Consider the following 144,179-nt stretch of genomic DNA (forward strand, 5'->3'; position numbering starts at 1 on the left):
CTCACTAATCTCCACCTATTTCTTCAAAGTCACCTCCACGACTGCATCTCGTAGTTTATTCTCAGCGTTGATCAGCGTTTGTGTGAATTTTCCAAGTTTAGTTCTCAATCAGCTACTGTACATGGTCAACCAATTGAAAGGCAATGGTTTGATTTGAAGCCTTGTTTAAAGAATGATTTGCATTCATGCATCTTCATGGTCTCAATGTTGTTTGCACTTTAAGCAGAATCAGTATTGCAATACAAGAACATGACAGTCCTTTCTTTCCTGCACCATTTCACACTGAACACAAGTAGAGTTGTCTCTCTGGTCCGCCTTCAAACCTCTAAGTTGACCAATAAACATCACCTTTTGGCCATTCTGCAACACACCCAGGGAGAATTGGGCTTTCAGCCAGAATTGCCACAGTTCAGTCGGTCAATAGTTGCTCCATAATAAATTGACATTTTAAATGGGACATAGCATTGCATGTCTCTGACCCGCTGAGTTACTCCAGCATTTTGTGTCTACCTTCGATTTTAATCAGCATCTGCATTTTTTTCCTGCATATGTCAACACCCAGATCACTTTCGACCTTCGCTCATGCACACTCAAACCAGCACGTACTTTGCTCGCCTACTCTTCCTACTTTGCTAGACTGCACTGGGACTGCACAAGGTGATGGACACAATGTCTTACCATCACACAAACCCAAGGCACTGAGTTAACATGGAGCGTTTTCTCATTGAGCAGCTTCACAACAGCCTAACTATGTTGACATTAGAAAAGAAAATAGGACATCATCTCCACTAGACCAAACATTTTTAAAAATCTGTGAAGTAGACTGAATTTCAGAGGATAGGAGTTCCATTCGTGATCACACAGCATTTTATACAATCGGACGCCATCTCACTCTAGAACCACGCGATAACTTCACACCAAAAAGGATGCAGTGATGAAAAAAATTGCAGTCTAACCAAGCAGAGAGTCCACATCTCAATCCATGCCACTTACCCAATGCTCTTGCCTGCTCTGTGGATGAACATTTACAGATCACTGGGATCAGCTCTTCACACTGGATTCAATAGAAAAGTATTCAGTCACATGAAATAGTATTTTCATAATGAACATAGTTCTCCAAGCTCGTATGATATTTATTCTGTGATCTGCAATCCTGTGGCACTAACTGTATGGAACTCTATCCCCCGCCATTACTAGTTTAGTTTAGCTTAGCTTAGTTTATTACTGTTATGTACCGAGCTACAGTGCAAAGCTTTTTTGTTGAATGCTATCCAGTCACCGATTGCAATCAAGCCATTCACATTGTGCAGCTACAGAGTAAAGGGCATAACTTTTGGTGCAAGATAAAAAGTCCAATAGTCACATTAAAGATAGTTCAAAGGTCTCCAATTAGGTAGTTAGGTTAGGAGCGCTCTCTAGCTGATGAGAGGACAGTCTAGTTGCCTGATAACAGCTGGGAAGAAACTGTCCCTGAAGCTGGAGGTATGTGTTTTCAAATTTCTGCACCTCTTTCCTGATGGGAGGGGAGGGGAGTGAAGAGGGAGTGTCCAGGGTGAGATTCATGCTAAATCCAAGTGGACTAAGTCCACTGACTCCACCAGCAGATTCATACAGCATAGAATTAGACCCTTTGGTCCACCATATCGATTTCACCATATCCATACCATTTACCAGTTCTTGGTCTAGAGCCTTAGCTGCCTTGACAATTCAAATCTTTATCCAGACACATGTCCAATGCTGGGCAAATCTCTGCCTCCACCACCCCTGAAGGGATTCCAAATCACAACAACCACCTGGGTGAATTTGTTTTCTCAATGATCACCTCTAAACATCCTGCTCCTCAGCTTCTGGTCTCAGGCCCTCTGGTCTCAGGCACCCTAGCAACAGGGACAGGTTTTTTCACCTGTCTGTGCCTCACATAATTTTCTACATTGCCACCAGGTCGCTTTTTAGATTTGTACACTCCACAAACCCAGCCCATCCAGCTTCATCTCGTAATTGGGACTGATAATCCCAAGCGACATCCTGGTGAATCTCCTCTGCACCCTCTCCATACTATCACCCCCTTGGTGACCAGAACTGCACACAGTACTCCGGCTGGGGCCTATCCAGTTACTGAGATATCGTTTGGAATACAAAGGGCAGAGCCCAGGACAAAGGAGCAAACACTGAGGGCACACCAAGGCTCTATGCAGCTGAGGGAAAGGCAGGGTGTAGAACAGCATGCACCCTGAAATATGCAAACACACCAAGCTGCTCGCTCGAGGAAGCTGCATAAAGGAAATGGAAGGTAAACCTCATAAGAAATTAGATTGATAGGCCTATCATATACGCAGAGATATTTTAAATGTATAGGGAGCAAGCCATCTAGAAGTGAACAAAAAGAAACCTCTTCATGGGGAGTGCCTGTAATGTTTGACCCGAGATGGAGGCAGGCCCTCACACACTTAATGATCTAAATAAAGTCAAATCACCCAGCCGGATAAGGCTATAGCAAATCTATCAAGCAGTAAAATCCAGAAGAATCTTGGAGTTGAAGTCCATAGCTCCCTGAAAGTGGAGACAGATAAGAGTGGTAAAGAAGGCATATGGTATGCTTGCCTTCATCAATTGTGGCATGTAGTACAAGAGGCAGGATGTCATGTTGCAGCTCTAAGACTTTGGTTTGGTCACCTCTGCCATGTTGCATGCAGTTCTGGTCACCCCAACACAGGAAGGATGGGAAGCCTAGCAATGGTCAAGGCTATTGTAAACGTAGTGGGATCCCGACTCCAGAAGAAATTAATAATTTACCTGGCCAGAGGAGCAGCAGAATGCAGGCAGACAAAGTTGTAGTGCGGTAATAGGAGAGCAAAAGCCAGAGGCTCAGACCCAGTGACAAAGGCTGATGAAGACAGAACCACGGCAACTGTGTTCAGGAAAAAAGGCTGATGACAGCGGGATCCTAGTGGAAGGTGGTGAGCAGAGGTGAAGGGATCCGAACGTTGCTAATTTAAAATGAGCCGTTAGAGGATGTGTGATACAACATTAACAGCCCGTCATGTCCTTGCCATTCATCAAGTTCCCAACACATATACCCAGTACTTAGCCCATTGCCTTCTCTCCCTTGGTGATTCAAATAATTATGCAGATACTTGAGCAATGAGTCTCCCCACCCCCACTTCATGCACTTAAAATTATTTTTGGATCTGGTTTAAGAGAAACAGCATTGAAACACGCCCTTTGGCACAGAATCCATGCCAACCATCAATCACCCGTTCACACTAGTTCTGTTATCCCACGTTTGCATCCAATCCCTACACACAGGGAGGGTGGGGGAAGAGATTTACAATGGCCAATGAACCCACAAACTCATGTGCCTTTGGGACATGGGAGGAAATCCGAGTACCTGGAGGAATTCCAGGTGGTCACAGGGAGAACATGCAAACTCCACACAGACAGCACCCGAGGTCAGGACCCAGGTCTCCAGTGCTGTGAGGCGACAGCTCTACCAGCTGTGCCGCCCCATTAGGATATTCCTTAATCTTGCCTGCCAGATATTTTGTGTTCCCATTTTGTTAACGGTGCGAACTGATGAATTTACATTTTTTTTAAATCAGGCATAGTTGAGTGGGACCGTGCAAGCGAGGACAGGGGGCTTTAAGCAAGCTGAGGACTGCAGCACAGCAGCCAGCAATATCACAGCGTAGAATCAGGAGATGTCAAAAGCACATTTACAGCATGGCAGAGGTGACATGGACTGCAGAGTGTGGAAGCCCCACTCACTGGCAGAGGTTGCCTCAGTGATGTGCCCGTGTTTGTGCAGGAAGCAGAAGGCAGTGACACGTCTAATGAAAAGTCAATGTATGGCAAAGCAAATAGAACCAATAAGTTACACAAATACCTCCACTCTGCTCTATGTATGGTTCTTTATTGGTCATTGTTAAGCTAGGTAAAGGCACATGACATGGGCAAAGTTAACAATACAAGGTTAACAATATTTTCTAATCGTTCATAGTTTAATTACTACAAATTCCTAATTACACTAACACGTGATCATGAGGTGCAGTGGGTGCAATAAATGAGAACTTCATTGGCATCAATAATGTTCCACAGAAATCCTACGTCACGGGATTTAGAACGTCCTAAGCGTGTAATCTTTAATATATATCATTCCTTAAATAGAAGCACAGTTCAGGCAAATCTGGATTTCAACAGACCCTTTCCAGGAGGACCTTAGTAAAGGATTCCATGTGTTACGTTCAGGTTCTTAAATGGAACACTTAACATTAGCAGACGACTCCCGATTCAGACACACAATGGTAACGCCAAATTAATCCAAATAATGAAAGAGAAATTAAACTTTAGGCCCTTCAGCAAACTCACTGCCAGTAAAAGATGGCCAAGAACAGGACTTAATATGCCCACCTTTGCTCAATAGAAATAATTTACACCAAAGTTCCCATTCACTCATGTGACAATTCATGTTTGCAGTTGTGCTGCCTCAATGCATCTGATTACAGGAGCTGCCAAAATACTTGCTACCAGGGCTACCATTGCAACTGCACACCTTGCACAGATCCTGTTGAAATGTCCATGGAAACAGCAGTACAGTACAACTACATGCTAGTCTCCCCTTCATTAAACACAGTTTCACACTGACAGCTTCAGAACATTGAAGCTAGACAAAATGCTGGTATAACTCAGCGGGACAGGCATCTCTGGAGAGAAGGAATGGGTGACGTTTCGGGTTGAGACCCTTCTTCAGACTGAGAGTCAGGGGAGAGGGAAACCAGAGATATGGAAGGGCGAGGTGTGAAAACGACAGATCCAAGCAGATGCTACTCATTGTTGGCTGAGGGGAAGGTGACAACGAAGCATACAAACAATGAACTTAATCAGGATAGTGAAACTAGTCTTAGAACATTGTCCATTGTAATAGATGCACCAACATGCCCAAACACAAGATTCTAAAATACTGAATTTGTGTCCAGGATTTTATTCTTGGCTTTCAACGTATAACATTGCTTGTGCAGACGAACCGATATTACATTCATCACCACAGATTTAACTTTCGGTTGAGGCCCACCTCCATTTGCCGTGCGGAGTGTCACAGGCAAAATATTGACGTTTCCTGGCAGTAGAGGCCTCCACACGGCAGTAATGTCCAAAACCCATGAGGCAACAAACCCCAGCCCCTTGCTCAACCAGGTGGGAACTAGAGATGTCAGTGTTCTCTGGGAGTATGGCTCCTTCAGCTGCCAGTGACATAGGATTCTGCTTCACACTCCCAGCCCATTGCAACATGGAGTCGGGAATAAAAAGTACAAGGGAACAGAAAATTAAAGAAATTGGACAATTGAGTCCCCCAGCCCCACCTTCTGTTTACAGAAACTTTCCGCTACGTTGTTAAGAATCTTGAGCGACACCCACAATGTGCCGCAGGCAATCTTCAGACTATTGCCGACACTTTAATCCATATGGTGTTCCATAACAACAAAACCAATGTCACCGTGTAGGAAGGAACTGCAGATGCTGGTTTACACCAAAGATAGACACAAAATGCTGGAGTAACTCAGCGGGTCAGGCAGCATCTGCAGAAAAGGAACAGGTAATGTTTCGGGTCGAGATCTTTCTTCAGACAGAAGGGCCTTGCCCCGAAACATCACCCATTCCTTTTCTCAAGATGCTGCCTGGACTGCTGATCACTCCAGCATTTTGTGTCTATTTTCTTGTGTCTATTTTCTTGTGTCTATGGCAATGTTACTGCCTGGGAGTGTTTTTTTATTCCAATAAACATCCAGGTTAATTCAGCAAGGCATGAACTGGACATCACCCTCGATTATTAAATTAATTACTTTCCAGATTAATCAAATGTCAGCTTTAACACTACAATAGTCAATTGAAAGTGATCTAAATCGGCAAAGAGACGTATGGAAAAGCAATATACAGTACTAATCATTCTACAAGGTCAAAACTTTATTGCTGTAAAAGTGGAACATGCAAGCCAGGCAGCTGAGCATTCCTGGCATTTGTTTTGATTTTATATTTCTATTGTCAGCAGTTTTGATTTTCATGTAGTTTTACGGGTACCACCCTCAAACAGCAGCACGACAGTACAAGTATAATACTCGTTCTGGTGCCCGTCCTGCTCAACTACAGCCAAACAAATGCTCATTTAGGATTAAAACAACTGACCAAGCCACACCAAGAGTAATCAAGCCTATTTCCTAGCAAGAGCATATTTCTGTCTCATTTGCTGACTATTCAATTATTAATGGGCTAACATTAAACCGTAAAATCTTTCTGAATTTGCCCGGGCAAAATCAATTGCAAGAGAAATGACAGAGGTGTCAAGTTACATCAAGTGCTCATCCAACAAACAACCTTCCTCAAAGACTATTTCCTTGTTAGCTCTGCAAAGCTGCGATACTGACCAATTTGTTGAATTTAGCATAGTAACAAAACCAGAAAGTACCATTATTTACGCAGCTACGAGCATCCTGGCTACAATTAGTTTTCTTTCATATACCAACTTTTTGTATTTTATCAATTAATCCAGTTCCTTCTCTTAAGCAATAATCATAATCAGCAGTCATTTTAAAAAGTGGAAATTGAAACACAAACCACATTTAAGAGGATACAAGTCTTCCCATTTAGACCCCCTGGACACTTCCTGCTTTTCCCCCACACCCAGCACAAAAGAGCTCATCTCCTGTTCTCGAATGCACTGTCAGCCACAGAGCAATGCTGCAGCAGCAGAGACATATGAGTTTGCAGTGATCAGACTACAATAGTTTAATATTATTTTGCAACTACTTCCCTTGGAACATGGAGCTGCAAGAAATTCTCCAGACAAGTGCTTCCTTCACACAGCTGAGCAACAGCTGGAGAAATGCAAACATTATTTCCTTTCACTGCCACCAAGTGACCTACTGCACTCCCCTGGGGAAGTTGTAGCAGCTTCAAGTGTTACACAAAAGAGCAAGAGGGATAAACAACTGTATTTGATTTTTTTATTATCATTCAGCATCAACTGTATGGATTTGGGATACCGAACATAGTTTGAATTTTTGCTACACAGAATCCATAAAATGTTTCAAGTGTAATTTGGATAATTTCAATTTATCCAATTGCAGGTGAACTGACGTAGCACGTCTCAAGATAGACATTAAATCAGGAACCATGCAGTCACCACTTGTTTGTATCTTTTTTTTCATTATTTAGGTTGTTGTCGTAACAGTTAAATACATTTTAAATGATGAGTGATCTAGGACTTCTGAATTACCTTCTAGAGAACCAATTTCACACAAAAGAACAGATGAAAATATTAAAGTTCTAAAAATACAGGTGCGCGGTTGATTTGAAACTTTCTTTCCAGAAAAGCTTGTTGCTCAAGTTGGAATTACACGTCACGGCCAAACGTTGCTTTCTTCTGATATCCCTTTTCATCCGAGGTTCTCATCTTAAGCTTCCAATTCAAGACCCAGGCCAAGTTTGTGACCACCAGAATTGAAACCCTTCCCATCAATCAGGGTGCACAGTGTCAGCTTTATCCCTGGAATCAACAAGCCAGTGGTTAAAAACACAACAGTGCCATGTTTTGCAGCAGTTTTGCATCAAGCTCCTGTTCACCAAATCTCTGGCAGAAGGCAATGATGAGACTACACAGCTCTCAGCGCAGTGCAACCTCACCAGACCAGTCAAACACTGCAAGCTGCAACTCCAGTTTAAAGCTTCTCTCCTGCCTTTGTCAACTTCAGCAAAGAGGGGAATAAGCAGGTAAGTACAATTAGCAGCGTAGAAATCAGCCTGCTGAGATAGGACACAGCATCTTACCCATCAACAATGTCACTGTGAAATCTACACTAACTGCACATTCACTGACGATAAACACCTCACAAACTTGGAACCTTCAGCCTTACTGGGCATAGAAATGTGATAAAGCAGCTAAGAGACAGGCAGAAACATTCAAGCTGTGGAACATGCTCTACTTCAGGGACTCCAGACATTCATCTTCATGTTCTCGGGATTGGCAGCTCATTTTCCAGTTTGGGTTTTATTAAACATCTGAGGGGTGACGAGGGGAGTGTGGGCTGGTTGAACAAAGCTGCAACTGTCAAGCACTTATTCTGAATCCAGAGGAAAGGGGGGGGGTTCAATGAGCTCTACAGAAATCCCACTCCAATCATTTTACAGTTATCCAACCCATCTAACTACGCATCGCAGCAGTCTTACAACACATAAAGCAGCTGGAGACGTACCTGGCCTAAGAACCTGGCTGTAACCTATTCCAATTAGGCTGGAGTTGTTGACTTTTGCCTGAAAGAGATCAGTAGATGTTAGTAAGACAAAAATATTGAATTACATTTAAATGACAGGGATTAGAAACCAGAAAGATGCACTCACAGAAATGGAAGCAGTGGAGTCGAGCTGGTATTTAGCAGCAATGCCAAAGCGGGTGCTGTTGTTGCCGGCGGTCCAGGCAAGGTTCACTGCCGTCTCCAGACCATCGCTCACCTTCTGGTAGATTGATCCGCCAAATTCAGCACCGTCATTCCTGCAGGTAAAGTAACCACTTGGTTTAGCTGATTCATGGATAATCCAAAAAGCAGCATTTGCTCATTTACAGACCAAGATTTCGATTTCAATAACGAAAAGAAAAAGATAACTCGCTGCCAAAGCCAAAATTCAAGAGTTTTACCTAAGCAAGCATCATTCTATTAACATAACTTACACGTTAGTGTGTAGCTGGAAATCTCCGGTTTTGTAGCCTACTGCAAAGTTGTTCTGGGTGAGTTTTGACTTGGCTGTGTCAAAAGACATTTGGTAGCCAGCAAGCCAACCCTCATAGCCAGCTACTGCCGAGGCATGGATGGCAGGGCCTGCAAAGTCAAAATCCACATCACAGCCCAGGTTGACATATTCACGCTTGTAGGCAGTTTTCACTCTGCCACTTTTCTTGCTGTGGAGGCAAAGTACGAAAGTTTAGCATCCTGTTGACACCAGAAAACAAAGCTGCTGCAATATCTTTCAGTGCTAGAATTACCCTGTGTTAGGCGAGAAGGTGGTGTCAAATGTCAGCTTCAGACCTTTGGCAAGCTGGCAAAGCAAAACAAACACTGTTTCAGTGCACAACCCAACATTCAAGTCACAATTTTGGAGATAAATGGGGTGTAATACATTTCTTTTTGTGCCCAATATCACAGGTAAGTAAACAAAAGTAACTAGATGAGGGACATGGAGACAAAGTGCCCACTTGTGTATTGTTGAAAAAATAGCCCAACTACTCTTTCTTCCTCGCGATAATGAGCACTGCTGGTGAGTTGTGCCATGCAAATGTTCACACTGGCACCAACAGTTTTCAAAAAGGTAAACTCTCAGCCCAGAATTTTTTTGTTTCCACCCTCACTCGCTCATTAAATTTCCAATATGCTAGAGGAACTCAGTGGGTCGAACAACATTCATGGGGAGGAAATAGGGGTGCTGAAATAGGGCTTCAACATACAATGTCAACGATTCCTGCCCCACCACACAACAGATGATGCTCAGCCTATCAAGTTCCTCCAGTAGACTGTTGCTCCAAATTACTGCATCTGCAGCCTCTTGTCTCCAACTCAACTTGTCATCAACTAAAATGAATAATTACCTGATCTTCAATTGCAATTTCTGTGCCCAAAGTGTTATCGGTGTTCCATTTCTCCGTAAACGTGAGGCCGTATTCAGACCACTTGTACTTGGTTTCCAAGCTGCCAGACACCTTTCCACTTTCAGTGTTTGAAGATCCAGAAGTTGTGAATTCCTGTTAAATTTTGAAATAATGGGCATTCAATATTATTTGTAAATACAGACCAACTTAATTGATGAATTCTGCAGAATCATATCTACCCACTGTGTAACATCTTCAGTCATTTACACTGGGCCAGTTATGAGTGATAACCACTCGCATTCCATTCTACAAGGACATGGAGCACATCTTTCTGGAATACCTCTCAGCTCAAAATGTCCTATTGCTGCATGTGTCGTTTACCAAAACACATTACCTTAACTTGTTTCACCACATGGGGGGGAGGAAGGAATCCATGAAGATTCCTGGCTTCTCTTCAAGAACAATTACTTTGAATGGAAACATTGTTGGAAGGAACCATCATGCCACCAAGGCACACAAAACATATGGTACGTAGCCGGAGCCTGAAAATGAGCAAGCCAAAGTTTATGGTCTCTTTATTCCTCCTCCATTGCTTACATAGGACAATAATCCAGAGCGAAGGAGGCAGAGGGGTGACATCATGGAGGTGTATAAAATCATGAGGGGGATAGGGTGAATGAACAGGGTCGAGAAATCAAGAACAGGAGGGCACAGGTTTAAGGTGAGGGGGCGAAAAGGTTTATTTTTAGTGTGCCGATGCTTCATTCAGCACTTCCTTCTAAACTCATCACTCAACCAATTGTTCCCTGGGTTAATATTAATGGCACAGTTGGGGGTGTGAGCCCAAGAGGTTTAGAGAAGGTTTCATGCATTTGTGACAGTGGGCCCACTGGTGACGAAACAGACTATCCCAGGAGGTGAAAAGTGAAGGACCATGCCTGCATTGGCCTACTGAAAGGGCCAGACACTGTACTCCTGAACACAACGAAGGGAAGACCTCTCAACCCGACTGTTATTAGGGTTAGGGTTAGATTAATCTGCTGTGTAGATTAATCCTCCAACCAGTTCTTTATGGATGACCACATTTTCCTTGAAAAAACATTTTTTCTTTGAAGATCCACCTCCGAACATTGTGAGCTAATATAATCACACAGTACATACTTTACCAGGGACAAATAAACCAATTCTGTTGGCAAGAAAGTAGTAAATTAAACTCACCACTCCACTCTGTGACTTGGTTTTCACTTCTAGTTTTACCAAACCGAAACCTGGAACATAGGAGCACACAGTCAGAACAAGCCGTTGCATTTTCATGACATTCAATTCAAAATGGCGATGAAAACATCCCCGTTAACAACATGAAAAGATTTTAACATGGAAACAATCCATAACTGAATTGTATTATTTGACTTTATAGTCATACAGCATGGAAACAGGCCCTTTGGCCCAACTTGCCCACACCAACCATATGCCCCATTCCACCTGCCTGCATGTGGCCCATATCCTTCCAAATCTATCCATTTATCTGTCAAAATGTCTTTTAAACATGGTGATAGTGCCTGCCTCTACCTCCTCTGGCAGCTCATTTCATATAGCCACCACCTCTGTGCCTCTCAGGTTCCTATTAAATGGTTGGCCTCTCACCTGAAAAGTCCTCTGGTTCTTGATTTCCCTCCTCTAGGTAAAAGACTGTGCATGCATCTGATATATTCCTCTTGTGATATTATACACCTCTATAAGATCACCCCTCATCCCCCTGCACTTCAAAGAATAAAGTCCAAGCCTGCTCAAACTCTCCCTAGAGCTCAGGCAATGACTGATAAAGGCCAATGTACCGAAAGCCTTCTTGACCACCCTACCTACTTATGACCATGTTTTCGGGAAACTAAAAGCTGCACTCCTAGATCCCTGCCATTCACTGTGTCGGTCCTTCCCTGGTTTGACTTCCCAAAAAGGAACACCTCACACTTATCTACATTAAACTTCATTTGCCATTCCTCAGCCCACCTCCCCAACATCCTGCTGTAATTATTGGTAACCATCTTCATAGCCTACAATACCATCCACTTTAGTGTCATCTGCAAACATACGATTCATGCCTTCTACATTCTCATCCAAATCATTGATATAAACCACAAACAGCAACAGGACCAGCACCAATCTCTGAGGTACACCACTAATCACAAGCCCCAGTCTGAAAAATAACCTTCCTCTACTTCCTTCCATGAGCTTCCAGTCAGCTGGCTCTCCCTGGGTCCTGTGCGATCTAACCTTCCAGAGCAGCCGACCATGCAGAACATTATTAAAAGCCTGGCGGAAATCCATAAAGACAATGTCTACGGCTTTGCCCATTTGAACCTTTTTAATTACTTCCTCAAAAAAAACCCAGCATATACTGCCCCAAAACCAGTAAACATTTTTGATATTAGACAAAATACTAAGTTATACCCATGAAGAAAGAATGAAGAAACAAAGAATAAAGCCGATAAATATCTCTATAATCAAAAGATGCAACAGCCTGGGATGATTCCATTTACAAGATCTTGAGACCATCAAATCAAGAGCCATAAATAAACAGAAGTGTGCATTCTCTTCATCTGACACCTTCTGTCACCTGAAACAACCAAGGAGCAGAATTGAATAGCACAAAGTAGCCAGAATATCCTCAGGCAGACAGGAAAAGAAAGATGCGATAAAGGGGTTACAAGATGGGAGGAAGTTGGATCACAGAGACCAATAACACCAAAAAGGATCTACTGGGCCACTGTCTCCATTTCTCGAACGGAAAACGATCTGCAATGGTAGGGAGTTTCTCAGTTTCAGGGCCCTGAACACTGCCTGACACTTTATCAACTGCCTTATCTATAACCAGATCTTATTGAATCTGTTATGACAAATGTTTAAATGTAACAATTCTAAATCAGCGTTATGGATGAGTACAAGTAATACCAAGCCTTTCATCCTATCTAGTATTCAATATCATGCTGAAGATAAACACAAAAAGCTGGAGTAACTCAGCATCTCTGGAGAGAAGGAATGGGTGACATTTCGGGTCGGGACCCTTCCCTGACTTTCTTTAGCATCAAGGTTACTTTCCAGCACCAACCCCATACCCATCGAACCTCCTACAGTCTGAAAATTGCAATGTCTAACTTACATATTCACCACCAAGCTCCACAACATGCTTGGGTGGAAAACTCAAAAAGATTCACTATCCTCTGGATGAAGTTGTTTCAACCTCTGTCCTGAATGGCTGGACCCTTGTTGTGAAGGATCTGAACATTTACACCAAAAGACTGATTCAGTACAATACCCGTTCCATGTGTGCAAACTGCTTGAAACAAGCCAGGAATCACCCTAGAGAAACAGAACCTCCACAAGCACACAAGCAGGCTGAAATGGCCAACCCTTATGCAGCTGAAACTAACTACAAGCAATAACACACCAACAGGCGAATGCAAGCATCTCGGTCAGCCAGTAAGTGGGGCTACACATTCAAGGCTATCGCGATACCACAAGGTATGATTATACAACTGTTTAAAGTTGGCGTCTGGAATGATAACACCAATGTCTATGTGTAGGAAAGAACTGCAGGTGCTAGTTTAAATCGAAGGTCCACACAAAATGATGGAGTAACTCAGATATTCTTCAGACTGAAGAAGGGTCTCGACCTGAAACGTCACCCATTCTTTCTCTCCAGAGATGCTGCCTGTCGCGCTGAGTTACTCCAGCATTTTGTGTCTACACCAATGTCCATACTTTTTTTTAAAATCTGCCACTTCTTGTATTATACTGCAAAAGATCTGTTCAGGAACAAGTTACAATCAGATTCAAATTGACTAAAGCAAAAGAATTAGAAATTATTTTGTAACCAACGACACTGTTAGAGAGCCAGGTTCCAGTAGAGTCGCATCACTTAAACTCCCTTCACAGATCTGTCTATACTCCATCAGAAAGGGCCAATTCAAACATATGTAAGTAGTGTCAAAGAATGTTATTCGTTCAAAAAAACAACCCAATTTGTTTACTGAATGCTAACTCATTGTTCAACGGTATAACGATTATGCAATTTCTCACACCCAAAACATATCCAAAAGCATTCTACATTAAGGGCCGTTTATCCATTTCAGATAAACTCCATCTCAGATAAGTAAATAATCATTTACAAAAAGGTGAACTGCTTCCGAAATAGAGAGAGAAAATAAATCACCTTGGGTCAGTGGTTTAGTGAATAGCTGGGAAACACATGACCCAGCCAGAACAAGAGCAGCCAAGCTTATCTAAGCTTTCTAGCCTCATTTAATGAACAGGTTGAAGGAAAATCAAAAATAATGAATGGCTTTGAAAGAGCAGGCAAGAAAAATGGTTCTCGGGTTATACAAATTGGTAGTTAAAGAACAAAAAGAAGATGTGGGAATAAAATGAAGGTCAATTGAATGCATTGTATAAAAAATATGGCCAACAGTAACAAGGTCCTGAATTTATAAAGAAATTAGGTGAACATTTATAAAATAAACAAATGGATTACGACCCATGAATAGATGCTACAGCAGGTAAAAAAGTGTAACTGAATGGTTTTCCTCTAGATTTTAACTGATGATACATGATCCAACCACATACATACAAACAGATCTATCTTTTACAGTGTGCGTGTAGAAATATTTACCATAGCCTTTGTTGAAAATATCTCTGGCTGATTTGCCAAGGTCTGCATATGATGGAGGTATGGCCATTGTATCTGCAAAGAACATTCAATGATAAACCAAATAATTTTACTTGATTATACCAATCCCTAATCCCAAAATAATTATACAAAGATTTTGCATGCCAAAAAAGTTTTAAAATCAAATCAGGGCTAAGCCCAAAACAATATTTACAAGCACACTAAAAATAAACCTGCCCAGAATGGCATTGGTACTCAGTGACAGTTAATTGGTATCAACAGGAACACACTTGGTTATCTGCAATGGACTCAGGTCATGGTATTCTTTTAAAGTCAATTATCAGCAAAAGTTATCCACATCAAATCTCCTCCAGGATATTGATCACCCAATATAAATTATCAACTTCCTTGGTCACTCAAACACAGTGGTGCCATTTTATCCCTCAAAACACAATGAGATGGATTTTAAAAGGATTTCCTACCACCTAATCCACAAGTTTTGAGTTTTTAACTTTGGACAACCATTTTAAAAACTATGTTAAACAACAGAAGGTCCTGCAGAATTCCCCGGAAATTCCCCAAAAGCCCAGTTTGTTCAGTTCCATGACATCAACAGTTGAGTTAGTGGCAATTCTTGAAATTAGCCCTACATCAGGTAGGAATGGAGATATTAAGCAAATTTACTAAATGCACAATTTAGCAGTAAAAATTGTATAGTTGTATAGCACACAACTGCAAATTGTTTTCAGGCCAGTTGTGTGCAGAGGTTGAAGTGCAGCAGACAAAGGGTGATCTAGAGGTACCGCTGATTGAGAATGACCGTGCGTAAATAAACCATTTCTCTGCAGTTAGGACAAAGACAGTAAATACTACCAGTTACCAGCTGCTACCAGTTAAGTAAGCATCCTCAATAACCTGCTAATGCCCAAAGAATCCTTCAAAACAGATGTGAAGTTGTCGGTAGACAAGGGAATGACGTGGGGAACGGGAATTAAAGTCTGGATCAGGCAGGGTCAGAGAGAAGCGAGAAGCTGGGTTGATGACTACATCCAGGATGCAAATCACAACCACTACTGGGAATGCCTTTGCAGAACATTCTAGATTTACTATCAACAGACATTAGCAAGAAAACAAATGTCATCCCATTGAATGATCATTCTTAAATCACGCTGTCTTGATATAGAAATGTGCAAGCATATTGGACCACTTCTAGCATTGCATTAAAGAACCAACTCAAGTCAAGTCAAGTCAAGTCAAATTTATTTGTCACATACACATACTCGATGTGCAGTGAAATGAAAGTGGCAATGCCTGCGGGTTGTGCACAAAAATAATTACAGTTACAGCATATAAATAAAGTTAATAAGTTACTAAACATAGCACAAAAAGTGTCGACAAAAATTTAGTCTCTGGGGTTATCAAAGTTGACAGTCCTGATGGCCTGTGGGAAGAAGCTCCGTCTCATCCTCTCCGTTTTCACAGCGTGACAGCGGAGGCGTTTGCCTGACCGTAGCATCTGGAACAGATCAAACAGCATCCTTTCCCCACAGCAACAATTAAGCTGTGCAATCCAAAGAAAGGAGACCAAATCTACTTCCAAAGAGAATGGCGGTTGATATTTTACAAACACCAGAGGCCCAAACTTGTACTTTCTTCACAGTGTAGGTATGGAATGAGGTCCCAGAGGAATTGTTTAAAGTGGCTACAATATCCAAAAAGACATTGGACGGATATGGGCCAATCGGGATGGGATTTGCGCAGGTAGGCAATTTGGTTGGCATAGAAACCTTGGTCTATTTCCATGCTCTATAATTCTGACTCTATACTTCAGAATTTTGCCCCTTAGGTCCATTAGCAGTAAAAGCAACCCATCTTTTAAATCTATGCCCTCTAGCTTTAGACTCCCTGACCTTAGGAAAGAAACTGACTATTTACCTTACCCATGTCCCTCACGGTTTTATACTTCTACAAGGTCAACCCCCAAACTCCTACACTCCAGGGGACGGTGTCACAGCCAATTTAATCTTGCCTTATAACTCAAGACCTTCAGATCAAGTATCATCATCGTGAATCTTTTCTGCACCCTTTCTTGGTTGATGACATCCCACAACTAATGACAAAAAATACACACAAAATACTTCCAAGTGTGGTCCCACTAACATCTTTTACTAGTTGTAACATGACATCCCAATTTTCGTATTCAACACCGTGATTGATGAAGGCAAACATGCCAAACACCAAACACCTAACACATGGCATCCCTGTGTGGTACCTCAGCTGCACGGAGGCAGAAAGGAAAGCTCTACAGCGGGTAGTCCATAGAGCTCAGAGGGCCATCGGAACACAGCTACCAAACTTGGAGGGCATCTACAACACACGATGCCTCAGAAAAGCCACCAGCATCCACAAAGATTCTTCACACCCCTGCAACAGTCTGTTCGAACTCCTTCCATCGGGCAGACGATACAAGGCCTTCTACGCCCGCACCTCCAAACTCAGGAACAGCTTCATCCCCAGGGTCATAGCTGCTATGAACCGGTCCTGCTGAGCCGGATGGCCACAACGCATAGATCAACTTGCACTTTACCCTGTCTAAAAACTGTTACAATTGTTTCGTTTCGTTGGGTTGCTGTTAATTACTTAAATTATTGCATCGTATGGGAGGCGCATTCCCAATCTCGTTGTACCCCTGGGTACAATGACAATAAAGATATATTGTATTGTATTGTATTGTATTTAGCACCATCTTTCTATAACACTAGAGAACAATGCACCTGGACTGCTAATTCTCTCAGCTTCATTATATCCTCCAGCACTGCCATTTACTTTGCAAGTTCTGTCTGGTAGGAATGAGTAGGTTACCCTATGATGAGCGTTTGTCAGGACCTGCTGGAGTTTAGAAGGGTGAACCTCATTTAAACATACAGAATAGTGAAAAGCTTGGATAGAGTGGATGTGGAGAGGATGTTTCCACTAGTGGGAGAGTCTAGGACTAGAGGTCATAGCCTCAGATTTAAAGGACGTTCTTTTAGGAAGGAAATGAGGAGAAACGTCTTTAGTCAGAGGGTGGTACATCTGTGGATTTTTTTGCCACAGAAGGCTGTGGAGGCCAAGTCAGTGGGTATTTTTAAGCAGAGATAGATAGATTCTTGATTAGTACAGGTGTCAAGAGGATATGGGGAGAAGGCAGAGAATGGGGGTAGGAGGGAGTGATAGATCAGCCATGATTGAATGGTGGAGTAGTCTTGATGGGCTGAATGGCCTAATTCTACTCCTATCACTTATGACCTTATGACTTATGGTTTAATTAACCAAAATACAACATTTTACCCCATTATACCTCCCCCACTCCCCATCTCCTGCCTACTGAATTCACTCACTTTAACGTATATTTGCCTGATTTGTTCCCACGTTTACGTTTTTTAATTTAACAAGCTATCCTTCAGTCACCTACCTTTCAACTCTTCAGACTCAACAATACTTATGATTCTGATAGAGCTGGCAACATCCCAGCAAGCGCCCACCGTGCCTCAGGATGTGAAATGAAAATGCCAAATAAGAACACAACAGGGACTTCATGTGACACTAAATTACCACTTTAACTATTGGCCACAAGTGGAATCCTGCACTGGTAAAATAAATACTCAAAACAGTTGGATTCCCCTATAATATTTCACCATCTTCCATGTCATGTGATGGCTTCCACAAACATTAATAATTGCAAGATTAAAAATGAATACAATATTCCATCTTCTACCATATCAATCCACACACTATCCAAACCCCTCTATACCATATTCTATTGTCACCAAGCTAGCTGCCACAAGGGACACAAAAGCAATGCCCAAAAATTGTTGATCTTGTTAATGGGAATCCTGCAGCAACCCAACTGAGATTACAAGTTCCACACATGGAAAGCAATGGGCCAAAGCAACTAACTGTCAGGCACAGCACATTGATTTAATCTGCAGGCGTACAGACACCATGCCCCGTTCAGCAAACATTTTCTCGTGAATTTAGATCCTTAAGCTTCACTTTGGTTTTAAGTTTGCAACAATATTACTGAATTCTGCAAACAAGGGGTTGATGATTTGTCAAATACATTTACAAACTGCACAAGGGCCTACAAAGATTAAGCTCAGTAAGTTTTTTTCATGCTACAGATAACTTTGTGCACAGGGAAGCAATTACCAACAGGCAGACAGGACCCATCTAATGTGCTGACGTGACCAGTCCCCAATCAGCAGAACTGCCAAACCCAACAGAATGTAAAAATATAGGCTGCAATGATCATGAAATAAGAGCAAGATTGGTGTGGATTTGTAACATATGCTCCAATTATCAGGTGTCCAGATGCAAACCAACCATTCTTTCCCTCAAAGCAATAGCCCATTTGGAAGCCAAATCAGGAGATACTAAAAACAACTCCTAGTGAGTATCCTCCCAACCGGTCAGGTATACATGTGTACTCAAACCTAATGCATTTCCTTCTCCCATAATGATATTCTAGCACTTTCAATAATTAAAAATATAAAACATTTGAAACCTATTATTTCAAAAAAGCTTATAGTTTAAGTGGAGCTGAAGAATTCGTTTAAAAGGAGTCATCCTTAAGAAAAGGGGCCAGATTTTGCAAATTAATAATTCCACTAGTGACACTACTGAAATAAATGATCGTGCAGATTTAAATATTCTATCCTCTGTTTACACCTTCCCGCCCCACAAGCTTACAATTACACTCGCTAGACCATTGCAAAGAAGCCTGACTCCAAGCTGCTCAGAACCCTGTGTGTTGAGGAGGAGCTGCACCGACTGGCTCTGGAAGGCGAGCGCCGGAGCCATGGAAGGTGAAGGACATGCCCGTCCTGTGCGGTCGCCTCCCCTCACGCAGCAATGCAATGGCCGCAGCTCCAGCAACCAACGGGAGGCGGGGAACCCGGGGCCGGTGTCTGTCTGTCTGGCCCCCGGCTTAAGGACGGAGCCGCTGCGGCTCACGGGGCACCGCCACCGCTCGCTCCTCCCCTCCCCGCCGCCATCTTGCGGACAAACACGCCGAGGCCTGGGCCGTGACCACCCGCCTCTCCTCCCACACCACCCCGAGCCTACATCTACCCCACCAGCATCGACCCACCCGGTCCCCCACTACCCCAACACCGCCCTGTGCAGGACCCCTGCCCCCTCCCCCAACACACCCCACCCCGCCAGTCCGCCCTGTACCCTGTGCTGCCCCCACCCCGGGATGGGGCCCACTACCCTGTACCCCACTACACCATGGGCCGGGCCGCCCTGTACCCCACCACCCTGTACTCCACTACCCCACTACCCTGGGCCCCACTACCCTGGGCCCCACTACCCCTGTACCCCACCACCCCGGGCCGGCCCGTGTCGCCACCCTATACCCCACCATGGGCCGGGCCGCCCTGTACCCCACCCCGGGCCGCCACCCTGTACCCCACCCCGGGCCGGGCCTACCCCTGTACCCCACCACCCCGCCCTGTACCTCACTACCCCTGTACCCCACCCCGGGCCGCACTACCCCGCCCTGTGCCCCTGTACCTCACTACCCCCGGGCCCCTGTACCCCACCCCGGGCCCCTGTACCCCACCATGGGCCGGGCCGCCCTGTACCCCACCCCGGGCCGCCACCCTGTACCCCACCCCGGGCCGGGCCTACCCCTGTACCCCACCCCGGGCCGCACTACCCCGCCCTGTGCCCCTGTACCTCACTACCCCCGGGCCCCTGTACCCCACCATGGGCCGGGCCGCCCTGTACCCCACCCCGGGCCGCCACCCTGTACCCCACCCCGGGCCGGGCCTACCCCTGTACCCCACCCCGGGCCGCACTACCCCGCCCTGTGCCCCTGTACCTCACTACCCCTGTACCTCACTACCCCCGGGCCCCTGTACCCCACCATGGGCCGTGCCGCCACCTACCCGCCGCCGCTCCGGGTTTAAGGGCGAACTGAAGGAGACAGCGCCGCGCACGCGCACGACCACCTCCAGCAGGGCCCCAGCCTGTGGCGGCGGCGCGCCTGTCACTCGGTCCCCGGACAGAAGGGGACAAACAAACTCCGCACTGCAGCGGATCCCCTCAGTAACATCTCCTCGGCACTCATGCACATGGAAGAGAAATCCCTGGCCGGCTTGACGTTTTACTACAGGCACTGTGCGGGTCAGCTGTGGTCCGAGGGCCCGTGTTGGCGGCCGCTCCGCTCTGCCCCCTGGCGACCGCTCTGCGAGTTGCGGACTCCCCTTCTCATTGCTACACTGATAAGACAAGATAAGACAAAAGGTCCAGTGCCTTATGGAACCTCTATCTTTTTAATATTATAAAAGATTACTCAAGCTTACAAAATAAAATTTAATAAATAAAGTAGGCGGTCAGGACATTAAACAGCTGAACGGTTGTCAGCAGTGCGTCCCGCCACAAGTCACCAACAGCAAGCTTGACTGAGGACCAACTAAACGAGGCGCACTGAGTAACGGTGCACTCTGGCAGATGGGCTCACAGCTCACCACGACACCTACTACCCATGGGCCGAACGGCCTGGCCCGTGCTGTATTATTTATATTCTATGTAACCACAACTCCACCAATTTTCATGTCATCTGCAAAAGTACTAATCACACCAACCACGTTTTCATTCAAATCAATTATATATGTAACAAAACACCCGAGGTCCTATCAATGATCCTTGTGGAACTTCATTAGTCAGAGACTTCCAGTCAGGAAAAACCACTCCCCTCTAGTTTCCGTGACCGACAATGTTAGATCCAACTTACCATCTCACTGTGGATCCAATTAATCCTCTGGACAGCCCACCGTGAGGGTCGTTGAAAATGATCTGGTACTGGAACATATACTGGAACATGGGTAAGAATATTTTTACAGCGGAGTGTGGCTGTACCAGAGTCTGACTGCGGAGGGCAGCAATGACTACAATAACGGTAACATCAGAGAAAGACACAGAGTGCTGGAGTAACTCAGCAGGTCAGGCAGCATCTGTGGAGAACAAGGAGAGGTGACGTTTCAGATCAGGAGGACCCTTCTACAATACAGCCAGAGAATTCTGGCTCACAATTCCGGGAGATGGTGCCCGCCTTTGACAGCCTCCTGCAGTCATGCATGACTGACTCACAGAAGATGACTACATTCTGTTTTCACTACACTCCCACTCAGTTGCCCAGATAATTATGCAACAATTTAGCAGCTGGTAAATGGAAAAATATGGCCTGCTGCTGATTTAACCAGGGTCAAAGATATGGCCTGCTGCTGATTTAACCAGGGTCAAAGATACTTCAAGATGTTTAAGATTGTTCAGCAGCTGACTTGCTTATCGCCCATTCCTCATCATTTCACCAGCTATGGCTGCATTACCCGTGACACAGCGGTCTGGGTGGATGCATTACCCATGACACAGCGGTCTGGGTGGATGACAGTCAATCATGTTATGCATTACCCGTGATACAGCGGTCTGGGTGGATGACAGTCAATCATGTTATGTTTAGGTTATTTTTCCAGAGGTACTGATGCTCCAATGACCCATTGAATAGCACCTGCTCCCCAGTTACAGGGTGACTGTTCCCTGGACAAATCTACAGCCAATTTCCAGTCTCGCAAACTGGAATCGCCAGTCCAATGGCCCTGCATAGATGATGCCTGACCTACTTTTAGCATTTTATTTTGCAGTTGTAAGGAGAGGTTGGACAAACTTAGGTTGTTTTCTCTAGAGCATCAGAAGCTCAAGGGGGACCTGATAGAAATGTTTTACATTATGAGCGGCATGGATCAGGTACAGTGAATTTTTCCCAGAATGGAAATGTCAAAGACTAGAAGATATAGCAGTAAGGTGAGAGGGGTAAAGTTTAAAGGAGATATGCAGAGCAATTTCTTTTTACATAGATAATGGTTGAGAGTGCTTGGATCACACTGCCAGATACAAATAGGCATTGGATATGCAGGGAATAGAGGACTATGGGTCACTTTCAGGCAGAGGAGATTAGTTTAACTTGCCATCGTGTTCAGCATAGACATTGTGGGCCAAAGGGCCTGTTTCTCTGCTGTACGGTTCTATGTTCTTGTTCATAATCCCTCCTACTTTTGCATTCAATTTCCTTAAGGAAGAAACAGCATTGGTAATTTTATTAATAATTTGCACTGCAGATCATGCTCTGACTCCCAGACCTCTCTGCACGCCAGGTCTCTGTCACTTGCTACATAGGTTGTGGCAATGACGCATTGCGGCCAGGTGATGGCTCTGTTGCTGCAAGGTCCAAGAAAAATAACTAGGTTACTAATAATATGTTGCCTGCAACAACCTAGTTGTAACTTAGAAATAAAAAGGCATTGATAACCATGAAATATGGAACAAGTTTATTCAGTTGTACACAAAAACATTCTGGAATTTTTACTAGATGTCAGCAAAAGCTAACAAAAGGCATCATTATAAAGATGGAATTACACAGAGCTGATGCACAGACCTCTGCAAACACTGTTTTACACACTCCTTTATTACTTTCAATTAAACAAAATGCAAATGTAAACATTAAAGACCTCTGATTTGAACTTATTAAATAACAGTAATACTGAATAGTACTTTAAACCTAAAAGTAAATAGGCCAGAGTTCTTTTTATTATGGGGCTTCATGTTTATCCATAGAATTGATACAAGGTAATTAACTGGGTGCTTGTAAGATAAAAGTTCTGATGTCTAACTTTGTTGGTTTAAATTAAACACTCGAGTTGTACAGTCTCACGCTCACAAACATCCAGCCTGTACTGAACAATGTTTTGATATTGAATGTTCCCTTTAGTTCGCAATCTTATTCAACACCAGGCTATTCCACAGCCTTCCCATTTATGCCACTGGATCGTATCCTTGTGGTGCAAGGCCACACTCCCCTTCAGTGGGTTGCCACCCATGGGCACACTGACAGGGCCAACACCTCACTTGCAAAGTTGACAAAATATCAAAGGCTTATCCCCACTGTAGCCCGCTCACTTCCCTTCACCTCTCTCTGCTAATTTGAGCCCGATCATCAATTACATTTCTATTTCAAATGAAATGCAAGGGAACATTCCAAGCAGCGGGCCCATCAGGTGCAGAAACCAGTGGCAGGACTGACGCACAGAACTAAGTACCTGCAGTCTCACAACCTCTCACCATGGTATGAACCAGAACACGCAGTTTGCCCATTTGATCTGATCATCACGAACCTCTCTGTCTCATTCCTTGCCAGTCAACTTTCCCAGAGTTTACACAGCAGGACAAATAATTTGTAAATTTGAACTCAAGGCACCAATGATTCAGGAATCAGCTGGTCCCAGTTGTTAGAAAGAGAATAAATGCATTTTATAATGCACCATGTTACAAAGAACATGTTTAATTAAAGTGATCCCTTGTCCTGCTCCATCAGTGCTGTTTGATTAGGCAGGAATCTCTTTGGACAAGGCCACAGTTTCAACATCCACCAGCCGTGAGCAGAATCATCCAGAACTCTCCCCACCAGCAGCCCTTCCAACAGGGAGCTGAAGCCCCAGAAATGTCTGATCTGCAAATATGTCAGAGACCATCAGACGCTCAGTGTGTGAAGTCGTTTAGCACAGAACCAAACAATTCTAGGATCATTAGAACACATTGCTATCCTCAATTATCATGACTTTCTGCAGCAAAACTGCTGAAGTAGATATCTTGTGTAAAAGTGGCCTCAGTGTTTGGCTGGGAACGCTGGGTATTCACATCAATGGATCATCTGAGCAAGCTCATGGGAAGAACCGGAGAAGGAAAGAGCTCCTCACCTATTGCGAACCAGTCACTCTACAGCAGGAGATAGGATGGAATAATTCCTATCTCACTTCACAAACTGGTCAACATGTTACCAAGTGGACGACATTTCAGGTCAAATTCAGTGCAATCACAGCAGCAACCTTTCAGCAAAATACAAATGTTTTACTACTTACAGAATAAAAGGATTTCAGTGAGTGAAGGTTCACCCATAAAAGAGTGATGTTCAGAGACACTTGGATACCTTTCACTGGGAGATCTCCTGCATTCTGACTGCAATTACATCTGCCACCATTTCCTGCCACTTCACAAAGCTGCAAAGAAAGGTCAATAAAGCCAGGCTCTGACTCCAGCGGTGAGTCAGACACAGGAATCTTCTGGCAGTAGGAGGGGAGAGAGCAGTCACACTGCTTTTAGCAGGGAAATGACTGATCAGTGATGTGCTGAGAGTTAGGTCGAGTCCAAGCCGCTGCCAGAAGCTCCACTACACATGAAATGTTGCTCAAGGCCAAGGAAGAAAAACATTTTCCAACAACAGGACATGAAAGGTTTAATGTCCTGTGATGCCACAGAGATCCCCATTTAAACATTACAACAGGAATCTGGGGTAACGTATACAGGAAGACCAGAAGAAATAATATTCAATATCAAAACTATTTCTCAATGCTCATGAGTACAAATACTTATTTCTGACAACCACATGATAGCACAACCAGTTATTATGAATTTACCTAAATATCTTTAATTATGAATTAAAGTTTCTAAGTTCTCAGTACATGCACAACACTCTCATTGACAGCTGACACCTCATCCCCCTGAAGCTAAGATTCCATAAGCTGGCACTCTGCTGTAACACACACAGCTTGGGGAATGAAGATCAATGCTGTAAAGAATCTGAAGTTTGAATCATTAAAGAAGCCAATCACCTGGACTAGGATGTAGACATGTTCTGCCCAGTGTCCACCCGCACAACACAAGTGCACGGACTGTGCTTAACTATAAACAATACCTACGATCAATAACACCTTCACTCTGAGCGTTTCAAGTTATTACCAGGGAAGTTAAATCTGCACTGGATAAAACCAAAATTCAAAGCTCAACGATTATTTAGTATAATTATAGCATTTTATGACTGGAACAGGCAAGGGTGCTGTGACAATTTCAAGAGCAGCCATTTAAATTACAATACACTGAGTTCCAGAATCAGCCACTCCCTGCTGCAACAAGACAAGAAGCAGACAACAGTAAAGTGCGATAGTCCAGCTTTTGATCTAAGTGGGGGCATTGTGCTGATGAACAGATCGAGCAATGGACACACCTCGGCCATTTGTCTTGTTGACATCCCCTGTCCCAATAACACGGTAGTAAATATCACAGTGACCTGTGACAAGATGGTGTCATTGCAAAGACTACAGGCAGTCAGGTGGAAGGGAATGATTGCAACCGATGAGATGGGATGCAGAGAAGTGTAAAGGTTTATATTTTGGTGGGAAGCATGAGAAGGGGCAATCCAAATGAGGGCAGAGTTCTAAATGAGTACAGGAACAGAAAGATCTTGGATGCACACAAGTGTTGTAGGTTGAGACAGGACCCTGGGCTTTAACAATAAAGGTATGGTGTGCACAGTGAATATTGGACTACAGCTGTAGCAAGAGAATTACCGAAGGCATGGATAACGGTTAGATGTGCAAAGACGGGAGAGGTTGAAGCTCTCCTTGCTATGACTGGTTCTACAGGCAGCAATTTAAATCACGAAGGTCAGAGAGAAACTGTTTTATTGGCAAGAAGTCAGGCACAAAGAATAGTGATGAACAAGAGAACCAAATGACACAAAGATTTTACAGTGGTGGTTGGGGAAGCACTTCCAGGGGCAGTGGATGCAGATTCAATGTAATGTTCATAAGGGTTTGTGACAGAGGGACTGTGACAGAGCTTTGTCAGAGTGACTCAGGCATTGCCTACTGAAGACATAAATAGGTTGGGCCAGTGCTCCAGTTCAGTGCGGGCGATGATCATAAAGGAACATACAAATTCTGATGGTGCCTGACAGGGCAGATATTGGAATGACATTTCCCCCCTGACTTGGGTTTGCAGGTCTAGGTATTGCTATCTCTAAGTAAATGCCCAGTCATTTGGGACTAGGTGTAGGAGATTCTTTTCACCTCACATAGTGGGCGGTCACCATCACTGGTGTGTTCAGGGCAGAGATCGTCAGGGAGAGCAGGATAGTGCAACAGAATCGTGTTGATCAGCCTTGCCTTATGGAAGGGAAGGCAAATACCAGGGCCAACTCCTGACATTCCAAGTGCTGATGTCATCATCTAATCAAATTACCCTGCAAATTACAATAATAACTCCGAAAGAAACAATGAATATTAGCTGGTTTGTCAGCTTCTTGCAACTGTGAAAAACCATTCCTTCACCATTTTCCATGTTTGCCTGCTGCTCGAGGCAGCCCTAGTCTGCAGGCAACAGGTGACGAGAGATACAATCACCATTCCCCCATTTCCAAACTATCCAAGCATTAATGATCAATGCTATCTCAAAGTCAATAAGAACTACTGAATTATCTCTATAAATCCTATAAATTATGGTTTAGATAAGTCAAACATTTGGTATTCTAATAAACTACGTAAGTTTGTAAACATTACAAGTGGTTGTCGAGTGTTTTTTCTGAGTGCATTCAGTCTGACAATGAATACTGCCTGTACATTGAGGTCCACAAAGCCACAGCTAGCAAATGGCAGCTCAAAGGGAAATGAAGACCCACAACATCGGTTACACTCTCAAAGCAATCAATGTTGCACCAAATGCTGTTTTGTTTCTTTAGGAACAGATACTTTGTGCACCTCATGGTGGAATTGTAGAACGAGGATGCATTTTTAAAGTTTCTCCAGAATTCCCACACCTCATTAGTGTTTCCTCAGACAAGTGCAAAACTAGAGTTCCCTGAAATAAAACCGAGCGAGAAACACACCAGAGGGATTCTTTACATTAACATATCAAAGAGAAAAACTTCTACTAAACACCTCAAATGCCAATCTTTGAACAAGTCACTGGCTTCATTTAAAATATTTGATTCAATGTGGAAAAGAAGAGATTATTTGGAATGTAGCAGCAGTACGTCCTGTGGGCTTGTTGTGCTTGACCACCCTCTAAACGTGCCTGGCCTAACCATAACCCCACCCAAACTGTGCCCGTAGCCCACTCCACACCATGCCTGACCCCACCACTAAACCCTACCCGACTCCCTCCCAATTCTGCGCCCAACCTTCACCCTAAACCCAACGCTGGTACCACCAGGAACCGCATCAGACCTTCACTGAAACCCTGCCTGACCCCCACAGGCACAGATCCCATCACAGGGGGATGGATTGCTTCCCTGTCCACAACAAACCGCACCAGGCACCAACAGGATTCCTAACTGCTGGAGTCGACATATTTGCAGCAAAAGAAAAGCACAATTTCAAGTAGTGACTGGCCATGAGCCAAACAGACTGCCAACTATCAAGGCCTCATCCCCTTCACACGCATCTGGCTTGTATTGGCTACACTCGTCTTGTATACAAAACCAGTTATTTCCATAATCTTTTGTTTATCCAACAAACCAATTGGTTAGGACAGATTACTATTTATCCAATTAACCTCTTCAATAATCTTGGTCTGGAAAGTGGCCAACTATATTCATTTGGTACTGGGCCGTTGACATTGCATTCAAAGAATGAAAACATTGGAAACCAAATGCGTGCCCGCCGGCTCTGCTGATAAGCCCGAGTGTTGGCTAGTGTGTGGTAATACAAAAATAGTCTTGTGGTGATATAAAATGCAATGAAGACATCGATTGAGTAATGTTCGTGTGCAGCAAGGATGAAGAAGATTCCAAACAGGTTCATTACCCAAGACAAGGTGTGCAAGAAGTTCCAGCCTCTTGGAGTATCTAAATGGGGGTGCAAAGGAAAGATTACATGTTAGGTTTAATTTCCTGTTTCAGCTCAGTGACCAAGACCAGTATCCCCAAAACAAACACAAATACAGTATGAACATTACATGAATGGTTGACTGTAACTAAAAACAAACTAAGCTGCACCTAGAACAGAGGTGTCAAACTCCCGGCCCAAGGGCTGCATCCGGCCCGTGGGATGATTTGGGGGGAAAAAAATCCTTCCCACTCCCAAGCTTCCGGGGGCGAGTGGGAGCTACGCCCATATCCAGCCATGTGGTGATGCGGGCGGGAAGGGGCCGGCGCTGGGGAAGGTGGGGAGTGGGAAGTCTCAGCGTTGTTGTGGACACCGGGAAGTGCCTGGGCTTCCGCCACAGAGACCGCCGCCATGTACCCGAGACCCAGGTGAGTGCGTGGATAAGTGGGACGTCACAGCTTTGTTGCCGCCAGAGACCGCCACCATGTACCTGAGACCCAGGTGAGTGCATGGATAGAGGCTGGTGGGAAGTGGCCACACTGTGAAAGGGGCCGCGGCTGGCGATCCAAAATCTGAGCTGCTCTCCAGGGTGAGGGCTCTGGGTTTGGGTTAAGGTTAGATGGGATGTGAAGACATGCTGGTAGTTATGCGGGAATAGGGAAGAGAAGGGAGAAGGTGGTGGTAAAGGATGGGGAGGAAGAGCAGATGAGGGAAGGGAAGTTTTTTAGGGATGAGGAAGGGAAGAGAGCGTGTCAAGGGAGGGGAGTAGGTGGTAAAGAAAGGAAGTAGGGAGGGAGGGAGGGAGGGGGTGAGGAAGGGAGCAGATGAGAGAAGGAATGGTGTTTAAGGATGAGGGAAGGGAGGGGATTTAGGGACGAGATAAGGAAAGAGAGAGGATGAAATAAGGGAGGGGAGTGCGAGAGTAGTTGGAAGGAAGGAAGTGAGGATGAGAGAAGGGATAGGCTGAGGAAACGGAGAGGGCAGGTGAGGGAGAAGGTGAGGGTAGAGAAGGACATGAGAGGTGAGGGGAGAGGATGTGAGGGGAGAGGATGTGAGGGGAAGGAAGAAAGACATAAGGAGAAGGATGGGGAACGAGTCTTTAGATGAGATGATGGACAGAACATCTTTGCTAGCTGCTGTTTGGCTGTTCACCACCCAGCCAGCCCAGTATGGACAAACCATAAACACTGTAGGAAGACTATAAGACAGGGGAACAGAATTAGGCCATTTAGCCCATCAAATCTACTTTGCCATTCAACCATGGCTGATCTAGTTTCTCTCTCAACCACATTCTATTGTCTTCTTTCTCCCTGTAACCTAATCAAGACCTATCAATCTCTGTCACAAAAATATCCAATGTCTTGGCCTCCACCACTGTCTGTAGCAATGAATTCCGCAGATTCATCACCCATTCCTCCAGAGAGGAACTGGAGGAAATCCACATTAGGCAGGAAAAAGTTTTGGGTAGACTAATGGGACTCAAGGCTGATAAATCCCCAGGGCCTGATGGTCTGCATCCCAGGGTGCTTAAGGAGGTGGCTCTAGAAATTGTGGACGCATTAGTAATGATTTTCCAATGTTCTATAGATTCCGGGTCAGTTCCTGTGGATTGGAGGGTAGCTAATGTTATCCCACTTTTCAAGAAAGGAGGGAGAGAGAAAACGGGAAATTATAGACCAGTTAGTCTGACATCAGTGGTGGGGAAGATGCTGGAGTCAATTATAAAAGACGAAATTGCAGAGCATTTGGATCGCAGTAACAGGATCGTTCCGAGTCAGCATGGATTTACGAAGGGGAAATCGTGCTTGACTAATCTACTGGAATTTTTTGAGGATGTAACTAGGAAAATTGACAGGGGAGAGCCGGTGGATGTGGTGTACCTCGACGTTCAGAAAGCCTTCGACAAGGTCCCACATAGGAGATTGGTGGGCAAAATTAGAGCACATGGTATTGGAGGTAGGGTACTGACATGGATAGAAAGTTGGTTGACAGACAGAAAGCAAAGAGTGGGGATAAATGGGTCCCTTTCAGAATGGCAGGCAGTGACTAGTGGGGTACCGCAAGGCTCGGTGTTGGGGCCGCAGCTATTTACAATATACATCAATGACTTGGATGAAGGGATTAAAAGTACCATTAGCAAATTTGCCGATGATACAAAGGTAGGTGGCAGTGTGAACTGTGAGGAAGATGCTATGAGGTTGCAGGGTGACTTGGACAGACTGTGTGAGTGGGCGGATGCATGGCAGATGCAGTTTAATGTGGATAAGTGTGAGGTTATCCACTTTGGTGGTAAGAATAGAAAGGCAGATTATTATTTGAATGGTGTCAAGTTAGGAAAAGGGGACGTACAACGTGATCTGGGTGTCTTAGTGCATCAGTCACTGAAAGGAAGCATGCAGGTACAGCAGGCAGTGAAGAAAGCCAATGGAATGTTGGCATTCATAACAAGAGGAGTTGAGTATAGGAGCAAAGAGGTCCTTCTGCAGTTGTACAGGGCCCTAGTGAGACTGCACCTGGAGTACTGTGTGCAGTTTTGGTCTCCAAATTTGAGGAAGGATATTCTTGCTATTGAGGGCGTGCAGCGTAGGTTTACTAGGTTAATTCCCGGAATGGCGGGACTGTCATATGTTGAAAGACTGGAGCGACTAGGTTTGTATACACTGGAATTTAGAAGGATGAGAGGGTGCGGGACTTAACACCGCCCGGTGCGGCTCGGCTGCGGGACTTAACACCGCCCGGTGCAGCTCGGCTGCGGGGCTTAACACCGCACGGTGCAGCTCGGCTGCGGGGCTTAACACCGCCCGGTGCAACTCGGCTGCGGGACTTAACACCACCCAGTGCGGCTCGGCTGCGGGACTTTTCACCGCTGGTGCGGCTCGGCTGCGGGGCTTAGCTGCGCAAGGCTTGGTCGCGGGCCTTTCATCGCCCGGTTCGGCCGCGAGACGTTTCAGCGCCCGGTGCGGGGACTGTGCGGGTCGGTCGGGGACGAGCTGTCTGTCCGTGGGCGTGGGGAAGAGAGGGGAAGTTTTGTTGCCTCCATCACAGTGAGGGGGTGTTTGGAGTCACTGTGATGGACATTTGTGTTGGGGTTATGTGTCTTGTGTTCTTTTTTTTTCTATGACTGCTATGTAGTTTCGTTCGGTACTTCGGTACCGAACGACAAATAAAGCTCTGTTATCTGTTATACCTGTTATCTTATCGAAACGTATAAGATTATTAAGGGGTTGGACATGTTAGAGGCAGGAAACATGTTCCCAATGTTGGGGGAGTCCAGAACCAGGGGCCACAGTTTAAGAATAAGGGGTAGGCCATTTAGAACAGAGATGAGGAAAAACATTTTTAGTCAGAGAGTTGTGAATCTGTGGAATTCTCTGCCTCAGAGGGCAGTGGAGGCCAATTCTCTGAATACATTCAAGAGAGAGCTAGATAGAGCTCTTAAGGATAGCGGAGTCAGGGGGTATGGGGAGAAAGCAGGAACGGGGTACTGATTGAGAATGATCAGCCATGATCACATTGAATGGCGGTGCTGGCTCGAAGGGCCGAATGGCCTACTCCTGCACCTATTGTCTATTGTCTATTGTCTATCTCCATTTTGAATGTATGACCTTTTATTCTGATGCTGTGACCTCTGGTCCTAGACCTCCCCATTACTGGAAACATTATTTCTACATCCACTCTATTTAGGGCCTAGATACCAATTATAAATAGTACAAATAGATACTAATCCTCCCACACTCCAAAGACGTTCAGGTTTGTAGGTTAATTGGCTTGGTTAATGTTATGGGAGCTGTACTGTTTTATGTTCTATGTTCTAATTACATGGAGTCACCTTAAAAAAAACACAAGACGTTTCCTTGATCTTTCGTCATTGATACACAAATCCAATGGGTCCTTCCTACTTAAACTGAAGCGCTTTGCACAATAGTGTGAATCATTGCGTCAATCCTGCTAAAAGTAATCACTCCCTGTTCCTGATAATGGTCTTTGAGCCTTACAGTGACCTAAAGGTGAAGTTTAATGCTTACATTCTGTAACAAAGAAGTTGAGCATGGTGAGGACAACAGTGTGGCCACTGAACATGTAGTCTCCACAGGTATGGACACCCGTTAGTGTCATTCCAAAACCACTCCAAATCGCTAGTGCCCTTTGAAACTTGGCCCACTGGTCTCCATACAACTGAAAAAGAAAATACACTGTGCTGAGCAAAGATGGCTGAGCTTCCTGTCAGTGTTCCAGCAGAACTATTCACATGCCTGTAACAGGGTTGTGGGACTCAAATGTAGTTCATTCATCTGCAATAAAGGTGGCGACTCTGAAAATATCAGATTCCCGTGAGCATCATCTGCTCACGACCTTCATCAGTGTGGGAATCATCATCGGCCAGAGGAACAGCACGGCGGCCCACTCATCAGTTGCTGCACATGCCACGCATGGGGCAATTAGCAACATAGTAAAGTAGGCCTGATGCCCATTTCCAGTATGAGAAGATGAAAAATTATACCAACTCATCACAACAAATGTGTTGAATATGATTAATGTGCACTATTACGTTTAAATGATTTTCACTGGGGTGGGGCCGGGGCGAGGTCAGGGAGGGGTGGGGTCAGGGTGGTGTGGGGTCAGGGAGGGGCGGGGTCATGGTCAGGGAGGGGCGGGGTCAGGGTCGGGCAGGGTCAGGGTCAGGCGTCGGGGAGGGGTCAGGGTCGGGCGTCGGGGAGGGGCGGGGTCAGGGTCGGGCGTCGGGGAGGGGCGGGGTCAAGGAGGGTCAGGGAGGAGCGGGGTCAGGGTCAGGGAGGGTCGGGATCAGGGTCAGGGAGGGTCGGGGTCAGGGAGGGTCGGGGTCAGGGAGGGTCGGGGTCAGGGAGGGTCGGGGTCAGGGAGGGTCGGGGTCAGGGAGGGTCGGGGTCATGGAGGGTCGGGGTCAGGGAGGGTCGGGGTCAGGGAGGGTCGGGGTCAGGGAGGGTCGGGGTCAGGGAGGGTCGGGGTCAGGGAGGGTCGGGGTTAGGGAGGGGCGGGGTCATGGTCAGGGAGGGGTGGGGTCAGGGAGGGGCGGGGGCAGGCAGGGCAGGGTCAGGCAAGGCAGGATCAGGCAGGGGCGGGGTCATGGTCAGGGAGGGGCGGGGTCAGGGAGTGTCGGGTCAGGCAGGGGCGGGGTCAGGCAGGGCGGGGTCAGGCAGGGCGGGGTCAGGGAGGGGCGGGGTCAGGGAACAGTGGGGGGGAGGAGGTGACTGTCAACTTGCACCAGATCTTTAAATATTCATCAAGTAAGCTGCAGGTGCCTGTTCCATGTGTATCTGTGTTTGGAATATTTGTCATCTTAGAATGCACATTCACATTCAGCATTTCAAATATTTTAGAAATGTGAACTTTCCATTGATGTAGTGAATAAAATTCATTGCAGTTTTAAAAGCTAAATTTAAAAAACAGTAAAGCGGACTTTAAAACAAGACAAAGCATGGCCAGCCGGAGGAGAGCCGGCATGATTTGTACAAACGTACCTTTCCAGAGCACTGTAGATGGTAGCCAGGTACAGAGAGGGAGGTGACAAACATGGTCACACAGCGCAGCAGGAACACTGTCCCCATCAGACTACACATGCGGCGGAGCAGGATGGACCTAACCAAAACACCACACATATCAGTACTACACTTTGTAATTCATTCCCATTTCATCATTACACTCAAAGTATCTTGTTCAATTGAATTAAATTGATTGAAAGATACAGCATGGAAATAGGCTCTTCAGCCACCCATCAATTACCTGTTCACACTAGTTCTACGTTATCCCAATATCTCATCCACTTCCAACACACTGGGGGCAATTTACAGAGGGCCAGTTAACCGACAAACACACGTACTTGGAAAGTGGGAGGAATCCGGAGCATCCAAAGGAAACCCACACTGATGGACTGGATCTTCTATGTTCCAATCTTCTTCAAGCTCAAATTCTATTCCCCAATTCGGTAACAGACCTTTGAATTAGAATGGAGCTCCTACGTAATGTACTTGCACTGACGGTATGCGTCACAAGCTCAAACTAAAGCCGTAAGGATAGTAAAATTGTTTTTGATGACGAAATCATGGATTATTTGCATACTTTTTATAAAGTTTTGCGATTGTGATAACAGCTAAATTTGTTAAATAAAGTCATGATTAACAGCAAATTGATTTTTATTTAATCCTTTTCTTCTCTCCTGAACTCTTCTCCCTGGCCCTTCACAATACCTCAGCCAAGACTCTGCCTGATCTGTGAGAGTTACATGGGCTTCACACAGGTGTCCACTGATCGTTTGGTGCCGTGGCTCAGGTGAGTTAGTGAGCTTACCCTTTGTGCACAGAAGGAGCATCAACAAGCACCTACCCCACCACTCCTCCTTCAGCACAGTTCTGGGCTGGGAGCTCAGGCAAGGTGGTACTCAATACATTCACAGCACTTTGTAATTATTTTCTCCAAAATATAAATTGTAAATACATTTTTAAACATTTTGAAAATTATAATCTTGCTTTTAATTGTTCCAATATTTCTGCCTTCGTGATACAGATTAGATCCAGAAGCTTAGCAAGTTTGGTAATGTTCCACAGATACGTCATTCTGTCAGACATGCTTGAGTAAGATCCCCTGAGTATGAGAATGTAGGAGCTTGAGTATGTAGGACTCTACATTCTGCTTCAAAAATCTTCTTGAATACATTTTATGAATTGTTCCCCTCTAATCCCCTTGCATCGACAATCCCAGTCAATGTGAAACCAGGAACTGCAGAAACTGGTTTACAAAGAAAGACATAAAATGCTGAAGTAACTCAGTGGATCCTGCAGAGATGCTGTCAGACCCAAGTCAAGTCAAATTTATTTGTCACATACACATACTCGATGTGCAGTGAAATGGAGTTACTCCCACATTCATTCTTAAAACCATAAGACATAGGATCAGAATTTGCCCAATCGGCCCATCGAGTATCCTCCAACATTCAATCATGACTGGTCTAATTTTCACTCTCACCCCATTCTCCTACCTTCTCCCCATAGCCATTCTCCTGCCTTCTCCCCATACCTATTGGCACCATTACTATTCAAGAACCTATCAATCTCTACTTTAAAAATGCCCAATAACATGGCCTCCACAGCCGCATGTGGCAATGAATTCCACAGATTCACCACCTTCTGGCTAAAGAAACTCCTCCTCAGCTCCATTCTGAAGATATGTGCTTTTATTCTGAGGCTGTGCCCTCTGGCTCGATACTCTTCCTATTCACATTGTCCCCTAGATTCTACCCCTCCCCTACACACTGGGGGCAATTTACAGCAGCCATTTAACTCACCATCCCATGTCTTTGGGACATGGCAGAAAACTGCTACTTCACACTTCTTAAGACCGATCATTCTGAAAAAGGGTCCTGACCCGTAACATCACCTATCCAGAAATGCGACCTGACCACTTCATTTCATTGAAAATATACAGGCAATTCCATTTGCCAAATAAAGTTTTAGAGCTTCTTCGAAATTAAAATGGATAATTTTCCAAAGATTATTGGTGTATCTTTAATATCCTCAGTCTCACAAAGCAATGGAAAATAAGACCCGAAACGTCACCCATTCCTTCTCTCCAGAGGTGCTGCTGGTCCCGCTAAGTAACTCCATCATTTGTGTCTATATTCAGTGAAATACATGGTTTAAGTTCGTCTCAATTCAGCACACATTAAGCTGTGTTTTTTAAAAGGAGAGCTCTAAATCTCAAGCACCAAATGTAATTGTCACACCTACCTGTGTTTGTGAAGTAGCAGCAGTAACAACCAGATAGTGCAGAGCACAACACCACACACCTCAGCCATCGCAAAAGCCCATGGAATCCTTGGAACACTGTCAACAGAAACGACACACACACAACGTGTAAATGTATTTTCACAGGTATCTACCTGGAGATGCAGTATGTTGCATCATTTGATCTTTACTGGGGATTTATTGATTAGTTGCACAATGAGAAACTGCAGATGTTGGTTTACAAAAAAAGGCACAAAGTGCTGGAATAACTCAGTGGGTCAGGCAGCATCTCTGGAGAAGATGGACATGTGACATTTTGCCTCGGGGCCTTTCTTCAGACTCACGATATTTTGGGTTAGGCCCTTTTATCAGTTTGAAGAAGTGTCCAACCCGAAATATCACCGGTCCATATTCCCCAAAGATGCTGCCTGACCCGTTGACTTACTCCAGCACTTTGTGTCTTTTTTTGTGCCCAAAGGAAATGCACGTTCCATATACATTTTCATGTACACTTCCATGTACAGCCCCATTCACCACTTTTCCATGTGTTTTAACTAACAAAGAAAACAGAAGTGATGTGTAAGTGAAGGTCAGAACATTACCCAATCGGCAAGGACTTCATCAGAGAAATCCAAGCAGGTGCTTCAGTTCAACTGTGGAGCTTGGAGATAAGTCAGAAGAAGCAGCAGAAAGTGAACTCAGAATTCCAGCAAAAGGATTTTCCTGTGTCATACAAGATTAGATTGAACATACAATGTTTGAATTTAAGCCGATATCCTGGTGAGATGAATGAACTGTGCAGTCATATTTTGTGGCTACTCATAGGACATGGAACAGTAAAGCTCAGGATGTGGCCCACAATGTATGTGCCAAACATGATATCTAGCTGAACTTAGATTCCTCTATTGCTATAACCTGTTAGGAACCCACAATTCTGGATCAATAGTCCACCCTTCTGCATTACCCTTTCAGGGACCTGACCCAACGCCCAACCCTGCACACAGCAAACAAGGGGCAAAGGTACAGCTTCACTCTACCTTGGTTCTGAAAGGAGGACTTAACATTCCATGCTGTATTATAATTTGAACCCACTTTGTTACTAAAACAATTATTTGGAGTGCTAATTTTGAGTCTAATTTATAGGCCAGAATTTATGGACATAAGCAGTTACCTCAGCCTCTTGTGACTCATTTTCATCAACGGGCCTGGATTGGAATGCTCAGCTGCTCATACTGGAACAGACATTGGACCGCAAATCTATTTCCATCCGTTCTCATCTCACACCAATTTTCCAGTTCCTTGCAAGGATGCTACCTCTTTATTTAACTTTCTGCAACAGTTTTCAGTAATTGCTTGGCTGTCCCAATACATAAAAGAATCACTGTTCAAATTTATTATACTATAACCCAATGACAAAATTTCCAGTTGCAAGTAAAATGTCCCAGCTAAATAAAACTTGAAGACCATTACAGCAAATTCTTGTAAATAACCATTTTGAATGTAAAGTTTCCACAAACCATGCTAATTACATCAATTCAAACTGCAGTTGAGGCAATCAATGCATTCACTGTAATATGAGATACCAGCAAACTACTGATTCATTTCAGGCGAACCTCACGCATTATTAAATATGATAATGTCCTGGGGCAGAATTATTGGTCATTGCTTCATTAAGATGGTGCAGACTGAATACTTCCTGAAATTTTGTATGCTGCAAGCTTGATCATAAAGCAAAGCAAAAGAGTGCTGGAGTAATTCAGCAGGTCAGGTGGCATCTCTGGTTCAGAATCATTGTAAATTTCCCCGGTGTGAGACGAATAAAGGAATATATTATCCTACCACAACCAGAGAGCAGTGCTGAACTACTATCTACCTCTTTGATGACCTTCAGACTATCCTTGATTGAACTTTGCTGGCTTTACCTTGCATTAAACATTATTCCCTTATCATGAATCTATACACTGTAAATGGATCGGATGTAATCATGTCTTGTCTTTCTGCTGACTGGTTATAATGCAACAAAAGCTTTTCACTGTACCTCAGTACACGTGACAATAAACTAAACGGAAACTGATGATAGGCAAAATCTCCATTCATAATAATGGTTAAATTGATTGTATGATCCATGAAACCACAATAAGTTTGATCTATGTGCCACACAGCGGTCAAGGTAAAGTCCATGCAAACGAACACAATGGCTTTAATTGGATCTGTGTACCACCTTCCAAAATTGGACATCCCAGGTTGTCGTTGATACGTAACTCAAAGGTTGCCAGTTAACAACTATGTACTGGCATGGAAATCTCCGGGAAGATGAACACACACAAGCCGACTGACCCACACAGACAGACACCCTAACTCACTAATTCGGCAGCATAGTGCCTTTAGCCAGCATTTTGATTGATTTCAGTTGGTTAAGCCATGTCTCCAGATATTACTGTCAAACAGATAGTTTGGGAATATCTAACAGTTAAACATTCAGAAACGTAAAGCTAATACAATTAGATTTAAACACTCAAGGACAATTAAACAGATTAAAGCTAACTCAATTAATGTAAAAGATACATAACCTGAAAGTTGCCTCTTAGCTATTCCTTCCCTGTGAAATGAATGGATTCACTGAACCCAAGGCAGGTTCACTAGAGCCCAATGGAGTGCTGTTGGCATATTATCGTGACCCCTTCAGAGAAAGCTTGGGACTGCACTGCTCACACATGCTTCCTGACAGAGGTAAATCCAGGATATCATCCCAAAATACATAGGTCTTGAAATACATAGGTTTTGAATTACATAGGTCTTGAAATAAAGGCCATTTGACAATAGTTTGTTTCCAATAGTTTTGCGTTACTGACATACTTAAAGTTAGTTAAGTTTAGTCATCATTCAGTTTTTAAACTGACCAGTGACCACTAAAAGGAATTGTTGGTAAGCAGTTTGTGCCTTTGAATGCTACAAGCTGTGCAACAGCACTGAAACCTGAAGCTTCAGAGATGTATGCCCATGATTACCAAAGCACAAGTCACATGGCCCTTGAAATTCCAATGCTTGTCCTTTATAGTTTTTGTGGCATTTCATAGTTTGCTCTTAGACCAGGAGAATTTCACAAGAGCACAATAGATATTTAACAATATGTATCCAATATATTTTCCATGTACATCTTATTTAACATGCAAATGTTCCATAATTTTCACAATTGGTCACCCACTAAACATTCAAACATCGATTTCCTAAAAATTAACCATCAGAATACAAATGCACTAAGTTCATCATCTGCTGTGAACAGAGGTGCAGGACGACCAAAATCACAGTCTATTCTCAACTGCCTTTTGGAATGCAAAAGACCAAAATGTAGGAAATGTGCAGAGTTGCAAGGGCGGCACTGTGGTCAAGCCAGTAGAGCTGCTGCCTCACAGCACCAGACCCGGGGTCCCGGGTTCGATCCTGACCTCGGGTGCTGTCTGTGTGGAGTTTGCACTGACCATGAGGGTTTCCTCCGGTTTCCTCCCACATCCCAAAGACGTGTGGGTTTGTAGGTTAATTGGCCTCTGTAAATTGCCCCGAATGTGTAGGAAGCAGATGCAAAAGTGGGATCACCTAGAACTAGTGTGAACGGTTGGCATAGACTTGCTGGGCCAAAGAGCCTGTTTCCATACTGCATCTCTAAACTAAACTAAGCTTTCATTTCCAAAGATCTGTAACATCACAATAGTGCGGCTTTGGCATTGTAAAAATGAATGAGAGCAGCAGTCTGATTGATCTCCATTGCATGAAACAGCGTTCGTTCATCAAATGGTGCTTGGCTGGGGTTTAGCAAATCACCAGACAGGAAGCAATGATTAGGATTGTGATTCAGACTGTCGGAGCAGCAGGTGCAGAGTGCCCTGAGTCACTCCACTCCACATCACTCTGCACGGCAACAGCAGCTTATCCAAATATGGAGAAATTAAATACACTGATTACAGGCATGCATACCATTGTAAAATGGGGGCAGAATTGCAAGAGGACTGCCTTTAACATTAATTTGATTTACATAAAACGCACACAGAGGGTATTATATGGAAAGAGCTTTCAGACAAAGTGGTTGACACAGGTACAATAACATTTTAAAAACTTGGACAGGTTCATGGAAAATATAGGTTTAGAGAGATATGGTTCAAATATGGGCAAATGGGACTGGCATAGAACCTTGGTCAGAATGGACGGGTTGCACTGATGTGCTGTACGGTGCTACAAAGATTTAACAGTATTGATAGTAATGATTTAATAGTAAATAGTAGGCATAGATTAGAGATTGAAAAGCTACAAAAAAATCAGAGCCGGCTGCGAACATACATTTCCCAGGATACTTCAGGAGCCCAAAGCCACAGGTGCTCCATTTTGATGAGGTACGTTCCCCAATGACTCCAGCATGCCTTCTACTCACTTGTGATCAATTTACTGTACAAGCATAATTTATCATCACATGATGTAATGCTTACCTATCCAGGAATATGTCTGGTAGGGGTGGATAGGTTTGCATGTCAGGGACACGTTCATGAACTATTACCATCACAATCGATGTAAACCCAAAGACTATAAACACATAAATAGAACTCAAAATAGTCTTCCAGTACTCGGGGTCAAGTCTTCGTGTTTGATGTTTGTGGTATTTACCATTCTGAAATTGTTCACTATTCAAATCTCCACCAGAACCGCCACTGTCCCCAAAGTGCTCCACACCATTGCACTGACAGTCCTTGCCTTGTGAAGAGTTTGTGGCACCAGGACAATCGTCACTCGTGTAACCCATCTCTGTCAGGACATCTTTGTGCTGTTTTTGCAGTTTCCGAATAGACACCATTAACCTTTTAATGTCACCCAACACTTTCAGTTCTAAAGGTGGGCAGCGTAAATCATATTCAGTCAAAGTTAACAGGGCAACGCCATCCAGTCTGTGCTTATTACACAGGAGATCAACATAATCGCTGAAGCCTTCCTCCTTTAGCCACTTGGCTACATGTTTGCTGCTCCAGCGTCTGATATTAAACTGGCTTCCCATCATGGTTCAACTGGAAAAAAACAAACAAAAGGTCTTCACTGTGTGGAATTACACATCTGATTTAGCAGAATTTAGTCATTGAAAAAATACTTTACATAATATTACATATACTTAGATATTACACATATGAAGGTTCCTCATTTACATAAATACTTCAAATTAAGATGTGGCTTGTTCCTTAGGGTCTAGGCCTTTCAAGGATAGAATGTTTTGTACTATAAAGTGAATTCACACTGGATACCACAATGTTATGGTAATCTCCTCCCTTGCTTCATTGAAGGAAATGCAATCCCACTGTCAGCTGCATTAAAACAGACAGCCACAATAAAGCTGACACTCATAGAACACACACATAGAATATAGAACACTACAGCACAGGATTGGGCCCCTCGGCCCACAATTATTGTGCTGAGCTTGAAGTTATTATTGTGCTGACCAATGATAATCCGTACATTAGTTCTATCCTAAATATTAGGGACAATTTACAGAAGCCAATTAATGCGCAGACCTGCACGTCTTTGAAATGCAAAAGGAAACTAGAGCACCTAGAGAAAACCCACACAGTCACAGGGAGAACATACAAACTCCGTACAGGCAGCACCAGGGTCAGGGTCGAATCCAGGTCTCTGGCGCTGCAAGGCAGCAACTCTACCGCTGCGCCACTGGGTCACCCTAATTCTCCATACTGATCGCACTGCTCTCCAAGTCCTCCTCAGTGAATACAGATGCAACATACGACCGATCCGACCTTCTCCCTGGTCATCCTCTTGTTTTTAACATACGTATAAAAAGCCGTGGGATTTTCCTTAATCCAACTTGGCAATTACTTTTTATGGCCCCTTTTGGCCCTTCTAATCGCCCGCTTGAGTTCTTTCCTACTCGCTTTATATTCCACTTAAGCCCCGTCTAACACAACTTTCTTAAACCTGACATACGCTTCCTTTTTCTTCCTGACCAAGTTTACAACCTGCTTGGTGATCCACGGATCCCTTACTTTGCCATCCTTATCCCTTGCTCATTACTGGAACATGCTGATCCTGCCTTTAAACAACTCCCGCATGTCCTCTGTGGACTCACCCAATAACAACTGCTCCCAATCTACCCTCCTTCGCTCCTGCATATTGACATTATAATCTGTCTTGCCCCAATTAAGTATCTTCTCCTGACATCCAGACTTATCCCTATTCAAAACAATCTTAAAACTTATGGAGTTGCGATCACTATCTCCAAATTCTTCTTACACCACAACAGCAGTCACCTGGCCAGGCTTGTTTCCCAATCCAAGGTCCAGTATGGACCCTCTTCGAGTCGGATAATCCACATACCGTGTAAGGAAACCTCTTGGATACACCTAAAAGATTTGGCCCTGTTTAATCCTCTTGCACTCAGTACCAATCAATATTGGGGACCAAATTAACATTTTAGAAGCTTCCCCCATCCTATAGAAATGGCACACCCATTCCTGCTGCAAGCACTGAATCCAATTTGACCAGACATGCATTTAACAAGATGATTAGTTGAGTTTAGAGATACAATACGTATCTCGATCCTGAGCATGGAAACGAGCCCTTTGGCTCACTGAGGCTATGCTGACCATCGATCACCCGTTCACACTAGTTTTATGTTATCCCACTTTCTCATTCACACACTACGTTGTAGGGGCAATTTACAGATGCCAATCAATCTACAACATATAAACCTTGCAGGCCTTCAGAATGTGGGAGGAATCCAGAGCACCCGGAGGAAACCCATGCGGTTTCAGGGAGAACATGCAATCTTAAAAAAAACAGCACCCGAGGTGAGGACGAAGCCCAGCTGTGCCACTGCATTTTACAATTTCATATTTACTGGAATTCACCTATGGATTTATTTTTCCATAAACACTACCAAGTTTAAAATGCAAATATTTGTGTAAAAATATCCAAATTTACTACAATACCAATCTTAATTGTTTTTTAGTTAATCTAATGCAATGCACTAAACAAAGAGTGAACAACATGGGTGTGATCTCTTGTATCGTTTCTGTCGTTTATAACTCAAATCAGGCCTGTTGAACAAGTAACCAACCACTCCTCAGTCAAAAAGATATCATATGTTAAGCATTAGAAAATCAGTATTGACCTGCAGACAAGAATGTTATGGGGAAACAAGGAACTGCAGATGCTGGTGTACAAAAGACAAAGTGCTGGAATAACTCAGTTGGACAGGCAGCATCTCTGGAGAACCTGGATAGGGCATGCTACTTTGTTTACCCCAACACATCTCATATATAACAGAACTTTATTGTCATTCGGTACAAATACCGAACGAAATTTCAGCAGTCACAAGACACAGCAAAAAAGAAAAGAACACAGGACACACGACCCCAACACCAACATCCATCACAGTGACTCCAAACACCCCCTCACTGTGATGGAAGGCAACAAAACTTCCACTCTCTTCCCCCCCGCGCCCACGGACAGGCAGCTCGACCCCCACCAAGGCAACCGACACGCACAGCCCCCGCAAGGGGATGGAAGGCCCCGCGGCCGAGCCGCACCGGGCACTGAAACGTCCCGCGGCCGAGCCGCGCCGGCGACTTCCAAGACAGAGCTGAGATGACCGCATTCTCTTCATATCACAAAGATTTCTGCAGCTATCACCTGCCAACTCCTCTCTTACTTCAACCAAACTAACAACTGTCCCCAGAATCATATATTCCATACTTCCAAGTCTCACTCATCTAAAGCTTGGATACATGTAAAGCTCACTGCCACCATCTTAATTACCACCATGATATTGCTCTATCCCTGTGACTGGATAAACTGAGAGATTGGGAATTTGAAGGATTGAGGCTAAACTGCTTCCACAGCAACATTTATATTTTAAGTCAAGAGTTCAGGTCAAGTGGGATGGCAATCGCAGTTGTACTTAGTCTGAAGAGTAAAGTTAAAGGAGCTTACCTGACCTCCCTCAGCTCTGCCCAGCCTCCTCGCTGAAGTCTCTCAAGCCAAAGCCCTGCACTTCAGCCCAAATATCTTCAATCTGAAGAAGGGTCCCGACCCGAAACGTTGCCCATTCCTTCTCTCCAGAGATGCTGCCTGCCCCGCTGAGTTACTCCTGCATTTTGTGTCTACCCACACCTTGTCTCAATATGGCTGCTCTAAAATACTCGAGTGATCACTGTGGCAAAGATCTATATCCAATTAATTTCTTGCATTTAATGCCGGAGGACGACCAGGTCAGTCTGAGAAATATGTTACTCTTACCAAAGGGTAGCAGTCACTAGCTTTATATAATCAGATTCCACCAATGAGAAACACACACACCTCTGACGACAGCCCACTTGACCTGAACTCTTGACTGTACTTTTTAAATATAAATGTTGCTGTAGATGCAGTGTAGTTTCAATCCAACTTTTGAACTTGCACCTGCACATAAACCAGGGTGACACAGCTAAACATGCTCTGTCAACTCCAACTTCTACCTTGCTTTCAGCTACTGCAAATTACTCCCGATTCAACCATTTCCGACTATTAATGGCATCACTTCATTTGTTTCTAAATTTACATCTGTCATCTTGCAGAGAAAAGGATGTGCAATTTAGAAGCTACATAAGCAAAGTACAAATCTTAACTCAGAATTAACATTAGGACTTTGATCCGAGTAAAAATAATTAATTTGCAGGTTTTTAAATTAAAGTAGTTTAATTGAGGTAAGATTATATTACCCTGGTGATTCAGTATTTACCAAAGCACAAGCACTATCATGCAGATTATTAAAGCTCACACTGATGGTACAGTTTCAGCAACTCTGGACACTTTGTTCCAAAGTCCCCTGGACATGTAGTCTGTGCCTCAGTTACTTATATCTTCAAAATTCCTTCTGAGCAAAGGGCAAAAGATAACATTTTCTATTGCACAACACACTTCTCAGCATCCTTTGTCCATTTAGCTCATGAAGGAATTTGTGGGACTTTGGAACAGATTGGAACGTTTGCTAACACTGTGTGGTAGTCAAGGGAAATCTCACACAGAGGTAGCTGGCTGGGGTTGTTGAAGGTCAATCATCCAAGCTGCAGCATATCACCTCGGAAAGCCCACCCACCGTTAACTTCATCGATAGTCTTCCTTCAATCAGAACTTCAGAAGCATTCAACTCCACTCCCCACACTTCACCAAATGAAGCAGCCAATGGCTGCCATGCAGCAAGACCGGCACATCTTTCACACATGGGATGATGTGTCAAGAACATGCAAACTAAAACTGCTGCAGACCGCAAGGTCATCTCCAACAAGAAAGTGGAACCACTTACCTTTGGCATCCAACAGCATTACCATGTAGAGCTCCCCCAGCATCAACAGCCTGGGGAGGGGCAATTGTCACCGCTGATCAAAAACTCGCCATATCGCATAAATACTGTGAGAGCATTTATAAGAACAAGTCAGAGATTGGGTATTAGACAATAGACAATAGGTGCAGGAGTAGGCCATTCAGCCCTTCGAGCCAGCACCGCCATTCAATGCGATCATGGCTGATCACTCTCAATCAGTACCCCGTTCCTGCCTTCTCCCCATACCCCCTCACTCCGCTATCCTTAAGAGCTCTATCCAGCTCTCTCTTGAAAGCATCCAACGAACTGGCCTCCACTGCCTTCTGAGGCAGAGAATTCCACACCTTCACCACTCTCTGACTGAAAAAGTTCTTCCTGATCTCCGTTCTAAATGGCCTACCCCTTATTCTTAAACTGTGGCCCCTTGTTCTGGACTCCCCCAACATTGGGAACATGTTTCCTGCCTCTAACGTGTCCAATCCCCTAATTATCTTATATGTTTCACAACACAGCACAAGCACAAGCCTTACCAACCAAAAAACAAAGCCTTTCCACTGTCTACTTAATACAGCTCAAGCAATAATCAACAAGGTGGCAGCACCCAGGACATGCAGCTTGCTCGGCTAGTTGTCTGCTCAACATCCTCCATCACCAGCTGCAGTGCACTGCTGTTACTCACCGAGGCTTCTCCGACAGCACCTCATAAACACGGTGACCTCCAGCACCACCAACAAGGGCTTCAAGCACATGGGAACACCACCAACAGGATATATCCCTCCAAGAGGCACACCATCCTGACTTCAACATATATTATTGATAATCACTGGATCAAAACCCTGAAACTCGCAACCCAATAGCATTACGAGGCATCTTCACCAGGAGAACGTCAGCAGCTAAGGTGTCACCACCACCACCCACTGACACAAGCACAATAACGGATAGGCATTAAGTGGCATTGCCACTGATGGCCACACCTCAAAGAATACCAGAAATGTTTGGGAGAATAGGTTACATTTCATTTGATGGAAACATTGAAAAGCATTTTTTAGCATATATTTTTCTATGCTAAATTGTTATATAGTTTAACAATTTAAACCAGTGCATTGAAAGTCACAGGAAATGGCTGAGAAAATGAGTAACTAAGACCTTTTTTTTAAAAAACAATAATGACAAAGGTCCTCTGCAGCAAATTATAATTAAGCTCCATTCAAGGTTAGACTCACTCTTTGCAAACTAGTTCCCACTGAGCATTATTCTCTCACTAAATATAAAAGTATCTGTAATATAAATGGAATGTACCATTAAAAATACAGAAAAAAACTCTCAAAAATCCACTCAAAAATTAGTATCAACCCGAAAATCAAGTAAAGAATTACAAACAAAACAATCAGATCAAGAACTGATTAAATATAAATGCAGCACTGATGTCACTTTATTGGTGATGAATGGGTTTAATTCACCATCAGCACGACAGTAAACAGTTTATCTTTCCAATCATATTTCCTTCAAGTCAGTCCCACAGATTCCAGATTTTTTTGGACGAAGGGAGACGCGTTGCAAGACTTCAGTACTTGAAATTCTACATTCACAAGAAATCTTAACACGTTTGTCTTCTCAAATACACCTTTGCATGCAATAAACTGTAAACTGTACAAAAGAATAGTCAGCCAGCACAGCCGTTCTCATTTTGCAGGGTTCACTATTCCAGCAGCCATGGGCACTACATCAGATGAACATCGGTTTTACCAATGCCAAGCAACAGCAAGAACTGGTTTAGGGAAAACATCATATATATATTATAATTAGACGATGTCAATGTTAATATTGTAGTCTTTATACTGAGTACAGTGTATATAACTTCATATGCACAATGGGGAAAGAATGTCAGAAGTAAACAGCAATTTCTGTCTGAAGCCCAAGTGAACATGCCACATGCTGGGACAAATACACTGACTTGCCCGTAATAATTCTACAAAAATCCCTCCACATGTAGACTCATGAGACTTTCACTATGTGGGTCTGAAGACATGGTGTGGACGGTCCATCTCAAAGTTTCTGCAAGCCATGGATTGGTTCTTAGCATTTCCAGAAGCTATACATCAAAATATTCTTTTTTTTAAACTGGAAAACACCGTTTTACAAAAACTATCCAAATTGAACCATATTTAATTATGACAAAAGTCAAACCTATTCCAGTCCTGCAGGGGTGTAACAATAAAACTCTGATCCAATCACGAGTTTGAAATTGACAGACTCATGAGATCATTGCCATTGAGTAAGCACTGAGATACCACACCATGAGATACAACACCATGAGACATGTCCACCAGTTGGTGCACTTGCTGTGCTGATAACTTGCAAACTGACAGCATCAGCTACTTTTATGGCTGCGTACTTCGTTGCAAATGGCAGATCCTGCATGGAGTGTCCACCACAAATTTATTTTTGAACACTTAACAACAAAATAGCATTAACAACTCTAAGCAAAGACAAAAAAGCAGAACTTGAGGGCAGGAAACTTGTGGTTAATCCCAGTGAAGGGAGGAATAGGATCGGACATATGATTGTGCGGCTGAGGAGTTGGTGCAGAGGGCAGTGACTCAGATTTTTTGACCATTCAAATTTCTGAGGCAGAGGTGACCTGTAAAAGAGCAATGAGTTACACCTGAACAGGAGGGGGGCAATGCTACGAGGGAGGGTTAATCTACATTGGCAGGGGATTGGGATTCAAAGCAGTAGGAAGTCAGATGAGAGACTGGAGGTTGTTATGGAAGTCAAAAAGAGCAAGTTCGGTCAGGCAGGAGCATAGCAGGGAGCAAAGACTATTGGATTTCTTTGCATTTACTTTAATACAAGAGGCCTAACAAGCAAGGCGGATGAACTCAGGGCATGGACAGGTACGTGTGACTTAGATATTATAGCCAATACAAGCTGAGGGAGATATAGACTGGCAGCTTAATGTTCCAGGGTTCAGGTGCTGCAGGCAGGACAGAGTTGAAGGAAAGAGAGGAGGAAATGTTGCATTTGTGATTTTATTAGAACATTACAACAATAATCTGAGGCAAAATTGCTGAGGGATCATCCAATGTCGGAATGGAGCTGAGAAATAAGGGGATGATCACCTTGTTGGGATTGTATTGTAGGCCAAATAGTCAATGGGAATTGGAAGAAAAATATACCAAGTAATTGCAGACAGCAACAAGAATAACAGGGGTGTCACAGCAAGGGATTTTACCTTTATTATTATAAACTGGGACTAGCATGGGTTTAGATCAGATGGAATTTATTAAATATGTTCAGGAAAGGTTTTGTCAGGCATTATATAGAAGGCGCAACTCGGGAGAGGCAAATTCACTGGAAGGGATACTGAGGGATAGGATATACATCTTGTTGGATAGATAGGGGGTGATTAGGGAGTCATCATGGCTTTGTGCATGAGAGATCCTGAACACGGATTTGATTTGAGGTTTTTTTAACAGGTAACCAAGAAGGCTGATGGGTCCGGGTGGTAGGTGTAGTGGATTTCAGCTAGGCCTTTGATAAGGTTCAGTATGGTAGGCTGCTCTCGAAGATCAGATCGCAGGGAGAGCTAGCTAAGTGGATACATACACAAAATGCTGGAGTAACTCAGCAGGTCAGGCAGCATCTCGGGAGAGAAGGAATGGGTGACGTTTCGGGTCGAGACCCTTCTTCAGACTGATGTCAGGGGTCTCGACCCGAAACGTCACCCATTCCTTCTCTCCCGAGATGCTGCCTGACCTGCTGAGTTACTCCAGCATTTTGTGAATAAATCGATTTGTACCAGCATCTGCAGTTATTTTCTTATACAAGTGGATACACAATTGGCTTGCTGGTAGGAAGCAGAGGGTGGTTGTTGAAGGTTGTTTTAGACTAAAACGTCATGACAAGTGGTGTACCTCACGGATTGGTGCTGGGCCCATTGTTGTTTGTCATCCAATATCAACCCTATGTTGAGAATGCATAATGATGTGAATTTGTACGTGACATAAAAATAGATGGTATTGTATACAGTGAAGGATATTATCCACAATGACAGTGTGACCTTGATTAGCTGGGTAAGTGGGCAGAGTCATAGGGTGGTAGAACACAGAAATGGCCTTCAGGCCAACTAACCCCATCTAAGCTTTAGTCCAATTTGCCTGCAGTTGGCCCTCAAAGTGAAAAAGGTTGCCTCTCTGGTTTGAATTCAAAGAAATGGCAAATAAAGTTTAATTGAGATGAGTACAGGGCATTGCATTTTCATACGTCAATGCAGAATATGACTTAATATAGTGAATAAGAAGGCTTTTGGCTCGCTGGCCTTCATCATTAAGGACATGAATATTGAAGTGGGACATTATGTTGCAGTTGTACAAGATGCTGGTGAGGCAGTTGAGTTGTTTACCCAGGGTTGGGAAATGAAAAAATATAGGGCATAGGTTTAAGGGGAGAGAGGAAAGATTTTATCGGAACCCAAGGAGCAACTTTTTCGCTAAGAGAGTGGTGGGTATATGAAAGAGGAGGTAGTTGTGGAACATTTAACTGGTACAATATGGGAAAGGTTTAGGGGGATATGAATCAAATGTGGGCATTGAGACTAGCTTGGATGGGCGCCATGGTCACATGCATGGATTGGGCATAGGGTTTAATTGGATAAGTATGTACCTAAAGCAGTAAATTAGAGACCAAATTTCCTGCCATGAGCAACTCCTGAAAACCATTCAGCTATCTACAAGGCAATGGTCAATAGTTTAGGTCAGAGATACAGCATGAAAACAGGCCCTTCACCCCAATGAATCCTCACCAACCATTGATCACCTGTTCACACTAGTTCTATGTTATCCCACTTTCTCATCCACTCCCCTTACACAAGGGGCAATTTACAATGGCCAATTAACCCCCAGGGCCATAGCTGCTATGAACCAGTCCTGTTGAGCCGGATGGTCACATCGCACAGTGATCCGGCACAGATCTACTTGCACTTTATTCTGTTTTAAAACTGTTACAATTTGTTTCATTGGGTTGTTTAAATTAATACTAACTAGCTAATTAAATTATTGCATCGTATGGGAGGCGCATTCCCAATCTCATTGTACCCCTGTACAATGACAATAAAGATATATTGTATTGTATTGTATTGAACCCACGTGTCTTTAGGATGTGGGAGGAAACCAAAGCACCCGGAGGAAACCCACGTGGTCACAGGGAGAACGTGCAAACTTCACAGAGTCAGCACCCGAGGTCAGAATTGAACCTGTAAACCTAAAAATCAATCTGAAGAAGGGTCTCAACCCGAAACGTCACCCCTTCCTTCTCTCCAGTGATGCTGCCTGACCTGCTGAGTTACTCCAGCATTTTTTGTCTACCTTCGATTTTAACCACATTTTTCCTAAACCTAAAAATTGTGTTAGGAAAAAGTGTATAGTACCCAGCTACAAAGACAAATGTTAAGTTTACCATTTTCACATTAACATCTTTTAAACATATACTGTTTATGAATTTTAATTTTAAATCTTTACTGGGGCTCAAACATTGTGATTATAACCCAAATGTTTACTCACGTAAGCAGCACCACGGACCCTCAAAACTTATTTTTGAAACTCTGCCTTCTGAAATGAAATCAACGCTTTTGGAAAATATTTCAGAAGATTATGTTTTGAAAATCAATTCTGCAGGTTACACCCTATCTAGTCCAAACCAAGCTGCCTACATACTAATCTGCATCAATCAGTGTTTTGGATTTCATAAACACATGATTACAAATTCACTGCTTAAACAACGTTCAAATTAACAAATACTTTTACTGCCAATAACAAACAAACAAAACTTCAACTGTTGGCCTGAAATGCCATTGACCGAACGTTAACTTTCTTGCTCTTTGTCGAGGTTATTGTTTGTATTCAAAACCTCCAGAGCCCTCAGTATTTTGCTTTTGATAAGCCCCAACATCATCATCGTATATATCCCTGTGGCATTCACAATGTACATAAACAAAACACTTCCTCTGAAAAATAAATAGCTGTAGCTTTTGACCAAAGGTTAAATGTTGAGAAAGTCGACCTTTCGTCATTGATGCTGCCTGATTTGCTGAGTTTATCCAACATTTTTTGTTTCTGTAACAACTCCTAAAGCCTGTCTGCTGGGTCCATGTCCCATACATTATCTGCCCACTCCCTCTACAGATGCTGCCTGGCCCGTTGAGATCCCCAGCACTTTGTTCTTTTCGTCTAAAACATTGTGGCTGTCGGTACAGCATCTGTGAATAGGCTTCACTATTTAATTTACTAAAATTTAAATCAGGTCAGTGTTCCAATTGCAGAATCAATTTCTGGCAAAGCTCTGAGTGTCTTGAGCAATCACATTTGTGCCAAAGCCTCCGGCAATAAACAACAGGCAACACGTCCACTCAGTCTGAAGGGTCTCGACCCGAAACGTCACCCATTCCTTCTCTCCAGAGATGCTGCCTGACCTGCTGAGTTACTCCAGCATTTTGTGAATAAATACCTTCGATTTGTACCAGAATCTGCAGTTATTTTCTTCCACTCACATAAGGGAGTGACCACTCCAACCCCTGCTGACCCCCGCCTCTCCTCCCGCACCCCCCATCTCCCCCCACCCGCTCCAGCCTCACCCACCCCCACCCATCCCCCCCACCCGCTCCAACCTCACCCCCCCCTCCCCCAACCCCACGCCCCCTCCCCCAACCCCACGCCCCCCTCCCCCAACCCCACCCACCCGCTCCAGCTTCACCCACCCCACCCTCCCTCGTCTCCCTCTCCCCTCAGACACTACCCCCGGCTCCCCAGTCCTTGACCTCTCCTAGCCCCCCCCCCCCCCGGACCCCCTCTCCCCCTCTCCTGATGCTGATCCCTTCATCCCCAGAACATCATCCCCGCCCCAACCCTCCTCACCCACTCCCCGCCCGCAGGCGGCCGGCTGTCACTTACCCCACAGCACAGGTTGGCTCCGTGGCCGGGCCTGTCAGCGCTCGCTGCGGCTGCGGACCGACCGACCACCCGCCTGGACTAGCCCGGCGCCGTCTCGTCATCAGCCCCGCCCCCGCCCCCGTCAGCACAGCGCCCCCTGCAGCCCCGGAGACACAGCGCCCCCTGCAGTACAGCGCCCCCTGCAGCACCGGAGACACAGCGCCCCCTGCAGCCCCGGAGACACAGCGTCCCCTGCAGTACAGCGCCCCCTGCAGCCCCGGAGACACAGCGCCCCCTGCGGACTGGGTGGGGAGGCTACTGAGTACAGGGTCAGAGCGTCGTGCTCCAGCTGTGTCTGGACACTGCGGACAGTGGTTTGACTCAGGCCGGGCTCTGAGCGCGGGTGCAGGGAGTACATCAGACCCGGGCCCGGGAGACAAAGGGGGGGGGGGATTTCCTGAAATCTAAAAAAAAATTACAAAACCCGAAAGGGTGAAAGGGGGGGGCAGTGGAGGGGGGTTGGGTGGGGGGGAGCAGTGGAGGGGGGTTGGGGTGGGAGGGGGGTGCCTGGGGGGGCAGTGGAGGGGAGGTAGGGTGGACCAATGGAGGGGGGTTGGGGTGGGGGGAGCAGTGGAGGGGGGTTGGGGTGGAGCAGTGGAGGGGGGTTGGGGTGGGGGGAGCAGTGGAGGGGGGTTGGGGTGGGAGAGGGGGTGCCTTGGGGGGGGCAGTGGAGGGGGGTTGGGGTGGGAGAGGGGGCAGTGGAGGGGGGTTGGGGTGGAGCAGTGGAGGGGGGTTGGGGTGGGGGGGAGCAGTGGAGGGGGGGTGGGGGGGAGCAGTGGAGGGGGGTTGGGTGGGAGGGAGGTTTTTGTGTCTATCTTCGGGCAATATCTTCAGGCAGGAAGATGCTCTGACAGCCCGTGATTCGGCCCGAGATTCCCGGCTCTGTCCAGGGAGAGGAGAGACTTTGCTCCTTTCCTCAGCCTCTTAAAGCCGGGCGTGGGCTGGGTTAGAAACATAGAAAATAGGTGCCCTTCGTGCCAGCACCGCCATTCAATATAATCATTGCTAATCATCTAAAATCAGTGCCCCGTTCCGGCTTTTTCCCCATATCCCTTGATTCCGTTAGCCCTAAGAGCTAAATCCAACTCTCTCTTGAAAAGATCCAGTGAATTGGTTTACACTGCCTTGAGAATTCCACAGATTCACAACAACTCTCTGGGAGAAAAAGTGTTTCCTCGTCTCAGTCCTAAATGGCCTATCTCTTATTCTTAAACTGCGACCCCTGGTTCTGGATTCCCCAAAATTGGGAACATTTTTCCTGCATCCACCCTGTCCAATCCTCTAAGAATTTTATATGTTTCCATACGATCCCCTTTCATCCTTCTAAATTCTAGCGAATACAAGATTTGGGAATGGTACATTCTGGGATCTCATCCGAGTGTAAGACAGCCGCGGTTTACCGCTGGCGCTCACACCAACACACGCCAGTACTTTGGTAAAGTTATTATGTTTCCGTGAATGGACGTGACTTGTGTCGGTCATTCATCAATCTCAGAGAACAACTAAAACCGAGACGCTGATACACGGCAGCGAAACAGTTCCTATAGGGACAGACGTCTGACGGACAGATGTGTCGTATTGCGAGTTTGGCAGATACTTCAGACCTGACCTGAACCACGAAGCTGAAACTTTGTGCGGATTTGTGTTGAGACGTCGGATGCTTTGGACGGTGCACACTGGCACCTGTGCGGGGTCATCAGGCGGGACTGACAGCGTTCAGGCAGCTCGGAGCAGCGACGGAGCCCCGGCTTCAGGCCATGTCAGCGCCAGGGTCCGGGCCCAGCGCCGGCACCCCCACAGTAGACCAGCTGGAGAGGCTCCTGCGCGACAACACAGTGGCCCTGAGTCGGGTGGACGAGGTGTGGCCCAGTCTGTACATCGGGGACATGTGAGTGCCGCAGCGGACTGACCGAGCCCCGCCTGGCCGGGGTTAACGTTAACGAGCAGCCGGCACAACCCACACAGAATGGGAATAGAATTGCCGCCACTCTTCCAGGAAACCTGTTAACCTGCTCCAGGTAGCCCCCCCCCCCCCCGCGGGCCCCATCTCCCCTCCCCCCCCGCGAGCCCCATCTCCCCCCCTCCCGCGAGCCCCATCTCCCCCCCCCCCGCGGGCCCCATCTCCCCCCCCCCGCGCGGGCCCCATCTCCCCCCCCCGCGAGCCCCATCTCCCCCCCCCCCGCGAGCCCCATCTCCCCCCCCCCCGCGAGCCCCATCTCCCCCCCCCCCCGCGGGCCCCATCTCCCCTCTGCCTCCCCGAATATCTGTAAATTAGGTAACTATTTCCTCTTCAAACACCTTCAATAATCCAACCTTCCTGCTCAGAGAATTCCGGGAGTTCTCTATATCCCACCCGTGCCGGCTTAGCCCAGTCGCGGCGAGACGTGACCTGTCGCCTGCGTTTCCATCGGGTCCCAGGTCCCCAGGGTCGGAGCCTCGGTCGGTGCCGGACGTTTTGAGGCCGGGCCGTGTGTCTGTTTGGGAGGGGGACCGGAGGGAAAGTCCCTGTTGTGAGCGTAACCGAAACCCCTCATGAGGGGGGAAACTGTCTGACCTCTGTCCGACTATTCTCTGACCTTTGCCTTAACCTCTGCCTGGCCTCCAGGACGGCTGCCCACGACAGGTTCCAGCTGTGGAAACTGGGCATCACTCACGTACTGAACGCTGCCCACAAACAGCTGGCATCCAGCGGCTGCCAGGACTTCTACGGAGCGGCCATGGATTACCGTGGCATCGCCGCCAGCGACCTGCCCCACTTTGACATCTCCGCCTATTTCTATTCTGCAGCTGAATACATACATCAGGCAATTGATGTTGTGGGAGGTGAGAAACTCACACACTGTTGACTCCGCTAGAACATGCAAAGCCTCTCAGTGTAAAGACTGCACTCGCTCCGCGGCTCTCGGTGTGTTCAGACGTTCATAGGTGATAGGAGGAGAATTAGGCCATTCGGCCCATCAAGTCTACTGTGCCATTCTAATATGGCCGATCTATCTCTCCCTCAACCCCATTCTCCCGCCTTCTCCCCATAACCCCTGACACCCGCACTAATCAGTCAATTGTGCCTTTAAAATATCCGCGACATCGGTCAGATGTTGGCGTGTCCCTTGTCGGCGGCTACACGATTAGATTGACAGACGAACATTATACAATCATAGAACCATAGAGCTGTGCAGCGCGGAAACAACACCCCCCCCCCCTTCGGCCCATCTTGTATATGCTGACCAAATTGGCATTCTGGGCTCGTCCCATTTGCCTGCATTTAGTTCATACCCCTCGACATTTGGGGTACCCCGTGACTTGGATAGATTAGGCGAGTGGGCAAATGCATGGCGGATGCAATATAATGTGGATAAATGTGAGGTTATCCACTTTGGCGGCAAGAACAGGAAAGCAGAGTATTACCTGAATGGTGAGCGATTGGGAAAAGGGGAGATGCAACGTGACCTGGGTGTCATGGTGCACCAGTCATTGAAAGCAAGCATGCAGGTGCAGCAGGCAGTGAAGAAAGCGAATGGTATGTTGGCATTCATAGCAAGAGGATTTGAGTTTAGGAGCAGGGAGGTTCTGCTGCAGTTGTACAGGGCCTTGGTGAGACCGCACATGGAGTATTGTGTGCAGTTTTGGTCTCCTAACCTGAGGAAAGACGTTCTTGCCTTAGAGGGAGTACAGAGAAGGTTCACCAGATTAATCCCTGGGATGGCGGGACTTGCATATGAGGAAAGACTGGATAGACTGGGCTTGTACTCGCTGGAATTTAGAAGACTGAGGGGGGATCTTATAGAAACATATAAAATTCTTAAGGGGTTGGAGAGGCTAGATGCGGGAAGATTGTTCCCGATGTTGGGGGAGTCTAGAACCAGAGGTCACAGCTTAAGGATAAGGGGGAAGTCTTTTAGGACCGAGATGAGAAAACATTTCTTCACACAGAGAGTGGTGAGTCTGTGGAATTCTCTGCCACAGAAGGTAGTTGAGGCCAGTTCATTGGTTATATTTAAGAGGGAGTTAGATGTGGCCCTTTTTGCTAAAGGGATCAGGGGGTATGGAGAGAAGGCAGGTACAGGCTACTGAGCTGGATGATCAGCCATGATCATATTGAATGGCGGTGCAGGCTCGAAGGGCCGAATGGCCTACTCCTGCACCAATTTTCTATGTTTCTATGACACCCGTCCCGTCTAGTACATGTCTAAATACATGTCTAAATATGTGTGAAACGTCATGATTATATTGCTTCCTCTGGCCGCTCATTGCAGACACGGAATACACTGCTACAGAACCGGGGAGGGGTCACGGACACGGGGACGGGTGACGGAGAGGGGTCACGGGGAGGGGAGGGGTCACGGGGAGGGGGTGTAGGGATTGTTCCAGACGGGCGGACAGTAAGACATTGGGGGTAGATTACAGAGATGATATTCGGGGGAGGTTGGAGAGATAGGGAAGGGTATTGCGATCAGAATGCTCCACTCTAAAAGCTTCTTAAACGTCATTATCGTATCTGCCTCCACAATAAACTAAAGTAAACGAAACTAAACCAGTTCTCGTGGCTGTTCCAGGCACTCACCGCCCTCTGTGTAAACTGGTTATTTCCTGAGTTCACACATTATGGAACAAATGTCATTTACTGTCGGCTGCCTAGAATTACTCTGACTGTTTGCGCTGAACACGGAGGGGTGATGGTGGGAGTCATTGTGCGCCTTGCTTTGTCTCAGGGAAGGTCTTCGTCCACTGTGCTTTCGGATATAGCCGGGCGCCCACTCTGGCGCTGGTTTACCTCATGATCCACCAACGCCTCTCGCTGTGGGAAGCCGTCAGGCTGGTGGCGCAACACAGGCGCATCTTCCCCAACCGAGGGTTTCTGAAACAGTTGCGGACCTTGGACACAAAATTACAGCAAGAAAGGAAGGTTTGACCACGCCATCTCTTTGTGGCTCAGTAAACGCTGGGTAATTCTTGTCTGCAGCCGGACTACTGTTTCACGATAACTCCTTGTGGGGTAATAACTGGCTGATTGTGAGCAGAGATGCGCGAGTATTTTAGTGAAGTTCACACTCATTCTGTAGGTCAACACGTTTACCATTAGACGTCAGCCTTCTCTCGGTCAGTGTTGGCCCCAAACTGTTACTGGACCGCACGAAGCAATAATGTAGCTTGGCGAAACCAAGCGCAGGCTCGGCGATCGCTTCGCTGAACACCTGCGCTCGGTCCGCATTAACGCAACTGATCTCCCGGTGGCCCAGCACTTTAACTCCCCCTCCCATTTCCAGTCTGACCTCTCTGTCATGGGCCTCCTCCAGTGCCATAGTGATGCCCGCCGGAAATTGGAGGAGCAGCACCTCATATTTCGCCTGGGCAGTTTGCGGCCCGGTGGTATGAACGTCGACTTCTCCAACTTCAGATAGCTCCTCTGTCCCTCCCTTCCCCTCCTCCTTCCCAGATCTCCCTCTATCTTCCTGTCTCCACCTATATCCTTCCTTTGTCCCACCCTCGACATCAGTCTGAAGAAGGGTCTCGACCCGAAACGTCACCCATTCCTTCTCTCCCGAGATGCTGCCTGAACTGCTGAGTTACTCCAGCATTTTGTGAATAAATCGATTTGTACCAGCATCTGCAGTTATTTTCTTATAATAATGTAGCTTCTCAGCTGAGCTCCAGAACTAGACCAGGGAGCCGCGTCATTGTTGTGTTTCTGTGCTTGTAAAGAGTTGTTGTTGCCTGCAGATAATTAGTTTTAATAAAATATACTTTTGTCGACTCAGCTTCTGACATCCTGGCCTCCGGTGCAGAGGTGAGACCAAGCGGACACTCAGCGACCGTTTCACTGAACACTTACCAAGGGCTGTGGGACCGCCCAGTTACTACTATTTTACCTCTCCTTCCCAATCCCACACTGACCTTTCTGTCCTGGGCCGCCTCTAATGGCCACAAGCAAATTGGAGGAACAATAGTTCACAACCCAAACGATGAATGTTGAATTCCCCAATTTTAGGCAACCCCTCACAACACCCCCTCCCCTCCACATCCACCCCTCCCCTCTATCCCTCCCCTCCACATCCGCCCCTCCCCCCTCACAACACCCCCTCCACTCCTCCCCCCTCACAACACCCCCTCCCCTCCACATCCACCCCTCCCCTCCACATCCACCCCTCCACTCCACATCCACCCCTCCCCTCCACCCCTCCCCTCCCCTTCACCTCTCCGCTCCACATCCATCCCTCCCCTCCACATCCACCCCTCCCCTCCAACCCTCCACTCCACATCCACCCCTCCCCTTCACCCCCGCTCCACATCCACCCCTCCCCTCCACATCCGCGCCTCCCCCTCACAACACCCCCTCCCTTCCACATCCGCGTCTCCCCCCTCACAACACCCCCTCCCCTCCACATACACCCCTCTCCTCCACATCCGCGCCTCCCCCTCACAACACGTCCATCCCTCCGCGCCGCCACAACCTGCTTTTCCATCGGTTTCTCCCTCATGTCCACGCTGAGCGTCGCTCTGAGCTCCCCGTTTGTCCCACAAACAGAACGGGCAGTCATTGCCCCGGGATCTCCCGGAATTCGCCCCCTCCGGACTGAACACGGCCCAGGTCAGTTGTCAACAGACGCGGGTTACATCAGCGAGCCGCAGCTGTCTTCAAACGTCAAACCCGACAGGACCGGCGGCGGGGAGCGGGCAGACAACACGGAGAGAGCGGCGGGACATGGCGGCGACGTCTCCGCCCCAAGATGATCCCGGTCCCTCTATCGGCGCCGCCGCCGCCGCCGGCGACCCGGGAACACCCTCCGTTCTGGAGCTGGAGACGGCGCTGGAGGGCAGCCGGGCGCCGCTGAACCACGTCGATGAAGTATGGCCCAATCTTTACATCGGAGACCTGTGAGTACCGACGTTGGTCTCGCCGCTCACACACGCGTTGTCCACTGAGGTCGACTGCGTTGCTGTTACTGCGCTGTTTAAGCTGCTGCTGGGCGCCGGGGGGCAGAATGGCGCCGAGGGGCAGAATGGCGCCGGGGGGCAGAATGGCCGCGCTTCGCCTCCAGTGTTGTTGGGCCGGACCTCTGTTAACGGGCAAGTCCACAACTAACGCGGGCGTCTTTTAAAGGCCAGTCCATCAAAGTTCGGGAATCGGCGGGTTCCATAAGTGATAGGAGCAGATTTAGACCATTCGGCCCATTAAGTCTACTCCGCCATTCTATCCCTTTTCAACCCCTTTCTCCCGCCTTCTCCCCATAACCCCTGACACCCGCACGAATCAACAATCCCGGAGGAGGGATAAGGGGGGGGGGCTTGTAAAGGGGGGGGGTTGCAAAGGGGGGGCTTGTAAAGGACGCCCTTGAAAGGGGGGGGGCTTGTAAAGGATGGGGCTTGTAAAGGACGCCCTTGTAAAGGGGGGGCTTGTAAAGGATGGGGCTTGTAAAGGGGGGGGGCTTGTAAAGGGGGGGGGGGGGCTTGTAAAGGATGCCCTTGTAAAGGGGGCCTTGGACAACCGAAGAGGCTGTAACTTTGGTCAAAAGGGAAAACAAGCCAATGCCTATTCGAGATTGTGGTCGGACTGGGCCTGTGGGGATCACGAGGAGAGGGCAATCTCATGGCCTGACTGTTGTAACGAGGCGCGGGGACGTACAATGTCTTGCAGTCAGAGAGGGTTGATGGGAGGAAGTTTGCAAAGTGTATTTATCTGGAAGTGGCGCAGATTCCTCTCGGGGCGAGACCTCACTCCGTTCCCGCCACAGGATGGTCGCTCACGACAAGAGGTGGCTGCGGAGGTTGGGAATCAGCCACGTGTTGAACGTCGCGCACAACAAGAGTGAGAGCAAAGGCGACGCCATCTTCTACGGCAGGAGGTTCCGATACCGCGGCATCGAGACGGACGACTGTCCCCTGTTTGACATCAGCCGCTATTTCTACCCGGCAGCGGAACACATCGAGGAGACGCTGCGGGATCCAGACGGTGAGGCAGATTCTGTTGTTCACTCCGCTGGCAGTGAGTGGGGAAAGTCCAGCAGGTTCTCCACGACCCCCAGCCCATGTGGCGCGTTGCTGGCGGGGCTTGACCCGCACACGAACCTACAGAATCGGGGAGGGATAGATCAGCCACAGGCCCTTCGGCCCACAGTGTCTGTGCCGAACATGGTGCCAAGAAAACATGTCATGTGCCTCCACATGATGCATATCCCCATTCCCTGTATATCTATGTGTCTATTCAAGTCTCATAAACGCCACTGTGTATCTGCTTCAGCCCCCCGGCAGCACGATCCAGGTACTCACCACCCTCTGTGTAAAAATAAATTGCACTGCACATCCCCTTAACGCCCTTCCCTCCCCCCTCTCGACTTAAAACTGTGCCCTCTAGTTTTACACATTTCCATCCTGGGGAAAAGGTTCTGACTGTCTACCTTGTCTGTGCCTGTTTGCTGCCTGACCTGCTGAGTTAGTACGGATCGAACCCGGGTCTCCGGCGCTGCATTCGCTGGAAGGCAGCAACTCTACCGCTGCGCCACCGTGGTTGTCGGTTCACTCACCGCCGCCTCCACCACCGACACCCTCCGCCCACCCCCCCCTCTCCCTCCGCCCACCCCCCCCCTCCCTCCGCCCACCCCCCCCCTCCCGCCACTCCACGCAGAGCGGCCCCATCCTTAAACCCAACCCCCATCTCACCCCCTCCCCCCCGGCCCAAGTTTGGCTCCATAGTCCGGCTATAAATAGTCTTCGCTCCGATGCCTGAGTTAGCAGCTGTCGCCCTGGACTTACGGAGAGCGCCGCGTCCCCGTGAGTAACCGGCCATCTCTGTGTTAATGTGCCCGCGGACTGACGAGCAAACTGCGTGTCCGCCCTTCACACCCGACTTGCCCGGGGTTTGGTGAAAGCGCTCTGTGAGGTTGGGCTTGAGTGAAGATATCTGCGCTTTCTCTGTTCCAGACACCGTTGGAGAACCGCCCGGGTTCGGCTACTTGCTCTGACAAGATGCTCTCCAGTCGGCCCTGTGATCCCTACAGGCCCGTGGCGGCGGTGGATCCCGACGGCGATTACTCCACACCCGGGCCCTTCGAACTGGAGCGGCTCTTCTGGAAAGGTTCTGTAAAATTCTCTCACGTCGACGAAGTCTGGCCTGGTATTTCCATCGGAGACGAGTACGTTCCACTGCAGTTCATGTTCATCATTGGGGCAGAGATAGGCCATTCGGCCCATCGAGTATACTCCATTCAACCCAATTCTCCCGCCTTTTCCCCATAACCCCCGACATCCTTACCACTGAAGCATCTGTCAATCTCCACTTTAAAAATGCCCAATGACTTGGCCTCCACAGCCGTCTGTGGCAATGAATTCCACAGATTCACCTCTGATTAAAGAAAAGCTTCCTCCTCTCCTTTCTGCGGTACATCTTTATTCTGAGGCTGTGGCCTCTGGTCCTGGACTCTCCCACTAGTGGAAACGTCCTCTCCACATCCGCTCTATCCTGGCATTTCACTATTCAGTGCGTTTTAATGAGGTCTCTCCTTGTATTTCTAATCTCCAGCAAGTACCGGCCCAGAGCCGTCAAACACTCATCCTACATTAACTCAATCATCCCCAGCGTCATTCTCATAAACCTCCTCTGGACCCTCTCCAATGCCAGCACATCCTTCCTCAGATATGGGGCCCAAAATGCTCACAATACTCCAAATGTGGCCTGACCAGCGCTTCATAAAGCCTCAGAAATACATCCCTGTTTTATATTCTAGTTCTCTCAAAATAAACGTTAACATTGCATTTGGCTTCCTGAATACCGATTCAACTTCAAAATCAATTTTTGGCAAATCCTGCAAATCCCACCCGCTGCACCTCTGATTTCTGAATCCACTCCCCATTTAGAAAGTAGACTATGCCTTTATTCCTCCTACCAAAATTCATGACTCTACACCTTGTTACGCTGTATTCCATCTGCGAAGAGTAGCGGCCCTAACACCGACCCCTGCGGAACTCCACCAGTCACTGGCAGCCAATCAGAAAAAGCCCCCTTCTTTGCCTTGTGCCAACCTGCTTTCCATGCCAGTATCATCCCTCTGATACTATGGCCTCTCATATTCTTTAGCAGCCTGTGTGCACCTAATCAAAAACATTCTGAAAAACCAGGTAACCAACATGCACTAACTCTCCTCTGTCAATCTTCTATATTACTCCTCAAAGGATTCCAACAGGTTTGTCAGTCAAGATCTCCCCTTCACAAAACCATGCTGACTTTGGTCTATTTTATCATGTGCATCTAAATATCAGAAATCTCATCCTTAATAATGGATTCTAAAATCTTACCAACCATTGAAGTCAGGCTAACCGGCCTTCTGGAACCACCCCTGACTTGTGATTCTTGAAAAATCAACTCCAATACCTCTACAATCTCTTGAATCCACCTCTTTCACATTCCTTGGGTGCAGTCCATCCTGTCCAGATGATTTATACATCTTCAGAAGCACCTTCTCCTTAGTAATCACCACTCCACTAATTTCCACCCCTGACTCTCTTGAATTTCAGGCAGTGGGATTTACCAAGACAATGCTATGTGAAATCTAGAAAATAATATAAAACCATCACCAACTGAATGACTGAAAATCACTTAGCTTATCTCACAGGCATCATCATCCATTAGAATTAACTTTTGTTTGCTTGGTCAGCCTGATAATGAGGAATTCAGCCCAACTTGTCCATACCCCCTTAATTCCAACTGGCCCTATCCCTATCCCATCTGCCTGCATTCAGCCCACATCCTTCTAACCCTTTCCTCTCCATGTTATTTCCAAGTGTCCTTTCATTGTTGTTACTGTACCTGCCTCATCTCCTTTCTCTGGCAGCTCATTCCATACACCCACTGCCCTCTGTGTGAAAAAGCTGCCCCTATTAAATTTGTCCCCTCTAATTGTTGATTCCCCTACCCTTTACTCTTTGTGCCACTTGTGATTTTATACAACTTTTGAAAGGTAACCACTCAAGTTCCAGGATTGTTCCCTCTGAAATTTGTTTTGCGTTAGATGTCGTCCTGTTTTCCACCCTGAGCCTTGCCTTGAGCCCTGAGCATTGCCTTGAGCCTTGAGCCTTGATTGTTTATTTTGTTACAGAGTGATTGCATTGGACCGGTACACAGTCACAAAGATGGGGTTCACTCATATCCTAAATGCAGCTCATGGTCGGTGGAATGTGGACACGGGGGCGGAATACTACAAGGACCTGCCTGTTGATTACTACGGTGTGGAGGCCGCAGACTTGCCATGTTTCAATCTGGGCCAATTTTTCTATCCTGCTGCTCAGTACATGGACAGAGCACTTAGCTCTCCTGGCTGTAAGTGACACTAGGCTTCCTCGGCCATTGTTTGGTTATTGAGCTCTTCATACCAGGTGATGCTGGCAGAGATATAATGAACATGTTACAACACAATGCATTGTACTTCAAATATGCTCCAATTGTACTTCGCGTCACCTATCTGGGATTATACCTTCAGAATCTGAAAACAATGGAATAGTACTTGGGCAATATAATTAATGGTGTGCACTATTACTAAACCTAGTGCAATAATATCAAACCTCAAGTATGTTGGAGAAACAAAATGCCGTTAAATATCGAGAAACATCTTTCCATCTATCGTACTTCCCAACTCCAGAAAGGAAAATGGAGCAGATATTGTGAAGTGATGGGAGGGGATATTTGGATGGAGGCACGGGGAAGATTTAACCAAGGGGTTAAAATGATGAATGCTTGGTCAGTAGGGAGCAATCCTGTACTGCTGATGCAGATCAATGAGAGGGACGTAGAGAGCAGGGAGAGACAGCTCTCCCTTGTAGGTTGTGGCACTACCTGAGAGGGCAATGGTTGTAGATTCAGTTGTACCTATTGAAGGGGAAGTGGAAGAATGTGGGCCTATGGGGCAGGGACACGGGAGGGTGGTCAACAAGATAGGTCTTTGAAAGGGTGCAACAGGGACAACAGGCCAGAAATTATGTTGAATAATCTCATATTTAGGATTGTTTTGCATGCTAGAAATACCTGGTTCAGCAGTTTTCCTGAACATGATTTTAAACTCTGCCTAATGGACTTCAACAAAACGTTTGACAAGATCCTGCATGCGGGTGAGCCTGGAAGGTTAGATCACAAGGGATCAGGGGTAAGCTAGCCAAGTGGACACAGAATTGGCTTTGGTGGAAGGAGGCAGAGGGTGATGGTGGAGGGTTGTTATTGGAGGCATGTGACCAGTGGTGTACTGCAGGGGCCGGTGCTGATCCATCTTGGTTCTCATCTATATTAATGCGTTGGATGACAATGTTGTTAACATGGTTAGCAAGATTGTAGGTGACACCAAAATTGGTGGTGGAGTGGATGGTGAAGAAGGGCATCTACATTTGCAACAGGTTCTCGCTGAAAAGTGGAAGTGAGGAATGGCAAGTAGAATTTAACTCTAACAAAGTGTTGCATTTTAGTAAGTTAAACCAGGGCAAGACTTACACAGCAAATGGTCGGGCAGTGGCTAAAGAGACCTCCGACTACATGTACATAGTTCCCTGAAAGTGGTGACACAGATGGACAGATGGTGAAGAAGGCATTTGGCACATTTACCTTAATTAGTCAGGAAATTGAGGACAGAAGTTGGGATGTTATGTTACAGCTGTAAAAGTTGTTGGTGAGACCACACAGAGTTCTGTAGGTAGTCCTGGTTGTCCAGCTACAGAATGGACGTCTTAAGCTGGAAAAGCAGCAGAAAAGATTCACCAGGATAGGATGCTACTGTGACAAGAAGGTTATGTTCATCAGGAGAGGCTGGATAGGCTGTACCCCACCCCCCCCTCCCAGAGTATAGGAGGCTGAGGAGTGGCTTTATAGAGGTATATAAAATAATGAGGGATGTAAATGAGGTCCCTAACCTTCTCCCTAGGATAGGAAAGTCTGAGTAGAGGACATAGATTAAAGGTGAAAGGGGAAAGATTTAAAAGGGCCCTGGTGGATATGTGGAACAATCTGCCAGAGGAAGTAGTAACGCAGGTACAATTAAAATGCTTTAAAGTCATCTGGACAGCAACATGGGTAGGAAAGGTTTATGAGCGATATGGGGCAAGCAGGACTAGCTTGGATAGACATCTTGGTCGGCAGAGGAGTGTTTGGCCCAAGAGCCTGTTTCTATATTGTATCCCTATGATTCATACTCATTCCATCTTGTTCGTTATGCATGTTAAACCAGTAGTTGCCATGGTCTCCAGCCAAACTGCTACATTCCCAATAGTCAAGTTCATCGTAATTCAATGTCTGAAATTAATAGGCAGATTTATCTGATGTGTGGATCACAGATTCAGTTATGCAACCTATTAATATCCATTGGTGGGCTTTACACCAGGGTTCAGTGGAAAATAATACCACCCTAGAGCCGAGTTACGTTGGCGCATCAGTGCAAACGATGGCATTTATACGGAGTCAGATAAAGTAGAACCTGATTATTAATAGCAGCAGTAAATTACCGAGTGCATCACTGACATTTCAGCAGCCATTGATTTCCTGTTACAAGGGCAGCTGCCCCACTGACAATACATTCAGATGAAACATCAAGGCAGTAATATCTTATACATTTCCCTGGATCATATGTAGGTTAATTGGCTGGGTAAATGTAAAAATTGTCCCTAAATTGTGTAGGATAGTGTAGGATAGTGTAGTAGCCTGTTTCCGGCTGTATTATATATGATATATGATATGATATTCCTCTCTGATTCACTGTGATGCTAACTTATGTGTAGTATTTTGGTCCAGATTCCACTTCAAATTTAACTTTAATTGGGTGTTCATGTTTTATCCGGCACATTTTATTAACTATTGCTGCCTGTTTATCAGTCAAGCTCTTTGTTATCTTGCATCTTAGACAATAGTTCATCCAAAATTTCACTGAAAGCTGTTTTTGCCAGGAAGTAATTTTGCACAATTTCCCTATTGAAACAAAATCAAATACTACAAATACTGAAAATCTGGATTATAAACTGAAACATTTGTCAGCACCTTTTGTGGAGACAGTTACTGCTTCCAATCCACAAACTTTCATCGTAACCAGTTCAGTATTTCTGCTTCAAACCAACCTGTGCTCCACCTGATGGGCAGGTTTGCCACTGCTCAGTGCACCAGCTGTCCGATACAGTGGAGCTCTGGGACAGTGGGCTCGCACATGGCTGCACTGTCAGACTACACCAGCAGTGGCACACTGATTGCTCAGAGGTCTGAAGAAGGGTCTCGACCCGAAACGTCACCCATTCCTTCTCTCCTGAGATGCTGCCTGACCTGCTGAGTTACTCCAACATTTTGTGAATAAATACCTTCGATTTGTACCAGCATCTGCAGTTATTTTCTTACATGATCTGATCATCTTGCAGTTTAAATTGCAGGCCTCCATATTCAAGAGTGATTATTTGTCATATGCACCTGACATGGACAGGAACAATCAACATCTTGCTTGCTGCAGCTTTACAGGCACATTAAATGCAGCATCACCTCTCAATAAATATATGGCATCAGTTGTTCTGTAAACTGGGCCATGATAGTGCAAAAACCATAGTATGTAGAGCAGACTTACTAGTGCAAAGTCCGTTATATTTGTTGCCGAGGTAGGGCTGTGGTTAGTGTTGAGCAGTGTTCACGAACCTGTTGGTTACTGAGAAGCTGTTCATGAACCGGGTGGTCAGTTCCCAGATTCATGTGCCAACCTGGTCGCACAGATGAGAGCGTGGCTAGGGTGGGGTGTGTCTTTGATGATAATCTTGAGGCAATGCTTCCTGTAGATACTTTTGATGGTTGGAAGGCCAGTGTCCACGATAGACTGGGCAATATCTGCCATTTTCTGTAACCTCGTCCATTACCGGATCAGACCAGGATTCGACCAGTCACTTTGCTCTCCACATACATTCAAAGTTATTTGTGGTTTACATGATTTTTAACCAGTGTATAATTCCTGGCTCAGATGCTGCAGAAATACTTTCCTCGTTTGAAACAATTGGTCCTCTGAATAAAAGCTGTTCTTTTTCCTGTGCAGCCAAGGTCTTCGTGCACTGTGCTCGAGGCCGGAGCCGCTCCGCCTCCCTGGTGCTGGCGTACCTGATGATCTACAAGAACCTGACAGTGGTGGATGCAGTTGAAGAAGTTCTGAAGCACCGGTGCATCTTACCAAACCGTGGCTTCCTGCAGCAGCTGAGAACACTCGATATCCAGTTGATAATGGAGAGGTGTGAGGCAAAGAATAACATCAGCACAAACGGAGAGGAGAAAGAAATCTGTTAGCTGCTTTCACCATACAGACAAGAGCATTCTTTTTAAATGGAAAAGTACATTGGGCTGTAAATATATTATCTGATGAGTAAGAAAGCTTTAATAAACGGAGACAAGTATCCCTAGTATGACCAATGTCATGAGTCTGAGATGCACACAATTTCACACATGGAATTACTGGCATTATAAAACAACCCCAATAAGAAATTCTTACTTTTTAAACTATAAAACAACTAACATCCACTGAACTAACAATTGTAGTTTGAAGTTCCAAACATGAGCACTAATCCCAAGTTATTTGAAATATTAAAAACTGGGATTATACAACAGAAGTGCAATTTATAAAAAGAACAATTGTGAAATTGAACTTTAAGAATTTGTAAATTAATGATATATGTTTGCCCTCACAAATTATTAAAATGTTACATAGAAAAAGTGTATCTAGTATCAAACCCTATTGCAAGGAACAGAATAAACATTTAAAAACACACTTGTTTTGGTTGCTCCCCAACTATGGCTACAAAAGACTAATGACCACATTTTAAAATAATCTAGAAAGAAGTTAGCTTTGGACTAATCTTGCTGGTAACTGGTCCATCCTCAAAGAGTCATGAGCTGTGAGCTTGGTAGCGTCAGCATCTCAGCCTTCCCCACCTGACAACATCTCTGAGGATGGAGCTTTCTCAATCCTGGAACAGAGACTGCAGTGTGTGGCAATGATAGAGCATCACTACTGCATACTAGTAAAGTTGCCTCATCTTTAGACTTTAGCGATACAGCATGGAAACAGGCCCTTTGGCCCACCAAGTCCCTCCGACCATCAATCACCCCGTACACTGGCACTATCCTACACACTAGGGACAATTTACAATATACCTACAAACCCGTCCACCTTTAGAAACATAGAAAACAGGTGCAGGAGTAGGCCATTCGAGACTGCACCGCCATTCAATATGATCATGGCTGATCATCCAACTCAGTATCCTGTACCTGCCTTCTCTCCATACCCCCTGATCCCTTTAGCCACAAGGGCCACATCTAACTCCATCTTAAATATAGCCAATGAACTGTCCTCAACTACCTTCTGTGGCAGAAAATTCCAGATTCACCACTCTGTGTGAAAAAAAACTTTCTCATCTCGGTCCTAAAAGACTTCCCCCTTATCCTTAAACTGTGACCCCTTGTTCTGGACTTCCCCAACATCGGGAACAATCTTCCTGCATCTAGCCTGTGCAACCCCTTAAGAATTTTGTAAGTTTCTATAAGATCCCCCCTCAATCTTCTAAATTCCAGCGAGTACAAGCCTAGTCTATCCAGTCTTTCTTCATATGAAAGTCCTGCCATCCCAGGGATCAATCTGGTGAACCTTCTCTGTACTCCCTCTAAGGCTAGAATGTCTTTCTGGAGCGAAAACCGGAGCAACCCCACGCAGTCACAGGGAGAACATGCAAACTCCATACAGACAGCACCCATAGTCAGATTGAACCTGGGTCTCTGATACTGTAAGGTAGCTACCCTACCATTGCGCCTCTGTGCGGTCCTTTGTCATATGTGGCAGCAAGATTTATAATTTCCTAACTCTTACACAAACGTTATGCAATGACATTGTTGCTATCGAGTATCAAAAGCCAAAGCAATTTATTTTGCTGCAGCACCAATCACCATCCGCCCCACATTAAAGTGCCAGAGTCGCTCATCTGTATCTCTGAAGAAGGGTCCCGACCCAACCCCTCACCTATCCTTGTACTAGAGATGCTGCTGACCCACTGACTTATTCCAGCTCTTTTTGTTTTGTGTATCTTTGAATCTTCTGGCTTGTGAAATATTGCTTGCAAACTTACACTGAAGTTCATAATAGAATCAACTACCTATTAATGTGCACATAAATGTAATGCGTAAAGCTCTTGATGCCAGCCACATTCGCAGGGGCCCTGTTTTAGGTTCAGAGTTCCAAGGTAGACAAGAATCATGCGGTCAATACAGTAAGTTCCTGGAATGGGCTTCAGGACGCGGAAAATATCTTTCCCTTCCTTGTAATTCCTTCTTATCTCTTGACTTCTCCAACAACTAAAATAATTCACATTAATAAGGATCCCATGTGCCAATTAGTTAAATTTTTATTTTCATGAACCTACAATGAATCAACCAGAATCTGGTCTTTCCATTATCAGCCTACCTGGATAACATTTTATTAGCATCAATTAAGCTTTTGGTTCAAACGATGAAAATGCAGGCAAATATATTTGATGCCATCTCAGACCGAGCATCCATGATACAGTTATCCAAAGGTCAGGCTGTGCTGATTGCCAAAGTGCAGACAGATAATGTTACCTCATCCCCAGAGGACTCTGGGGAGAAATCTAATCATTCCAATTATTCAAAGCTTCAGCAAAATCTGGATTGCCAGAAAAATATCCCGTGGAAATTCATAGAAGGTAGAACAGTACATCAAAGGAACAGGCTCGTTGGCCGCAATGTGTTTTGCTGCCACACGATGGCTGGCTCGCCAACGGTCTATCTTCGTCTTTTTCATTCTTTGTGTTTATAGTTTGTTGTAAAATGTATGTTTTAGCTTATGTATTTGTGGGGGGGAAAACTTTTTATCTCTTTCCTCGACGGAGATGCAACTTTTTCCGTGTGGTATCTCCGTCTGCACTCTGGCCTAACATCGTGGAGTTGGCGGCCTTTTGTTTGGGACTTCTAGAGCTCCAAAACTGCGGAGCCTGCAGAACTTTAACATCTTGAAGCGAGCGATCCCGTTGCCAGGGGTTGGCCTTTGGTGCTCCAACCTGCGGGAGCTGCGGACTTCAACATGGTGGAGCTCACGGTCCCTGGTTCGGGACCGACTTCGGGAACTCCAAGACGCAGGAATTTCGACCGCTCCGACGTGGGAGCTTAGACCGCCCTGACGTGGGAGCTTAGACTGCCCTGACGTGGGAGCTCGATCGCCCCGACGTGGGAGCTTAGACTGCCCCGATGCGGGAGCTTAGACAGCCCCGATGCGGGAGCTTAGACCGCCCTGACGTGGGAGCTTAGACTACCCTGACGTAGGAGCTTAGACTACCCTGACGTGGGAGCTTAGACCGCCCTGACGTGGGAGCTTAGACTACCCTGACGTAGGAGCTTAGACCGCCCTGACGTGGGAGCTTAGACCGCCCTGACGTGGGAGCTCGATCGCTGGTTGCGGATGGTTCGACTCCCCCGACCGTGGGAGGAAAGGAGGAAAGAATATAAGACTTTATTGCCTTCCATCGCAGTGGGGAATGTGGAGGAGCCGCTGTGGTGGATGTTTATGTCTGTTATGTTGTGTGTCTCGTTGCGTTTTTGGTGTGACTGTATGGCAAACCTAATTCCTCGTATGTTGCAAAACATACTTGGCTAATAAATTACGATTGTGATTATGATTAGTTGAATTGATCTCATCTGCCTGTACATGCCCTTCATTCCCTGAACTTCCATGTGCCTATCTAAAAGCCTCGTAAACTCCACCATCTGCCTCCACCACCACCTTTGGCAATACGTTCCAGGCCCTACCACTTGGTGTAAAATACTTGCCTCGCTATCTCCATTACAATTTCCTTTTCTCATTATGTAGCTATGCCCTTGTGTTGAACATTTGTTGTGTTGGCAAAAAGGTTCTGATTGACTACCCTATCTATGCCTCTCATAATTTTATACACTTCTATCAAGTCTCCCCTCAAACTCTGACGTTTCAAAGAACAATCCGTCTGTCCAACCCTCTCCCTGGAGCTGAAACCCTCTAATCGTGGCGGTATTTTAGCTTGTCTGAAGTCTCCACATCTTTCCTATAATGGGTCCAAATGACCAAAGCCCTATAGAGTTGCATCATGACTTCTTGTTCAAGGCTCAGCATTATGGTGTGGGTACCTGAAGAAAAGTATCAACTAGCAACAATAAATTTAAAATATAACTAGTAATTAAGTGCTAAAAATATATATATCTGTTAAAACTCAGTAACAACATTTATCATCCAGTATATGACCGTGGAACCTGGAGAATGTTTTCAACACCTGCACAACGGGCACGAGAAGAGAAAACTGCAGCTTAACTCCTGTAGAAGCAAGGAACTGCAGGTGCTGTTTTACAAAAGAACATGCAGAGTTCTGGAGTAGCTCAGCAGGTCAGGCAGCAACTCGGACTGTGTCTGACCCATAGGAGATCCATGCAGGGACCTTTGTTCGGGATTGGACACGTTCCCACTGTCTGAGGGATGAGTGCTTGAATAATAAAGAAACTATTTTCCTTTTACCATGGTCACCAATTATGCATATACTAAAAAAAAACAAATATACAAATAAATATGTGGAGTCAATATTCCAGAATTTCAATTAAATTATATTTACAAAAGAATCCATTTCCTAGTAATAATGCTATTTTTGTTTTGTTTTACATACATGCTGTATAATGTGCTGACTCAGGTGCTAACCATTCCAAATGGCAGGTGGGATAGTGCCCTTACTTTGTTTGGCTGGAAACAAAATGACACTGGGAGCCTCATTTTCTACAATGGAACTTTGGTTTTTGCTGTGAACCACTGCTCATGCATGTAGGGGTGCCAACTATCGCACTCCCAAATACGGGACAAGATGCCATCACCACCCCGCGCCCCATGTGACCTCACTCAGCCAGCGGCCACGTGCTCCCGCTCCACCAATATGGGATGTCCCGGCTAATATGGGACAGTTGGCAACCCTACATGCAAGTTCACTGCACTGTTAGTTATTTGATTTCCAACAAGTACGACCAAGTTCTGACAAAACCTCGGAATTGAAAGCACATTATATAACAAGACTAGCGATGGTCCTCTCTTCACCAGTGCGCTGCTTGGATTTGACTATAAATATAGAACAAGTGTTAAGGTTTAGCTCATGTCCCAGAGGCAACACTCACCACATCTGGTAGAAAGTCCATCCCTTTTCCAACATGTTAAGGTCTATAGTCAGACGTAGAGAGGAATTGGGTTATGACCTGGAATAATCACGGCAGCTGTAAAAGAGTGAGCTTATAAAATGAACATATTATACATGCAGTAAAATAAACTCATCTGATCAACTAAATACATAAAGCTCAGCATGTTCTGGAGCACCTGGAATATTTTTGGATTTCCACGTAACAGCAGAGGAGCCAGGGCAGAAGAGGTGAGTGAGCTCTGGTCCTGGCTGATGAGCACCCTTGTCCACGTCGCTGCCTGATCCCTGGATCTCCTGGGTCCAAAACAATTTCAGTCTCAGGTTGAATACAACCAACAACTGAGTCTCATAGTCCGTCCAAGTAGAGAATTCCAACGATTTACAAACCTAATTCAGACATTTCTTCTCATCTCAGCCCAAATGGCTGACACCTTATCCTTACACTGCGATCGTTTGTTCCCAACTGCTCCGTTCAGTACTTACTATGTCGATACTTCTCGGAGTCGTGCAGGTCTCGGTGAGATCACCAATGAGTTCAGGCAGATCATCCCTGTTTCTTCTGATTGGCCATTGCCTTTCCCCTTGACTCAATCAAGCAAATCTATGCAGCATTAACACTAAGACAAATACATTCTTTCTTCGTTATGTAAAGAGAGACCAAAACACAGTAAAATATTCAAACAAGATCTCATCCAATCGTGTAGGAGTGCAACAAGCAGTGCTGCAGTGCTGATGTTTTAGGTGCCAGAGCTGTCACTGCACCTATTGTCTATTGTCTATTGCTGCCGGAGCGGCCCCTGGTAAATTCCCCGCTGTTTATTTAGGCTGTTATTTGATTACAGAGGTGCCGGAGAGGCGCTACGGTGAGCTCCGGCAGCACTGCACCCCTGGCAACAAGACTTATTTTTCTTTGTCCTTCAGTTAGTTTGCAGTAAAGATCAATATATGATCTGCTTGCTGTCGCCTGATTGAAGTCAATGGAAAGATCATCTTTGACAATAGACAATAGGTGCAGGAGTAGGCCATTCGGCCCTTCGAGCCAGCACTGCCATTCAATGTGATCATAGCTGATCATTCACAACCAGTACCCCGTGCCTGCCTTCTCCCCATACCCCCTGACTCCACTATCATTAAGAGCTCTGTCTGCATTTTGCATCTGTCTGCCAATGCACATTTCAATCCTCTCATTTTTTAAGCGCAAGGGAGCATAGGCCGGTCTAGTTAACCTCTCCTCATACAGTCCAGAAACCTATCTGGTGAACCTCAAGTGCTGGACGTCCTTCCTTGCACAGGGAGACCAGACTTGTGCCCATGCAAGTCTTCAAAAACACCAATATCTCTTCGTAAAACATCACTGACTGTCTGATCTACCATGATCTTCTAAGTATTATGATAATCTAACATCATGATGAATTCCAGCAATTAAGCAACAAAAAAAATCAGGCTGAATAGTTACTATGCAATTTATTAATTTGCTCACTTTTTCCTGTTAACTTTTTTTGTTTTGTTTAGAGATACAGCATGGAAATAGGCCCTTCGGCCCACTGAGTGCATGCCGACCAATAGTTTTACGTTATCTCACTTTCTCATCCCTCACTCCACCCTAAGGGGCAATTTACAGAGGGCCAATTAACCTACAAAGCCATGTCTCTGGGATGTGGGAGGAAACCGATACACCGGGAGAACGTGCAAACTCCACACAGCTGGCACCCATGGTCTGGATCAAACCTGATAATTATTGTATACATTACAGTCCTATTTTAGCGCTGAGATTTTTTGCCATAGGGTGTATTTATATAAATAGGAGCAAGATTGGACGCTTAATCTTAGATTAAGTACACGTAATCTATCAATACATTTCCAAAGATTTCACCAACATATTCTGAAACTTTAGAGCACTGGAAGTCTGGAAATGGGTCAACATAATTTATTCCATGTTAAAATGTACAGCATCCTTTGAAGTGACTGGCTAGGATAACTGATAAATACAAGTGCGTCTCACTTGTCCTATTTTTATACATGTATCCAGCTTTTTCCTCTCAGTCATTACAGTCACCATGGACAAGTACAAAGGCTACAAAAAGCAATATAAACAGACACAAATACTTTTGCTTTTTACATGCGTTTTGGAAGCGTATGTTGGTCTATTCATACACTACAGATCTAAGATTTGTTTTAAAATAGAACTTCAATATTCTCTAGAGATAGAAAAATCTACTGATGGAATGCCAATGGATAGCTGAAGATGTTCATCATTGGACCAACATATCTCTGAACAGTTACTCAGACAACGGGGTTGTCGCTGATCGATACTATTAGTGAAAAAGCTTTGCTTTATCTGAAGCTGACATGTACAAGTATTCAGATATGCTGTTAACAGAATTTATGTGTTCATTTGTCAAACAGAATACTTTGCAATCATTTAAAAAACAGAAAGCTGCCTCACTGAAGGAAAGAAATTAGGTATAAAAAATGTTTCAATTATACACTAAACATTTTTGCAAGTAACCTCTTCAAAACTGCCAAATGAACTCAAGGTTTAGCTTTTACATTTTTTACAGTCTCAGAATTAACAAAAATATAGTTTTCATTTTACTTCAAAGCTAGTAAAACCTAATAAAGGCAAAACATAACAAATGGCTTGCTGTTAAACACAACACATTCCTGTTTTACTAAAGGACACACTGTCACAAACAAATTTTTCCAATGATTTTCTGTTGCATGCTGAATTATGTCATCAGCTTATGTCATCAAAAATCAACTTGTACTGTATATCAGAAATCTAAAGAACAAGGGCTTCCTATCTTCAGCTCCATGTGTGGTTAAGTTGTCTTCTACTTGGGCTTGTTTCTTCTTCACGTATGACTGGCTGAATCCTCTCCAAAGGTAAACAGGCACATTGAACATGGTGTATGCTTCCGTTTCCATTCTTCTTTTGAAGATGTAGTCTGTCCGAGCCAAACACAAAGGAAAAATACGAATATGCCGAGATGAGAACAACTCCCACCCAACTAGACTTAAAAAATAAATAAGGCTTCTGTCTGTCACTAGGTTGAACACAAAGTGCCATTAATAATTTCTTCAAAATTACTTCAGCATGACAGTTCAGCTGAATAGCTGGTCTACAGAGTCGATCATCTTCCACCCAGTTACTTGTATTTTCGGTTTGCTTCCAGCTATGCAGATCTTCCTTTTGTGACCTTACCTTGGCCAAATCTACCTCCTCATATAGGAGCTGTTCAACGGCTGTTTAGTCATGCCTGTGTTCATGTGAGTGTAGTGAGCTGGCCCTGTGTACATCACGTTGCCATGTGGCGCATTTTGCATGGATTGTTGGCTGTATGGCTGACTTCCCATCATGCTCATCTGCATCTGCATGGGGTACTGTGCCGTTTGATTCATGTAGGCTGGATTTCCATGATAGCCACTGTTCATCATGGACTGAGTCATCCTGTATCCATTCATCGCGTTCAACGCGTTCATATTCATGGAGTTGACGTTGTAAGGTGGTGCTGACATTAGGCCCATGTTGACACTCCGCTGCATGCTCAGAGATCGTGCTGCTGGCTGCATGGCCACAGCTGATGTGGCCCGGCTGTAGATCTGCTGCTGGTGGGCAGCAGCGGGTGGGATGGGCACCGACTTGGAGCGAATGGTAACGTGGCCTTTTGTAGACATTTGTGTTGGCAATCTTTGGGTATGAGGGATTCCAATGTTTGGGGCACCCATGGTGCGTTGTAGAAGTGGTGATGCCAGATTCATTGGTGGCGGGGTGAGATTAGGTGGGGGAGTCATTGTAGGTTGTGCTTGCGCTCCCCCAGATAAGGAATGGGGTGACTGTGGAATCTGCACAAGGCCGGAGTGTGGGGTGGACAGGGAGACACTAGTTGCATAGGAAGTAACAGCAGCTGAATGGTTATAAGGCAACGGATGGTCCATGATAGTATTGGTGAGCTGCTGTAATTTGGCCAGGCTGAAGTTCGCAGATGGCTGTGGATAGGCCCCGGTTCCAAAATCACCCTGGCCCATTCTTTCATAGATGCTGATGGCTGAGCTGCCAGTTTCTGCAACATCAGTCATTTGTATTGCCTGTGTAAAGCTGGTGGGCATGCCACATTGTGCCAGCTGCTGCTGTTGATTGCTACTTGGAGATCTCTCAATTATACAATTCTGCGGAGATTTAACAGTGCAGGTTGGTGGAGAGTTGATAGTATTTTGCTGCAGCAAACTACAACTGCCGTTGATGTTAGTCATCTGCTGAGTGACTGCACAACTACTCTGAGTAAGGCTACTGGAAGATATGTTACTGTACGAGCAGCTATTCTGTGTTGTGTTGTTGCCACAAATGCTGTTTCCCATGGATGAGTCATAGCTGCTTGGATTCTCGTAGTTTTCAGTTGTGCTCTCAATGCTGCCCAGATCACTGAAGCCACTGTCCACAACTTGTTGTGAATGGTCAGACACTGAGGGAACATCCATTATCGGACTGGTTTCTATGTTCTGTAAAGGTGGTGCAGAAATACCGCTCTGATCAGGGCTGATCTGATTATAACTATTCTCCATGGGAGGGACACTTGGGCTGTTTACAGAACGAACTGACTGGCTAGGATTCGAATGAACAGATGAAAGTGGACTGTTGTGATCTGACTGCTGGCTGTCATCCACTGTGGTTACCTGTGGACTCTGCTCTGTATGAGAGTAAGTCTGCAGATTCCTACAGGCCTCCATGGTCTCGGCACAGTCTTGGTACGTATTTACTTGCTCACCATTTTCCTGTGTTAATGATTGAACAGCCTGCACGGTCTCCGTGTCAGGTTCTGCATTTATATTTTCTTCTCGAAATTCTGGGGACTGCTTTCCGTTATCCTTGTAATCCTGGTTGTTGGTATGATCTTCATCTGAATCTGGTGTGTGTTCTGAGATCTCTTCATGATTATTGTTCTGATCATCAGAATCTGGAAGAGGTTCAATATTTCGATCTATCTCATCTTTCTGCTCGGTTTCATTGCTTGGAACATTTAACTCGAGGAACGGCTCCTGGTTTGGTGGTTCTTCCTCTGGACTTACTTTCACTGCTGCAGTACACTCCATGTGACTGTCATCTTCATCATCTGCATCATGATCCTCATTCCGATTTGCCTCCTCCCCCTCGTCATCTTCCTCTTGTTCAGGATTATGAGTTTCATCTTCAGGAACCCCGTCAGCAAACTCGTGTTCTTTTTCAGCCGTTTCATCCAGAGGTTCCTGCTCCTGACTTGACAAGCTGGTCGGCTTAGCTGGGGATTCTGGCTTTTGCTCATGTTCGGGTTCATCTTCCTCTGTTATTGAAGAGGCTTTGTCAGCAGGTTTCTCAGAAACAGCATTCTGTTCAGGGACCATGGCATTCTCCTCTGCGGTGCCAGGGTGTTCTGGCTCCAGCGGAGTTTCTGGTGGTGTGTACAGGTTGAGTTTGAAGCCAGCTTTACTCTCAGCTTTACGTCTCCATTTAGCTGGACCTCGCTTCACCCCTTTTGGCCAGCCTTTTTTGCGTTTCACAACTCTTGCTAAAGGCTCAGAATCAACAGAGTTTTCCTCAGTGTTCTCTTTTGAAGAGATATCAGTATTTGCTTTATCTGGGCAAGAAAAAAAGAAACTTGTTTTAAGTGCTTACTGCTACCCAGTTGAATAACATCGGTGATTAGAATATCTACAGTTCATGTTAGTGTATCGTTAAATAAAACATAACGTAGAGATAATAAGAATGATCTTTGCTGTAACAAAGAGGTTTCTGCTCAAATAAATGCAAATCTTAGTTGATATGTTATGCTTCACACAGAATTTATTTTTGACGTTATTTGCATAGAAGTAGATAAGCAAATTGACATACTGGAGGAAGGGTTTAACGAAATGCTCGTTAAATTGAAAACTCCCACTGAAGCTAAATGAGGTTCATTAATGAAGGTTGAATCAAACCAAGTCAGAGTCTCCATTTAGAACCTTTGATATGTTACAAAGAATTGGATTATTTCAGTTATCTATTTAGAGACGTGGCTATTTGACCACTGATACTATGGTCAGGATACAATAAAACCACCGTCCGTGGTCTGCCTCCTGGCAATTATCAGTGGCTTCAACTCCGAGTTCAGGTCAGGACTTAGGTTAAAGCAGGATTCACCTATCTATGACCTTGAGTAAGGTAATGTCGACTGTCTTTGTCCAAAGACCAAATCCCACTAACAAATCAAGGTGTTTACAAATGAACGGGAAAAGAGAATATTATTTTTAACCAAGGCACTTTATGATAATAATTACTGTGCTTGGGTTATATTCTAAACATTACATTTTGCCAAAGAGATTATTCATATTTAAATAACACCACTGATGAAAGCACAATCTAGGAGGTTAGTGAGACAGCACCTGGACCCAGTGGGCATTTCTGGTCGCCAACCTATCGGAAAGAAGTGATTAACTTGGAGAGGGTGCAGAAAAAGATCCATGAGGATGTTTCCAAGGTGAAAGGGTTTCAGTTATGACGAGAGACAGAATAGGCTGAGTCTCTCTTCCCTAGAGCAAAGAAGGCATAGGGGTGATCTTACAGAGGTTTATGAAATCATGAGGGGTGTGGATAAGCTGGATGCTCACAATCGTTTTTTCCAGAATAGGGAAGTCTACAACTGGAGGGCATGGATTTAAAATGTGAGGGGAAACATTTAAAGGGAACCTAAGGGGTAGGTTTTCCAGAGAGGGTGGTGGGGATATGGAACGAGCTGCCAGAGGAAGTGGTAGAGGTGAACATAAATTACATTTAAAAGACATTGTGAAAGCTTCATGGATAGGAAAGGTTTCAAGGGATATATGGGCCAAATGCAGGCAAATGGGACTAGCTTAGATGGAGCATCTTGGTCAGCATGGAAAAGTTGGGCCGAAGAGCCTGTTTCTGAATCTATCACATTTAGTATATTTTGTTCAGTTGGACAACATGGAAATAACAATCACAGAGATTTATCAGTTTTCATTCTCGCATGATCACAGATTTGTGATATTGTGTCAGGTAATACTTCTCCAAGTTGTTCATTGTGCCAATTCTACCATCTCTTATTATTATTTGAGGGCTGATAAATATTTTAATAGCATCCAAAAATATCATTCAGCAGGTCCCTCATTTGCACCAATTTCTACAAACAAGGAATGAACAAAATAATATACAGTGATAAAATCTAAATTACAGTGCCCTCCACAATGTTTGGGACAAAGACCCATCATTTATTTATTTGCCTCTGTACTCCACAATTTGAGATTTGTAATAGAAACAATCACACGTGGTTAAAGTGCACATTGTCAGATTTTAATAAAGGCCATTTTTAGGCATTTTGGTTTTACCATGTAGCAGTGTTTACACATAGTCCTCCCATTTCAGGGCACCATAATGTTTGGGACACAGCAATGTCATGTAAATGAAAGTAGTCATGTTTACTATTTTGTTGCATATCCTTTCCATGCAATGACTGCTTGAAGTCTGCGATTCATGGACATCACCAGTTGCTGGGTGTCTTCTCTGGTGATGCTCTGCCAGGCCTGTATTGCTGTCATCTTTATCTGATGCTTGTTTTGGGGGCTCGTCCCCTTCAGTTTTTGCTTCAGCATATAAAAGGCATGCTTAGTTGGTTTCAGATCGGGTGATTGACTTGGCCACTCATGAATTGACCATTTTTTAGCTTTGAAAAACTCCTTTGTTGTTTCAGCAGTATGTTTGGGATCATTGTCTTGCTGTAAAATGAACTGCCGGCCAATGAGTTTGAGGCATTTGTTTGAACTTGAGCAGATAGGATGTGTCTATACACTTCAGAATTCATTATGCTACTACCATCAGCAGTTGTATCGTCAATGAAGATAAGTGAGCCAGTACCTTCAGCAGCCATACATGCCCAGCCCATAACACCCCCACCACCGTGTTTCACAAATGAGGTGGTATTCTTTGGATCTTGGGCAGTTCCTTCTCTCCTCCATACTTCTCTCTTGCCATCACTCTGATATAAATTTATCTTCATCTCGTCTGTCCACAAGACCTTTTTTCAGAATTGTGGTTGCTCTTTTAAGTACTTCTTGGCAAATAGTAACCTGACCATCCTATTTTTGCGGCTAACCAGTGGTTTGCATCTTGCAGTGTAGCCTCTGTATTTCTGTTCACGAAGTCTTCTGCAGACAGTGGTCATTGACAAATCCACACCTGACTCCTGAAGAGTGTTTCTGACCTGTCAGACAGGTGTTTGGCGATTTTTTGTTATTATAGGGAGAATTAGTCTGTAGTCAGCTGTGGAGGTATTTGGCTTGCCAGTCCCTTTGCGATAAGTAAGCTCACCAGTGCTCTCTTTTTTCTTAATGATATTCCAAACAGTTAATTTTGGTAAGCTTAAGTTTAGCTGATGTCTCCAACAGTTTTATTCTTGTTTCTCAGTCTCATAATGGCTTATTTGACTTTCATTGGCACAACTTTGGTCCTCATGTTGACAACAGCAATAAAATGTTACAAAGGTGATGGAAAGATCGGCGGAAAGACTAGGTGCTGAGAGCTCTCTTATACCTGCATTAAGGGGGCAATTAAACACACCTGAGCAATTACAAACACCTGTGAAGCCATGTGTTCCAAACATTATGGTGCCCTGAAATTAGAGGACTATGTATAAACACAGCTGTAATTTCTACATGGTGAAACCAAAATGTATAAAAATGGCTTTTAATAAAATCTGACAATGTGCACTTTAACCACAAGTGATTTTTTTCTATTATAAATCTCAAATTGTGGAGTACAGAGGAAAATAAATAAATGATGGGTCTTTGTCCCAAACATTATGGAGGGCACTGCATACCCAGACGTTGATTACTGATGACATTTCAAGTATTTATTGAGAGTATGCCTCTGTATTTCTTGTTAAGTTTAAGTTACCAAAATTATAATTTGGAAATTTTACAAGTTTCTATTTTGTCCTCTGGCTCTCGGTCTGTTTTGTGGCCGGAGAGGCCATCGGTAAAGTCATTGAAGCAAGGATTTACTGGATAAAATATTTCAAACTGAACATGTAGGGGAGAACTGCAGATGCTGGTTTAAATCGAAGGTAGACACAAAATGCTGGAGTAACTCAGCAGGACGGCACGGTAGCACAGCGGTAGAGTTGCTGCTTTACAGCGAATGCAGCGCCGGAGAGTCAGGTTCGATCCTGACTACGGGTGCTGCACTGTAAGGAGTTTGTACGTTCTCCCCGTGACCTGCGTGGGTTTTCTCCGAGATCTTCGGTTTCCTCCCACACTCCAAAGACGTACAGGTATGTAGGTTAATTGGCTGGGTAAATGTAAAAATTGTCCCTAGTGGGTGTAGGATAGTGTTAATGTACGGGGATCGCTGGGCGGCACGGACTTGGTGGGCCGAAAAGGCCTGTTTCCGGCTGTATATATATGATATGATATGATATGATAGGACAGGCAGTATTTCTGGAGAGAAGGAATGGGTGGCGTATCGGATCGAGAGGGTCTCGACCCGAAAACCTCACCCATTCCTTCTCTCCAGCGATGCTGCCTGTCCCGCTTGGTTACTCCAGTGTTTTGTGTCTACTGGAATCTGAATGCAGCTTGTGAGGGAGCCAGGTGAAAAGGTCACATTCCACTACTTCCTGATGTTCCGCATGTGGTTCCACTCTGCACGAGATCTCTAAAAATACCAATACAAAGGCAAGGCTGCCAGGAGATAGATCAAAGAAAGAATATCCAGTGAAAGAACAGTTATTGCATTCAAAATTAATTCTATAAAAAATACCTTTGAGAAATAAATTATCTTTATAAAATAAAGCACCTGTCTGCACTGTATTTTACTATGATCCAGGCCATTTTATTGGCCTTTACAAAAATCCTTTTAAAAATGAACTACTCTAGTTTCCAATTCAGTCATACATAGTTATACTGTACATCATTGGCGCAGTACACACTTTCATACATGTCCAGATTGTTCACACAATGTACATGATCATACATTTATACATGTTAGTACAATGTTCAAGGTCAGAACTTTAATGCCAACAGCACACTGTCCACTGTCATACTTCTATCTTTTATGATTACAGTGAACACTGTAATTCAGTTACATATTGTTAGTATAATATACACTGTCCACATTAAGAAGAGCAGAGATGAGCCTAACAGAGGTGTATGGATGGTGGTGTTGGTGAAGATGCAATGTTAGTGATAATAGTAATGGTTTGCTGGAATTACTAGGGTTTGTGAATGTCCAGACAAACGGACTAATGCAAGCACCTTTTGTACGTCATTACCCATATCCTATTTCACACAAACAGTGATATTATTCAGACAATGTATTGGGTCATACTCTAATCAGTGCTCAGTGAGATTGTAGATTTTTCTGTATATTCAGAAAGTATCAAACACCGTATTGTCAAAGAACAGTTTCTACCAAACTGCTGAGTGTTTAGGGTGATATTTATGGAAATAGAAAGGGATGTGTTATATCCAAAGGTTGCTTTTATTTTGCTACAGATGGAAATGGCAGAATATTTTTACTGGTGAGGCAGGGTTGGTTTCAGATGAATGTATGGAGATATGCATAAAGATTGTTTCAAACATAGCCAAACTTGCCATTTCGTTGGAATCAACTTCAGTTGGGTTGCTTCCTGATTTAGGATTAGTCGAAATGTTGACATGTGGAATTCTAAGCAGAACTGCTTAGTGACAGTGGCTAAATACCAAGCTCAAATACCAGGCTTCACACAGGTCAAGAGCTGAAATGAAAATTAGAAGGCCCTGCAAAGTTCACATCACATTGGGAATACTCTGCCTTCCTAACTTCCCCAGTGCTGGTCACAGACTGATCTTCCACTCCTGATCCTCACTGCAACAGCTATTCAGAGCTTTTTAATTTTGGGTTTAAAGGCTTTATATTTATTATCCAAAAATGGAGAATTAATTTAACAGTTAGTCATGATAGTTTTGTACCTGTATGCTGTTCTTTCTCAGGAGTTTCATCTGCACTTTTGCAGAAATCTTCTTCATGTGACTGATTCATGGACTTTTTTAAGTCCAAACTGTCACAGCGATGCCTCAAGAAATTCTTGTCTTCTTCGTCACAATCATAATCCTCCTCTTCTTCACAAGTAGGTTCCAAGCAAGGCATTTGACCCTCATCATCAGAGTTTTCAAAGGCTTCATGAAGTACCTCAGTTGTTTCTGAAATGGTCTCAGTGGTAACACTGCTGTTATGTCTCCGCCGTTTCCGTCCCCTCTTCTTTCTGTGTATGAGCAGCCTCTGAAAAAGCCAAAGTTCTCCAACCATTATAATCACTTCACTCACTGCAGTTCCAACTTTTTTAAACACATCACATACCAATGGTGACATGTTATCTCTAGTCAGGTTTTGGATAGATTAGTAATGAGACCAATTTAAAAACTCACATGCTTCTGCTGAGAACAGCCTGGGGCCTGCTGATGATTTGACTGGCCGTGTGTTAGGACAGGCTAACTGCATGTTGTGCAAGAGTACTGGGAGTGGATTTCACCATGGAGAAATATGAGGTCACTAGGTCTGGGTCCATGGATGATGACACAGGTCCTGAGCCCCTTTGGCTCAGCATCAACCATCAGCCACCCTTTTACACTAAGCCCAATATATTCCCTCCTCATTCCCATCAATCCCTCAGATTCATGCACATTTGGGGCAATTTACAGTGGCCAATGTACCTTTCAACCCATACAACCAGAGCCCAAAGAGGAAACCCATGCGGTTACAGAGAGAACGTGCAAACTCCACACAGAGAGCACTGGAGGTCAGGGTTAAAACTGGTCGCAGCACAGTGCATTCTTTGTTGAGGAGAAAGATAGATTTGGGTACCTACATATATAAATCCACGTTTACACATCAATTAAAGTGCCTGAACAGATAGAAAATGCAATAAAAATGACAATTGGAATTTTGGATTTTGTCAACACCGTTGGAATGCAGAAAGAATGGGATTGGGTTTCATTTGTACAGAGCCTTGAACACAATACCTCGATTGATGTACAGTTTTGGACAGTGTGCTCTAAAAGGATGACCCAAATTGATAAGAATGATTTGAGGAGGTTAAAGAGGTAAATACAATTAGTTTATATAATCTTTATATGTGCCTTCTTCAGGAAAGAGTATTGGGGAAATGAACCAAACGGTTACAAATGCCAAAACTATTGAAATTTAAGACAGAGAACAATAGATTTTTCTGAGATAAAGGCATTATAAAGTTATTTGAAATAACTTAATTGGCTCCTGCATGTCCCTGACGGTAGGAGAAAAATGATGCACATGAGAACGTTGGCTGATTCTGTCATTAAAGAAAACTAAATGACCTTTGATTCTTGAGGAAGTTTAGGTCCAGGCATTGATTCAGAGGAACCTTGGTGTTCTAGCACATGAATCATATAAGGTTTAGCAGGCAGGTCCCACAAGGTAGCGGAGTGAGGGGTTATGGGGAGAAGGCAGGAATGGGGTACTGATTGAGAGTGATCAGCCATGATCGCATTGAATGGCGGTGCTGGCTCGAAGGGCTGAATGGCCTACTCCTGCACCTATTGTCTATTGATACAGAATATTGGACTCTATTGCAAAGGGCTGGGGTTGAGGAGGTCTTATTCCAATTGTACAGCATGTTTGTGAGGCTACACCTGCAATATTGTGCATAGTTTTGCCCCCAATCTAAAAAAGGCTATGTTAGCATTGGAGTTATTCCAAAGATTCACCTGGCTAATTTGTGGGATGAGATAGTTGTCCTAAGAAGAGAGGCTGGATAGTTTGTGTTTCTATTCTTTGGAGTTTTGAAGAATGAGGGGTGACCTTAGTTAACCACACATGCTTGTAAGGGTCTCAACACACGAGATGTCGAAATGTTTTCACAAGCAGTATAGTGACAATCAAGGGGACATATCTATAAAATGGTGGCCATTCATTTAAAACTGAAGTACAGTGTGCATACATTTTTTTCTCTCTTTTCTAGTGGAACTTTGCCCGAAGGCTGTTGGCTGAGTCATTAGATATGTGTAATGTGGAGATGGATAAGTATTTGAAAGATTAAGGAATTAATGGTTATGGGGAATTAACACAAAAGAGTTAAGGCCAGCACAGCCAGCCATGATGTACAGAACAGCGAGACAAGCCCGAGCGATCTGGTGGTCTGCTCACACTCCTATTTTCTTGTGTTTTTGTGTAAAAGCAGCAAAGTACACCAGAGGGCACTATTGCATTGATATTGAGGATAAAATGCATTACAATGATTCTTTCCAATCTTCATAGAAAATAATTTCCTTAAAGATTTTTAGTAAATGAAATATAGAAAACATTCAAATAAAAATCAGAACATGTTCAGATGAATGGTTTCCTGTGATTATTCAATAATAATACCTAATTTGTCACACTTTAGTTAACATTAGCACCACTTTAATTGCAATAATTTAATTTAACTCCCACTACCACTTTCAACTTCGTTCCTTACCACATGCTGCATGGCATCATTACAAGTAATAGCTGTCATTAACAAATATTTTCTGACAAAGCACAACAATTATTCTTCATTCTAACTTAAACAGGTGCTTGTACAAAGCTAAAATGGTCTGGAAATGTGACACGTAAGTTTGAGTTTACAGGTGTTTCAGTGCCTTTTTGTAGAGATTATTCTTTTGTTACAGAAATGGCATTGATGTGTCACAGTACTGTTGTTATATTGATAATGGAGTCATAGTCATACAGCATTGGAGAGAAGGCAGGAACGGGGTACTGATTGAGAGTGATCAGCCATGATCGCATTGAATGGTGGTGCTGGCTCGAAGGGCTGAATGGCATACTCCTGCACCTATTGTCTATTGTCTATTGGAACAGGCCTTTCAGTCCAGCTTGCCCATGCCGACCAAGGTGTCCCATCTACACTAGTCCCATCTGCCCATGATTTGGCCCATATTCCTTTAAACCCATCCTATCCATGTACCAGCCTAAAAGTCTTTTAAATGTTGATATAGATTCTGCCTCAACTACCTCCTCCGGCAGTTTGCTCTGTATACGCACTGCCCTCTGTGTGAAAATGTTGCCCCTCAGATTCCTATTAAATCTTTCCTCTCTCACCTTAAATGTACAGTTTTTGATTTCCCCTTCTCAGGGTAAAAGACTGTGCATCTACCCTATACATTTCCCTTATGATCTTATACACTTCTATAAGATCAGCTATCCTCCTACACTCCAAGGAATACAGTCCTAGCCTGCTCAACCACTCCCTATAGCTCAGGCCTTCAAGTCCTGGTAACATCCTCATAAATCTTCTCTGCACTTTTCAGCTTAGCAGCATCTTTCCTATAGCAGGGTGACCAAACCTGAACACAATACTTAAACTGTGGGCTTGCCAGCGCCTTGTACAGCTGCAACATAACATCCCACCTTCTATCATCGAAACCCCTAGTGATGAAGACCAAAGTGCCGAAATGCTTCTTGACCATTTAATCTATCTGTGACGCTACTCTCAAGGCACTATGCACCCCTACATCCCTTTACTCTACAACACTCCCCAGGCCCTGCCATTTTCTGTGAAGGTCCTGCCTTGGTTAGACTTCCTAAAATGCAACACCTCACATTTATCTCCATTAACCATTCCTCTGTCCACTTGCCCAATGATCAAGGCCCTGCTGTAAACCTTGATAACTATCTTTGCCATCTACAATACCACCCACTTTAGTGTAATCTGCAAACTTACTAATCATGTCTGGTACATTCTCATCAAAGCAAGGTTTCTGCAGACAAAAAGTTTCCAGAAGCATCTGCGATAACTGCCCAGAGTCAGTTCAGAATGAGGTTGGTCAGACACTGAATGAAGCTCCCACTTATTACCACAGAATCTTAATGCATTTACAATGTGTCTGATTCAATCTCTCACTTCAAAGTTGGCAGCTTTCATGCTGCACAGAGGTGTCTGCCCAAATCATTGGTTCACAGTGGGCTCCTACAGAGTATGGCATGGCAGTTTAACACCAATTAACATTTTTGAACTGGGTACTCAGAAATATTATTTGGTTGACCCTGATGTATTTGATTGGCTTTCAATCTCAGACATTCTGGAGGGTACAAAATGAGTTTAATTAAATGGAAATAATTGGGGAACATGCTTCTTCCTTTGAGCTCACCTTTCTCTTCGCCCCCCTAGCCAATGACTTTGCTGTGTCTGGCGATGGGCAGGGCTGGGTCTCGTCGTTCTCATCCTCGTGTTCCTCTTCACAGACTTCATTCAAAGGCTCCATTATCAATTCACTGTTGGCAGGTGGACACACAGACTGTGCAAATCTATTTTTACATGGTGCATTATTAACTGAATGCACATTGGCCTGCATTTCAGCATACTGCTCCTGTTCCTTCTCCCAGCAGCTAGCTTGCTCCAGCAGTTGCTCAGCCTAAATTTGAAAGCAGAGAAAAAAAAATCTGCAATTATTAACCTCCATCACTGGTTCTAAATTAAGAGTTGAGTCAAATACAACTATCTACCTTTTTAATGAAATTGCCCCAAACTGAATCTGACAGCAGCTTGTTCATAACAGACATTGAACAGCCTAAACATTTGTCATGGAACATTTGGTGCTGTGCATCAACAGTGAATAGGTTTAAGAAGTTTTGCTCTACAGCACATGCCATTGGTGGGACAAATATACATCCCTCAACCTGCCTCTAAAGTATGCTTCTCTTCCCATCCTTGCTGGACATGGTATCTCTTCAACGTTCCATGCCCTACAAGGTACTCACCTGTGAGGTTATCTTCCAATTCCACCCTTTCCCCAATTCCCATCTAACCCCTCTCTCACACACTCCACCATTCACTTCCGCCATTCATCCTCAATTCTATTCCACCTTCCCACCCCTCTGGACTTTTCATCTTTTGGTAATTACAGGTGTTATTTACTATTGCTCAGTTCCCTTTGCCTTGAGAACCCATTCATTATTCACTAGCTTCAACCTCACTATTCAGTTGGTATCACCACTCATCATTCAACCTCTCCTGCCCTCCACTCCATCACATTCCTTCCCTTTTGCTCTCTCATTTCTTTCCGTGGAACTTAGAACATATTTTATTTCTAACTTTTCCTAATTTTGATGATTGATAATCAGAACCAGGAAATACTAGCAGACACAAAGTACTAGAGTAACTCAGCGGTTCAGGCAGCGTCTCTGGAGAAAATAGGATGGGTGACGTTTCGGGTCAGGAATCTTCTTCAAACTTCAGGAAATACTAAGACTGACTTGTTTCTTCACAGGTGCCTGATATATAGAGTATTTCCAGTTTTGTCTGATTTTTGTATTCTGTGGAAAGCACCATACACACAGCACACATAGGAATCCATATTTTGTTTCAGGACAGTCTGTCTAGTTATCTCTGAGCAAAACAGACTGTTGAGGGAAACTGTAACTCTGATACTTGACCTAATGTTGCCCTTAACATCAGTCACCACTGCATTATAGGTTGACAAATTCAAATAGTAAAAAAAAGAAACTAGAATCAATCCAGAGGGAGGTTTAGAACAAACACTGCAAAGCATGATAACAGGAGGCCAGGGTGAGACTGAGTTTTGCCTGAAGATGGACTTTCACAAAATGTCACAAGTGGACAACGTAAATACTAATTTTGTCAGAGAAACTCAAATACATTTGCCAGAAGTAAAGCTCAACAGCTGAGCTGTGATTTATGTCACGAGATGTATTTCATGCTACATCCAGTGCTTTTCAACTCAACAAACTGTGTGACTAACAAATCTGTCACTCTGAGATGAGGTGTTAATGTCTCGATATTGCCATTTCCCCAGATGACATTTTACGCTTATAATGGATTCCGCCGATGGTTCGGGATTCTGATACACCAGAAGGTCTATGTCACCCTAGTCAGGATATATAATGTACTTCAAAAAAAAAATTAAATTAAAAAAGCAACTCTATTTTCTTTGATTAAAAAAATCCTGGCTTTCCATATTTATAGCAACTGCAGTTTTCCATTTTAAGTTTCTTCTTAACTGTTGCTATTTTAAGAAATATAATAGCGACAAATGTCATGGACCATGCATATAGCCACAGGGTATTAACCACCAGAACAGAATTAAACCGTTAAGAAATGAGAGGATGATCATGTGTGCAGAGCAAGAGCTCATATTAACATGAAGGCTGTCATATGAACCAGACCAGGTGGTGAAACTATTTCAGCCATCACATGAAGCCAAGGCCAAAGAGTTCTGCTTTTCACAGAGAATAAATTGAATTACAAATATCACAGGAAAAAAAATCGTAAGATATGATACAATGATGTTCAAATCAGCCACCCTACAGAGATGCAGTCACAGAATCTGATTTACATGCATCAATAAAAACCCATGAACACCATAAATTACATGCTCCACTTTCATATTTAGTACAATAATTCTTAATCATCTGGAAATTACATAGAAAATAAAGGCTGGGGAAATGCGACTGGCTCTGCTCTGCTCTGTCATTCAATACAATATTTGTTCAACCTTTAGAACACAGAACAGTGCAGCACAGGAACAGACCCTTCGGCCAACAATGTCTTCCTAGGAGGAAAACCAAATACTAGAGGACATAGCTTTGAGGTGAGAGGGGCAAAGTTTAAATGAAGTGTGCAGGACATTTTTTTTTCACACAGAGGGTGGTGAGTGCCTGGAATCCACTGATGAGGGTGGTGGTGGAGGCAGATACATTCATGGCATTTCAGAGACTTTTGGTTTGGCAAATGCATATGCAGGGAATGGAGGGGTATGGATTATGTGCAGGTAGATAAGAGATAGTCTTGGCATCATGTTCGGCACAGACACTGTGGGCCAAAGGACCTGTTTTATATGCACTGTTCTCAACATAGACAATTGCTTGACTATTTCCCAAGTAAATTTATTCTGCTCTTTATTACCACATATATAATCATGGTATCAACTAATAGTTGTATTCGTGTTGATTTGGTAAATGATTGGCCATCCTGGAGAGTTATGATTACTTATGGCATATACAGTGCCCTCCAGAATGTTTGGGACAAAGACCCATCATTTATTTATTTGCCCGTACTCCACAATTTGAGATTTGTAATAGAAAAAATCACATGCGGTTGAAGTGCAAATTGTCAGATTTTAACAAAGGCCATTTTTATACATTTTGGTTTCACCATGTAGGAATTACAGCAGTGTTTATACATAGGCCCCCCATTTCAGTGCACCATAACAATTGGGACACAGCAATGTCATGTAAATGAAAGTAATCATGTTTAGTATTTCGTTGCATATCCTTTGCATGCAATGACTGCTTGAAGTCTGTGATTCATGGATATCACCAGTTGCTGGGTGTCTTCTCTGGTGATGCTCTGCCAGGCCTGTATTGCAGCCATCTTTATCTGATGCTTGTTTTGGGGACTAGTCCCCTTCAGTTTCCTCCTCAGCATATAAAAGGCATGCTCAATTGGGTTCAGATCGGGTGATTGACTTGGCCACTCATGAATTGACCATTTTTTAGCTTTGAAAAACTCCTTTGTTGCTTTAGCAGTATGTTTAGGATCATTGTCTTGCTGTAGAATGAACCACCGGGCAATGAGTTTTGAGGCATTTGTTTGAACTTGAGCAGATACGATGTGTCTACACACTTCAGAATTCATTATGCTACTACCATCAGCAGTTGTATCATCAATGAAGGTAGGCGAGCCAGTACCTTCAGCAGCCATACATGACCAGGCCATAACACCCCCACCACAGTGTTTCACAGATGAGATGGTAAGCTTTGAATCTTGGGCAGTTCCTTCTCTCCTCCATACTTCTCTCTTGCCATCACTCTGATATAAATTCATCTTCATCTCATCTGTCCACAAGACCCATTTCCAGAACTGTGGTTGGAATGGTTTTTGTTTCTGTTTTTGGCTGTGTATGTGTGGGGGGTGTGGGGGGGGTGGGGTGGGGGGGCGGAAACCTTTCTTTTATTAGGTCTCTTCCCCGGGGCGCAGCTCGGCCGCGGGGCCTTCCATCGCCCGCGGGGCCTTCCAGCTCGGCCGCTGGACTTAACATCGTCGGCGCGGCTCGGCCGCGGGACCTAACAGTGCCCGGCGCGGCTCGGCCGCGGGGCCTTCCATCGCCCAGTATGGCCGCGGGACGGTTCAGTGCTCAATGCGGCTCGGCCGCGGGGCCTTCCATCGCCCGGTGCGGCTCGGCTGCGGGACTTAACATCGCCGGCGCGGCTCGGCTGCGGGACGTTTCAGTGCCCGGTGCGGCTCGGCCGCTGGACTTAACATCGCCGGCGCGGCTCGGCTGCGGGACGTTTCAGTGCCCGGTGTGGCTCGGCTGCTGGACTTAACATCGCCGGCGCGGCTTGGCCGCGGGACGTTTCAGTGCCGGGTGCGGGCTCGGCCGCTGGACTTAACATCGCCGGCGCGGCTTGGCCGCGGGACGTTTCAGTGCCCGGTGCGGCTCGGCCGCGGGACTTAGCAGCGGCTGCGGTGCCTTCCATCGCCCGGCGCGGCTCGGCCGCTGGACTTAACATCGCCGGCGCGGCTCGGCCGCGGGACGTTTCAGTGCCCGGTGCGGCTCGGCCGCGGGACCTTCCATCCCCTTGCGGGGGCTGTGCGTGTCGGTTGCCTCGGCAGGGGTCGAGCTGCCTGTCCGTGGGCGCGGGAGGGAAGAGAGTGGAAGTTTTGTTGCCTTCCATCACAGTGAGGGGGTGTTTGGAGTCACTGTGATGGATGTTTGTGTTGGGGTCGTGTGTCCTGTGTTCTTTTCTTTTTTGCTGTGTCTTGTGACTGCTGAAATTTTGTTCGGTATTTGTACCGAATGACAATAAAGTTCTGTTATACTGTTATACTCTTTTAAGTATTTCTTGGCAAACTGTAACCTGGCCATCCTATTGTTGTGGCTAACCATATAACCATATAACAATTACAGCATGGAAACAGGCCCGTTCGGCCCTACCAGTCGACGCCGACCACTTTCTCTGACCCAGTCTCATCTATCTGCTCTCAGACCATAACCCTCCAATCCCCTCCCATCCATATACCTATCCAATTTACTCTTAAATAATAAAAACGAGCCTGCCTCCACCACCAGTGGTTTGCATCTTGCAGTGTAGCCTCTGTATTTCTGTTCATGAAGTCTTCTGCAGACAGTGGTCATTGACAAATCCACACCTGACTCCTGAAGAGTGTTTCTGATCTGTCAGACAGGTGTTTGGGGATTTTTCCTTATTATAGAGAGAATTATTCTGTCGTCAGCTGTGGAGGTCTTTGTTGGCCTGCCAGTCAATAAGTAAGCTCACCAGTGCTCCCTTTCTTCTTAATGATATTCCAAACAGTTAATTTTGGTAAGCTTAAGGTTTGGCTGATGTCTCTAACAGTTTTATTCTTGTTTCTCAGTCTCACAATGGCTTCTTTGACTTTCATTGGCACAACTTTGGTGCTCATGTTGACAAACAGCAATAAAAGTTTAGAAAGGTGATGGAAAGACTGGAGGAAAGATAAAATGTTGAGGGCTCTCTTATACCTGCATTAAGGAGGCATTTAAACACACCTGAGCAATTACAAACACCTGTGTAGCCATGTGTCCCAAACATTATGGTGTCCTGAAATGGGGGCCTATGTATAAACAGCTGTAATTTCTACATGGTGAAACCAAAATGTATGAAAATGGCCTTTAATGAAATCTGACAATGTACACTATAACCACATGTGAGTTTTTCTATTACAAATCTCAAATTGTGGAGTACAGAGGCAAATAAATAAATGATGGGTCTTTCTCCCAAACATTATCGAGGGCGCTGTAGTTTGTAAATCAAACAGCCAGCGTCTGAGAACATTTTGACAGAAATAAATTATACTCGCTGGAATTTAGAAGACTGAGGGGGGATCTTATAGAAAGATACAAAATTCTTAAGGGGTTAGAGAGGCTAGATGCGGGAAGATTGTTCCTGATGTTGGGGAAGTCCAGAACCTGGGGTCACAGCTTAAGGATAAGGGGGAAGTCTTTTAGGACCGAGATGAGAAAACATTTCTTCACACAGAGAGTGGTGAGTCTGTGGAATTCTCTGCCACAGAAGGTAGTTGAGGCCAGTTCATTGGCTATATTTAAGAGGGAGTTAGATGTGGCCCTTGTGGCTAAATGGATCAGGGGGCATGGAGAGAAGGCAGGTACAGGTTACTGAGCTGGATGATCAGCCATGATCATATTGAATGGCGGTACAGGCTCGAAGGGCCGAATGGCCTACTCCTGCACCTATTTTCTATGTTTCTATGTTTCTATAAACATTAATTTACTTTTATTCTTTCAAACACCCGAGAGAATTTCTGATGCAATAATCATGCACTTTGAAAATAGTTATCGTGATAAAAATGCTTTGGGATAACATGTGAATGTTATATCTTTACCCACTTAAAAATGGACCTTTTGTGAGAATGTAATTTTTATATTTATTATATTTGGTCTGCTTATAATTTCAGTAGAGAAATGCTGTCTCGTGCTTGATCCTAGGATCTTCTGAAGCAGCAACACATATGATTCTAAGTGCAGTATATTTATTTCATGTTTTCTGTTTCCTCCTCATAGAATGCACTGCATATTTTTAATCCTCTTTCTCTGGTTGTCTTGTCTGTAGAGTTAAGTGTTTCAGGTTCATGTGCTGGCAATTTCTTCTTTCATACACAGAATGGTGGGGGCCTGGAACGCGCTGCCAGGGATGGTGGTGGAGGCAGATATGTTTCTGAGATTAGTGTCTGATGAAGGGTCTCGACCCAAAACGTCACCTATTCCTTTTCTCCAGAGTTGTTGCCCGACCCACTGAGTTACTCCAGCAGATTGTGTCTATCTTGAGATTAGTTTAACTTGGCATCATGTTCGGTACAGACAAAAGGACGTGTTACTGTGCTATGTTCTATATTCTACATGGAGATAAAGAAGGTGGATACTGAATACTCTCCTGAATGAGGAACAACCTGTCATTAATTTTGGAACTTGATGTGCTTAGTTATAAATTTTGCACCCATGATTTCTTCTTGTTAATTAAATATATCGCCTTGTGCAAACTTCTTAAAGAGTTTTCTTTACGTTCATGACTATAACATGTGATGAAAAGGTCAGAGAAGTGTTTGTTACATACATGTCACTGAACATCTTAAATTAAATGTGAAATAAAATCTTTAAAAACAGAACCTGTAATGAAATACATTTGAGTACCATAATCTAAAGTTTCTTGACTGAAAATACCTCTTTTTCAGCCTCCATTTCCTCTTCTGAAGCAGCAGCACTGGGAGCGACCAAAGGAGTCCACCGCAGACTTTCCTGGTCCACTTTGTTGGCCCGTGGATTGGTATTCAGCTTACCCACATGTTCCTGAAGGAGTTTTTGTCTCCGGATAATAACAAACCTACTAAATGAAATGCATTTTACATCATTGCTCATCAGTTTGTGTTAATTCATCAAGTAACTCACCAAATAGGGGTTGCAGTAACTTATCAGACAAAGAAGGGTATCAGATTTTCCTTTGATCCCAAAGAAGCAACCTGTGTGACAAACAATTCCATGGTTGCAATTATGTAAACTCCTTGGCTCATTCATACAAAAATCCCCTTCTATATTGGTCTTTGTGGTGAGATGCAACTCTACTTCTTACCTGTGGTCATGCTTCCAAATCCAGGGTTTATGTGTCAAAATCAGTGCTTTTGCACCTTTCCATCCGTAAAAGACACAAAAACAGTTTAATAACCTTTACAATAGACTGTGCGAGGTCACCAGGAAAATCTAGCTACCAGCTGAAAAATATATATTAATGGACAAATAGTGAAACTATCAATAAAAACTTTGTTGGGTGACTCAAACAGCCTAATATAGTTCACATAACTTGTTTCTAACTTACACTCAGACTATGCTTATAGTGCAGGTTCTTGTTCAGAATTCATGGTGTTGGTTGCAGCCTAAAAGTACATTTGCCAGGAGTCCCTGAGAGATCAGTTTTAGCTGCTCTGCAATTCTTGGCATCTATGGAAAGCCGCTCGAGGAGACAGCGGGAATTCTTATTTGCAGTTCTTCGGGGAAAAGAGCAAGTTGCAAACCCATTAGAATTCTCTCAAATAGCCAGTTAAATACATTGAAATCATATAATTTTAAAAGTCAACTTCTTCAACATACACAGCTTTACTGTAATAATATCCACTTCATTCTGTGGAAGTCTGTGAGATAGAGAATATGAAAGCTGAAGTCTGTAAATATCCCAAGATACACATTGAATAAGATGCGATTGACAGACACTTGATAAATTGAGGAATCTGGAAATAGTGCCAGCACGTGTGGTTTGTCAAAAACATACCTAAGAATTTGTTACTACTTTTGTTTCATGATACCTACTTGCATTGCTGTTTGTCAATCATCTTGAGCTGCTGCAGGGTCATTGCAATGTCATGTGGGCACATTCCCGTCTCCCTACTAATACCCTTGATACTGATTTGCTTGTCCTGATGACGTTGCAGATATTCTAGAATCACGCTCTTCCAGTATGCCAGATATGAAAGTCGTCCCAAGTCAGACAGGGGTTTTTCAGGTGATCCTGCCTGCCCTTCTTGCCTTGAAAGTAAGTAGCCTGTAAGGATCACAGAAAATGTCATTAATGAGAATGTAGAAACAAAAGCACATTCAGGTTATTTAGAGACACAAGGACCTGTAGAAAGAAGGAACTGTTATAAAGAAGTTTACACCAGCACTTTCTGTTTATTTTTTAGGTTATTTGTGGCATTTTACCACGGATCCATCATGCTGCCATTGTACAAAATATTGGTTAAACCGACTTGGAGTATTGTGCCCAGTCCTGGTCACCACACAACATTTGGAGCGGAGAAAAGATTCACCAGGAGGTTACCCGAAATGGAAGGCAGAAATAGTAAGGAGAGATTGGACAGACTGGGTTGATTCTCACTGTAATGTAGGAAATTGAGAGAAGAGCTTACTTGGTTTACAAAATTATGAGGAACATAGATAGTCAGAATCTTTTTCCCAGAGCAGGAGAGTCTAGAACTAAAGGGCACAGGTTTACGGTGAGAGGGAAGAAATTTAAAGAAGATCTGAAGGATATATTTTTCACAGAGGATCGTCAATACTTGGACCAAGTTGCCAAAGAAAGTAGCCAGACACTATTATACCTTTTAAAAAGACATTTGGATGGGTACTGAGATGGGAATAGAGTGCAACGATACCAGCCTAATCTGGGCAAATTGAAGTAGTTTAAACAAAGCAAAATGATCAGTGTGGACAAGGTGGGCCCTAAGAGCCTGTTTCTGTGCTGTCTGCTTCTAAGAGGGCGGCACGGTGGCGCAGCGGTAGAGTTGCTGCTTTACAGCGAATGCAGCGCCGGAGACACAGGTTCGATCCTGACTACGGGTGCTGCACTGTAAGGAGTTTGTACGTTCTCCCCGTGACCTGCGTGGGTTTTCTCCGAGATCTTCGGTTTCCTCCCACACTCCAAAGACGTACAGGTATGTAGGTTAATTGGCTGGGTAAATGTAAAAATTGTCCCTAGTGGGTGTAGGATAGTGTTAATGTACGGGGATCACTGGGCGGCACGGACTTGGAGGGCCGAAAAGGCCTGTTTCCGGCTGTAGATATATGATATGATATGATAAGATTTCACTAACTCAGATCACTTTCACACATCTACCATTGTGAATATATCTGTCTTGATTTAGTGAATATATCTGTCTTGAATAGATTCCTTGACCCGTTTACAATTTATTCTGAGTATTGCGGGAAAAAAATCTTCCAGATTTTGTGCCTACTACAAGAACGACGTAAAGTGTGACTTCAACCTAATTATTCTATCTCGTTCAATGGCATTAAATACATTTCCACAGAAGGTACTGAAACAAATTGTATACAATGCTAACTACAGAAAAGAATGGGATAGTGCCTTTTATGGCTTCAGTTCCCAAAGGGATTCCTGCCAATGAAATGGCTTTGAAGTATATTATCTGGTGCAAAAGAGAAAATACAGGTGCTAATTTGCACACGTTCCCATAAAGAGCAGTATAATAGTGATGAAATAACTTGTTTTGTGATAACTGTGGGATAAACACTGGTCAGCATGCGATTGGGATTTGCCTGGAGAGGTTTGCAAAGGTCCCTGTCACAATTTATTCCGAATAGTTCCGTCACAGAGGACTCTGTGATTTACGGACTGTCCCCAGGGACGCATTCAGAAACGGATATCGAGTGCTGCTGGATGGTCATCAACTTGGTGAAAGATGCTCTTGGCATCTGCCCGAGCTCTGTTGACCTCCCAGCGGAGCGAGCTGTCCGTGGAAGAATGTTGCCGACGGGCCGCTGCAGACTGCAGGAGTACGTGCTGAGGGACGCACTGCAGCTTGGTGCAGCCGACGCCAAGGCTCTGTGGGGGAGGACCACAGTCTAGGGGCCTTCCGCTGCTGGACATGGGGGGCAGGATGTGGTGGAGGTGCCCCTCAAAATAAGGGAAGGGATTCAACGCCAGTGGGCCACATGAGTGGCAAATTGTGTAATTTGTGTAAACAGTATTGAATGTATGTACAGCCTCCGAGAGTGTCGGATGGAGCTTTGTAAGGATCATGTATTGTATATATTTATTTCTCGAATAAAGTCTATTTTTAAATTTTTTAAAAGGGAACCTCTCACCCATCTTCAGAGGAGCACATTGAAATGTATTGCATGCAGCCGAAGACAGAAGCGGCCCTGAGTAAATTTCAAAGACAGCAGCTCCAACAGTGTTCTACACCTTCCGGTGTTGGACTAATTGTCAGTCTACATTTTTTCTCTCTCAAGTTTAGACGATTTAAAAAAATCAAATATTGTTGAAAATGAGGCAAAAACCCAAGTAAGGAAATAGAAGGAGCTACAAGCATGAAAAAGAAAGGAACACATTCTAAATTCCTGAAGGTAACAAAAACAAATTTGCTAGAGGATATTCACAAGGCAAATGTGTTAGTTGCCTTCTATGCATAGCATGATAATTACCAGATGACACCAAGGCCTGGATTCTGCATGGAGATTTCCAACACAGATCACATCAATCTCAGGATTTCACTTGTTCTGTGGTAGAGGTTTCCTTACTTTGCCCATTCAAGTCAGACTTGAGGAAGTGACTGTCTTTCTGACCACTCAGGTCATGTAGTGAAGCTACATCCTCAAAGGTGCCTGGGAAGTGATTGCTTCAGCAATGACATAGATAAATGTCTGAACCAGAAGGGTGTGGGTGGGTTTTTGTGTACTCCTTGAGCATTCACAACCTCTGCTTGACTGCACATTTCAATTCTGATTATGAAGCTTTTATCCGGCTTTCAAGTTAACTTTTTTTTGCATTACCATCAATTCAGTGTTTGATTACTTTTCCAGATTTCTGTTAAGGTATTACTTTTATTCTCTCTCACTCTATTTATCTATTTAGTTATTTTATTTAGCTTTATTTTCCTGCTCTGAAATCAAACTAGAGGTAGGGCGATGAACATTCAAGTACACTGAAAACATATTTCTGGAAAGAAAAAGAATGAAAGTATACTGTTTCAGTTAAAAAATGATTAGTTAGAGAATTATGCAAAAGAGTTACTCCAGTTTTTTGTGTCTATCTTCGGTTTAAACCAGCACTTGTAGTTCCTTCCTAGACTCTATAATGTGAGGTTTCTTAGAAACGAACTGTCCATTACAGTAGAATCATCTGTACGCATCACCCTCTGGTTGAAAAGTTGCCCCTCAAGGTCCCTTTTAAATCTTTCCCTTCTAATATTAAACCTACAGTTTTAGGCTCCCCTACTCTGAGGAAATGACTGGAACTATTCACCTTATTTATTCAGTTTATGATTTTATAAACCTCTAGAGTCAACCCTCAGCATCCTATGTTTCAATATCCTCGTCTCTCCTTACAACTCAAATACGCCAGATCCAGTAACATCCTCTTAAATCCTTTTTGCACCCCATCTAGTTTAATAACTCTCACCAACTTCTACGGATGCACCACAGAAAGCATTTTATCGGGATGCATCACAGCTTGGTTTGGGAACAGCTCCATCCAAGACCGCAAGAAATTGCAGCCAATTGTGGCCCAGACCATCACACAAACCAACCTTCCTTTTATTGACTCAATTTATACCTCACGCTAACTTGGCAGGGCCAGCAGCATCATCAAGGATGAGTAGAAACCTGGCCACTTCCTCTTCTCCCCTCTCCCATCGGGCAAAAGGTACAGAAGTGTGAAAACGCACACCTCCAGACTCATGGACAGTTTCTTCACAGCTGTTATCAGGCAACTGAATCATCCTACCACAACCAGAGAGCAGTGCTGAACTACTATCTACCTCTTTGGTGACCCTCGGACCATACTTGATCGGTCTTTGCTGGCTTTACCTTGCACTAAACGTTATCCCCCATCATGTATCTGTACACTGTAAATGGCTCGATTGTAATCATGTATTGCCTTTCTGCTGACTGGATAGCACGCAACAAAGCTTTTCACTGTATCACATGACAATAAACTAAACTGTAAATTCATAAGGTCATAAGTGATAGGAGCAGAATTAGGCCATTCGACCCATCAAGTCTGCTCCGCCATTCTATCATCTATCTATCCCTCCTGACACCTGTAAACTGTACCACCCTTCCTGTCACAGGGTGACCAGAACTGTACACAATACTCCAAATGTGATCCTGCCAAATTCCTGTTCAACTGTAACATGACATCTCAACTCTATTACTCAACACAGATAATTCTGCAAAAGGCAATAGTTGTGATCCTTCGATCACGACCTTCTTCACTGTCCACCAACCCACCAATTGTGGTGCCATCTGCAAACTTACTAACCAAACATTACTAACCAAACATTACTAATCAGACTTACTAACCAACTAATCAAAATCAAATATGTGAGTACAAGAAAAATGTAAAATACTTCAAAAGCATTTTGAAAATATAATAATTACAATAGTCAGAACCTGAATGAAGTGGAATGTATTGGAACAGAAGGTTAGCTGCGTTCATGAAGCTATGAATAATTTTCCTTCTGAAAATCTCATGGAAAGAATATCCCTTGTGTGACAAACAAAGCATCCTTAAATTCTGAAAACTTGGTTGCATTAAAGAAGCAGTGTATATTGGCCAGCTGCAATGTTTAATTAATAGTCTCTCCTTAAATGCTGCTGGGTGGGGTTGGATGCAGTATTAAAACATTAACTTAAATAAAACACATTATAAGCAAAATGAAACCAAATATTGCAAATAATAACTCAAACTCATATACTGTTACAATTACGAATCTGAAAAAAATACAGAAAATGGAACTTCTAATAGCTTTTAATCATTAAGACCTGGTCATTGCTCCAACATTATGTCTACAGTGAGAGTTAAATGCTCTATTAAAGCTTTTCAGCTGGTAAGCTGCATTTACCAGCCCCATGCTGTAAACCATCAATAGAGAAAAACTACAAAACAAACAAATTAGGCAAAACATTGTACAGCTTGCTTAATGCAAGTCTTAGAGTGCATTGGGTTCTCGCAACTGCAACTGAAGGGCTACATCAACAGTATGAATTTAGCATACTTTGAAATTCCATACTTCATCTTTTCCTTATCTTGATTTGATATTACTGTTTGAACACTGACAGCTTCATAAGCAGACTAGTTTTATAAGCAATAGTACCCGATTGCTGTGATCTTGTCAGATGACAGCAACAACGAGGTGAGAGTTGGAATGTGTAAAGCATTCACGCAGCCCTTTAGGAGGTCAATGAGAACAACTTCTACAGTTGTACCGGGCCCTGGTGAGACCGCACCTGGAGTACTGTGTGCAGTTTTGGTCTCCAAATTTGAGGAAGGATATTCTTGCTATTGAGGGCGTGCAGCGTAGGTTCACTAGGTTAATTCCCGGAATGGCGGGACTGTCGTATGTTGAAAGGCTGGAGCAATTAGGCTTGTATACACTGGAATTTAGAAGGATGAGGGGGGATCTTATTGAAACATATAAGATAATTAGGGGATTGGACACATTAGAGGCAGGAAACATGTTCCCAATGTTGGGGGAGTCCAGAACAAGGGGCCACAGTTTAAGAATAAGGGGTAGGCCATTTAGAACGGAGATGAGGAAGAACTTTTTCAGTCAGAGAGTGGTGAAGGTGTGGAATTCTCTGCCTCAGAAGGCAGTGGAGGCCAGTTCGTTGGATGCTTTCAAGAGAGAGCTGGATAAAGCTCTTAAGGATAGCGGAGTGAGGGGGTATGGGGAGAAGGCAGGAACGGGGTACTGATTGAGAGTGATCAGCCATGATCGCATTGAATGGCGGTGCTGGCTCGAAGGGCTGAATGGCCTACTCCTGCACCTATTGTCTATTGTCTATAACCCAGGAACTCTCAGCAGAGGATATCATACAGCTAGTTGCTTTTACTTCCATTTACTACAAAACAGACAACTATGTATTTGTATGCTCCTAAAACATGAAAATGACAGATTAAGAAGCTGGCTTTAATACACTGCAACTTTAACTCCCTCAATTTTATAAAATGTTATGGTCTGTATAAAATGCAAGGGATATTCTTTCACAAGCCTTTAATAGGGAAAATCAAGTGTGATTTCTCAAGATGGTGTCAAATGTATCATCTCTGGTTTGTTCAATTTCCTACTACTAAAATATAATTATTGTATTTGCAAAAGCTTTTGAAATATTTCATTTTTTTTCTACCTAATTGTTTGATCTTTAAAAGGTACTGGATATGCTGATTGCATCCTATTTCATTTCAATCTTTAGCAATATGTTTCAGCCTGCTGGCTTTGAGTGCTGACTTGTGCTTTGACAGTTACATTCTTAATTCAAGATGAGCGAAATGAGAAGAGTAACATTTTATAACTTACGTCAACAAATAACGTCAAGGTTTCCGATATTTAATGAGGCAAAAATCAAAGCAGTTACATCAAAAGTAAAATGTAACATTTATCCATTTTTAAATTCCATTATTTATAAGAACTAACATTCGCATTATTGGAACACTGTTTCAAACAAAGCAAAGCACTTACTGAAATCAATCAGGAACCTTCCAAAGCCTTGCCTTTGGTACTGGGGCATGATCATTATGCAAGAGACATTGTACTTCTGCTGGCAAAGCTTTTCCTGAGGGATGAAGAAATAGACATGGTTGGTCAGTGCTCTGCGATGCTGACAACATGTATTACCCAACACTGCCCTTGTCTAATGTCACAGTGACCTAGGCAAACACTGATTGCGAATAATAATGACAGTTGATGATCTGTTCGTGTTGTTTTCAGTCAGATCCAAATTGTCATCTCTGTCGTTGAACCTTGTGTCTCATGTCGATGGTTTCCTGAAAGTGGCAACACAGGTGGGTGGGATGGTGAAGGCAGCAAATGGCATGCTTGCCTTTGCAGCCGAGGAAGGGCATGGAATATAACAGTTGGGATGTCACACTGCAACGTTCCTACATACTGACAGATTGTATTTGGAGTGCAGTGTTGGTTGGATTGGAGGTTTTCAGTTAGGGGAAAATATTAGATAGGGTGGGCTCGTTTTCACTGGAGTAAAGAAGGCTGAAGAAGACCACATAAAATTATAAGAGGCACACATGGAGCAGACAGTTAGAATATTTTTCACATGGACACAAGGTGCTGGAGCAACTCAGCAGATCAGGCAGCATTTCCAGAGAACATGGATAGGTGACATTTTGGGTCTTCAGAAGAAATCTGAAGAAGTCTTCTTCAGTCTGAAGAAGGGTCTCAACCCAAAACATGGTCTATCCATGTTCTCCGGAGATGCTGCCTGATCTGCTGAGTTACTCCTTTTGTGTATTATCCAGCATTTACAGTTCCTTGTTTCTACTTCTTTTTCTCATGGAATGGATATTAAAAAACAAGAAGATATAAGTGAAGAGAAAATGAGAGAAAAGTGTTTGAAAGTCACTGAAAGGAAGCATGCAGGTACAGCAGGCAGTGAAGAAAGCCAATGGAATGTTGGCATTCATAACAAGAGGAGTTGCGTATAAGAGCAAAGAGGTCCTTCTGCAGTTGTACAGGGCCCTAGTGAGACCGCACCTGGAGTACTGTGTGCAGTTTTGGTCTCCAAATTTGAGGAAGGATATTCTTGCTATTGAGGACGTGCAGCGTAGGTTTACTAGGTTAATTCCCGGAATGGGGGGACTGTCATATGTTGAAAGACTGGAGCGACTAGGTTTGTATACACTGGAATTTTGAAGAATGAGAGGGGATCTTATCGAAACGTATAAGATTATTAAGGGGTTGGACATGTTAGAGGCAGGAAACATGTTCCCAATGTTGGGGGAGTCCAGAACCAGGGGCCACAGTTTAAGAATAAGGGGTAGGCCATTTAGAACGGAGATGAGGAAAAACTTTTTTAGTCAGAGAGTTGTGAATCTGTGGAATTCTCTGCCTCAGAGGGCAGTGGAGGCCAATTCTCTGAATACATTCAAGAGAGAGCTAGATAGAGCTCTTAAGGATAGCGGAGTCAGGGGGTATGGGGAGAAAGCAGGAACGGGGTACTGATTGAGAATGATCAGCCATGATCACATTGAATGGCGGTGCTGGCTCGAAGGGCCGAATGGCCTACTCCTGCACCTATTGTCTATTGTCTATTGAAATGTTTTTCGGGGCAAGTTTTTTTGCACAGAGAATGGTTGACATCTGGATCTCACTGAGGTGGTGAAATCAACTGCAATTGGAGTTTAAATAGGCAAGATATTGAAGTATACAGACCTAACATGGGCATATGAAATTAGGGTAGTTGGGCAAAAAAGATGGCATGGACTGGGTGAGCCAACGGGTCTCTGATGTACAACTCTATGACTGTTTGACAAACAGATGATGTACATGGGTTTTCTGTGTTAAAATCTTTTCAATTTAATTTTTCAATACAATGCCAGAGACATGTCTTTGAAAATTTGATTTGCCCAGCAATTTCCTTCAAAATACATATTTACTGTTTAAATATAGAAAGACATTATATATTTTGTACAGAATGGAATGTTCAACTGTGATTCAAATTAACACATAACAGTTAATTGGATTCATTTAGTGAAGAACTAGGCTGCTACTAAAATAAACATAATCTACTTCAGCCATAGGATTTAAACATTTTTAACACCACTTGACATTTTTGCTCGATCAATATTTAGCAGGCAATCAATGCATCCTGATGCCGCATAAATTAAACCTCTTTATTAGGTTAATCCAAATAATAAATGATTCAAAACTAGCAGACGCTGTTGTACCTGCAGTAAAGGTGAAAGGATAAGTTAGATATTCATTCAGCTTCATTTTCTAAAAATTGAACAGACATTCTTGTGGCATGGGTAAGGTCAAACTAGCCACAAAACGTCTAGACAACTCCATCTATTCGATACATAACCCCTGCAATACTGCACACAATACCTGTTTTACCTTCAGACATCTATTTCAAAAGGAGTTCAGACAAATAAACAAGGAAATGAATACAGAGCCTTTCCATTTCCCGCTGATGATAAAACTCAAACAGCATCAAGTAATCTCTAAATGGAATAATCACTCTGTATTAAATTTGGACAAACTTGCAGTCTGATAAAACATTGTATGTTGTCATGATATCTGCAACTGCACCAATTCATGGTTTGCTGTGCTGTATACAATATTAGGCCATCTAACATTGAATTCCCCTTTAAAAGACACAAAACGCTGGAGAACATGGACAGGTGATGTTTCGAATCGGGACTCTTGAATTCCCTTTCTAAGTCTTGAAACAGTGGAGGAGGTGTGCCATTCTGCCTGATGGGTTCATGCCAGTTCCATATCAGTCCATTCTGCTGTTTTTTCCCCAGTACCATGCAAACCTTCTCCCCCTCATGCCTATCCATTCCCTCTCAGAAACTATGATAGACAATGTTATTATTATTATTATTATTATTATTATGTTTAAAGGAAGTGGGTTGCAGATTATAACCCTTCCTTGTTTGAAAAAGCAATTCCTCGGATACTAGCTCTATCTTTTGCCCTTCACATTGACTCTGAGCCCATGGTCACTGGACTTCTGCTAACAGGAACTGCTTCCCTCTATATTTCTTCTCGTAACCCATCATCATCTGCACATTTCTATCAGTCGCCCTCTCCACTTTCAACTGAAGTAATCTTGTATACATAGAACAAAGAGCAGCACAACACAGGAACAGAACAATGAAGGCAAGCAAACCATACGCCTTCTTTACCACTCTATCGATTTTATGTTGCCAATTTCCGGGAGCTACGGACTGGGACCCCATGATCTCTCTGGACATCAATGCCTTTGAGTGCCTTGGAACAAAGTAACAACATTGGCCACACTCCAATTCTCTGGCACCTTGCCTGTGACTACAGAAGATACAAAAATCATCTTCAAGGCTCCTGCATTATCTTCCCTTAGGCTCTGGGGATTTGTGCACCTTAATGCTCCTATACCACCTCCTTCTCGATCTTAAACGGCTCCAGTATATTAGATTCTCCACACTGTTCTCACCGCACTCAAAGTCCTTCAGCTTGGACAGATTTCAAGAACCCATATCGTTCCTTGTCTACATCCTCTGATTCCAAGCATAAATTCCCTCCTTTATCCTTGAGAGGCCCAACCTTCTCCTTAGTCATCCCCTTGCTTTTAATATAGATATAAAGACCTTTTCCATTCAAACTTTGTAGCCGAATTGACACTTCTCTGGAACCATTCTACCAACTCTTTTCTCCATTCTGTCTACAATCGTCTCTGCTCACCCTCCTGAATTGTGTCATTTGGTCTCAATTTCCCAACCAAATGCATCACTTTGTACTCCTCTGTATTAAATATCACCTGCCAATTGTCTGCCTTTTGAGCAGGTAGTCTATTACTATTCTCCCCTCTGTTGATCACATTTCCAAGTTTCCACTAAAAACAACACATTGACTGGTTTGTCTGAGCTGCTGCTTCATGAGAATTCATATTTTCACTCTTAACTATCAGAACTCTCTGAATACATTCAAGAGAGAGCTAGATAGAGCTCTTAAGGATAGCGGAGTCAGGGGATATGGGGAGAAAGCAGGAACGGGGTACTGATTGAGAATGATCAGCCATGATCACATTGAATGGTGGTGCTGGCTCGAAGGGCCGAATGGTCTACTCCTGCATCTATTGTCTATTGTCTAATTTGCATGATGTATAAACGTTATATATAAATATGAATACATCTTAATTATAAGAAAGTGTATCAAAACCGCAACAATAAAAAACTCCTTTAAGTTTGTTAGAGATTCTAATCCCCTCAATATTAGTAAATTAGAACATTAATCCCAATAAATATTTTGACTATTTTCATTTCACCCATATCTTCTTTCATGTTAATTCAACAAGGGGATGGTTTGATTTGACAATTTACATCTGAAACACTTACCTTCGAGAAGTAGCCAACAAGATGACAACCCTTTTCATCATTTTTAGTTAACACGTAGAAAAGAAATGGCTCAACATCATAATAAAGTGTCTTATGGTCCAGGAAAAGCTTGGCTAACAGACAGAGATTTTGGCAGTAGATCTTACTGATATTTCCATCAACCTGTAAATGGAATTGTAGGCTGGGATCATCATCAAAAAAATATCTTCTTCCTCCAAAAATAATTATTGGTATTTTTTCTAATTCCGCAGATTAAAACTGTTTTGGGTATTTATTAACACAGCTTTCTTTGAAAGGACAGTTGTGCACAAACGTTATCATTAAACTACAACTCTAATTTGAAATTTCAAGGTATCTAAACATCTTAGGCACAAAGCCTAGAAATAAGGAATTGTAGATGCTGGGTTACCAAGGAAAGACATAAAATGCTGAACTAACTCAGTGGGCCAGGCAGCATTCCCAAGAGACTGGTCTAGGTACCGTTTCCATTCAGAATTCTTCATTGCTATCCCTGCAGTCTGAAGGGTCCCGACCCAAAACATCACCTATCCATGTTCTCCAGGGATGCTGCCTGAAACTGCTGACTTACTCCAGCATTTTATAATGGATGCAGCATATACATTTACAATCAATCCACTTAGGCACATTTATGTTGCATAAAGTATGGTCACATTTTATTAAGTAAGCCCTAAGTGACTCCATGACAATCTGATTTCAGGATAACACTCTCTCAATTTCTTTCCTGTTTGTTTGGGCTTCAATTAAAAATGGTACTTCCAGGTTAATGTAAAGTGTAATTACAACAAGTTTAGTGTTAGTTTTTAGAGATACTGTGTGGAAACAGGCCCTTTGTGCCACTGAGTCCGAGCCAATCAGTAATCACCTGTACACTAGTTCTATCCTACAAATTGGGGACAATTTACAGAAGCCAATTTACCCACAAATCTGCACGTCTTTGGAATGTGCGAGGAAACCAGAGCATCTGGTGCAAACCCACAAGGAGAACATACACAGTTCTCACTGGGAGAACATACAAACTCTGTGCTGACAGCACCCGTAGGCAGGATCAAACCCGAGTCTCTAGCATTGTAAGGCAGCAACTCTACCGCTGCAACACTGTACTGCCCTAACCCACTACAAGCCACTATTAAATAATCGTTCCCTTGCTGAAGGCTGCATCTATCTCATGAACTAATCCTCAAATTGAAAAACGACCTAATGAACCATCTATATACTAAAACTCTCGTTTGTTTGTTTATTTGTTCCTGAACTACAGCCAAAGCGGTACATGATAGCCTGACAATTTTAGGCCCACCTTATTCACTGGGAAGAAGTTTAATTGAAATTGGTGTTACATTTTTTTAAGTTATTCACATTTTAAAGCTTAAATCTATCTCCTTGGGAGGGAAGGGGGAGGGAGAGAGGGGGTGAGGATGGATAAGGGGGGGATGGAGTGGGGGGGAGGGGAAGGGGTAGAGGGAGGGGGAGGAGGGAGGGGAGAGGGGAGGGGAGAAAGGAGGGAGGGGGAGGGGGGAAAGGAGAGGGTGCTACAACAATGCAGGAGAAGTTTGGGCCCAACGGGTCCACTTGGTCTAGTACATTCTAAAACCCACATGTAAATTATTTGAATTTACTTCTATTTTAGTCTATTAGCCATAAAATCACATATAGAATTTACTCTGTATGAATAAAGAGAGATAACTGCTTCTACAAAGGTGAAGTGAATTGTTCAAGAAATGGATTGCATTTACAGCGATTTACTAAATGAGTAATAACTAAAATACAATTCAAAGTATAATTTCCAGCAACAACTTTTATCAAAGTCACTACAAAGTCATAATATGAAATTATTTGCAACAGAAACTATAGCTAAACTTTGAATACTTTACCTCAAACACGGACAGATCCTGTTTCCGGTATATTTCATTAGCAGGGGGATGGTACCAGCCACATTTCTTGGTGTGCCTCTGCAGAATGTTCCGACTCTTCATGTACTTCAGACAAAATTCACATAGGTAAAGCTTTAGGAGCCTACAATAAAAAAGGAAATATGTTATTACTAACTTATTAATCACTAAACAGTGAAAGTTTATTTGTTTGTAACTCTTGTTGTGTGAGGGTGAGTATCCCAAGTGGATTTTATACATTTTTACATTGTGTTGAATAACAGGGTGCATAATAACCATTTTATTTATAGCTTGTTCATGGTTCTTTGGGGCCTTAAGCCAAATATAAGTAAGAGAAGTCAAAATTACTGTGTATTGAAGCATAAGACTTCCACATTTTTAAGAATGCATACAGTTTCTGCCCTTCGCGTAGAACTCCAACTCGTCTCTCTTGACAGCAATAAATATAATCTCTGGCAATGCTATTCTGCTTATTGGCAAAACAAGGAACCAATGCCCAGTTTTTTTTTAAGGAAATTAAAACCATAATTTGCTGCAAATGATTGGCCAAAGTAATACCTTTAATTAAGTAATGTGTATCTCTATTTCTTGGTCAGGTAGTTAAAACAATTGAATTGTATGAAGAGTCTAGAGATGAGATTATAGATTCCTAGTAATGTGGCTCAGGGCTCCTACATGTTGCATTTAGAGACAATCAGCACATTAATTTTCATTATATTTGTTTCTTGGCAATGCCATTCAATTATAATCAGCACGTTTTTTATTCTGAACAGAAGGGTAAGTGTTGAGATTAGTTTATTCTGTTTATAGCTTTTTCACAGGCATTGGAAGCCACAATTCAATTTGTCCAAGCAGCATGTGGGACTGCCTTCCACCAGTTTGGATTTCTGAAGCTTGTGCTTTGACCGCTAGTCATAATCTACAACACTTTAGAAAATATCAAAGTAAAACACTGCAGGATCAATTGCACAAATTTGTCTCTCAATAAAAATGGTAATATATTGTATATATTAATATTTTACCGTTACCAAGCAAACAGAGTGTAAATCCAGTTTAACCTGCTTCCCATTTGACTTCCCTAATAACCAAAATAGATTGACAAAAAACTGCTTCAGTGCGTTTAAGAGCTGACAATAATGTAAGTCGATGACTCTTCAGCAAGATATTATGTGTGTAATAATACAACACAATACTGGGATTATTTTAAAAATGCAATGAACATAATATAATAAAAGGACAAACAAGGCACATTGCATCCTCAGCTAAATGCAGTTGCCTAATGAAGTTGAATTAATTGGTCGACTTCTTCCACATGTACATGAAACTTTTACAATAACAGAAAGTGTGGAATATTACCTTGCGTACTCTTGTGGGTATGGTGAAGAATACCAAGTATGGATTTCATACTTCCCAAATTCAATTACAGATGGATATCGACTGTGGGCCTCCACAGTTGTAATCACTCCCGTTTTCTGACAAATAATTAGCAAGGTTAAGAAAAATGAATTCATTGCAGGTGCCCAAAAAAATATTACACTCCAAATTGTGTTACTATCATTATAATAGTTCATTTATTATTTTTTGAGAAAGACAGGTTTATTCAACAACTGCAAATAAAGCTGCAGTACTTACCGAAACACTCACTTTCACTTGTTAGTGTTAGAGTGATTTGTTAATTTTACAGATGATATGAAAATTTACTCATATTGGGATTAAAGCGGGCAGGCTCTTGTATGAGATTGAGATGAACTGGAGGAATGGACTAAACCCAAACAAATAGCTCAGAACCGGAACATCTGGATTTTGCACTGGGGTTAGGCATTTGGGCAGGACCAACAACTATCAGTTTACATCATAGAGAGCAAAAATGTATTGAGTTTGAGTAAATAAAAATGAACTTTGAGTTCTAGTTTATAACTCTCTTCAGGTTTATGACGAATTCCAATCAGGCATTCAAGCTGCACTAATAAGATTAATTAATCCAAAATAATAAAAAAATATAGTCTTTACAAAAGGATTGTGGCTTGTTAATAAATGACTATTTGCAACAAGGAAGCATCTTATTGTAATGTTGCAGGCATCATATCTACATGGGGCATACCTGAAGGAGTAAATAACCATTAGAAGTTATTATTTTCAAGTTTTGAAACAATGAACAAGAGAAGTTCGAGTTCACTTACAATCTGTTAAGTTCGAGTTCACTTACAATCTGATACACAGCGTTTCTGCCGATACCGGACATAGTCAATGAAACACAACATTGCTGACAATACTGGACATAGTCAATGAAACACAACGCTGCTGCCAATACTGGACATCGTCACTGATACACAATGCTGCTTCTGCTGATACTGGACATATACAATAGACAATAGACAATAGGTGCAGGAGTAGACCATTCGGCCCTTCGAGCTAGCACCACCATTCAATGTGATCATGGCTGATCATTCTCAATCAGTACCCCATTCCTGCCTTCTCCCCATACCCCCTGACTCTGCTATCCTTAATAATAATAATAATAATATTCATTTATTGTCATTGCAACGAGTACAACGAAATTAAAAAATAGCCAATCCTGACGGTGCGTACAAACATATATACAATAAATGCAAAAACAAATAAATACAATTATATTAAGTACAAGATTTTTTAACGGTGTTGCCTAGTGCAAAGGTAGTGTTCAGTTCTCGTATGGCCCTGGGGTAAAAACTGTTCTTAAGTCTGTTTGTTCGGGATTTGATCGACCTGAAACGTCGACCAGAGGGCAGATGAACAAACAGACGGTGGCCGGGGTGGGATGGATCTTTTATTATTTTGCCTGCTCTACTGAGGCAGCGTAGGCTGAACAGGTGCTCCAGGGAGGGCAGTGAGCAGCCGATGATCTTCTGGGCCGTTGTGATGACCCTCTGAAGGGCCTTCCTGTCCTTTTCTGAGCAGCTGGCATACCATGTGGTTATACAGTATGCCAGCACACTCTCGATGGAGCAGCGATAGAAGGACATCATGAGCTTCTCCTGCAGGTTGGTTTTCCTGAGGATCCTCAGGAAGCGGAGTCTCTGCTGTGCCTTCTTTACTGTGGTGATGGTGTTGGTAGACCAGGTAAGATCCTCTGCGATGTGCGTACCCAGGAACCTGAAAGCGGGTACCCTTTCCACACAGACCCCATTGATGTAGAGTGGGTCGTATTCTACACTGGTTTTTCTGAAGTCAATTATAAGTTCCTTTGTTTTGGAGGAGTTCAGGACAAGATTGTTCACTGAACACCATGCTGCCAGCCTTTGGATGTCATCCCTATAGGCTGTCTCATCTCCTCCTGAGATGAGTCCAACCACAGTCGTGTCATCCGCGAACTTGATGATGGTGTTGGTGGGATGGGTGGGGGCGCAGTCGTGAGTGTAGAGGGAGTAAAGGATGGGGCTCAACACACAGCCCTGTGGTGAGCCGGTGCTCAGTGTAATGGTGGAGGAGAGGTGAGGGCCTATTTTGACGGTCTGGGGGCGGTTGGTCAGGAAGTCCTTGATCCATTGGCAGATGGTTTGGGAAAATCCAAGGTCAGAAAGTTTGGTGACCAGTCTGCTCGGGATGACCGTGTTAAAGGCAGAGCTGAAGTCGAGGAAGAGCATCCTCACATAGCTCCCCTGGTGTTCAAGGTGGGTCAGTGCAGTGTGAAGAGCAGTGTCGATGGCATCCCCTGTAGACCTATTTGCTCTGTAGGCAAACTGGTATGGGTCGAAGGTGGGTGGGAGGCTGGCTTTGATGTGCTGCAGGACCAGTCTCTCGAAGCACTTTGTGATGACCGGTGTGAGTGCTACCGGACGGTAGTCGTTAAGGCCGCTGATGACAGACTTTTTCGGCAGTGGGATGATTGTGGCGGACTTCAGGCAGGGAGGGATGGTGGATTTTAAAAGGGACAGGTTGAAGATTTTTGTGAAGACCTCAGATAATTGGTCTGCACATTCCCTCAGCACTCTGCCCGTCACACCATCGGGGCCTGCAGCTTTCCTGGGATTCACTGCTCTGAGCACGCGCTTAACATCATACTCCTGCACAGTGAAGGTGTTGCTGTCAGGTGCTGGAGAGGGTGTTATGTCTGCCACTGTAGCTTTCACCTCGAAACGAGCAAAGAAACAGTTAAGTTCCTCTGCCAGCGAGGCGTCGCCGTCGGCAGTCGTGCGGTTGCTGGTCTTGTAGTTGGTGATGTGCTGGATGCCTTGCCATACCCGCCGTGGGTCATTGTTGGTAAAGTGGTCCTCAATCTTCCTCTTGTAGGACGCTTTGGCATCCTTGATGCCTCTCTTCAGGTTGGTTCTAGCAGCACTGTATAGAGCTCTATCTAGTTCTCTCTTGAATGCATTCAGAGACTTGGCCTCCACTGCCTTCTGAGGCAGTGAATTGCAAGATTTACAACTCTCTGACTGAAAAGTTTTTCCTCATCTCCGTTCTAAATGGCCTACCCCTTATTCTTAAACTGTGGCCCCTGGTTCTGGACTCCCCCAACATTGGGAACATGTTTCCTGCCTCTAACGTGTCCAACCCCTTAATAATCTTATGTGTTTCGATAAGGTCCATATACACTGATCCATAGTCAATGATACACAACACTGCTGCTGCTAATAGTGGACATCGTCACTGATACACAACGCTGCTGCCTTTACTGGACATCGTCACTGATACACAACGCTGCTGCTGATAGTGGATATCGTCACTGATACACAACGCTGCTGCTGATAGTGGACATCGTCACTGATACACAACGCTGCTGCTGCCTATACTGGACATCGTCACTGATACACAACGCTGCTGCCTATACTGGATATCGTTACTGATACACAACGCTGCTACTGCCTATACTGGACATCGTTACTGCCAGGCAGCATTCCAGTAAAATTATACCATCACATTGTTCAAAAGCAGAAAGATGGAACTTTTCCAATTGATGTATGAAACAGATGATTCATGAATAACATAATATTAAAAATGCTATCAATACACGATGACCAAACATTGGTAACTTTCAGCAAAATGCACTGAACTGGGCTCAACCTCCCATTAATGTGGTTGAACTTTCAGAATGGGTAACACTCTGTCCTTCATTCTCAACATTCAATTCCTCCCCCACTGGCACATCTTGGCTGCACTGGATCCACATGTTTAATGCAGTTGGACTACTCTGACAGCAAATATCAATCTTGCAGCTTCTACTTTCACGAAGGGCTTGTGAATCCCTCCGCCAGAAGGAATGCAGCTATTCGGGACGATGACTCGCCAGCACCTTCTCAAATGCAGTGACAGCGGAACAATTAACACTGGTCTTGTGAACACATTGGTCTTGTGAACTGTTAACACTGGTCTTGTTAACACTGGTCTTGTGAACACCTTCTCAAATGCAGTGACAGGGGAACAATTAACACTGGTCTTGTGAACACATTGTGAAAATGAAGGAAAACACAATTCAAAAGTTTAACTGCAGTAAGCCAAAAGTAACCTCCAAATAACATTCGTTGAAAATTATAATCAAAATCTAAAAATATTCATTTTAACAAAAAATACATAGAAATAGATTTTGCAATTATGAACCACACAAGTTCTGAGGCAAAATAAAAAATGCTTGTCCACACATGCAGTGTCATGAATAGTACAAAGTTTACAGTACAAAGTATGAGCACACAAAATGATCACTTAAAAAGCAGATTTTCCTAACTAAACAAGATTACAAACATGTAATCATAAGGATCTGTTGATGAAAACTTCACATTGCTTTTATCTTTTCTGATGTAAGAAAGTAGTTCCTTAGTGTAGAAATGAATTCAAATTATGAAACTACAATCTTTTAGATTATACAGTCATAGTGCTGCCTTCATTAATACTAAAAGACCACATGTGCTTGACAGAAGAATTACTTGGTGTTCTGTCATAGAGGACTTAGATACGGGTTCCCTCTTGAGTGCTCACCTGGAAATTAGATATCCCTAATCTTAATTTAACAATATCAAGACACAGACAAGACAAGACCCCCCAAAGATTAAATTTGCATGCAAATCGGGATCAATAACTGAAAATGCCAATTCACAGGATAACCTTGACATAGAAAGTTGCATTTCATTTAACGATCAACTATGTACTGGACCCTGCAATTGGGAAATTGTTTAAGTTTAATATAATTTATAGTTGCAGCATAAAAACTGTAAAAAATGACTGTGACGACTTTGAAAAAACATGCTCAAAATATTCCCAATTACGTCAATTACATTCTGAATTCTCTGATCTATACTCTATGTAGTTGTTCTCAACACAACACAACTGTAGAACAGGTTATATTATCTTATGAACTTTCATGATCTTAGCACATATGAATGAAGTACTACTTTAATACTGTAGTCACAGATGCAACTAGGGAAGTTTTGCAACTTTCTTATCATAACACAGGTCACCGTGACTCATCGTCCAAGCCAGCTCACAGCAGCAATCCACACATCCCTCCCATTCTCCCATCCTTATTTCTTATTCGCCCTGAAACATATTTCCACTCTCATCTCCATCAACTACCCTCTGAATCTCTTGTCACGGGATAATGTATAAACTCCACACATTCAGCATTCACCATCAGAGTTGAAGCGAGGTCCCTGGGGCTCCGAGGCAGCAACGTCCCTGCTGCACCATCATGTTATTCAACAGACAGATCCTGCAAACAGTCGTGTGTAAATGAACAGATAAGCTGCTTTTTAGTTATGCTGGGTTGAAAAATACATATATTGTCCAAGATAATAGGATCTCGTCACGTCACAAGATCTACCATGTCCACCTAAGAGAACAGTGAAGGTCTGAGTTTAATTTCTCAGTTGAAAGTTGGCACTCTAATATTTAGGCAAGCACTTGCATCGCCATGATATTGACCACTATAGACTGTGCTGGTCAGTGCTAGGGTAATAGAGGGGTACAATATAAGGAGGGGCATAGATAGCTCAGAGCTATGATAATAGGATCATAGATCCTATGAATCTTTATCCCCCAAATATCTGAAATAGAGAGCAGGCGTTTATCGAGGGAATCTGGAGCATTTGTTGAAGATGATGGAATCTGGAGAATACTCTCAGGGGTTGATGGAGGCAGGTACTCTCACCATTTAAGTAGTATTTAGATGAGCACTTGCCTCACCAACATATTAACCATTATAGACCAAGTGCAGGTCAATAAGATTAATGTAATGGTTACTTGATAGGCAGCAAGGACTGCTGCACCAAACAGCCTGTTTCTGTGATGTATGACTCACTTTAACAATAGCCATCAGCTACCTCATCAGTGGAAGAGACCGTGGCCCCTGCAAAGGCCTATCAGCCACTTCAGAACCCACACAACCAATGTGGAAAAAAGTCATTCTTGATCTAGACCGTGTGTCTAAACAGATGACTGGATGTAAACTGGCTGGAATGTCATTGGTGTGCTAAGCAACAACCACTTGCAATTCAATGATATGGAATCCCATGCAATGTTGACGGCTAGCCTCAATTATTTTCAACATCAGTTAGTTAGTTGAAAATCTGGGTTGGCAGCCAATTAAAGTTACAAAATAAAGGGGTGGTATTTACATTTTTGAATAGACCAGAAGCAACATGACAGGCACCACAGTATGAAAATCACTCACGCAGTGGAGTTTCTGCTGGAACAAATATCCAACAGAAACAGTCTGTGGGAGGCTGGGCGTAGAACCCATTTTGCAAATAAGTTTGGTGCTGCAGCATCACAGGAATCAAACATTTACTGGTTGGTTCCCACCAGAAACAGGACTGTATGATTCCCACATAAGTACAAAGTTAGCAACCTAAAGCTCTGAAAGTTCAGCAGCAATTGTAATCAGACAGTGTGGAAACAGGCCTTTTGGCCCAGTTTGCCCACACTGACCAACATGCGCCCACCTGCCTGATTTTGGGCCATATCCCTCTAAACCTATCCTGTCCATGTACCTGTCTAAATGTTTCTTAAACATTGTGATAGTACCTGCCTCAACTACCTCCACCGGTAGCTTGTTCCATGCACCTACCATCCTTTGTGTAAAGAAGTTACCCCTCAGGTTCCTATTAAAACCATTCTTCCCTCACCTTAAATCATATTGAAATCATTCAGGGAAACAAAAGGCCCAAACACAAATGACAACTTCTCATAAAATTGTATATTGGGTTTGTGGAAGCTGCCTCTTTAAATAAACACTGAAATGCCAGTGTTTTCTCAGTAGGTGTGTGCAGGAAGTGGCAGTCCTATATTGGGCAAAGAGGAAAATAACTCCTCATCTGGCTCTGATCTGCATTTATTTATGAGGATCCATCTGTAGCTCACAGGGTGCCAATACAATGAGTCAGTGTAAGCCTCACTATTATCCATTTTAAAGTATGAACAGAAAATGTACTGAGCAACATTCAAGATGCTGAGGTGAAAGGGGAAACTACACATCCAAAGGCACAACAGCTAAGCAGTTGGTGAATTCCACTCAAAGTCAGAGAAAAAAAAGCAGAGCTAACTATTTCAATAGACTGGAATATGAAAATATTGCTTGTAACAGCATCACAGATACCTAGACGCAAGCAACATACAAAACATAAATTACTCAAATTCTGTAATGCAGTGAAAATAGAAAAATGGTGCAAAAACAAGACATTAGTTTAAAACACAACTAGATTTAAAAAACAAGAGCATGGTGGTGCAGGAGGTGGCCCCTAGTGTCCTGTTGTGGTGGTGCAGGAGGTGGCCCCTAGTGTCCTGTTGTGGTGGTGCAGGAGGTGGTCCCTAGTGTCCTGTTGTGGTGGTGCAGGAGGTGGCCCCTAGTGTCCTGTTGTGGTGGTGCAGGTGGTGGCCCCTAGTGTCCTGTTGTGGTGGTGCAGGAGGTGGCCCCTAGTGTCCTGTTGTGGTGGTGCAGGAGGTGGCCCCTAGTGTCCTGTTGTGGTGGTGCAGGTGGTGGCTGGTGGCCCCTAGTGTCCTGTTGTGGTGGTGAGGGAGGTGGCCCCTCGTGTCCCGTTGCTGAGGGACGATTAGAGTTTGCAGGTCGGCTTCAGAACCAAATAGTTGAAAGAACGGATGGTTTAGCCTGATTTTGGTTAAATGTGAGATTTCAGCTTGAGCTGTGTCAATGAGGAATGAAAGAAGGAAGCAGCCAGCCCAATGAGGGAAGAGAGAGAGAGCGAGATGAGAAGTTAGAGATTTGACTTCTATTTTTTTCACATTGAACTATAAGAAAGATGTTACGTGGGAAAAAAATTATTAAATTAAAAATAAACATGATATATCAACAAAACAATGAGCAATGATACGTGCATAATCAAAGATTGTCCGTGAGATGAATAGATTGAGGAACACATCAGAGTCTTAAGCAATTCCATGGGTAATGAAAGACAACACAATTCAAACCATTTCAGAAGAAACCAGACAGTCACGAACATAACTTAGATGAGAAACAACAGTTACATTTTAAAAATAAGCGTTGATCTGTCAAAACCAGATCATTCATCAAAACGTCCAAAACCAGATATGCTTTGGCACTTTTCTCCCCCCCTTACTCTTAGCACTTTAGTCCTAACCCCCAGTAACAAAACCTCCAATGTTTTTGCCAAACCAAAATGCGAGTTAGATCAGGCTCTTCTGACAATCTGAGACACGAGAGGAAACAGCAGCTTCCCTAATTATGAGGAAAAGTGAGGGACAAACCAATTTTTTATTTGCAGAAAAGATAAACCACTTATTTGCAAAATTTCTACAGTAATCCGATTTAATTCTCCATACATTCTCATCAACTTCCCATGTTTCTACCACTCATTAACACAGGTACAATTTACAAAGGGAAATTAACCTACTGATCTGCACATCTATGGGGTGTGGGAGAATACTGGTGCACCTAGCCAAAGCTCCTGTAACCTGGTGCCAGTTATTGCAGTTTCAGATTAGAGTGGATCAGAGTGGAGAATGCTGAAGATCCTAAAATATTCATTGTTTCTCTTACATTATACCCAAAACTCTACCCTTAAAATCAATTGGTTATTTTTCTCATTCTGGATGTGGCTGAGACCAAATGTTTATTACATTGGGAGGCACAGTGCGCAGTGGTAGATCTGTTGTTTTACAGCACCAGAGACTTGGGTTCAATCCTGACTACAAGTGCTGTCTGTACGGCGTTTGTACATTGTCTCAGTAACCACATGTACTTTCTCTAGGTGCTCCGGTTTCCTCCCACATTCCAAAGACGTACAGGTTTGTAGGTTAATTGGCTTTTGTAAATTGTCCCTAGTGTGTGGGATAGAACTAGTGGAGTGATCGCCGGTCGGCGTGGACTTGGTGGGCCGTGGGGCCTGTATCCACACTGTATCTCTAAACTGAACTAAACATTTGACTGCAAGACTCTGATATACCACTAAGTATCATTTGAGAGATGTAGCACGGCAATAAATAAATGCGCGCCTCTCAAAAAGATAAACATTTCAAATCGAGTTTATTGACATATGCACAAGTACGGTGATGTACAATGAAAATATTACTTGCAGCAATGTCACAGGCACATAGATTCAGGCAGCACACAAAACATCAATTATACATATATCACACAAATTCTGCAAGCTAGTGAAAAGAAAAAAACAGTGCAAAAACAAGACTTTAACATAAAATACAATTAGAAAAAAACCAAGACAATGGTAGTGCAAGAGCTGGTCTGGTCTGTAATGGCCTCTCGCTGAGCGAGGATCAGCTGTTCAGGTCGGCTCAAGAACCTGATAGTTCCAGATAAGGAACATTTAGCATTTTACCGAAATTTTTGATTTGTGTGTGTGGTCATGTGATAGGAGAAGAGTTAGGCCATATGGCCCATCAAATCTACGCCGCCATTCAATCATGGCTGATCTAGCTCTCTCTCTTAACCCCATTCTCCTGCCTTCTCCCCATAACCTCTAGCACCCGTACATTCTCTGCCTTAAAAATATCTATTGACGGCCTCCACAGCCGTCTGTGGCAATAAATTCCACAGATTCACCACCCTCTGGCTGAAGAGATTCTTTCTCATCTCCTTCCTAAAGGAGCGTCCTTTAATTCTGAGGCTATGACCTCTAGTTCTAGACTCTCCCACTAGTGGAAACATCCTCTCCACATCCACTCTATCCAAGCCTTTCACTATTCGGAATGTTTCAATGAGGTCCCCCTTCATCCTTCTAAACTCCAGCGAGTACAGGCCCAGTGCCGTCAAACGCTCATCATGTTAACCCACTCATTCCTGGGACCATTCTTGTAAACCTCCTCTGGACCTTCTCCAGGGCCAGCACATCCTTCCTCAGATATGGTACGCAAAATTGCTCACAATACTCCAATGTGGCCTGACCAGCACCTTATAGAGCCTCAGCATTACATCCCTGTTTTCGTACTCTTGCTCTCTTGAAATAAATGCTAGCATTGCGTTGCCTTTTTATTACTAATTCGATTTGCAGATAAACGTTTTGGGAATCCTGCACTAGCACTCCCAAGTCTCTTGGATCAGTTAATGTAATCCGGCTCTACTTTGTGGTCTGTTATTTTTATTTAATAACAACATTAGCCGCAGATTTAAATGTCCTCTACCCAATAATGTTCCTCAACTTCATATTCAGAAGACAGTCTGTAAAAACCTCCATTAATGTTCAGTTTAAAAGCTTTTGCACCTGCATTCATTTCTCTCATTCACAGAAGCACCCAATTCACACTTGAAATTATCTATATTCTACTCTTCGCCTCAGCGAAGACATTGACATTGCAGCTAAATATCACTGCAACCATCGTGGGATTTTAACTGCATGGTTAGTCTAGCCACTGAATTTACCACATTACTCAGCTAGTAAATCTAGTGGCTAGACTAACAATAGTTAAAATACCATTATGGCACCAGTGAAATTTGAATTGAGTTAATAACCTGGCACTTTAAACAAAACATTAGACTGGTCTATGCGGCACGACAGGCACTGATGCCTTTACTCATAAATGCCTTCCAGTAAACCTATCCATTCAACTGATTGGAGATCGGCATTCAGACTCCACCACAACCCCCCAACATTGAGTGATCATCAAAACATCTTTGACGACATTAAACCCTCCAAATGATATGGTGGTTCTTCTTGTTAAAGTTGATCCATGCGGCATTCTTGTATTTTAGTGAGAGTTAAAATGCTCTGGTAATTATATTATACTTTGTGCAGGAAACAAGGATAATAAAACCGGCTAAACACATAATTGTTTTGTTTCTTAAAGCTGACTTGAAATACAATTAAGACGAAAGGAATAATTTCTTTCCCTTAGCAAATTTTGCAGGTTCTTTGTCAAAGGCAACAGAATTGCAGGGCTTTCTTCCAGGTTAAGGGCTGGTGTTACGTTTCATTAGCAGTTCAAATGAAGGAATGCGACTGCACGTAAAAATGGACAATTGTTACAGGGCGAATTAAACTGAATCTCATTAACTTTAAGAGTTCAGTAATACTGATAAATTGCATCAATTTATTTTAATTAAACTGGGTAAAGGTGTTCAAAATGTCTCAGTAAATGACTCTTTTGCATTACTTGAAAAATAATATAATCTAGGTGTCTAATGTATACAATGCTGCCCCTTCTCATAAATTTATACTTTTAATCATCTTAAATATGAGGAATATAATTACCCCTCTATACTTTGGCTACAAGGTTTCTCTGTGAAATTAATTTAAAGAAATAACCACCCAGAACAAGTGGATACAGACACACACAAGAAAACTGGTCTTTGGTAAAAGATCTCAGGGAAGCTGTAAGGATCACTGGTGTGGAAAGGTGGTACAAAACACGATAAAGGACAGGATTGTATCTGAGGAACACTGTTGGGGCACAGAAAAGAATGATCTCAAACTGCTATACTAGACCTATGTGTACTTGCTTTTGACATCCGTATGAGCAGAAGCACCCCATTACCCAGCACTGACATCTTTCATCTAAAGAAGAGCAAAATTAACCTCTGAATTGTATATAACTATAAAAAAACCAAAATTAATTTAAATCAAATACAAGATGGCTCAGACACTAAATTGAATCCCACTGCAAATTACAGAACCAAAAAGCAATTTGGGTAATACACTAATCCTTACCTCAAGCACTGATTCCCTGTAGCTCAGCCTCACTAATCTCTTGTCTCACCTGGCATCTGTGGAGAGGGCTAAGGCCGAAAACAAAGGGGAAATTAAATCAGTGCTCATTTGGTTTTGGGTCCACAAACAAAAGTAAAAAAAAATCAAGGAATTATGACCCGGAGAACAGGTCATGCTGGAATGATGCGGTTCCAATGATTTCAGAGAGCACCAATGGGAAGAGTGAGCTCATTCCTTCAGTAGTGATTGACCGTTTTATTGGATCCTAATTGCTTTCTTGTGGGCAATGAATTCCGATGATTTCAGAGTCACAGCCTCTCCGAGCTCAGAATAAATACACAAACCCAGATCCCTGAAATGTCAGGGTGAAGCGGATATTGAAGCGACTGAGAAGGAGGATTCTATAATTCAAATCTCTCTCCCCTTTCAGTAAATCCATGTCCACGATCTTCCATTCATCTTTAATAGGGGGAAAACTGTCAAGAGCACTGCCGACTACCCATCTATACCCCATATAATAATAGATAGCTCAATCATGTTCCCTCTTAACCATCCCTGCTCAAAAGGAAACAGAGCTAGCTTCCCCAGTCTCCCCTCACAACTAAAACGATTCACCACAGGCAACATCCTGGTGAACCTCTGCATCCTCTCCAGCACCATCACACCCTTCTCTAGTTGTATGTAATAAAGTAGAACTTTATTTAAAGCTCTATGAGGTGTTTCGATAACCAGTAAACTTAAATACTCATTATGAAAACTTTAAATTTCATCACTCTAAATGTATTAGTTTCTGAAGCATATGCTTTTACTGAAAAGAACAATATTGCAACCAGCATTTTACTGTGATTAGATCAAGAAATAAACTTTATCCAGTAAGATCTTGTTGAGAAAATACAAATGAAAAATACGGCTTTAAGTATTTAATATGGCTTCAGCTTCAAAAGATGTACAGCTAATCCTACTTAAACTGTGTGGAAAAGTACCAGTTCTGAGTAGTATCCACAGTTAATACAATGACATGAAATTGTTCTGCATCCAACTTTGATCAATCTGAAGAAGGGTCTAGACCTGAAACGTTACCCATTCCTTCTCTCGAGAGATGCTGCCCGTCCCGCTGAGTTACTCCAGCATTTTGTATCTACCATTGATCTCTAACGTTTAGTTTGTAAATTTCACAATATATTAACTTTTGAGTTTTTAAATATTTGTAGACTTAATGACCAACAGAATCAGATAAGAAGAAATGCAACAAGCTAATACTGGAAATACACAGCAGATTGGACAGTGTCTATGGAGAGGAGATGATTCTTTTGTAATCTCCATAATGCTGTCTGCTCCGTTGAGTGTTTCCAGCAATTTGTTACTTGCAGTATTTTACTTTTGCACTAAGCAAAGTGAATTCTGTTCAACTCAACCAAAGGCAGATGCTGATCAAAGAGGAGAAAGTTGAGCTTCCTCAAAAAAGTACTTGGGAGAATAGAAAATATATGATGTGTGAAGAAATCCAATAATGAACACATCATTTCTTTAGCACTTTGTCACACTCTTCAAAAAGCAAAAGACTGTAGATGCTAGAAATGCGAAATAAAAATGGAAAATGATGAATATGAGTTAGCCCACATCTGTGTGCCACACATTTAAAATGGAACTACTTTCATTCTGATTGTATTAGTCATATAGCATGGAGACAGGCCCTTCAGCCGAACTTGTCCATGCTGACCAATATGCCCCATCTAAGATAGCCCCATTTGCCTGCATTTGGTTGTATCACTCAAAACGTTTCATATCATATCATATATATACAGCCGGAAACAGGCCTTCTCGGCCCACCAAGTCCGTGCCGCCCAGTGATCCCCGTACATTAACACTATCCTACACCCACTAGGGACAATTTTTACATTTACCCAGCCAATTAACCTATATACCTGTACGTCTTTGGAGTGTGGGAGGAAACCGAAGATCTCGGAGAAAACCCACGCAGGTCACGGGGAGGACGTACAAACTCCTTACAGTGCAGCACCCGTAGTCAGGATCGAACCTGAGTCTCCGGCGCTGCATTCGCTGTAAAGCAGCAACTCTACCGCTGCGCTACCGTTTCCTATCCTCTATCTGTCCAAAAGTCTTTTAAATGTAGTTATTGCACTTGACTTCCTCTGACAGCTTGTTCCATATACCCATCATTCTGTGTGAGAAAGTTGTCCCTCAGGTTCCTATTAAAACTTTCCATTCTTATCTCAAACCTATGCCATCTTGTTCTTGAATTTCCTACCTTGAGCAAAAGACTCTGTGCATTCACGCTATCTATGCACTTCTGATTTTACACACCTCTATAAGATCACTCCTCAGTTTCCTGCATTCCACAGAATAAAGTATACCTGAGCATATCCAAAGATATCTTCCTGAAAATAGTAAGCTTCAATATTATTAACATAAAGGCTAACTACATGTGCTGAATGCATGTTTCAGGTTAAGTCAGCGTGCTGGTTAAAGCATCAAGTGTGGTGGATGAAGTCACCAATGCACACCGACTGCTGTGTGAATTTATTAAATGCATTGTGCACCTCATTGGGCACATTAATGCTCTCACCCGCATGGCAGCCGGTGCAGCTTGGCCCAGGAAATGCGTAGGAACTATGGAGACCACTTTTCCCCTTAGCCCTCACATTTCCGGTAGTTCCATATCCCAATGTTCAAGGTTTCTATGAGAGAATGTTAAACTTACTTTTGCATGATTTTGTTGAATGTAATTGAATTGCACAGGATTTGTCAGCAAAACAAAGATATTTGAACAGGATATTTTGACAAAAGGCAAGGACTGTGCATATTTGCATTTATTCATGATGCATACAGTTAAGAAACATATAAACCACAAGAATCTGTCAGTGCGATTTGGTCACAGGGTTGGACAAAAGATCCTGCAGATGCTGAAATCGGAAGCAAAATACAGAACACTGGAAGAACTTAGCGAGTAAGCTTATCACCCAATGTGTGATCACTGAGTTTTCCAGCACACTCACCTGTTCATCTTGGTTTCTTCTCCCTTTGTTCACCTTGTTCTTCCCCTCACCCAGCTGTTTCCATCTACTCATCATTGCACCCCTTGAATAATCTGGTTCCACCCATCATTCTCCGTTTTCATTGGCCCCTTACCTCTAATCTTTCTTCTCAGCCTTGATGCGGTCAACATACACTTTTTGCCTCGACACATACTGCTTGACTTGCTGCTTTTTTCCAGTGATCTGTTTTTGCATTCATGGGATTAGTTTATTTCACCACTGAAATGAAAAGGTCTCACCTGGAGTGACAGGTGCCGAGCTTGCTTGAACATTTCCAAGTCCTCCTCTGTCACATTGTCCTGAGAGCACGCTACACTTCCATCCGTGCCTTCCTTTTTGATTTCTTTGTCTGCAGTTCACCAAAGCAGCAAAGGAACAGTGAGAACAGAAAAGAGCAAAATCCAGCATCATTAATGATATTTTTCATTAACAATTGCTTAAAAAGCTCACAATTTCTGGTGCTTTGTTACTCAGGTGTGGTATATTAGCATTCTCTATCTAACAATTCTAGGTACCAGTGATTGCACAAATGAACAACACATGCAGTCAAGGCAGGCAGAAGCACAGAGGTATTTTATTTTCTTGCTGAAATCCAACAAGGTTGGATACCTTATGCAAAGAAATAAAGCAGAGAAAAGTAGAATGAAATGCATAGCAGCAGATCTACTGCATAATATTTATTTTTTATTAAAAAATTTGAAAGCAAACGATCTAAATCGTTGAGCTTCCATTTAGAAATGGCTGAAAGAATGACTGGCACTGTGCAGGAAGTTGGGATTGCCATGTGATTCTACAGAGATCACGGAGGCTACACAGTCTGTTGGGATCCTCAGTATTACAGCAGAAACAAATTAATCATGATGTTTGATCTGTGAACAAGTTTGTTTGGAAAATACTTTGATGTTTATTAGCCCAAGGCTAAGGAACAAGATGTTTTGTTTAGTTAACATTGCTACAAAGTTGGAAACAAGAGAAGATGTTAATGGCTATGTGATAAAGTAACATGAACCACTCCTGAGCAGTTGCAGGTGGTTGGACCTTTGCTACCATCATCCCATTCACCTTTAATTCTTCCATGTACCAAGCTCCTGATCCCTGCTGAGCGGGTCCCCAATTGACGGGTCACACCATATTTTAATCTGCTTAATATTTGGCGCTTTATAAGGAAGAAAGTTTTCATTAGGGTTAGGGTGAGCAAATGATTTCAATTAACTTGCTCTGGAAACTCCCACCCATGGAAAAAACAGGAAATATAATCTTACTATTTATAACCTCTTTTTTTTATGGAGTGGGCATAAACCCCTGGAATAGCAGTCAACTCAATACTCAATGGTGGGTTTTTATGAACGTTCCCATGAATAGTACAAATATAAGCTGGCTTATCAATGAGAGCCTTTAGACCACTATTGTCAGGAAGGCTGCTATGTGAGGGGACGTGAGGGTTTGAGGAGAGTTAAAAGTGGTAATGCCACCTCTGTGTAGTTGACAGAAAGTGATTATATTTTGTCTAATACTTGCAGACCACGGGCTAGATTTAAAAGTGGCTTATTGTTTCAAAGTGCAGTGTTGTTTCCGTGAATAGCACTTGGAGGTCCACCATTTCATCGTTTGACTTTCAGCCAGAAGGTGACAGAGTAAAAAAATAGTTAGCCCATCACCGAAACAAGCTGCTGTTTGGTTGACTGTGAACATAGAGGGGATAACAGCAGGCAGGTTTGGGTCTTTATTAATCAATCTGCTGCTCAAGTCCTTCAGATGGATGAAGGTGTCGTGGAGATTTTAATCTTTTGACCCCTACCAGGTGACCCCTTTCCTGTGTCCACTGTCAAAGATCCTTCATCATTGTCTGCAGATCTGTGGAAAAGTGCAAAGTACACCATTAATGGTAAGAATAATGTACATTATATGTTGGATATTTGCAAAATTAGGACATTTAAGAGAAAAGAAAATGGGAATGCTGGATTTACATGCAAAATTCACCACCAAGGTACTTTTTAATTTGATGCGTTTACACCTGGTTTTCCCATATCATTTCTGCATCGTCAATTTCAATCCTTCACTTCAAAACGTTCTCCACAGAATGGGATACAACCACCAATTTACTTCAAGTCACTGGGAGTGTTGTTAATATCATTATAAAATGCAAGAATATATTATAAAGAATTTTCTCTTCCCTACAAGGAAATGTCCCTCCAACATTTTGCGTTGCCTAGTTAATACCATCCAGCTAAATTTCAGACTCCTGAGATGGAAATCATGTAAGAAAAATTAAATTTTACTTAACACCATTCTCAGTTATACCCTACTCTGAAGAATTTTAATATGATTAATTCAGCATATCAGGCACATAGCCACTTTGCCAATGGCATGACGTTCTTAATTACAAAATAAAAACAGTAACTTTTCTCACTGAGAACACAAATGTTTACATATTTCTTGTAATTGTGTTTGGCAAGTCTTGGAATTCACAAAAGGACACAGAGTGCTGGAGAATCTCAGCAGGTCAGGTAGCATCTCTGGAGAAGGTGGATAGATGACATTTTTGGTCGAGACCCTTCTTACAAATTAGGGTCAGTATAGTTTACAAATGACAATGTTAAGTTATGAAAAGTTGCAAATGTCTAATTAAATGTAATTGACTGTGATGTTGTTGGCGTGTATTGACAAAAATCTACTTCCTATTTCCCCCCCCAAAGTGCCCCATAGGAAGCTGTAATGAACGGGACAGTTCTGATGATTAATGATTGGCTGGTAAAGTAAAAGATCAGAACTTGAATGTAATTATCCTAATGGGTAGAAATAATCGTATACTTTACATACTTTATAAGTATATTCCCGTAGAACTATATTTAACAGGATAATGCAATTGGGGTTTGAATGGCTAGACGGCTTTACAAAGTCTAATTAGCAAATCGCATTTAGTGCAAAGTGGAGTGAAATAATCTGCTGCCTATTGATGAAGTCAGAGCAGATTAATGGCTTACGTGCAGCCTTTAAAATGGGTGCAGCTTAGATTAATCAATGATAAAAATTATGCTTGAATGTTTTGCCAGAAAGTCAGAACAAAACCAAAATAAAGGAAAACATTAATTTACTGAAATGAGGATAGAATGAGCTAACTGGGTTAATTCATTAGATACATAATCAGAAAAGAGGCAGAGGACAGACAGAAACAGTATAAAGGACAAGCAGGAGTCACCATCAGATGGAAAAAGCCAAAGGAAATTAAGATCTTGGATCAAATTACTGCGAATGGAATTGCAAGTTTTAATCAGAAACAACATATTTGGGAATGAAGGACAAGAGACATGGAATTCATTGCCCAGTCAATGCACATTTTTAAGGTGGAGATTGACAGATTCTTGATTAGTAAGGGGGCCAGAGGTTATGGTACAAAGGCAGGTGAATGGGGTTGAGAGGGAAAGAGAGATCAGTCATAATTGAATGGCAGAGCAGACTTGATGGGCCGAATGGCCTAATTCTGCTCCTGGAACTTATGAATATACCTTCAAAATTAAAAAGTGGCAGTGTAATTGGAAGTTTAAAAGAAACTATAAGCATAAATAAAATTATTTCTTATTTATAGATTACCAATAGTAAAACAGTATTGTGACCATGTGTGAGAATTATGGAATATCTTGGGTCAAGAGAAAAGCCTGCTCGTTGCATCATATCAACACGTGGAGTGTTTTACCTTAAGTTGATTAACCTTTGTTCATTTTCAGACTATATTCTTATTCCTTTATCAAAAAATTATATTACTCAAGATGTTACACTGCAATTACAAAAGTATCTTAATTTCAAACAGAAATTAGTTGAAAAATTATATCAACATTTCATAAGACCCAATATCATCATGTTGTTGGCCAATGAAAGAAGAATATCAAAGATGCTCCCTTTGCACTGGTCTCAGTTTCAAGAGCTCATATTCCTTTTTGCTATATTTTACTGACATATCAAACCCGTCCCCACTGACACACAATTCTCATTCCACAATCTTTTACACTTCAATAGCTTGTTCTCTTGAAATCACCATATGGCTTTAATTCTTCACCTCTGCAGAATTCTGCACAACCACTCCTCATGGGCCACTGGAGGCAAAGACTTCAACCCCTCCTGAGTTTAGTTTAGTTTAGTTTATTGTCACGTTCACCGAGGTACAGAGAAAAGCTTTTGTTGAGTGCTAACCAATCTTAGCCAGACTTTGAACGTTTTTCTGCTCTGAATTTCAAAACCCATCTTTTCATCTAGTCAGTCACCACAACTAACTGCTGCTGCAAATTTTATTCTTTGTTTAGTTTAGAGAAACAGCGCGGAAACAGGCCCTTCGACCCACCAAGTCCACACCGACCAGCGATCCCCGCACATTAACTCTGTCTTACACCCACTAGGAACAATTTTTACGTTTATCAAGCCAATTAACCTACAAACCTGTACGTCTTTAGAGTGTGGGAGGAAACCGAAGATCTCGGAAAAAACCCACGCAGGTCATGGGGAGAACATGCAAACTCCGTACAGACAGCACCCGTAGACGGGATCAAACCCGGGTCTCCGGCGCTGCATTCGCTGTAAAGCAGCAACTCTACCGCTGCGCCACCGTGACCGTTTCTTCAGATATTTATCATTGATATATGTAATTTGCTCATTTCATGATTTGGTAATCATGAATCCACCACATCACCATCTCTTAAAATAAGTAGCTTTAAACGGCATTTTTTGAGACAGGTCTCTTTAGTTTGCTTGTAAAAGGAACTAATCTTTTGTAATTAGTGCTTAACTAATCTTTTGAGGATGTAACCAGTAGAATGGATAAGAGAGAGTCAGTGGATGTGGTGTATCTGGACATTCAAAAAGCCTTTAACAAGGTCCCACACAAGAGATTAGTGTGCAAAATTAGAGAACACTAATCTCTTGTATTATAACATATAACAACTACAGCATGGAAACAGGCCTGTCCGGCCCTACCAGTCCACGCCGACCATTCTCCCTGACCTAGTCTCATCTACCTGCACTCAGACCATAACCCTCTAATCCCCTCCTATCCATATACTTATCCAATTTACTCTTAAATAATAAAATCGAGCCTGCCTCCACCACTTCCACCGGAAGCCCATTCCATAGAGCCACCACCCTCTGAGTAAAGAAGTTCCCCCTCATGTTACCCCTAAACCTTTGTCCCTCAATTCTGAAGCTATGTCCCCTTGTTGGAATCTTCCCCACTCTCAAAGGGAAAAGCCTACCCACGTCAACTCTGTCCGTCCCACTCAAAATTTAAAAAACCTCTATTGGGGATGGGTATTGACATGGATAGAGAACTGGTTGGCAGACAGGAAGCAAAGAGTAGGAATTAACGGGTCCTTTTCAGAATGGCAGGCAGTGACTAGTGGGGTGCCGCAAGGTTCGGTGCTGGAACCCCAGTTGTTTACAATATATATTAATAATATATTCCTTTTATTCGTCCCACACCGGCGAAATTTACAGTGTTACAGCAGCAAAGTGGATAGCAAGAGATCATTCATTATAAATAAAAGTAAAGACAAGGATAAATTGTCATCAGTTTTCTGTGTGTTCTTAACTGTTACTATTGACTCGTCGGCTGGGAGCAGTGCTGGTTGTGCAGTCTCACAGCAGCGGGAAGGAAGGACCTCTTATATCTCTCCTTCACGCACTTGGGGTGAAGGAGTCTGTACTGAAACATAGAAACATAGAAAATAGGTGCAGGAGTAGGCCATTCGGCCCTTCGAGCCTGCACCGCCATTCAATATGATCATGGCTGATCATCCAGCTCAGTAGCCTGTACCTGCCTTCTCTCCATACCCCCTAATCCCTTTAGCAAAAAGGGCCACATCTAACTCCCTCTTAAATATAGCCAATGAGCTACTCAGTGCAGTGACAGTGTCCTGCATGGGGTGGGAGTCGTTGTCCAGCAGCGATGTTAACTTTGCCATCATCCTCCTCTCTCCCACCACCTGCACTGAGTCGAGGGGGCAACCCAGGACAGAGCTGGCCTTCCTGACCAGCTTGTCGAGTCACTTCCCTTCTGCCGCTGAGATGCTGCTGCTCCAGCAGACCACTCCATAGAAAATGGCGGATGCAACCACCGTGTTGTAGAAGGTCCTTAGGAGTGCCCCCTGCACTCCAAAGGACCTGAGTCTCCTTAGCAGATTAACGATTTAGACGAGGGAATTAAATGTGTCATCTCTTCGTTTGCGGATGACACAAAGCTAGGTGGCAGTGTGAGCTGCGAGGAGGATGCTATGAGGTTGCAGGGTGACTTGGGTGAGTGGGGCAGAAGCATGGCAGATGCAGCATAATGTGGATAAATGTGAGGTTATCCACTTTGATGGCAAGAATAAGGCAGATTATTATCTGAATGGTGTCAAATTAGGAGAAGGGGAGGTGCAACAAAACCTGGGTGTGCTTGTACATCAGTCACTGAAAGTAAGCATGCAGGTACAGCAGGCAGTGAAGAAAGCCAATGGCATGTTGGCCTTCATTGCGAGAGGATTTGAGTTTAGGAGCAAGGAGGTCCTACTGCAGGTGTACAAGGCCCTGGTGAGACTGCACCTGGAGTATTATGTGCAATTTTGGTCTCCTCATTTGAGGAAGGACATTATTGCTATTGAGGAAATGCAGTATAGGTTCACCAGGTTAATTCCCAGGATGGTGGGACTGACGTATGATGAAAGAATGGGTCGACTGGGCTTGTATTCACTGGAATTTAGAAGGATGAGAGGGTATCTTATAGAAACATATAAAATCCTTAGAGGATTGGACAGGGTAGATGCAGGAAAAATGTTCCCGATGTTGGGGGAGTCCAGAACCAGGGGTCGCTCGAATGGCCTACTCCTGCACCTATTTTCTATGTCTATGTCTATGTTTCTATGAAACAGGCTTGGTTTCTGAAACCAGAGTATTATTTTTACTTACTTAGAAAAATTGCTTCAACAGATGTTTACGAAGTGTTTTTTGTGCTTTTATAGACAACATATAAATACCAGAGATTTGCATGTGCTGTTTTGGGTCTGGTTGTGGTTCACAAGCTTGCACAATTTGTGCCAAAGCTCCTGGCAATGTGTGCGTATATATTTCTTGGAGCAGGCACAATGTTGGAGTAACTCAGCGGGACAGGCAGTATCTCTGGAGAGAAAGAATGGGTGACGTTTCAGGTCGAGACCCTTCTTCAGCGTTTAAACCAGCATCTGCAGTTCTTTCCTACATATTTTTTGCAGCAACTGGACAAAATGAATTATGCTGTAGAAGTTCTTAATGATTCCATGTGCAGAGCACTCAGCTATTAAAGGTTGTCCTATGGTGGATGTAGAGAGAATGTTTTCGCTAGTGGTAGAGTCTGGAACTAGATGTCATAGCATCAGAATTAAAGGACATTTTTTTAAGGAGATGAGGACGAATGTCTTTAGTCAGAGGGTGGTGAATCTGTGGAATTTGCCACAGAAGGCTGTAGAGGCCAAGTCAATGAATATTTTTAAGGCAGAGATAGATTCTTGATTAATGTGGGTGTCAGTGGTTATGGGAAGAAGGTAGGAAAATTTATTTAGGTGGGAGAGATAGATCAGCCATGATTGAATGGCGGAGTAGACTTGATGGGGCCCAATTGCCTAATTATGCTCTGATCACTTATGACCTTATGAGTTAAAATCCAAAGGGTCAACTATGCATTTCACGTAGAATTGAAGGGTGGTGTGTGTTTAGGGGAAAGTGAAGCACTTGTATTAATCCATTTTGATGTGTGAAACAGAATCTGTTGGTTAATGAGAATCATGCCTGTATTCAGAGTTACGATTAGCTGAAGGCTGGGAAAAATCTCTAATCAACCTACCCTAGCTGGTGTCCAATGGCAAAGATGTTTCTCTGAAAAAGTGTACTCTGATGAAAAGTGAATAAGCGAATGTTGGTACAATATTTATTTCAATTACAAAAGGTCAACATCCATCAACTATGACATAAAAGCAGATTTTCAAATCCATCAATCCAGTTTGACTGGAGCTGTCTGCATTCAATATTTTGCTGACAAAGTGACAAAGGCTTTTGAATCACTGAAAAGATCTTTCAATACTGCAAAATCTAGGAATGTTATAAACCACAAAAAACCTAGTTTGAAGGTAAAGTGCCGGCACAAACCAAGAATCTTATTCACCCAAGAGAAAGAAAATCAGGAAATTATGGAAAAATTCAGGAGGCCTGGCAGCAAATGGGGAAAGAGAAATGGGTAATATTTCAGTCGAACTCCCTTCATCAAAACTAACCCCGAGTGTTTCCAGAATGTTCAGTTTTTCTTTCAGATTTTCAACACTTTCAGTTTTCTTGAACCTTATTCACAAACTATTTAACTCAGAGATGTAGGAACAGTTGGTAATCACAGGCAACACACCAGAGGTGCTTTAGTTGCGTCTTGGCAAGATCGGAAGTGGTGAGAGTGAACCACTTAAATGAGAGTAATCTGCAGTTGCACAATAATAATGTCTGGCAGTCACAACAGAAAATAAACAAAAACAGAAATGTCAGGTTCAGTCCACAGTTTATGTTCATTGATCTATTATTAATGTACACATTTAATGGTGAAGCAGAAATGTTATTATAGTTCTCAAATACAGAAACAATCCTATTTAGCACCATAATTATAATCAGTTTTGACCCAAAACTGGGCAAGTTTATGCAATTATGAAGATCACACAAAGCTGGACAACATGGGTAAAACTGATTATAATTATGGTGCTAAATAGGCTTGTTTCTGTATTTGAGAACTATAATAACATTTCTGCTTCACCATCAAATGTGTACATTAATAATAAAATTCCCTGAGCTGGCAGTATTCAACAAGTCATCACTCAACAAGCCAGCACAATATTGCAAAGCATCACTATAACAGAATTCCCTAGAAACTAGAATGGTGAGAAGGATCGAGTGTCAGTATTTACTGAGCTTGATAGATACGTAACATCTATCTCCTGTAAGGCTTCTGGTCTATTTTATCATTACCCCAGAATCTTTATCTTCAACCGGATACAAGAAGGAGTATGGTTTAAAATGCTGTAGGGATGAGATAGACATTCTGTAGGGATGTGATAGACATTCTGTAGGGATGAGATAGACATTTTAATTTTTGCTGCTGTTTAATATTTATTGAAAACATTGAAAACAGTTGTTTGCTACTGTGGAGTATTCATTTAAAAAAGCTAAAGTGCTATTTAAACATCCCCTGTGGGTTAACTCTGTGAACTGAAGTAACAGCATTTAGATTTGTAGGTTTGACAACATGTAAATTTATAAAGGAAACTTCATTAAAATAGTGCAAGATATTTATAAAATATTATCTGTTATATGTTCCAAAGAAAAGGATAAACATACATGGTCCTTTGCTTTAGTTTATTTTTGGGACGTCCGAGTGGTTTTGCGTAACGACGTTTGATCTGAGCAGCTTTCTCATGGAGCAATTTTCTTCCCCTTTTCTTTGGCCTGCAAATTGGACAGATCCACATTCCTAGGGTGAAGAATACAGTCATTAGCTTTCCTAAAAGTTTCAAGTCAGTGCCATGCACTCCATTCATATTTACAGAAAGATGTGTGAGAAATATATTAGAGAGAATATTTCAAGTAACTAAACAGCTCCTAGATATGAGAATCCCACATAATGACTTAGTAGGAAGTACCTAATTCATTACATTTGGAACTATGTTGTGTGAATGGAGCACAAACTATTTTATGAAAGATCTTTATTCAATAAACCAAAAATTGTGAAAAATATTATATCATTCTCTGAATGTATTTGCATTCAACTTTTAAAATGATCGCCAGCAAAGAGTCAGCAGTTATACAACTGGTGTAAACCATAATGGTCAAATCCCTCAAGCAGCTTCAGAAGCAAGGAGCTTTAATAATCAAACAGAATATCTGTGTACAAGGGAATTTGCTCTTCTTGCTTCAGTGAGTCAAATGTTCTCGGGAGGCGAAAGGTTAACAAAGTTGGAATCAACATATATCAACTTGGATTAATTTTAATTGCTTTTTCAAGTATAATGGTACTGTGCATATTAAGTAGATGCACCCAAGTACATTTAGAAACAAATATGATATTCATCAACTGGCTTAGTTCAACAATACCTTTTGGCATTCTGGATAAAGGTGGGTCGCAACATTCCATGTGAAACCCTCGGTCACAGGAATCACAGAAAAGCATATTGTCCTGCAGGAGAGAAAACATTGGTAATACTTCAATATATAAGTTCACATTGTTTTAAAATATGTTCCAACTGTTCCAAGTAGTTTAATAAGCAGTACACAATTTTGTTTGTGGTATGATTGCAGAGTATGGTTGTCCCACCAAAATGATTTAATAGTTTGTGCTTTTTTCTTTGGAGTTTAGTAGACGGAGGGATGACCTGAGTCAAACATACAAGATCCCAAGTGGCTGGAAAGAGCAGATGTTGGGAAGTTTTTCGGTGTCTGCCCTCACTCGCCAAGCTCTGTCCTGGTCTCCTCTCTTCCAGCTTTCTCCACTGCCAGAATCAGTGCCGTCAGGTTATTAAAATTCATTTCTAGCTTTTGCTTTTGTTCAATATTACCAATGCTGTACTGTTCTATGTTCTATCCATATTCTCCAGAGATGCTGCCTGCCCCGCCGAGTTATTCCAACACATTCTGTCTTTTTACATAAACTAGCATCCGCATCTCCTTTTGTCTAGGGTGGTGAATCTGTGGAATTCATGGCCACAGATGGCCGTGGAGGCCGTCAATAGATATTTTGGCAGAGATAGATAGATACTTGAATAGTACGCGTGTCAAGGGTTATGGGGAGAAGACAGGAGAATGGGGTTAAGAGCGAAATATAGATCAGCCATGATTGAATGGCGGAGTAGCCTTGATGGGTTGAATGGCCTAATTCTGCTCCTATCATTTATGAACTTATAGAAAAGTACAGCACAGAAAAAGGGCCTTCAGCCCATGATCTGTACCGAACATAATGCCAAGATAACAAATCTCATATGCCTGCATATAGAATTGCGGATGCTAGTTCACACTGAAGATTGACACAAAAAGCTGGAGTAACTCAACAGCTCAGGCAGTATCTCTGAAGAAAAGGAATCGGTGAACCTACATATTCTTACATTTAATTTGGACTTAGATACCCCATTCATCATCTTTGTCCTGACCACTAGCAGCAAGAAAGCTCTACACATTTGTAACCACCTTATCAACCTATTGTTGCCATTTTCAGGGATTTATGGACTTGCACTTCCAGACACCACTCTGCATTGATGGTCTTAAGGGTCCTGCCATTTACTGTATACATTCCTCTTACATATGCCCTCAAAACATATAGCACACTTGTCCAGACTAAGTACCATCTGCCATTTGTCTGTCCATATTTCCAAATGTCTGTATTCTGCTGAATCCTTTGTCAGCCTTTCACTGTACCTCGGTACACGTGGCAATAAACTCAACTGATGTTCAGCACTGTCCAGAACTCTGCCAATTTCGTTCTAATAGTAAGCAAATTTACAAATAAGCCATCTATATTTTTGTCCAAATTATTTATTTTATCACAAACAACAGATGTCCCAGCACTAATCTTCATGGACCATCATTGGTCATAAATCTCCGTCAAATCAACACCCCTCCATCACCACCCTGTCTTCTATTGGCAAGCCAATTTTGAATCCAATTTAACAGGTTTCATGGATCTCATGTTTCTTGATCTTTGAAATTAGCCCACCATGAGACAAAGGCTTTACAGAAGACCATGTATACCACAACCACTGCCTTACGCTCATCAATCATCCTCATCACGTTCTCATAAAGCTCAAACGAGTTTGTAAAGATGACCTCCCCTGCATCAAGCCATGCTAACTATCCCTCATGTCTATTCTTTTCCAGACATAAGTAGATCTTATTCCCAAGAATCTACTCCAATTATTTCCCTGCCACTGACCTAAGGCTCACCTATATTTTCCTGATTTGTCACTGTTGATTTTCTTAAACAGAGGAACAATATTGACTATTCTCCAGACTTCTGGAACCTCTATATTTCAGAACATTTCATCGATTGATGCTTTTTGAGACTTTGTGACTTTTGAGACTATATAAAAGATCCTATACCAATACTAGCTCTTTGTTTCTTTCTTCATGAATGCAAGAAGGAAAACATATCTGAAGTCTATAATGGTGCAGAAAAGACTATGTGTATCAAAGCATTTTTTATTCATGGTGTTCACCGTTTTGGGCGGCATGGTGGCGCAGCGGTAGAGTTGCTGCCTTACAGCGAATGCAGCCCCGGAGCGCCGGACACCCGGGTTCGATTCCGACTACGGGTGCTGTCTGTATGGACTTTGTACGTTCTCCCCGTGACCTGCGTGGGTTTTCTCCGAGATCTTCGGTTTCCTCCCACACGCCATAGACGAACAGGTATGTAGGTTAATTGGCTTGGTGAATGTAAAAATTGTCCCTAGTGGGTATAGGATACTGTTAATGTGCAGGGATCGCTGGTCTGCGCGGACCCGGTGGGCCAAAAGGGCCTGTTTCTGCGCTGTATCTCTAAACTAAACACTAAAAGAAAGTTAAGAGGGAAATAAAACTTGTTTTACTCTCATGATTATCTTAACTGGTGCTTAACTTCGTGAATGAAGTTGAAGGAACTTTAACTGATGGTCTGCATCCCAGGGTACTTAAGGAGGTGGCTCTAGAAATCATGGACGTATTGGTGATCATTTTCCAATGTTCTATAGATTCAGGATCAGTTCCTGTGGATTGGAGGGTAGCTAATGTTATCCCACTTTGAGAGAGAAGACAGGAAATTATAGACCAGTTAGTCTGACATCAGTGGTGGGGAAGATGCTGGAGTCAATTATAAAAGACGAAATTGCGGAGCATTTGGATAGCAGTAACAGGATCGTTCCGAGTCAGCATGGATTTACGCAGGGGAAATCATGATTGACTAATCTTCTGGATTTTTTTGAGGATGTAACTAGGAAAATGGACAGGGGAGAGCCGGTGGATGTAGTGTACCTTGACTTTCAGAAAGCCTTCGACAAGGTCCCACATAGGAGATTAGTGTGCAAAATTAAAGCGCATGGTATTGGGGGTAGGGTACTGACATGGATAGAAAATTGGTTGGCAGACTGAAAGCAAAGAGTGGGGATAAATGGGTCCCTTTCAGAATGGCAGGCAGTGATTAGTGGGGTACCGCAAGGCTCGGTGCTGGGACTGCAGCTATTTACAATATACATTAATGACTTGGATGAAGGGATTAAAAGTAACATTAGCAAATTTGTAGATGACACAAAGCTGGGTGGCAGTGTGAACTGTGAGGAAGATGCTATGAGGTTGTAGGGTGACCTGGACAGGCTGTGTGAGTGGGCGGATGCATGGCAGATGCAGTTTAATGTGGATAAATGTGAGGTTATCCACTTTGGTGGTAAGAATAGGAAGGCAGATTATTATCTGAATGGTGGCAAGTTAGGAAAAGGGGACGTGCAACGAGATCTGGGTGTTCTAGTGCATCAGTACTGAAAGGAAGCATGCAGGTATAGCAGGCAGTGAAGAAAGCCAATGGAATGTTGGCCTTCATAACAAGAGGAGTTGAGTATAGGAGCAAAGAGGTCCTTCTACAGTTGTACAGGGCCCTAGTGAGACTGCACCTGGAGTACTGTGTGCAGTTTTGGTCTCCAAATTTGAGGAAGGATATTCTTGCTATTGAGGGCGTGCAGCGTAGGTTTACTAGGTTAATTCCCGGAATGGCGGGACTGTCGTATGTTGAAAGACTGGAGCAATCAGGCTTGTATACACTGGAATTTAGAAGGATGAGAGGGGATCTTATTGAAACATAGAGGCAGGAAACATGTTCCCAATGTTGGGGGAGTCCAGAACCAGGGGCCACAGTTTAAGAATAAGGGGTAGGCCATTTAGAACAGAGAAAAACCTTTACAGTCAGAGAGTTGTAAATCTGTGGAATTCTCTGCCTCAGAAGGCAATGGAGGCCAATTCTCTGAATGCATTAAAGAGAGAGCTAGATAGAGTTCTTAAGGATAGCGGAGTCAGGGGGTATGGGGAGAAGGCAGGAACGGGGTACTGATTGAGAATGCTCAGCCATGATCACATTGAATGGTGGTGCTGGCTCGAAGGGCCGAATGGCCTCCTCCTGCACCTATTGTCTATTGTCTATTAAATCTCCACTTTCCTTCTTTACACAACTTCAGCAATTAATGACCTTAATGACCTTTAGGTATAAATATAATACTTACAGCATTTTTTCCTTGATCTCGGCAGGCACTGCAAGTTTTGCACTCAATACATTGCCAGCTTAATGTCTTCACATGGGCTGTTAACTCTGGAGAGAACTTTAAACATGATGGATGGCCTATAACAGAGAAATAAATAGTTTAATAGTTGATATTATCAGAACATCGAAGAGTACAGCATAAGAATATACTCTTCAGTCCACAATGTCTGTGCCAACATGATGCCAAGTTACACTAATCTCCCCTGCTTGCATGTGATCCACATCTCTTCATCCATTTGCCGTCTAAAAGGCTTTAAAATAAATAACACTATCATATTCTCTTCCATCTGGGCACATTGCAGATATCCGGACATAACACTGAATTCTATAATTCTTCAGATAGCTTGATTTCTGTTTGTATCAGTTGTTCATCTGTTATATTGGCTCAGCCTATGTGTACTTTTTTTCGTCTGTCTTTCCTTTTAAGGGAACGTTATTCTCTTATCATTTATCCGTACACTGTGAATGGCTCGATTGTAATCATGCATTGTATTTCCGCTTACTGGTTGGCATGCAACAAAATCTTTTCACTGTTCCTCTGTACACATGACAATAAATTAAACCAAACAAAACTAACTAAACTTCTTTTAAAACTTAGTTTCCTCTGCAGAACCTGCTGGACATTTCTTCCTGCTCTGCATTTTGAAACCTACATTCCAAAGCCCATGCTCTCACTCTCTAGCTACTCACACTTATTCACCAATCAAATACGCTTGTTTACACCTTATCCCCATGGTCGCGGCATCCCTGAACTTTCCCAGGGTGGAAATGTAGAACACTAGAGGGAATAGTTATAAGGTGAGAGGGGGAAAGTTTAATGGAGATGTGTGGGGCAAGAGTGGTGGGAGCCTGGAACGCACTGCCAAGGGTGGTAGTGGAGGCAGATACAATAATGGTGTGTAAGAAGCTTTTAGATAGGCACCTGGAAGGGCAGGGAATAGGGGGATATGGATCATGTACAGGCATGATCTCAGAGGTGATCAGGCACCTGGAAGGGCAGGGAACAGGGGGATATGGATCATGTACAGGCATGATCTCAGAGGTGATCAGTCACCAGGAAGGGCAGGGAACAGGGGGGTATGGATCATGTACAGGCATGATCTCAGAGGTGATCAGTCACTAGGAAGGGCAGGGAATAGGGGGGTATGGATCATGTACAGGCATGATCTCAGAGGTGATCAGGCACCTGGAAGGGCAGGGAATAGGGGGATATGGATCATGTACAGGCATGATCTCAGAGGTGATCAGTCACCAGGAAGGGCAGGGAATAGGGGGATATGGATCATGTACAGGCATGATCTCAGAGGTGATCAGTCACCAGGAAGGGCAGGGAATAGGGGGATATGGATCATGTACAGGCATGATCTCAGAGGTGATCAGTTTAACTTGGCATCATGTTCGGCACAATCATTATCCTCTGAATATCTGGGTTAAAAATTCACATGAGAGTTGAATTGTGAGTGAGCAATGTACAAATTTCCAAAAGGGCTTGATATGATAGACAACAATAATGCACAATTTAAAACACAATAGCGCGTGAGTTTAGTTTTATGGATAACTTTTTCATCAAATATTTTTTGTGGATGTGGCACAGTTTTGGACTAGATAAACTTATTTAATGTAATTTACAGCCTGGATACATGACCTTTCAAGTTATGCATACTGAGAACTAGCACTGTAAATGAATACAACACTGATATGGAGCACATAAACCTCCCCATCAAGTGCTCTGCTCTGCCCAAAACCATAAGAAGTCGTGGATGTAGCCCAGTCCTTCAAACAAAGTAGGCTCCATTCCATCAACCTCATCTATTCTTCAAAATGCCTCAGGAAGCAGCCAACGTAATTAAGGACCACTCAAGGGCTGATCATTCTCTTTCCTCTCCTCTCCCATCTGGCAGAAGATACAAAAGCTTGAAAACACTCCCACCAGATTTAAGAACAGCTCCTTCCCCGTTATCAGATTCTTGAACAGGCCTCCCATATGCTAAGGATGAAGAAGGGTCGCGACCTGAAACGTCACCCATTCCTTCTCTTCTGAGATGCTGCCTGACCTGCTGAGTTACTCCAGCATTTTGTGAAATAAATACCTTCGATTTGACAATAGACAATAGGTGCAGGAGTAGGCCATTCGGCCCTTCGAGCCAGCACCGCCATTCAATGTGTTAATGGCTGATCATTCTCAATCAGTACCCCGTTCCTGCCTTCTCCCCATACCCCCTGACTCCGCTATCCTTAAGAGCTCTATCTAGCTCTCTCTTGAATGTATTCAGAGAATTGGCCTCCACTGCCCTCTGAGGCAGAGAATTCCACAGACTCACAACTCTCTGACTAAAAAAGTTTTTCCTCATCTCTGTTCTAAATGGCCTACCCCTTATTCTTAAACTGTGGCCCCTGGTTCTGGACTCCCCCAACATTGGGAACATGTTTCCTGCCTCTAACATGTCCAACCCCTTAATAATCTTATACGTTTCGATAAGATCCCCTCTCATCCTTCTAAATTCCAGTGTATACAAACCTAGTCGCTCCAGTCTTTCAACATATTCCGGGAATTAACCTAGTAAACCTACGCTGCACGCCCTCAATAACAAGAATATCCTTCCTCAAATTTGGAGACCAAAACTGCACACAGTACTCCAGGTGCGGTCTCTCTAGGGCCCTGTACAACTGCAGAAGGACCTCTTTGCTCCTATACTCAACTCCTCTTGTTATGAATGCCAACATTCCATTGGCTTTCTTCACTGCCTGCTGTACCTGCATGCTTCCTTTCAGTGACTGATGCACTAAGACACCCAGATCACGTTGTACGTCCCCTTTTCCTAACTTGACACCATTCAAATAATAATCTGCCTTCCTATTCTTACCACCAAAGTGGATAACCTCACACTTATCCACATTAAACTGCATCTGCCATGCATCCGCCCACTCACACAACCTGTCTAAGTCACCCTGCAACCTCATAGCATCTTCCTCACAGTTCACACTGCCACCTAGCTTTGTATCATCGGCAAATTTGCTAATGGTACTTTTAATCCCTTCATCCAAGTCATTGATGTATATTGTAAATAGCTGCGGTCCCAACACCGAGCCTTGCGGTACCCCACTAGTCACTGCCTGCCATTCTGAAAGGGACCCATTTATCCCCACTCTTTGCTTTCTGTCTGTTAACCAACCTTCTATCCATGTCAGTACCCTACCTCCAATACCATGTGCTCTAATTTTGCCCAGCATCTGTACCTGATTTGTACCAGCATCTGCAGTTATTTTCTTACACTAAGGATGAATAGAGTACATTACGTGCAGGTAGCCACTACAGGAAGGATGTGGAGACTCAGAGAGGGTAAACAGGCAATCAGAACCTGTTTCCTAGGGTGGCATGCCAGTAGAGATTAGTTTAATGGCATCATGTTTGGCATGGATATTGTAGGTTGAAGGGCCTATTCCTGTGCTGTACTACGTTCTATATACAAACTCAGCTGGTCAAGCAACATCTGAGAAGGGAATGGACAGGTGACATTTTGAGTGAGGTCTGAAGAAGAGTCCTGACCCTAAACATTGCCTCTATTTCCTCCACAGATGCTGCCTGATGCCTTGAGTTCTTCTAGCGCATTGTAGATGTAATATTAGACTATAGTTTACCCAGGTTGGAGTATATTCTATGCCTGAAAATTTGTACATTGACACAAACTCAACTTAAAATCTTAATATTGACAGTATCAGGTGACCAAATAGCATTTTTATTTTTTGAGATACAAAAGTAATTAAGGCAATTAAGTTCTATAGGAATTCCAATGTATAAAGGAAAGCAGACAATTTGGAAATGTGACAAACGCCTGCAGAATATCAAACAGGATACTTATATCAACTAGTCTTATGATTAGGCATGTTAATCTCAATGATGATTAGTGTATATCATTTCTTTATTCTTGTTGCACAACTATTGTTCAAAAAGTTCAACTCACCACTGCTACCACAGTCGGCGCAAGAGATGAGATCCTCTGGTCTTTTCTCTCGATTGCATTCCTTTGTCCCCAAGCAAAAACTGCAGATGGGAAAGGGATCCGCACGCGGCTGGAGGCAAGAGATTTACTTCATTTAATTTTTTGTCACAACATTTACAATAAATAATACTTTATAATGATAAAAGTTAAACAATGACAAAATATTTATAATAAAATATTATATTCACATCATCTGGTTTAAAAGTGTGTCACAATTCATTCCTTCATTTTGGGGGAGGCTTACACAGTAAAATGAAGAGCCCTGGAGAGTGTTGCTGAACAGTGAGGTCTGGGAGTTGCAGGTACATGGTTTCCAAATAGTATGAGTCAGGTTGACACTGTGGTGAAGATGGCATTAGGCATGTTTGCTTTCATTGAGAAGGGTATTGACTACAAAAATTGGGACATCATGATGCAGCTGATGAGACCACACATTGAGTACTGTGGAGAGATCTGCGCATCCAGACTGCATCTGGAAGGAGCTAAGGCAACACAAGAAAGTAGTGTGGTAACAAAGGCACATGGTAAGCTCACTTTCATTGGTTGGGGTGTTGAGTATAAGAGTTAGGAATTTTTGATGCAGCTCTACAAGACCTTGGTTAGGCTGCATTTGGATTATTGTGTGCATTTCTGGTCATCCCATTACAGGAAGGACATGGAGGTTTTGAAGAGGGTGCAGATGAGGTTTCACAGAATGCAGCCTGGATTAGAGGGTATTAGCCTCAAGGAGAGGTTGGACAAACATGGATTGTTACTTTAGAATACCAGAACTTAATGGGGGGATCTGATGGAAAAATATAAAATTATGAGAGGCATAGACAGGAAATCCTTAGTCAAGAAGCACATCTGCGCCCTCCTTCCTCGCAACATGGACCCACTACAGTTCGCATACCGTCCGAACAGGTCCACGGATGATGCGGTCTCCCAGGTTCTACACACCGCTCTCTCTCATCTGGACAGCCAGGGGGGCTATGTGAGGATGCTGTTCATTGACTTTAGTTCAGCATTCAACACAATAGTCCCCAGCAGACTGGTTGAGAAGCTGCTGGAACTGGGGCTTAGCACCCCTCTGTGTGCCTGGGTCCTGGACTTTCTCACTGCC

At 43.5% G+C, this 144,179-nt stretch overlaps 5 protein-coding genes across 9 annotated transcripts in view; 2 read left to right on the forward strand and 3 right to left on the reverse strand.

The window, feature by feature from the left end:
• Nucleotides 1-3,895: 3,895 nt before the first annotated feature.
• LOC144610060 (non-selective voltage-gated ion channel VDAC2) lies at nucleotides 3,896-20,364 on the reverse strand. Its single transcript, XM_078428571.1, has 9 exons — nucleotides 20,225-20,364; nucleotides 14,295-14,366; nucleotides 10,847-10,896; nucleotides 9,629-9,781; nucleotides 9,029-9,081; nucleotides 8,717-8,944; nucleotides 8,389-8,539; nucleotides 8,244-8,301; nucleotides 3,896-7,537 (listed from the first exon to the last, which is right to left on the reverse strand). Exons 2-9 carry the CDS (start codon nucleotides 14,359-14,361, stop codon nucleotides 7,446-7,448), a joined length of 852 nt encoding a protein of 283 aa, XP_078284697.1. The 5' UTR covers nucleotides 14,362-14,366; nucleotides 20,225-20,364; the 3' UTR covers nucleotides 3,896-7,445.
• Nucleotides 20,365-22,674: 2,310 nt separating this feature from the next.
• On the reverse strand, nucleotides 22,675-58,963 carry samd8b (sterile alpha motif domain containing 8b). 4 transcript variants are annotated; one of them, XM_078428630.1, is made up of 6 exons: nucleotides 58,533-58,963; nucleotides 40,227-40,796; nucleotides 35,752-35,847; nucleotides 33,490-33,607; nucleotides 32,017-32,167; nucleotides 22,675-28,011 (listed from the first exon to the last, which is right to left on the reverse strand). In XM_078428630.1, exons 2-6 carry the CDS (start codon nucleotides 40,787-40,789, stop codon nucleotides 27,707-27,709), a joined length of 1,233 nt encoding a protein of 410 aa, XP_078284756.1. In that variant the 5' UTR covers nucleotides 40,790-40,796; nucleotides 58,533-58,963; the 3' UTR covers nucleotides 22,675-27,706. The 4 variants fall into 4 exon arrangements, with proteins under 4 accessions (XP_078284756.1, XP_078284755.1, XP_078284757.1 ...); XM_078428629.1 differs by lacking the exon at nucleotides 58,533-58,963 and adding an exon at nucleotides 52,045-52,154; XM_078428631.1 differs by lacking the exons at nucleotides 35,752-35,847; nucleotides 58,533-58,963 and adding an exon at nucleotides 52,045-52,154.
• LOC144610092 (dual specificity protein phosphatase 13A-like) lies at nucleotides 53,838-57,226 on the forward strand. Its single transcript, XM_078428634.1, has 3 exons — nucleotides 53,838-53,971; nucleotides 54,689-54,906; nucleotides 56,793-57,226. Exons 1-3 carry the CDS (start codon nucleotides 53,841-53,843, stop codon nucleotides 56,990-56,992), a joined length of 549 nt encoding a protein of 182 aa, XP_078284760.1. The 5' UTR covers nucleotides 53,838-53,840; the 3' UTR covers nucleotides 56,993-57,226.
• Nucleotides 58,617-67,576, forward strand: LOC144610093 (dual specificity phosphatase 29-like). Its single transcript, XM_078428635.1, has 5 exons — nucleotides 58,617-58,956; nucleotides 59,814-60,036; nucleotides 61,000-61,211; nucleotides 63,171-63,391; nucleotides 67,107-67,576. Exons 1-5 carry the CDS (start codon nucleotides 58,784-58,786, stop codon nucleotides 67,349-67,351), a joined length of 1,074 nt encoding a protein of 357 aa, XP_078284761.1. The 5' UTR covers nucleotides 58,617-58,783; the 3' UTR covers nucleotides 67,352-67,576.
• Nucleotides 67,577-74,189: 6,613 nt separating this feature from the next.
• The window catches only part of kat6b (K(lysine) acetyltransferase 6B), a 95,964-nt gene continuing 25,974 nt past the window's right edge, over nucleotides 74,190-144,179 (reverse strand). The window contains exons 3-17 of one of the 2 annotated variants that reach the window (XM_078428570.1): nucleotides 143,039-143,147; nucleotides 139,039-139,154; nucleotides 134,903-134,984; nucleotides 134,150-134,282; nucleotides 126,579-126,634; nucleotides 125,020-125,129; nucleotides 109,975-110,090; nucleotides 108,601-108,742; nucleotides 106,712-106,873; nucleotides 102,336-102,429; nucleotides 95,668-95,899; nucleotides 94,531-94,690; nucleotides 87,442-87,705; nucleotides 83,248-83,557; nucleotides 74,190-77,882 (exon numbers count right to left, since the gene is read on the reverse strand). In XM_078428570.1, coding sequence (XP_078284696.1) covers nucleotides 75,487-77,882; nucleotides 83,248-83,557; nucleotides 87,442-87,705; nucleotides 94,531-94,690; nucleotides 95,668-95,899; nucleotides 102,336-102,429; nucleotides 106,712-106,873; nucleotides 108,601-108,742; nucleotides 109,975-110,090; nucleotides 125,020-125,129; nucleotides 126,579-126,634; nucleotides 134,150-134,282; nucleotides 134,903-134,984; nucleotides 139,039-139,154; nucleotides 143,039-143,147 — 4,482 coding nt within the window. In that variant the 3' untranslated portion in view covers nucleotides 74,190-75,486. Of the gene's footprint in view, nucleotides 77,883-83,247; nucleotides 83,558-87,441; nucleotides 87,706-94,530; nucleotides 94,694-95,667; nucleotides 95,900-102,335; nucleotides 102,430-106,711; nucleotides 106,874-108,600; nucleotides 108,743-109,974; nucleotides 110,091-125,019; nucleotides 125,130-126,578; nucleotides 126,635-134,149; nucleotides 134,283-134,902; nucleotides 134,985-139,038; nucleotides 139,155-143,038; nucleotides 143,148-144,179 lie in introns of both variants that reach the window. The other variant, XM_078428569.1, reaches the window with a different exon arrangement.

Source organism: Rhinoraja longicauda, chromosome 35 (assembly GCF_053455715.1).
Source record: "Rhinoraja longicauda isolate Sanriku21f chromosome 35, sRhiLon1.1, whole genome shotgun sequence".
Taxonomy (NCBI): domain Eukaryota; kingdom Metazoa; phylum Chordata; class Chondrichthyes; order Rajiformes; family Arhynchobatidae; genus Rhinoraja; species Rhinoraja longicauda.

Excerpts from the sequence above, each read along its gene's own strand:
- LOC144610060 (XM_078428571.1), bottom strand. The coding sequence starts at position 14,361 with ATGGCCATACCTCCATCATATGCAGACCTTGGCAAATCAGCCAGAGAT. Across the intron at positions 8,945-9,028 it reads ACCTTCTCGCCTAACACAGG|CAAGAAAAGTGGCAGAGTGA; the intron begins GTAATTCTAGCA and ends TTGCCTCCACAG. Across the intron at positions 7,538-8,243 it reads CAGCCAGGTTCTTAGGCCAG|GGATAAAGCTGACACTGTGC; the intron begins GTACGTCTCCAG and ends TGTTGATTCCAG.
- samd8b (XM_078428630.1), bottom strand. The coding sequence starts at position 40,789 with ATGATGGGAAGCCAGTTTAATATCAGACGCTGGAGCAGCAAACATGTA. Across the intron at positions 32,168-33,489 it reads ATCTACAGTGCTCTGGAAAG|TTGTATGGAGACCAGTGGGC; the intron begins GTACGTTTGTAC and ends TTTCTTTTTCAG. Across the intron at positions 28,012-32,016 it reads CAACTTCTTTGTTACAGAAT|ATACTCCAAGAGGCTGGAAC; the intron begins GTAAGCATTAAA and ends ACCCCCATTTAG.
- LOC144610092 (XM_078428634.1), top strand. The coding sequence starts at position 53,841 with ATGTCAGCGCCAGGGTCCGGGCCCAGCGCCGGCACCCCCACAGTAGAC. Across the intron at positions 53,972-54,688 it reads AGTCTGTACATCGGGGACAT|GACGGCTGCCCACGACAGGT; the intron begins GTGAGTGCCGCA and ends CCTGGCCTCCAG. Across the intron at positions 54,907-56,792 it reads GGCAATTGATGTTGTGGGAG|GGAAGGTCTTCGTCCACTGT; the intron begins GTGAGAAACTCA and ends GCTTTGTCTCAG.
- LOC144610093 (XM_078428635.1), top strand. The coding sequence starts at position 58,784 with ATGGCGGCGACGTCTCCGCCCCAAGATGATCCCGGTCCCTCTATCGGC. Across the intron at positions 58,957-59,813 it reads AATCTTTACATCGGAGACCT|GATGGTCGCTCACGACAAGA; the intron begins GTGAGTACCGAC and ends TTCCCGCCACAG. Across the intron at positions 60,037-60,999 it reads TGCGGGATCCAGACGGTGAG|ACACCGTTGGAGAACCGCCC; the intron begins GCAGATTCTGTT and ends TCTCTGTTCCAG.